The sequence below is a fragment of the Pinus tabuliformis genome, chromosome 4_2 (assembly GCF_031772625.1).
Source record: "Pinus tabuliformis cultivar Carrire ecotype Pingquan chromosome 4_2, CPIR1, whole genome shotgun sequence".
Classification (NCBI taxonomy): domain Eukaryota; kingdom Viridiplantae; phylum Streptophyta; class Pinopsida; order Pinales; family Pinaceae; genus Pinus; species Pinus tabuliformis.
Genome location: NC_142304.1, coordinates 993,838,879 through 993,983,057, shown reverse-complemented (window position 1 = coordinate 993,983,057; position 144,179 = coordinate 993,838,879). Strand labels below are relative to the sequence as shown.

At 40.8% G+C, this 144,179-nt stretch overlaps 1 protein-coding gene across 1 annotated transcript; it reads right to left on the bottom strand.

The window, feature by feature from the left end:
• Positions 1-27,312: 27,312 nt before the first annotated feature.
• LOC149172997 (long chain acyl-CoA synthetase 4-like) lies at positions 27,313-127,553 on the bottom strand. Its single transcript, XM_089426536.1, has 4 exons — positions 127,421-127,553; positions 27,751-28,166; positions 27,644-27,663; positions 27,313-27,505 (listed from the first exon to the last, which is right to left on the bottom strand). The coding sequence occupies exons 1-4, from the start codon at positions 127,551-127,553 to the stop codon at positions 27,313-27,315; spliced, it is 762 nt and encodes a 253-aa protein (XP_089282662.1).
• Positions 127,554-144,179: the final 16,626 nt, after the last annotated feature.

Sequence of the window (144,179 nt, the reverse complement as noted above, 5' to 3'; positions counted from 1 at the left end):
AGTCACAGTATTTGGAGGTCTTCCCATCTCGTGGGAAGCTTGCGATATTATAGTGGCAGGAAGAGGTACAACTGGTACTGCGTGTAATTCTTTCAAAAGTATATTTTGTTGATTTTTTAACTTGCTTAATTGATAAAAAGTGATGTTATCCCTAGTCTTCTTCATGTCTTCTATGATATTATACTCTATCTCATCAGAAAAAATCAATGTTTTAGATGGATTTGGTGAATCTTTTTGGACTGGGCTTGTTTGTGTCACTTTGGGTGATGTTTTCTTAGCTGCGACTTTATCCTTAGTCATTGAGCTTGCACTCTTTAGCTTAGGAGTAGGTTAAGCAGGATCGAGTTGATTTCTACTTCTAGTACTAACTAGTGATGCCTTTTGATCCTCTTCATTTGTGAGGATAAAATCCCACATTCCCTATACTTCTACAATTTCTTCTTCATCACTAGTCTCTTCATTGGAAATCTCTTCTTCTTCTTCTGATTCAGCATTAGTAATAGCATTGGGAGGCTTTGAATCAGTTGAAGGATTTCTTCTATAAGGCTTGTAAGGCTTTTTAGAAGAAGTCTCTGCTACTTATTTCTTTATGTCAACCATTTCATTAGACATGGTTTTCAAAACTTTCTGCAATCCCTCTAAATCAAATGGGTCTTTGGACTGTTTTTTCTTTGGATCTTCTTTGAAAGTAACCTTCTTAGATTTATGTTCATCAACGACGTTTTTCTTTTCTAAAGCTATGATACATTTCTCTACCACTATTGCTTCTTTCATATTGTCAGCTAAAGTTGTTTTGTTAGCTCTATCAACAAATATTGCTATGTTTGATGGTAGAGCAGATATGTACCATTCACTTCGAACATCTTCGCTAGGCTTAGAGGTGGTAGGAATTTTGTTCAAAATTTTATTAAAATGCAAGTTAAAATCTTTGACAGGTTCCCTTGATTTAGCCCTAAGGTTAGATAGGTCATTGATCAGTGTCACAGTGGACCTGTCATCGCCGAACTTAGTCAAAAATTGTTCTTGGAAAATATCCCAACTAGTGATAGATCCGAATGCTAATGAGAAATACCATGATCCGGCTACTCCTTGAAAAGTGTAAGGAAAGAGCCGAATGACAGTGTCTTCATTAGTAACCCCATTGAGATTTATGGATAACATAAAGTTGTTTATGTGTTCTTCTGCTAGCATGCCTACTTCAGGATTAAACTTAGGCAACCATTTTTCAGGATGGGCTAGTAATTGACTCAAGGGCGCAGACATTAAGACTGCCCCTGGATTACTCCATGGAGTTTGGGCCATCGTTGAACTGCTAACAGAGGAAAGCACAGAAGATAATCCTTACAGTTGGGAAGATGAGGATATTATAGTTCCAGATGATTGAGAAGGAGATGTTGAAGTTCCAGTGGTCTGGTGGATGATAATTTCAAGTGGAGGAGTGGATGGTTTACTTCGAGGTGGAGAGGTTGAGATGGATGATGATGACGAAAGAGTCTCACTATCAGACCCTTTAGGAAATTTCCTTGCTCTTTTCCTTGTAGGTAGAGGTAATTTAGTTGGTTCGATACCAAACTTTTCACTCTGCAATCTGGTAAGAGGATGGCAGGGTTATATTGTGAAGTCACACTACCTTGAGATTTTTCAGATTTTTGAGGAGATATTGAAAACTACTGAAGTTTATGGATCAAAGATTCAACTTTAGGAGGTTTTCTCTGAAATATTCGGGTTTGTGGGAGTGGTTGTTGTTCTATCGACTTCTCGCTCAAGATTTAAAGATTCTAAAATCGATGGAGAAGTTGGGGGAGATGGTGAGGGTGATTTACTCTCAGAATGGTATTTATATTTAGATTTACTTGCCATTCATAGTTCAGGGGCCCTCCTTCTAGTGAAAAATATGTTGAAGCCACGAAAATTGAGTCTACAACAAGGGGGATACTCACCCAGTCTGGACCTTGGTTAACAACTCCTTTTCCGTTTGGTGTAGTGGGTCCAACTGGGGATATGGGACTAGTTTCCCAATTTATGTGTGTGTGTGTTGAGAATTGATATTTCCTTTTTAATAACTTCTAAGTAAAATGCTTTTATTCTAAATATAATTTAACAACATGCAATTGTATCCTAATAAATAGAAATATCTAATTCTAAAACTACCCCGGGATTTGATCTTTCAATTATGCGATCTAAAATAGTTTCTATAGCAATTGGCAATAAAGATCATTCAATCGCTATAAGAAAAGAATTCAATAAAGATGAATTGTTTCATATAAAAAGTTAGCCGAACAGTTGTGAGAAACATATCGCATAATAAGTCACTCATATATTAAGCATAAATCAATGGCTATCACCATACAGAAGTGCCAAATGATAACTCAAGAATTTAAACGTTCATACATAAATAACTGAACATGAATATCACCATAACACATAAGTAGAATTTGTTAAGATCTAAAAGTACCATTTATAACGAGTTCTACTCATGAGCTCTAGCAATAATGATGTATATCTTCTTAATCCAACATCTACTAGGAGTACAAAAGTGCAACATCAATAGTAGATATTAAACGTAGATATCAATAAATCTTGTTCCATTAATTCATCAAAACCTCCTCGGAGGGTGCAGAAGTGCACGTTCTGAGGACAAGTTTTTGATAAATTTCAAGACCCTTCTCTAAATGCATGAGAAGGGTTTAAATACTACTAGCCAAACCTAAAAATAATTTATTACAAAAATGTAGGATACAGTTTAAATGACCATCCTCATTTTAGACAAAAATAAAGCAAAACTAAAACTAAAACTGAATCTAAAACTAAAATTAACAACTAACTATCTATGTATCTGTTCCTTGTAGTCACAAGTGTTCATCATTTGCTTGAGGAGAGTTGGCTGGCCGACTTCTGACTTTAGCTGTCCTACGAAAACGGAATCGGTAAGAGCTGGCGCCATTTTCTTGACAGAATTAAGGATACATTTGACAATCATGCACTGGCTATGTGGTTTTACCAAGTACGTCCAGTAAGAATCCCAATTCAACTTGGTTAACCTTTCGATGGACTCTGCTTTTTCTTGAGCCTTCAGTCTCCAACTTGCCTGTAGATGTTGTATATTTGGTAGATATTTACATACCACTCAAGGATATCGCTGATAAATACCACTAGTTTTTGAGTTCAAGTTTTTCCTTTCGCCTTTAGCACTTTTTCCTACAAATTTTCGGGCTTACAGGCGACTGAGAAATTAGAGGCTTTCCATTTTAAGAGGTTTTTCCTCGCAAATAGCCCATCAAAAATTGCCTCGGTTTCTTGATCTGGGCTTCCCTGATGCTATTTTTCACCTCTTGCACACCTATTTATATAAACCTTAAATTTTGTGGAAAGAACGACTTCGTAAGTTCTTGGCTCTGAGTCTTAAATTGTCTATTCGTGATATCAGAACTATCCAGTACCCACTTAACCATGTCTGTGTATGGAAGAATTTTGGGCCTCGCCGCTATCCAGTGCAAGAACGAACATGCTAGTTCTGTAATAGACACCTCAGATGACCCGTGTGAGCCAGCAGTAACTGTAACCTCCATTATTCTGGGGTTTTCTTCCTCGAGTAGACTATACATGCCTTCCCAAGTAGTAATACCGGCATCTTTGTTACAGGTGGTGTCTGTGTATAAGGGCGTCATCTCTTCATATTCAAAACTCGGAGCTTTGCCCTTCTTTCCCATAATATTCTGAACACTGCTATGTACACTTCTCTGCTCTGTTAACACCCAGGTTGTTCCCTATGACTCCCAAGGGAATATGGTCGGGGTAACCACTAACCAATCTTTGGATTACAGTTTCTAGCCAAACTGTGATCAGAGAGGGCTCTCTCTTTATGATTTGTCTCTATTATGATAGTGTTTTAGGCTAGCTATTATGCTCAGGTTTTTGTTTATGTTTTGGTTGAAGGATGTCTTTCAATGCCTAAGATGTAATGTTTAGACAGTTGTATTTCATTGGGCAATGGAGTCTAGAGCTGTGAAATATTTGAAATGCTTCAGTGGGAATGTTTAGACTGCAGGGTCTATTGGGTATCTCAACAAACAAAATTTAAAGTTTAAGTGATGATGTATGATGATGCATGTTTAGCTAATGAAAAGCAATTAAGAATTCTCCATTAAACTAATGCTGTGAAAGTGAAATATATTGTTCAGGAGCAAACTTGAATTCCTGAAACAAGGGTCACTGTGAAAGATATATTCTGAAAGTGTAGCATTTAAGAATTACACTTGTCAAGATTATAACTGAGGAAAACATTCATTAACAACATAGATTGAGCCCAGGGTATTCCATGAATAAATCCTGAAGGCTATTCTTTTTCTTTGCTGCTAAATACTAAGAACTTAGAAACATTTATGGGTTGTAAAAGATTGAAACACAGAACGAAGAGAGTTACAGAAAACTTATTGTATATGAGATGCACAGGGATCCTGCAAACTTCAACAAAACACCATGAACGCATTCAACAACTCAGAACTTCAGAAATTCCATTACTTCTGTTATTAAACTCTGCAAAGATTACAGCATAGGAACTTCTCCAAAAGAAATCAACAACCACCCCCGCAAGCTTATGCGAGGAGCCAATATATACAAACGGTAATACAACATATCTATGGCGTTGAGTCATCTGAGAAATAAATATTTCACCAACTTTGTACATAACAGCAGAGAAAAAGTTATTGTTGTCTTTAATACATCATAAATGTTCATTTATATCAGTCAGAAGATATTTTGGCCTTTGGAGGCCACTGAGTCGGTTGGAATGATCTGCTTTAAATGCTGGAAAATGCGCTGATGTGGCTGCTCTGCTGTAACGTTTCGGCCCTGTCACCTGTAGCTGTCCATCTTGACTTGCTGGCCGAAAGTCCTGCTGAGTTGGCTCAGCTTTTATCTTTTCATGCATGCTGATTTTACTAAGTTTTCCTGTGCATGCTAATTTGTATTTTTTGGATGAAAAAACTTGAAGAATGGCTTCCTGGTCTATAGGATCATCTGTATTGCCTTTGTCCACCATTCCTGTGTGGGCAGTTGATGCCTAAGAATTGCATCCATAGTCTCATCTGCCTCTGTGTATTTATAGAAGTTAGGAGGCACTTCAAACAGGTGATTAATTTCATTCATTATAAAGAATAAATTCTCTACTCTGTTGTAGAGACTTTGCCCTGTAGCTGGCCCTGTTTCCTCTGAGGTGCTGGGCCTTTCAGTGATCTGACTTGTGGCAAATGTGTTGACCCTCTTGGCATACTGCTCATGGGTAACCAGTCGCCCTGCACTGTTCAGTAAGCCAGGGAGACCTCTGTTCTGTAATACCACAAATTTGTCCATAAATCTGTTCACCTCGGTCTGCATGTCTTGGGTCCTTCTCTCTAATGTCTGCACTAAGCTTCTCAGTGTAAGGACCCTCTTTATCAACAAAATAGTCTCAGTCCTATTAGAAATTCCCATAGTAGCTAATTGAGCACTTGTTCTATTGTTGAGCACATTGACCATCCTGGTGGCAATTTCAGGCATATTTCCTAGAGCTGCCCTTGATCTCTGAATTTCTTTTTGTGCTTTTGTAATGAGCTCCAATTGCTCATGGATTGTGTCAATATACTGCCATTGGTCAGTAATAGACTGGCCAATATTGGCCCATAGCACTGTCTTGATCTCGGCCACCACTTTATCCAGTTGGAGCTCCTTTTCTAGCTCCTTTATCCTGTCTTTGAGGGCTTTTATTTCCCTGCCCTTTTCTGCCACGGTCTGCTTGGATTTGTCATATCTTTCATTTGCCTTGGCTAATTTCTCTCTGGCCTCATTTAGTTCTGTCACTTGTGCTTCCAAGGCCTGAATCTCATTTCTCAGCTTTTGCATGTCCAGGCTTGGGGCCTGCTCTGTTGTTGCTGGTGGTGCTGAGGTGGATGGTGTTGTCTGTCCTGTTTGTTGAGGAGGAGGAACAGTAGTTGGAGCAGTTTCCTCAAGGATTATTATTTCAGGAGGAGGCTGGGAGGTCTGACCTTCTTCTTTTTGCTTCAAAGCTGCCTGTAATTCTGCCTGTGCAGCCTCTGATTCTCCCAGCTTTTCTTGAGTCTGGATTAGCTACTTATATAGAGACACCAGCAAAGCTGTGGCATCTTGATCATGCCTCTGCTGGACAATTTCATCTGTTTGAGGGTGAATTGTGGCTGGAATTTTGATCTTTCTCCTCAAAGCTGCCATGTCTGCATCCCTCAACTTCAATATCTCTTGTATGCCCTTGATATCTTTGGGATCATGCCCAATTTCTATGATTATATCTTCTAAGGACCTAATTTTGTTGTCCTTAGCTTGAGAGGATGCCCTTTCCAACTCAATTTGGGTAGATGTATTATGAAGGCTATTCTCTAGCCTATAATTATCCAATGTTTTGTCTGCCAAGGAGGCATACACCATCTCACCCGTTTGTTTGTGTAATTCAATTTTGTCCATAGGGTGGATGTCCTTGGCAAGGACCTCAAGATTGGTCCTTATATAATCTGCAGGAGACTGGGGTTGTGCTACAGCTGGCAAAAAATGACTCATGATCATTTTTCCTTCACTAACATCATACGCAGACATCAGTCTTTGCTGGTTAGTGGGAGCCATTTTCAACAAATGATTGTATAGTTGTATCTTTATTGGCTCATTCCTCCTCTTTATGTCTATGAACTGCTGTTTGATTCCTCCTTCAGCTTCTCTTTGGTGGCTTGAGGAGCTGACTTCTCCTCCTATTGTTCTGTCTTGTCCCTACTGGAAGGAGCTAGCAGATGCTTCTCTACTGGGTGGGCCCATGCCCAGAGACTGCCCTATTGGCATTTCCTCCTCAGAGAAAGGATTCAGTCTCTGTCTTTTCTCACCATGACTTATTGATGTGGTTAAGGGAGTCTCTCTATCCCTTTTCCTGCTTATATCCTCCTTTTGTGGAGTTTGGAGGATTGATGCTTCAGCTGATGTTTCTTGCCTAGGAGGCACCGTGTTTTGGGCCTGCTGTTCAGTGAAAATTGGGGCCTCAACTGCCCCTTCTTGCTGTGGGGGCTGCTCTTTGTCATGCTGCCCTTCTTCTTGTTGTAATTCCTGTTGTTGTTGTTGTTCTACCTGCTGCTGTTGATGTACTTCCTGCTGCTGCACTTTTTCTTGCTGTTCCACCTCTTTTTCTGTTTGGTCTTCAGTCATGGGAGGTGGTTGCTCTTGTTCCACCTGCTTTTCTTTGCCTTTGCTGGATGTCTGTTGAGTGTCCATGGCAGCTTGCTGATGTGTTGTTGAAGAAGAGGCAGCTACTCCAAGTTGCCTTTGATATGATAAGGAAACCTGTCCACAAGTTTCCAAGTCAGCCTCTTTTTGCATATTCCTAGCCTCTCTTTCTAGCATCTGCTCTCTAGTAATTGGCTCTTCTAGAGTGCCCTCTTTCCAGCTCAAAGAATTTGCATACTTTTCAACATGAGGCAACCTTACATGTGAATAGTTACCCAATTTGTATTTTATCCTTCTGAGGGAGATAAAATGATTAGGGTCATAAGGTGTCCATTTGAAACTGGTTTGCAATTTGAAGCCCTCTAGGATCATATCTGCCTCCTTCCATCCCTCCTCTCTTTTGTTGTATAAAAAGGGGCCTAGCTGGTTCCTTACCTTCAGCTGCACCTTCTTATTCCTACTTTGGAAATGGAAGCAGTCTGCATTTCCAAACTGCCTGAAGTATTCTAGGGCAAAAAGTCTCATAGGGACATACCTTGGCAGCCTATAAGGGTCCAACTCACAGCCATATACTCTGATTACTGTGTGATGTTGGTAAAAATACCAATCACCAATGCTGTAGGATTTGGAGAGATGGAGAACTCTCTGCATGTCATCGGTTAACCTTGGAGGAGGGACACCATACAGCAATGTCATAGCTGGGTGAATGAACAGGTCTATAAATTCACAGTATGTGTATGGTGATTGAGAAATATTATGGAAAACTGAAGTCCAAAACACAACTGACCTTGGATTTCCCTGGGCATTAAGTTTCTTGAGGGGAATGGAGAAACTGTCTGGTTGATAAAACAAGAACAGGTGGTAGATGTATGAGGTGTATCTGAACACCCTCTCCCTCTGTAAATTCATTAGTTGTTCATGGATCTTTTCTGCAATATATGTGGCATAGTCATAGTGCACAGCTGGAGGCTTTCCAGGAGAAAATATGGACAGCATTGCCATTATAGTGTCATCAACATCCTCAATTCCCCTGTACCCCAGGACGTAGCTGATCAAATCCACCAGCATTCTGCCCAAGTCATTCAGGTAGTGATATCCAATAGGAGGAGTTCTCATGGTTTCAGAGCTTGGCTGTATGAATAACTGATTAATTTTTATGATCTGGGCACTTGACAAATTACTCCCCTTCTTCACTAAGTCCAGCATGGAGAGAGGAGTCAATGGCCTTGCAGTATGGAAATGCAGCATCTCATTTATAGTTTCTGGGGTGATATGGAACAAGATTGAGCCTGTAGGACTGAGAACAGCTCTTTGGCATGGATCATAGCATTCCTGGCACTTGTGGATCAAGTCTGGAAGGGCATTGACTTGAGGGAGGTTGTAAATGGGCAAATTTGAGTCCCAAATCCCTAAAATATCAGCTCCACCAAGGTGTTGGGCTTTCAATTCATTTAGCATGTGAATATTGAACTTGGAACCCATTGGGAACCAGTCTATCATCTGATAATCTACATCTCCCAGGGCTTTCCATTCTAACTCCCTTTGAGGGGCATTCAGAGGCTGGATATTCAGGGCTATTGGTGTTTCCATGGCTAGTAAGGCTTCTGAATTGTATGTAAACTGTTTTGAGTGAGCAGAACAATGCAGAGGAGTTTCTTTACAATGTAAATATGAATTGTATGGAACAGAGGGTGAATTGAGCAAACAGCAATTGAAATACCGTTTATAGGATTGATTAAAACAGTAGCAGGACTGACTAGAGTATTTCTATGGTGAATTTATGTAATGGAGGTTTCTAGTTCACGACTGCGCGAACTACTTGTGAATTCAGGTCAATTTTGTCAAATGCAGGCTTGGCAGAAGGTTTATTGCCTCGCTAGTCGGAAATGAGTGCAGGTCACTGGATGCTTGATGGTGATTTTGGTGTTTTATACTCTCTTAAACAGTTTGCTTACAGAAACATGGATAAAACCAGGTGCAGGGAACAATTTTGAGAAATACCTTGCGAATTGTCGATAACAGTTGCGAATGCAGGTACGACGGAGGCGCCCACAGTTTCAGAGTCGAATTGTGCAGGTTGGCGCTAAATTGGTCGTAAAATGCATGCAGGAAAATCAATAGTTGTTTTGGAAAAAGTGAGAAAAAACACGCATTTTTGGCTAAAATATGGATTTTTGGCATATTGGCGCGTTTTTGAGATGACGTCAGCATGACGTCATTAGGTGGGGTCAAGGTCGGATGACGTCAGCATGACGTCACCGGGTGAGGTGGCAAGCTGTGATTGGTCCACGGGATAATGAGGTGGCAGACATATCAGCGCAGGGGTGGACCAGAGTGCTGACGCGACGGCGGGGTGGCACTGACGTGGGTCCGACGTGGTGATGACGCAGGCATAACAGAACCGGCGGTAAATGATAAGCGGTAATGGTTTTTCTCAGACTGCCTTAGATACGGTCAGGGTTTTGTCAGAGGGCGACCCGAGAAATTGTGAGGGCGACGCGTGGCAAAGGCCTGACGTCACCCTCTGACAGTTTCTCGGGCGCTAATCTTCGGACGTCGGGCCCAACCCGATATGCATAATGGCCGTCCGATCAAAGGCGCCCGATCGGACGGTTGACGGGTCGCCGAACAGTGCGGACGATACGGCAGCGGGGAGGTAATAAAATAGTATTTTCTTTTGAACAGCGTGCCCAACGGGACTTTGGGTTTCAGCGGGTTTATATGGTTTTTCAATGTAAAATAGCAATAGAAATATTACCGCGCCAATACTTTGGATAAAATGGCAAAGTGGGTTTTTGGGCGCTTTTGGCAAGTGAAGCGGGTTATGGGTAAAAAGGGTTTTTCATATGTTTTTCTTAGCAAATGGAGGTGTAATGGGTCAAAATGGATTCAGAAGGGGGAAGGGGGTTAGGTTTAGGTTTCTCAAACTGACCAGATGTCCATTTGATCCCTGACAGAGGACTTATTGGCTATAATGCCAAGGGGAGGGATATTTATACAATGCTTGGGGGTTTGTACACCATGGTGTTATAATAGTAGGGGAAGGGGTAACATAGGGCAATTATATAATAGAAGTTAGAAATTAATGTGGGTGAAAGAGTGGATGAGGGGTGATATTACTAAGCTTATTTGAAAATAACTTAGCTTAGGGAGTAGATCAGAATGAAAAGAGTTTTAGACAAGAAATGTGGCTTTTAAAGGACTAAGAACCACCATAAAACCACCAATTCTTCCATAAATCTCGACTGATGAGGGGTTGTTAGTAATGAATGGAAAAGGGGAAAATTGGGAAGTTAGACATGCTTCTTTGTTTTGTTGCAACCTGATAGAGAAGAAGGACTTCTCAATCCATTGATTTTGCTTCGTGAAATAGGTTAGCACACCTTCAATTGTAAGGAATGACACTTCTGCAACCCCATCTGCCTACCCATCTATTTGCCTAGCGTTTTTTGTTTCTTCTTGGAGGGTGCACTTAGACTTGCAGACCCTTATTTGCGTTTTCTTTTCTCTGGATTTTTCCTTTTGATTTTCTATCTACTGCTACCCTTATTGCTTCCAAGGTCCCAGATTAAGTAGTTGGGAGCCTTACTTCTCTACCTAAGCTACTTGTCTACCAAGATTAAACAGTTTGGACAGACTTCTTTCTCTATTCTACAACTGAAAATTTAAAACATGGCATGATCCAGATTAGGCAGTTGGACCATCCATCAAAATTGAGTCTATATCAAGCTATATGCACAGCTTGTCTTCTCTTGGAAATATGGAATCTTTGCATCATCAAAGCAGAGCATATTTGGACCTTTCCTTGCCAATCATGAAATATGAAACCTATTGGTATAGGTAGCTAACATGCTCTTCATTCCTTCAGTTTACAAATGAGGCAAGAATAATGATAAGAAAAAGGTGATGGGAAAGCTTTAAATGCTGAAAACATATAAAATATATCAGCCTACGTGAAATGGCTCTTTGATTAGATCAAAACCATATTTCATTAATGATTTCCAACTAACTCATTAAATTAACATTAGCACGCATAACTGGGCATTAATTTGTGGAAAAGCTTTTTCAAATGACGAGCCCCGCATATCTACAATAAGGCGATTTTGCAATTCGCTTCGCAATATCGCAAATTCGTTGCGTGTGGCAATCATTCATTACAATGTGTTTTCTGTGAAATGCGATTTGTGAGATGCGCCATTACATATCAGTGGTTTGAGGCATTTCAGCTTAAGTGATATTTGAGGCATGCGATGTGATGAGGGTCTTTTCATGTGTGATTTTGCATCACGATTTCTCAATCTTAGGATTCCACTTGTAGGAAGGCATCCATTACCTTATTGCGATGCGACGTTTTTTATTAAGGGAACGTCTTGTTCAAACTTATCATAAAACTCAAGTCTTTTGGGGACTTTCGGGTATTCTCCTAGGTTTTATGATAGTAAGATTTATTCAAAAATGAAATACAAGTCCTAATTTATTTTTTGAATTTTATGGATAAGGGTCCCCACTTATTTAGTATTAGTAATAATACTAAATAAAAAGGGGGGTTGTTGCTGGCCACAACAGGGTCATATTGTAGGGGGCGGTGAATTAAAGATAGATCCCTTTAAGGTCGAAGTCATTGTGAACTGGCCTAAACCCAAATCTGCTACAGAGTTAGAAGCTTCCTAATGGCAGCATAATATTGGAGAAAGTTTATTCATAACTTTTTCTTGATTGCAGCTCCTTTACATGATTTGACAGGATTGAACGAGGTGTTTCAGTGGGGAGGAAAACAATAGAAAGCCTTCGACACCTTGAAAGAAAATATTAGTACAACACCAGTACTAGCATTGCCAAATCTTCAAAGACCATTTGAGATTGAAAAAGATGCTAGTGACTATGCCATGGGAGCAGTGTTGATGCAACATGGTAAACCGATATGTTATCACTCTGAGACATTTAATTCTGCAGTAGTTAATTATCCCACATATGATAAAGAATTGTATGCATTAGTGCAGAGTGTGAAAAAGTGGAAAGATTACCTATTAGGCAAAGAAACAGTTATACATACGGATCATCATCCACTTCAATATTTTCACTCACAAACTAAATTGCAGCAATCAAGGCACTATAGGTGGATGGGTTTTCTACAAAAATTTCATCTAGTCATCAGATATAAGAAAGGCATACACAGTAAAGTTGCAGATATGTTGTCTAGACCAATCATAAATGCATCTACTATACTTAAGCATAATTCAGTATTGCATGAAAGCTACATTGAACAATATGCTAAAGATGTAGATTTTAAAGATGTATATGCAACTTTAAGTCATGGAAAACAAGTAGAAGAATTGGATTAACATGTTAAGGACCAGCTCTTGTATCATTTGGGAAAGCTATGCATTCCACAAACTAAAAGAGTTAATATAATCCGAGAAGCACACACTTCTCTAATATTAGGTCATTTTGGTGTAAGTAAAACAGTTTCACAGCTACAAAGATTCTTCTATTGGCCAAGAATGCATGAAACAGTTTCTAGATATATTAAAGGGTGTACCATGTGTGCTAAAAGCAAGCCCAACAATAGAAAACTAGGCTTGTACACTCCACTTCTAGTCCCTTCTCATCCTTGGGAAAGTGTTTCCATGGACTTTGTTGGTGGATTGCCAAGATCTAGAAAAGGTCATGACTATTTATATGTTATTGTGGACAGGTTCAGAAAAATGTGTATTTTAATACCTTGTAACAAATAGATTACAGCTAAACAAACAACGAAGTTGTTCTTTTAGCATGTCTGGGTGCATTCTGGGTTACCCACTTCCATTATATTTGATTGAGATTCCCAATTTGTTGGGAAATTTTGGTCAAGTTTGTGGGAGTTGATGGACACCAAACTAAAGAAGAGCACAACGTTTCATCCACAAATAGATGGCCAAACAGCGGTGGTCAATAGGATAGTGATCCAGTTGCTTAAGGGTTATTGCAGCAAACATCCCGAGCTTTGGGATGAAGATTTGTGTTATGTGCAACATGCTTAAAATCGTGCTAAACATTATTCTACACAAATATCTCCTTTTGATACTTGTTTTGGTTTCATACCAAGGTCTCCCTTGGATTTTATCTTTAGTAAAGACATAACAGTTGATGGACACAATGATGTGGACAAAGCAACTAAGTTCATTGAACAGATCCAAGAAATTCACCAAGCAGTGCAGGAACAACTGGAAAAGAGCCAAGCCAAGTACAAGGTTGTCGAGAAGTAAAAAGGGTCTTTTTCACCTCTATTTACCCTACATTAACTTGTCAATCTAGGAACGTTTTGTTATCTCAAAGAGTGTACTCAGTTTGAGGCAGTCATTTGTTAGAGTAATGCTAGTAGTATAGTGCTCTGAATACAAGAGTAAACAGATGCTTGAAATAAGATCTACTTACAAAAAAGAAACTTAAAACTCAAATCATGCACTCAGAAAGCTACAACAATTTATCAATGAAGGGTATAGTAATGGTAACTCTTCCCCCTGTAAACTGATGTAATTAAAGACAATCAAGGAAAATATCATCAATCTGGGAACTAGACAAAATATGTCAATGCTCACTACAATCTTAGATCGTTCTGCACACCAAAGAAACGATAATTCAAATGACAGGAAATGGAACAACAACTATTCTTATGAATAGTAAAACCTCAATCTACAGAAATGAATGCAACAGTATTTATATCCTACAAGAATTAAGTAATGATCCTTACTCTAAAGATAAGTTGGACAAAAAATGGAAATGAAATATAGAACAACAACTTGTACAACAAACCAAGTCAAATATCACACATGACACGCTTAATATTGAAAGGAACAGTAATCTGGCTTCGATACAACAAGTATAAATCACAATTATAGAGAGTAACAAATGTGATTCGCAATGGAACAGCAATCCCAATTAAACAACAATCGCATTTAAGTGTAAACCATAGATAAATACAGTAATATCAATTTATGAATGTACAACATAGTTACTCTGTAATCAAACAACAATGGAAATCTGTAAGGAACAACAATGTTATATCAATGGTTAAAGGAATAGCAATGTGTTATAAAGTCAGAATGGACAACACAACATTCCCGTTACAGAGAACAACATTACTTATTCGAGCATAGACAAAATATAACAGAACTGTTATGTAAAATAGCAAGACACATCAAATTACAGAAAAGAGCTAATGAAGGAAATCAAACCACACACGAATTGGAAATAATGGTACAGGAACAAGTGTTCCACTAGGGCTAGGCCCTTAGCTTCCAAGGACACACTTCTTGAGATTACTCCAGAATCAAAGATGGAATAGTAACCGGATTTATATTAAAGCATTAAAACAGAGTTACAGTGAATCGCTCTTCAATGAGAGTCGATGATAAAAGTTTCAAATACAAAGGAGAATTTCATAAAAACAACAACAGTTCATCCCCCGGGCTAGCAGTGTTGCCCCTTCTTATAACAATCGAGCCGAGATATCAACAATGCAAAAAATCGTTAAGATAGCGATCCCTGAGGATCAAAAGATCCTGAGGGATTCGCCAAACTGTTAATTCTCAGTTATCCTCTTGTTCTCTTACACCGATTTGGTATCTCCTTTCCCCTTTCCTGGCTAATACGCTCCAATTTGGATTGCCTTGTTTGCATGCGGTTCCTTGTCAAAGGGACAACAATTAACTTTGTCCTGTCTTTTCCTTTGGGACAACAATCTTCCGTTTTCTCCTTTTCCTACATAAGAAAAGGGTAATTATTAGTTATTTCACCTTACATACAAATCCTATAGATTTTATCATAATTTCTTATTATCTACCTAGTTCATGATGTAAAGAGGTTATGAGTTTTAAAGAAAAGATGAAAAAATAAATGATAATAACATACCTTCTCTAGTGCTCAACACACCCCCCTGCTTACCCTTTTTCATGCCCTCATGAAAACATTGTAGTTGACATGCAAGGCAGTGAGGGAGTAGGCTGGAGATGGGATCTCATGAGGTGGTCTATAGCCATGATGCCTAGCTAGGTGTTCAAAAAGATGTCCTGTCTGACCCTCAGGCATTTCATACAAGGCTTGGTATCCTGGTGCAGGGTGCCAAATAACTGGACTGCAGAACCTACAGCCTAACCAAGATGGGCCTTCTCTCAAAATAAGGTCACCATAGAGACCCAAGCGATCAACAGCTAGCTTAAAGTTCTCATAGTTAAACGGTTCCCTGAGTTGGATGTTCGGATTAGAAGTCTGATATCGGAATTTGGCAGCTGCAATGGCAAGGTCCTTGATGGTAAAGAAGTATTCTATCCCTTGTCGATTGATTGTTGTATGAATAGGTCCTAATGCCTCAATCATGCTCGGAGTCCTCATTAGGTTCCTATGTTTATTCCACAACTGTAATGGGTCTCTAGGCTCAGCTCACACCCATAAGTCTAATCCATTTTCTTGTCTTTGAAAGGCATTGTAGGCTTTAAGCCATTTTATTTGATTAACACCAAAAGAAATGAATGCCTGCAGTTGGATATCCCCAACGAAAGGGCTAGGATTCTGCTCTGTTTCTTGATCTAACACAAGGTTGTGCAGATAGAATTCACATAATAATCTTTGAACCTTCACCCCATAGTGCTTACAACAATTTATGAAATCGTCAATAATGTTTATGTCTATATGGGCTCCTGCTTTGATAGCTTTAATTTTCAATTGCAAATATCCTTCCATTAAAAACAAGGCATAGTTCCTAGCAGGTGCTTGACATGCTAGGATGTCAGTATAAAAAGAGCATAAGGTATCCATTTGTTTGATGACTACATCTAGTCTATGAGTTACCTTTTTGACCCTTTCTTCTTCCTTTCACCATCCTTCAAATTCCTGGCTTTCGGATAAGTTGACGTTCCTCATTTGCTGTTGTAATTTTTCATACTTTTCTCGACATATAGTATATTCTGTAAGTTTCTCTACTGTTTGTTGGGCTTGCACCAAATCCTTTCGCAAAGTTACCATCCTTGGATCACTATCCCACATAGTAGTTGTAAGCGGGAGGTTTACTTGAATCTTCTTATTGCATCATCCTATTTTCATGGTTCGAATTTCCTCAAAGGACTGTGCCTCTATCTGAACTTCTTTGTCACAGGCCGATATATTATCTATTTGTACTTAAACATGGACGATAGATGAATGCTGTTCCTTTTGGTTTTGAATGGCAGGATGGACTTGATTCCTTCTAGTCTTTTTCTTGAGGGGTTTCGTCGGAATGGTTGCATGCTTTACCACCAAGGTCCTTTTTGCTCTCTTTCCCATTTTCAAAACCCTGATTTGTTGTCAAAGTCGTGCTATCACATTAAGCAGTCTTTGCTATTCTTTTCGCAATCTTTTAATTTCTTCTGTTTTCTTGGAAGGAACAACTGTTTGTTTACTCGGGCCTAGACTTTCGCCTTGACCAATTCCCTCGTTCTCTTCTTGGGGTGCTTCCTCATTGTTCTAACCGGGTTGTTCATGAGTAGAAACCCTAGCTTGTTCTGTTATTTCCTGGGTAACTTCTTCTTCCACCCCTTCTCCTTCATGAAATTTTTCCAGTGTAGTCTGACTAGGAACAAATTATTCCTCTTCTTTATCTTCATCACTTTTCTCTCTAGATATACTTTCATCATGAACGGATTGATTCTCCTCTTCTTCCTCCTCATCACAAAATTCTTCGGATGCACCCTTATCATGAATAGAGTGCTCCTGCGGTCCTTCTTCCTCATCGCACAGTTCCTCGGATGCATTTTTGTCATAAGCAGAATGCTCCTTTGGTTCTTTTTCGGTGTGGAGGTTTAGTGGGCTGAGATGTTGAGCATATTCACCCATATTGGCCAGAATTTGGGCTAATTCATCCTCTTGCAATGGATTTTGCAATGGGCTTCCTTCGCATTGCTCTGTTTCTTCCTCTTCCTGCCCAGACTGCTCAGCCTCTTCCTCTGTTTCTCCTTCCTCGTTTTCCTCCAAATCTTTTTCATTCTCCTCTCCTTCCAATTGTAGGGGTTGCTCATCCCCTGAATCATCTATCTCCACCGATTGACTGGTATTCCCTTGGGAATTTTCTAGCCTTCATCTGATCCATGCCAATCTAATGGATTTCCTTTGTTTCAATGGTCTATTCGATGTACTAGTAGCATGTTTTTGTTTGGGGCTAGAAAAGCCAGTCCCTTGTCTATTGTGAAGATCAGTTCTTCCCAACTTCTCTGTTGTTGAGCAAGATTGTAGCTAACTATCAGTCGTATCAACCCATGGTGACTTACTACCGATTCTACGTGGTGAGATTTCTTCATGCTTCGGGAAACATTGTGTAATAAAGAATTTAAAAATGCAGGCAAATTCATAGTGCATTTTTGTTTTAATAGGGCTAAAAGGTTAAGGTGGCATGGTCTTACCACGTCTTTCTTGCCTTTACGGGTGATGTAAATCTAGATGATTCTTACCAATTCTGCCCAGGGCTCTCCCAACGTTCCTGGTAGAACTCCCTTTCCTCTTACAGTCAGGTTCTAGCCTTCATCTTGGAAGATTTTTATGACGTTTCGCAATCTCTCCTTCTTCAGAGTCCACACAGGTCCAGTGGCTGGCAGTCCCGAGACCTCTGCAATTATGTCATCAGTGACTGCTATATGTCTCGCTTTTACCGTGGAGTAATGTTCTTGCAAGTTATACAAGAATTCAATTGCTATGGTCTCGTTGGATTGTTGGAAACGATTGAGATAAACTATCCATCCTGCCCTTGTTAGGATTTCTCGTGCAGCATAAGAGACTGTCAATACCTGTGGTTCTCTTCGAATTGATCTTCCTCCTATGCTTAACACACTATAAAAATGCAGAGACAACAATGGAACAACAAGCTGTTCAAGCTATTAGGAGACACAAAGAAAATGAAGAAACAACAATCTTGTTCAAATTCTAAATTACCACTAATTATTGTAGAGCATAATATGGAAATAGCTTTGGAACAGCAAGCCATGCAAATTGGAAAACAATATACTATTAAGCCTTGCTATTCCCGAGTGAGAATTCTCTGAATAATAGTCTGACACATATACCAGCAATTTATGAGGTCACCTTCTCCCCCCCTGCAATGTGATAGGCTGTCCTTGGCTGTCAAATGAGGGAGCGACGTGTTGAACTGCCATGGTACAGAGTCATAAAGGAACAACGTATACCGAGATGCCATGTTTACAAAACGAGCAGATTGCCGAAATCGAGGTGTATAATAGAATCGCTTAATAAATAAGAGAATGCCATGATATGATGTGATATTGGGAGGATAGGACCGCTGACATGCAAAAAAAGTCTGATGGGGTCATTATCAACTTTTTCTGTCATAATTGATTGTAATAGATTTTCATGTATTAAAGGTTCGAGGAAATTATATACATAATCTCATTTGACAGATTACAAAGGTATAAGATGGAGAAGGGTTTTGATAATTGCTATTGGTGTATAAGGAATGTGACTTCAATACCATCAACAGAGCTCTGTTTCCCACAGGTGTCCATAACCTTGACAAAGTTGTTTATTTCACCCATGGAACCATGATCCTTTGTGTATGCTTTAGGAAAGTGCTATAGAATGTCAAAATGGAGGCCATTATGCAGGTTTGGTAACCAGATGAATCTTAATGCCATTCACCAAGAAGGAGTGAAAGGTGGGCCGGCCAGCTCATGATGAGACCTCCTGTTCCAAGGACTCTTTATTTTTCTTGATATGCCTCTTGGATCATAACCCTGGTGTGGTGGTGTTGTGGGGAAAAATGCCTATGCAGGATGATCCTATCCACCTAAGGTGTGACAGTGCCTTAGCAACAAACAGATACAACTATTCTGGTTTCTTCCTTTATGAAATGTGAAAGAGGGGAGATCGATAGACTTACCGTTGTCTTCTGTTTGTCCCTCGATCTAGATCCTCTTCTCTTTGGGTGTTCATAGCTACTTGCCTCCTCGCTTGCTCAAGAGAACAGCTACTTGATTCCCACGAGATCACAAGAGAACAGCTAGCTGTGACAAGAGAACAACTACTTGTGACAAGAGAAGAACACAACACAAAGGCATATATTCATATTCATAAATGATTCAGGATTAGAAGTAAATCAAATACACTAATGCAATCATATAAATACACCAATATATAGGAGAAAACCAAGATAGCTTTATTGTTTGATAACAAGGTTCAGGAAGAGATACAACCCAGAGGGCTCCAATCCAGCATCTCCTTCCCAACAGAATGGAATTCCTTCTTCAGCTCCCTTCAAAGCATTAATCACCCAATGTTTCCAGTCTCAAACCAACAACAATTCTTTGCAATAACAAAATTCCAGCCTCTAGATCTCATGGAGGAGAGATCTATATATAGTTATTTTGGAGAGAGGATGAGTCAGCTTGAGATCTTACTAGTGTCCTCTCCCTCTCTCAGTTCTTGAGTCCACTTGGAGGTTCTTGCTTCCACTTGGAGATTTGGAGCCTCTTATTCATCACCAGTCAAATTCCTTGAGGCAAGTGTCATTTTGGAAGCTTCCTGAGCATTGACACATTGAGGAATGAGCCTGCCACATGTCCAAACTCGCTCAGCGCAGGTAGCTAGTGTTGGAGTTGACATTCAACGCAGGTAGCCAGTGTAGCAGCTGACATTCAGCGCAGATGCTCAGTGGAGCAGTTGACATGATCCTGAATTGACTTGTTTTTGAGTGGTTTCAGGTGGAGAACTTCTGTGAATTGTTGTGGTTAGTTAGCCTTGTTCCTCTAGGGGTAGGAACAACATTTTTAGGGACTTTGGATCCCTTAGATTATGGACATTTCATGCTCAATGCTGTAAGGCACAAAAATTTCTATAACAGTTGCCCCCTAAAGTATGAGGCCGTTTATCGGGTGAAATGCTTTATCCAGGAGGGTCCGAAGTTCATCCATCTGCTGGGAGGAGACCTGTAATAAGATACAATACAATACATTATGATTCATACTGCTTTCATGATCTAGCTGAGGTGGGCATTCCCATGCTCAGCTTTATAAATTCATTTTTGTACATAGAACAGACGATCGTCTGATGGTAGACTGATAATTTTGGCGAAATTATCATCCTTTGAGTAGGATGATCATCTGCTGCAATGATGTACATGTCAAATGTCTTTATTTTTCCTGAATATATATCGCAGCCCGGATGGATGAAACTAGATCCGGGGTCTTCAAACTCGTTCGATCTTCACTTTAAGTACAAGTCGATCCATGTGAGAATTGCGCTGAAGTCGAACATGGAAAGACATCGCTTGATTACCAGTCAATGATTTAAACCGTTAACAAGCGCGAGAGGAATCACCGATAATGATAATGACCCTCAAGGTAATGCAGTACAATTCACGTGGTGTGAATAAGGGACTTGGCGTCGAACACCACGCAAAATCTTCTGGTCGAAGGTCATTGATGTATACCTGTCGCCGGAAGTGAGAAACTTGCCATTGAGGCATGCAAGCTTCAAAGTACTGAAGGGGTTGTTCCTAGATCAACTTCTTGGATAATGAGCTGATGTCGACAAGAAGTGATCCGTCAAAGGAGGGCCTTGATGAATCCCACATCAATGACACGGAACGGAGCTAATGATTTTAATGGAGGTGAAAACGGTCTGTGACATATGATTCAGGGTGGCGGTCATGAATGGATGAAGGATAATGTATGGCAGTGGATGGGACCCGGTTGACTCTTTCTGAATGACTTCTCTTGAACATATGGCGACACTGATGCGATGGATCGGTAGCATTACCCCAAATATGGATGGTATGGCGAGACCATGGTGATGTGACCGGTGAATGAGACAACCCAACCCGATTGTGGTACGGAGGAAAAGTGTCATGTTCAAGAGCGACCTGCTACCATCAAAGTTTTCTTTAGTTTTCTCCCAATTTTTCCCTAGTCACTGCTGACCAGTACCTCTTTATTTTTGTCAAGCTTGAGGAGGATAACATATGCTTGTTCTATAACCTGCCCTTTGGGCAAGCCTATCGCTATGTTTTAACGAGCCTAGCGATAGGGAAACTCGTTCTCGTCTAAAGACAAGTTTGTCGCTATTTAATAATTTTAACGAGTCTAACGACAAGGATAACTCGGTCCTTTTCATTTTTAGAGAGTCTGAAAAGGTACATAAAGTCAACTCCAAAATTCCTTTTTTGTCATCTAATCCCTTAAGTCCGAAAAAGTATAAAACAATACAGAAGGGATGAGTTTTCGATAATTTTAACAAGCCGAACAAAACAAGCGCTCGATCTTTTTGTGCAATAATCCCTCAGGTCCAAAAAGATTAAAATCTAGAGGAGGGATAGCTCTTCCTGTCCTTTAACGAGCTGGAAGGCCAAAACTCGGCAACCTTTTCATATTTTACGAGTCAGTTGAAAAGAGCTTAAAGAAGACTCATCTTTTGAGAAACTAGTGATAAACAGGGTTAGCAGCAGATTCCAGGTACAGGTTGGAATTTTCCAATCACGGCAGTGTCACAAGAATGGCTAGGTGAAATCACTCTTCGCAGCTATTCCTCAAAATGGGTAAACAATCATATGGAGGTGAACGATCGGCCAAATGAAAAGTGGAGGTGGCAGGTGCAAACACGACCAAGGCTTTAATGGCTGATGATATTACATTCACAGTGGTTATTTACCGGGATAGGTTCATTTTTTAATGAGCTTGAACTCTAGGGGAAAGCTTGCTCACAATCGCTTTTCTATTTTTTAACGAGCATAAATTCCGCGTTAAAACTGCTCGATATCACTTTTCTATTTTTTAACGAGCATAAATTCCGTGTTAAAACTGCTCGATATCGCTTTTCTATTTTTTAACGAGCATAAATTCCGCGTTAAAACTGCTCGATTATACCAGTCATATGATAAGAGTGTCTCATCAAGATTCTATTTTTTATGGAGCTTCATCTCACTAAGCTTTGCTCCGGATCCTTTCTTTATGCAAGTTTGGAAACGACTAATCCTACGAGTTTAAAGGGTTAGAGGTCCTAAAAATTTAAAAAATAAATAGTTGCCCCTTGCTTGCACTCCGAAAGGTTTGCATGCCCCCAGGTATAAAGTACGATTTCAAGGTTACCCCTCAATTTGCAGATAAAACATTTGTTTTACCGGGAGAGGCCTACCTCTTTCAGGTTACCCAAAGATTGTCTCGTTACTCTTTCAAACAAAACACTTCCTCGGCAATGTCTACCGAAATAGACAAGGGTGAATGACTCTGGCGCCAAACACGTAACTTTGACAAAAGAATCCTATTCTAGAACAACCCCTCTTCCACCCACGGACGGGGTACGGACTAGTCATATTCTCCCGCGGAAACCTACCCTATACCCAAAGTTTTCCTGCCGAAACAGGCTAGGACGCATGCCCCCTGGGTTCCAGTCATATCCTCCCGGATTACTCGCGCTCATCAGGAGGACGGACCGTGGGTTGAGAAACTTCTTGCATGAATAGACCATTTAGGGATGGTACATGACTATTTGCGATGCGTGATCTGGGGAATGAAAGTTGGTCTACGAGCTTGACCATTCTTCCTTCATGCGAAAAACACATTACTCTAAAGAGTGAGGAGACTATAGCTCCCATGCAATATATATAGTCTCGTCCAAGGAGTAGGTTATAATCCAAGGGTCCTTGAATGACCATCACGTTCATTTGAACGGTCTTCCCTTTCAATGTTATAGGCACATTGGGGAGGATCCCTAAAGGTCGAATGGTTCCTTTACCAAAGCCCGATAGACTTCTCATCTCAGGCAAAAGCGCTGGCGAACCAAGCGCTTTCCAAGCAATAGAGGAAAGGATACTCACAGATGCCCCCTCATCAATGATAGTGCCAGCCATTACCATTCTGTATATTTGAAAAATAATTCTGAATGGTATACTGGCTGGCAACTGGGGTCTGCCTAGTTGGTTCCAGTCAAAGGACACAACTAGGTTGCTTGGTGGTGGGACCGAGTATACGGCCGGATAGCGCTCTAATGAACTTCCTTCCTGCGATAAAGGAATGGTGGCATTTCCCCCTTGATCATCAGAGTCAGTGCTGATGAAGAGAATCTGGACGATGTCGTCCTTATTCTCCTCTGTGATGCTATCATTCGAAGATAGAGCCTCTGAAGGCAAAACCGGGTCAACTGCCGTATCAACCTTTTGACTTTCGTCAGGCATGGATCCAGACGGTTCATTTTCAATGATAGGTGCTTCGGCTAACCACCTGGGTGGGTGAGCCGAGTTCTCAACTAGTGAGGGACTTGGCAGGAGTCTTTGATATCCAGGAGGAAGATGCGCTTGTAAAATCGGGCGATCTTCCTGAACTCTTTTTGCCTCGTCTAAGAAGGGACAACGGTGGATGGCGTGGTCACCTTCACACAGTCTGGAGGGAAATTTAGCTTTCCCGCTCTGTCCTGGGGCTTCACTCCCACTAGTTGATGGTGAGCAGTCGACATGGCTATCAGAGGTCGATGCTACCGAATTGTGCAAACGGGGGGACGAGTCCCTTAGTATCCGGGGGATACAGGGACAATCTCTATGGAAGTGGTCTCCCTTGCATATGACACATGGCGATTTAGGCCTTACGAGTGCTGTGTGTGGATTTCTGTTAGATGACACTTGTTTGCCCCCAGTCGCCTTAGGCTCCTTCTTCTTCTTTTCTTTCTTCTTCTTCTCCTTCTTCTCCTTAGGAACCCGGTTTTTTGTTCGACCAGTTCCGTCAAGCGAAGAGGAAGGAGGGGGGAAGATGAAGTGGAAGGCTAGGAGGCAACTCTTGTCTGATCTAACTGTTGACTCGAATGTTCAGGAATGGTGGTATTCTGAACGACATTGTTTGAAAAGAGCCAGACTGGTAGGCCAATTGTCAGTCCTGGAAGCGACAATGTGGCCATGTGGGGCGCATCAACATCTCCCCAAGAGGAGAAGGGACTAGGATTTCCACCAAGGGGAACTCCTTGGTTGGTGTGCTCCATCTTTTCAACCTAAAGATCAACGCAGGATTAAAGGGTGATTTTTCCGTTTAAAATAAATTGTTAACGACGCTTTAGACAAAACTTGCTTTTTCACTTTTAAAGAGTCGAGAAAAAGCTAAAGATGACTCTAGTCTCCTTCGATGTTTTAATGAGCCCGAAGTGACAAATGCTTGGATGGACTTTTTCTGTTATAGAGTCTGAAAAAGGCCAAAAGAAACTGCTCTGGAGTTCTAGGCAGAGGGTGTTCCAAACTTTTCGCTAAACCGTAGAATACTTTTTAGGGTACGGGCGGTCGATCTTCGTGAATGCTGTGTTCACTGCATTGCGATCAGTAGGGCGGCCGACACGGTTTCCTAAGGATAAAGGATATATGCCTATAGGGGTCTCCCAATATATACGCGACGGTACGTGGGAGCACAATCCGTACTAGCACTATCGTCCCTCAGGAGGAATCACCCACCTTCCACGAGATCGACAGTCACTAGGCTTAACGACGCCCAAACACGTCTCTAGCCTAGACCTCTATGTTGTGCGTTATGTTACAAAGCGTTGTTAGGTTCATTCAGTTTATTTTAGGTTGATCTTTTTAAAGTTTTCCTTTCAAGGTTCACCACGAGATGTATGATACAAATTCCTAAATGCAGTCTAAAGATGATAAGCAAGCTTCATTCTTTCTTCAACTTTGAAAATCCTAGCTACTAAGGGAAAAGAAAGACACTATCTTTTCTCAAAGAGCAATCAGCACACTCTAATGCACTTTTCCTAAATCCAACATGCAAACCATCAAATGCAAAATGCACAATGCAGGTGTTTGTTTTCCGCTTTCTTAGTATTAATGCCTACAAAGAAAGCTTTTTGCACAACTTTGAATTTGCTTTTAAATGATCAATACAAACAAGTTCACTTTTTCAAAATCAGAGAAGATAGAAGAGATTACACTACTTAACGATTTTCGAAATAAAAAACTTGTTTTGACACTTCAAAAGAGACAAATTCAAACCAATAAGCAAAAGTAAATCTATAATCAATCTGCAAACAGCCAATGAACTCTCTTCTAAGATCACAATCAATCAGATCTGAATCAAAGGCTACAGGATGACCACTTTACTCATGCAAAGGAAAACTGTAAATGACGCCACAAACACATAAAAACACTCACAGTATTTTTGTACAAAAGGAGGCAGAATCTAAGCAAAGAAAAGGGGTTATCAGACTGGTACCTATGCTGGTTAAAGGCTGCAAAAAATAGAGATCAAAATAGGGCAACAGACAGCAGAGAACCCCAGCTGCACAAGGCTAAACTGGTTCAGCGCAAGTTCAACACTGTGGGTTTGACATTCAGCGCAGGTAGCCTTCACGGGACCTGCATTGAAATAAAAACTGCCTTCACAGTGTCTGTGCTGAAGGAGAAACTCTCGTTTCCCCTGGGTTCTGGGTCATAAAATGCTCAAAAATCAACTGTTTCAGGCCAAATCAGAAACACAAGCAAGGTATAAACAGAGGGATGCTTTGAGAGGGTACTAAAGACTATCACAAGTGTTATCACAAAATCAAGCACTGAAGGCTGCTAATCAGTTAGACTCTGTGTAACTATTTCAAACCAGACTTTTGACTAAGGCTTAGCCTCCTTAGCCTGAGAGGGCTCTCTCAAAGGGGTTACTGATTTTAAATATTGATGAGATGGCTAACTCTTGCAAAGTAAATTTAACATATGAATTGGCTGGACAGACTTTACAAAGATTTCCATTGGGCTCATGGAGTTAATCATTATTTCAGCAAACTATAAAACCACTCATTCATGGAAGTCAGGGCATGTAATGTTTAAATACTCAAGACACCTCTCAAATAAACCTCAACTTACAAATACACACAGGAAATCAGAGCAGCAGAGTGAATTCTGAGTGATTGTGTATCTATAAAGCTGTAAAACATAAAGGATAAAACAAAACACATATATCTTGAGCATCTGAAACAATGTATGAATCCTGAGAAGAAGAAGCAGTCATTTGTATTACTGAAAACAAGTTCTTACATAAGCCAAAATAAACTTTGTTTCTCAAAAACATCCAACCTTAATTACATAGATCATTCAGCTATATATAGACACATCCTTCTAACTACTTAGAGCTTCCTCCTCCAGCATGAGGGGAGCTCGATGACTGTCACTAATGACACCTATTTGCTTTTAACAAACTCATAAATTCAATAAGGAACTAACTGTAGTGTTTAAGAGTCCTAAACCAACCATAACTCTAACTCTATCTTCTTCATAAATTGATTCCTCCTTGCAGCTTTGACACCTGGCTTTCTCTTCGTTCAGCTGAGATGGCATGAGATGGCATAAGATGGGCAATTAATGTCCCATGCTGGCTTTGAATACCGAAGGCTTTGATCTGTTCTGTATTGGCTGAAAATATCCCTAAATTTTCGGTTCTGGTCCCCCATCACCGAGTATGCAGCAGTGGATACTTTAATTCTTTAATAACCCAAGAGAATAGGGTAACACCATGCTCCTGATATGCTAGAGGCTTCCTTGGTAGACAGGTGTGCCAACCAAAACTTTTCGTATGCAGCTCTTCTCCAAACCCTAATCACCGAGAATAAAGTGACTTTATAACCAAAAATCTTAAACTTAGGTTAAAAGATTTCACCTTTTGTTAAAGGTACACCTGGAAAATGTTGAATGGCTGTAGCAGCTTCCTTTGATCCCTTTCATGTCACTGAGGTGTTCCCTTTGCAAATTTCTGATTCTCCCATCAAACTGTTTGCCTGCGTTTTAAAAACAACACCTACAACAGTTTCGCAGTTTCGTAGCGCGCTGCGAAACTGCGAAACTGTTTTAAACAATTTCAATTTCCCCTGAGATTTTAACTGCTCTGCCACCTTGCTCACAAATAACTTATCAATGCTCATAACATTCATGCTTGAAATTCTTGCAAATCCTGGAGCGGATGACATTACAGTTAAATGAAATTCATCAGCAGAAAAATCTCTAAACTAATGCATTTCATTCATTGTGCGGACGAGAGAGCTTTCCTAGGAGAAAACTTTTGTCAAATACTACCAGCTATTCAACATTCGATTCTGTACATTGCCTGCAGATTGGAGGGCAGTAGTCGGTCAACTAAAGTTACACTCGAAACCCTTTAACTTGCTACTTTTAGCAACTGCATTAAGTTCATTCAAAATGTATTCTTTTGCCTTGGGATTTTGGCACAATGCAGTAAAATCTCCAGTTTGTCCATTATCTGTGACCCAAATTTCAAGTGCTCTTTGATTAGGTATAACAACAGCAACCAGACAAGATTCAAAGCTATTTCCATAAACCCAAATCGAATCAATAGCAGAACACTGGCCATACACATTCTAGAGATTTTCCACTGCGACATATTCTCCTTGTGAAAGCTTAAATACATTTTTTTCTATCAATGATTTTTAGTGCTCCATTCGCCTGCCACTCCCCAATGTCACCTGTGTGAAACCAACCATCAACCAAAACCTCATTTGTAAGGTCTTCACGCTTGTAATAACCAGCAAGGTTTTTCCCCTTATACAAACCTCTCCACGCGGTACTTCTGAAAGTGCATCATATCCCATTTCAGGGACAGACTCAAGGCAGACATCAATATTCGGAACAGGTGGACCAACAGTCCCAATCATTGACATTACATTTTGTAGGGAAACAAAACTTCCTGCACAAGTTTCTATCAAACCATAGCCCTGTACAACATGGCAACAAGTGACTACTCGTAGAAACTCTGCCACATGTTTTGCAAGTGGAGCTGCTCCTGATATCATTACACGGACACGTCCTCCCAGACCTTGTTTAATCTTGCTGAAGACAACTTTATCAAAAAGTGGAGATGCTTTTTCATGTTTCAACCCTTTGCGCATATTATTAAGCTTGTATTTGTATGCAAATTCAAACACTTTTCTATTCAAAAATCCTCCAGCAGCGATCTTCTGGTTTAAACCTGAATATATGCGATCAAAGACACGTGGGACACCACAGAAGACCGTTGGCTTTAGTTCTGCAATATCCTCCACCAAAAGCTACTCGCTTCTTCTGCATCATTCATGGAAACCTTTATCACACAAATTTCGATTGATCTAATTCGGGAGAATTATCATCCAAAAACATCAAATGAGGAATGGCAGGATGCCAGGTGGATAATGTTTTGAAGTCGAGGGTGAAAATGTAGATCAGTACAAAATGTCGAGGATATAGAAGAAATGTGCTCGGGATCAATAACATTAGTTGAGGCAGGGATAATGTTTGAGTACATAGGACTAGAGTTCAGTTTCTTACTTAAAGATGGTAATGAAAATCGAGAAAAGGGATTTTCTTGGTTAGAATCCACTGGTTCAGGGGAATTGGATGATATTGACTATGGCACGAGACGTTGAAAAGATGAGTTATCCTTAGCAAAGGTTGGACCCTCGGATTTACTGGTATTAGAAGTTTGAAAGGCAATAGTGGTAGAAATAGCTTGGACGCCATGATGAACCAACTTTAGTGCTTCCTTCAGCAGTGAACCGAGCAATCTCGTTCCTCCATTGAATAACAGCTACCATGAGACAAACAACAAGGGTGCCTTTAACCTGAGGTAGTACCTTGCAATCACTAAAACTGTCACCTTCAGATTCAGAACTGATGACAAGCATACACGCAGGAACTTGAGAGCATGCCTCCTGTAAAGTGCATCCACCCCAGAGCTATTTTGCATGACAGCTGCTATGGATTCGAACAAATCCCCAATTTTGTAGCGCAGCCTAAAACATGTTGCGCTGCGAAAACACTTAAAAATTATTACATGAGCTACGAAATAACCTAAAGAGCTTTGTGAGCGGTTTTGAAATTTTGGCATTAGAATTTTCAGTGATAACAACAAGGATCATCAAATCATTTGTGGATCCATTGTTTAGATCATAGACAAGTCCAGCAACTGGATCAAAGCAGCAACTTTCTACTTTGCATCTGGGAAAGATGCAGTTCGATTGTTGCTGTCAAGTCTATAAAGTAAACAAATGACAGAAACACAAATGAAATGAATAAAAAAATTGTCCCCAGTGGAGTCGCCAATTTGTTGTGGGGAAAAATGCCTATGCAGGACGATCCTATCCACCTAAGGTGTGACAGTGCCTTAGCAACAAACAGATACAACTATTCTGGTTTCTTCCTTTATGAAATGTGAAAGAGGGGAGATCAATAGACTTACCGTTGTCTTCCGTTTGTCCCTCGATCTAGATCCTCTTTTCTTTGGGTGTTCACAGCTACTTGCCTCCTCGCTTGCTCAAGAGAACAGCTACTTGATTCCCACGAGATCACAAGAGAACAGCTACCTGTGACAAGAGAACAGCTACTTGCGACAAGAGAAGAACACAACACAAAGGCATATATTCATATTCATAAATGATTAAGGATTAGAAGTAAATAAAATACACTAATGCAATCATATAAATACACCAGTATATAGGAGAAAACCAAGATAGCTTTATTGATTGATAACAAGGTTCAGGAAGAGATACAACCCAGAGGGCTCCAATCCAGCATCTCCTTCCCAGTAGAATGGTATTCCTTCTTCAGCTCCCTTCAAAGCATTAATCACCCAATGTTTCCAGTCTCAAACCAACAACAATTCTTTGCAATAACAAAATTCCAGCCTCTAGATCTCATGGAGGAGAGATCTATATATAGTTATTTTGGAGAGAGGATGAGTCAGCTTGAGATCTTACTAGTGTCCTCTCCCTCTCTCAGTTCTTGACTCCACTTGGAGGTTCTTGCTTCCACTTGGAGATTTGGAACCTCTTACTCATCACCAGTCGAATTCCCTGAGGCAAGTGTCATTTTGGAAGCTTCCTGAGCATTGACACATTGGGGAATGAGCTTGCCACATGTCCAAACTCGCTCAGCGCAGGTAGCTAGTGTTGGAGTTGACATTCAACGCAGGTAGCCAGTGTAGCAGTTGACATTCAGCGCAGATGCTCAGTGGAGCAGTTGACATGATCCTGAATTGACTTGTTTTTGAGTGGTTTCAGGTGGAGAACTTCTGTGAATTGCTGTGGTTAGTTAGCCTTGTTCCTCTAGGGGTAGGAACAACATGTTTAGGGACTTTGGATCCCTTAGATTATGGACATTTCATGCTCAATGCTGTAAGGCACAAAAATGTCTATAACAGGTGGCCATAGCGGGAATGCCACTTCACTTTCTTCCTTATGATCATGGTAGGTTGGCTCTTGATGAGACCCCCTATCCTTCATTTGACAAACCATATTAGCAAATCATATAAACATTTTTCTCTATTTTTCTCTTTTATAAAGTACTTTCCTATTTATACACAAAGGGTGGTTCAACACTCCTTAAGAGTAGGAATGGTGGAAGAAGTCTTAACATCTCAATAGAAAAATATACCCTTTGTCTTTATTCCTTAATAATGATCAAAGAGGATTATGGGAATTTAGAAAGAACCATCATGATAAAGATAACCAATCATATCAGTATTAGTAGAATAATGACAACAAAGTGATCAATAGTTGTGTCCTTTCCTCTTTTCTCCTATCAATTCAAAGCAATTTCTTGTAAAAAAATAGCCATTTTATGTAATTTGCTGACTTCATTATCCTCTAGCTTTGTATTCATTGCATAAGTGTATAGCTGTGCTCTAAATCACAAGCAAAAGGAAGAAAAATACTCGAAACTATTGTACATTGAGAAGAACAGTAGCTGTCCTTTAATTGGAACAGCAAAGAAAACAAGTGCAACTAAAAGAAATGTGAAAATGTTGTCCTTTCAAAAAGGAACAACAGCAAAATGAAGGTGTTCCTCCTTCGAAAAGGAATAGCAGAAACACAAGTGTCATTCCTTTGGAAAAGGAACAATAGTAAATGCAAGTGTTGTTCCTTCGGAAAAAGGAACAACAAAAACAAAAGTGTTATTCCTTCAAAAAGGGAACAACAAAAACGAAATTTTTTTTCCTTCGGAAAAAGGAACAATAGAAAACAAAAGTGCTATTCCTTCAAAAAAAAGGAACAACAAAAAACAAAAGTGTTGTTCTTTCAGAAAAGGAACAACAAAAATGAAAGTGTTGTTCCTTCGGAAAAAGGAACAGCAGAAAAGAAAAGTGTTGTTCCTTCAGAAAAGGAACAACAAAAATGAAAGTGTTGTTCCTTCTAAAAAAGGAACAGTAGAAAAATGCAAGTGTTGTTCCTTCGAAAAAGGAACAACAGAAAGCGAAAGTGTTGTTCCTTCAGAAAAAGGAACAACAAACAATGCAAGTGTTGTTCCTTCCAAAAAGGAACAACAAAACGGCGAAAATGTTGTTCCTTCTGAAAGGAACAATAGAATGAAAAAGTGTTGTTCCTTCGAAAAGGAACAACAAAAATGATGGAACTACTGTTCCTTCGAAAAGGAACAGCAAAATGCAGAGGTGTTGTTCCTTGAAAAAGGAACAACAAAATGGTGAGAATGTTGTTTCTTCCTAAAAGGAACAGCAAAATGCAAATACAAAAATATGTATAGAAAATAATTTACTCTAACAAAACAAAAGAATTATGTACAGAATGTAAGAATAGTCGAATCACTTAATGAACTAGAGGTGAGGAAGATTTCTCTTCCTCCACAAAAATCTGCATGTCGGAGTCTTCCCGGAGTTGCTGGTAGAAGGATTCCCGAGTAAGTGGTTTGTGGTATAATCGAACTCAGTGGCCGTTTGCCTTAAAGGTATGTCCAGATCCATCAATGTTGGTTAGAGTAATGGTGCCATTATCATGTACCTTTTGGATTTTGTATGGCCCTAGCCAGTGAGCCTGAAGTTTCCCCGGAAAATCCTGAAACCTAGAATCGTATAGGAGCACCCAATCTCCTTCGTGGAAGAATTTATTTTTAATGAGGGTGTCATTCCATTTAGCTCATTGTTGTTGGATCAATGCAGTGTGTTGAAGGGCAGAGAGCCTGATTTCATCGAGCTCATTGATCTGTTGTAATCTATTAATTTGTGCCTTGTTTAAATCTAGACCGACTTCTTGTGTTGTTCACAGTGTCTATATTTCGAATTCTATTGGAAAGATGGGTTCCTTTCCAAATACTAGCTGGTATGGTGAATAACCAGTAGTGCTTCTCCATGTTGTTCTGTAAACCCACAAGGCTTCCAACAATCTTGTAGCCCAATCGCGTCTGTGTGACGCAATGGTTTTTGTCAAGATTGCTTCTATTATTTTATTGGTGCCTTATGCTTGACCATTTGCTTGTGGGTGGTATGGAGTAGTAATTTTATGCTGGATATGACAGTTTTTTAGTGTTGCAACAATATTGTTACCAGCAAACTGTGATCCTCCATCCATAATTATATCTATTGGGAGGCCATATTGCACAAATATATGGAACAAGAACTGTATGACGGAATCCTCTGTAGCTCTTGGCAATGCCTCTACTTCAACCCATTTGGTGACATATTCTGTTGCTACCAAAATATATGTTTTCTGGTTCGATGATGGGTTAATTGGACCAACAAAATCGAGGGCCCATCGTTCAAATGGTTCAATGACTAGCTGTGGGTTTAGGGGCATTTTGTCGGACTGTCCAGGGCGTCCTACTCTTTGGCAGCTGTCACAAGCTTGAACGAACTTCTTTGCATCTTTGAAGATCGTGGGCCAATAATACCCTATTTGCAGCACCTTGTGACCAGTTCTCTGATCCGCGAAATGTCTGCCACACGGTCCGTCGTGACAAGCTTTCAAAATGTCAAAAATTTCATCTTCACAGACGCATCTCCTGATGTGCATATCTGCCCCTGTATGGAACAGGTAGCCCCCAATCCAAGAAAATCGAGTACTACGCTGGACAATCTATTTTCGTTCATTGGGGGTTAGATGTTTTGGTAATTTTCCTACTGCTAAATAATTTGCAACGTCAGCATACTAGGGTGTTTTAACAGTGACAGTGAACAAATGTTCATCTGGAAATTGATCTTCAACTGCTACTGCATCCAGTGGTTTTGGCATTTGTGAGAGAAAGTTAGCTACAAGATTTTCTTTTCCAGGTCGGTCCTTTATTGTGATATCGAATTCCTGCAATAAAATCATCCATCTGGTTACTCTACCATTTGTGATTGATTTATTTGCTAAATATTTTATGGCAGAGTGATCTGTATATAAGATAACTGGATATCCAGTGATATAATGCCTAAATTTATTGACAGCATGTATTACAGCTAAAAATTCCTTTTCAGTAACAGTATAGTTCAATTCAATAGGAGATAAATTCTTGCTAATATAATAAATTCATATGTTTTTTTATCTTCTTCCTACCCAAGGACTGCTCCAATAGTTGTATCTAAAGCATCTGATGAAATTTGAAATGGCAGGTCCCAATTTGGACCTATGAGTACTGGGATTGTTGACACAAGATTTTTCAGATCCTCAAAAGCATGGTCACATTTATCTGTCCAAACAAAGTCAACATTGCCTGTTAGTGCATATAAAGGTGTAGCAATATGAGATAAATGTTCTATAAATCTTCTATAATAACTAGAAAATCCAAGAAAGCTACGTACCTCTGTCTGAGTGGTAGGAGTGGGAATTAGCAAAATTATTTGAATTTTGGCTGGATCTACCTGTATTCCAGCTACTGACGTATAATGGCCTAAAATAAGTCCTTCAGTCATCATCATATAGAATTTTTCATGGCTCAAATAGAGCCTGGTGGCAATGCACCGTTGTAGCACTTTTTCTAGTGTGTCTAATGCTAGGTCAAAATCATCTTCGTATGGTGCAAAGTCATCCATGTATACTTTGAGCCCTTCATTTATTAAATTTGAAAAGATGATGAGGATAGCCCTTTGAAATGTGGCAGTGGCATTGCATAGGCCAAAAGGTAAAACTCTGTAGGCAAATGTTCCCTAAGGACAAGTAAAACTAGTTTTATCTTCGTCTTTAGGGGCAATCTGAATCTGATTGTATCCACTAAAGCCATCTAAGAAAGAAAAGAATTTCTTTCCTGCTAAGGTGTCTAATACCTGGTCAATGAATGGAAGGGGAAAGTGGTCTTTTTGTGTTGCTTTATTTAGCTCTCTATAATCTACACAAATCCTCCATTTTCCATTCTTCTTTGGCACCACAACAAGTGGAGAGACCCATTTGCTATCAGAGATAGGGTAGATGAAGTTCACATCTAAAAGTTTTTGAAGTTCAACTTTTACAATGTCTTTTAGATGAGGGTTAAGTCTCCTTTGTGGTTGGAAAACAGGTCTTGCATCCTTCTCTATGTAAATGTGGTGTGTACATAACTGGGGATTGATTCCTTTCATCTCAGGGTAATCCCATGCAAATGCTTCTTTGTATTTTCTCAGTAGTTGGATCAGAATTTCTTCTTGTTCGGGAGTCAAGTTGCCATTAATGTTTAAAGCTTTTCCTGGCTCAATTTCTACAGTTTTTCTATTTGAGACGGAGGTAGTAGGTATTGTTTGATCATGAGTTTCTTTAAGAGGATCTTCTTCTAAATCATTATCAAATGCTACTTCTATCATGTGACATTGTATGTGGGATCTAGATTCAGCTTGGCTAATAAAATTGTTAATGACATCATCCTTCGTTTGATTTTTGAAATCAAGAACATCTTCTATGGTTAATGGGGATCTAATATTTTCGGTGAGGTATGATACAAGATGTTTGTTAGTTCTTATTATTGTGACACTTGGCTAGGCTAGAGGATATAAAGCTAGATTCTTGATATTAGCCCCCGTGGTTATGGTCATACTACATTGTCGGCAGCCAATATAAGCGTCATCAGTTGCAAGCCAAGGTTGGCCTAAAATCAATAGATGTCCATCAAGTTAGTTTTTGGGGTTTATTATCAGAAAATTGGTAGGATACTCCCAGGAATCAACGGATACCATGAAATCATGCAGTGTGCCTTCTGGCCTAACCATAGATCGGTCAGCTAGTTCTAATAAAGTGGAAGTTGGTTCTACTGATGTAATGCCCAGTTTTTGACAAGTGTTGGTTGTTAAGATATTGATTGTGGCTCCTAGATCAACTAAGGCATTTGAAAAGGTTTGTCCATTGATTTGTACGGTTACTATTAGATTTCCTAGGTCTTCATATTTAATGGGTGTTTCTTTCCTTGATAATAGATCGGATAAGGTACCAACTACTTGGATTGTTGGGTTATTTGTTATTCTCCTCCCTGGTTTTTTATTACATAGCTCTTTGATGGTCTTTGCATATATTGGGATGTCTTGGATGGCTTGGAGGAGTGGGATTTATAATTTTTTCAGTTCTCTTAGAATGTCAAAATCAGGATGTTTTATAGGTCGAGGTATAATTAATCGTTCTGGGAATGGAGGAGAAGATGTGGTTGCTTGATCATGAGTTTGTTGTCTGATCACATCCTCTTCTTGTGGTGGTTGTTCTAGCAGTAACTTATTCTCAACTTGAGCAGTTTTATCTCCCTCTGTTTCTATAATGCACCTAGATCTTAATTGAAGATCATTACACTCCTTTAGATCGGTTTCTGGTTTTGGTGTTTCAATTATTTGGATAGATTGAACTAGTCTATTATTTGGATTAGGGTTGGGCTAGGCTGGGAGTTGCAGTCTTAAGTTAGATTGGGGGTTTTGTTGTAATGCTGGCAGTGTAGGTTGAGGGAGCGAAATGGTTCCTACTAGCTGATTCATTGGTCTTTTCCAGTTTTTCTGCCAGGCTTGACTCTGTGAAGTAGGAGGGGACCATTGTGTTGGATATACATTGTTTTTCCAATATGGTGGGGTATAGGGAAAATTTGGCCAATTGGGTTGACTTGCTTGGTTTGGCCATGGTGATGATGAAGGAAATGGTTGTTGTGACCAATTTGAGAAGGGAGGTTGATTTTGCCACATTGTATTATATTGTTGAGCATGATATTGTGGAGGCTGAAAAGAAGAAGCTGGATCTGGGAACATACCTAATTTTTGCGGCTGCCATTGATGGTGTTGATTGAGTAGGTACACTGGTTCTGGCTCTTCTTCCACTTCCTTGTATACTGCTTTCAATCCAGGAAGTGAGGGACAGCTTTCTGTAGAGTGGTCTTTTGTACAAATGGCGCAAACTTGAACTGTGTCTAATGGATACTCCTTGTGGCTGTGTTTCTTTCTGCATCTGGGACAGAAGATTGCCAAATTTTGTTCTGCCTCTGTTTGCTTCTGTTTGGCCTGCATAATATCAAGTTGTGTTGTCAAAGTCCCCAATATTTCAGTTTTAAAATTTTCTAATAAATTTCCAATTTCTACACAAGTTACTCCTTTTGCAGAGATCTTGCTGTCTCTTGTAAACCTGTCATGTTTCGCTGGTTTTAATCTTGTGTTGCCTCTTGAGCTCCTGATACATAAATCAATAATTTCAGCAAAATTTTCCTGATAAAAATCTCGTTTTCCCATAATATTTAGTGTTTCAGTCCATTGTTCCTTCATTCCTCTAATTGATGTTGTTTTTAATACATTATCAGGTAGGGGTAATGATGCATAAGGAGATCTTTGAAGATTATACAGGAAACGTTCAACATACTCTTCTAATGTTTCATTCGATCTAGCTACCATCTAAAATATTGCATCTTTTAATTCTCTAGACCTACAATAGTCCTGATATTTCTTTAGAAAAGCATCTTTCATTTGATCCTAGTTTTTTAACACCACCACCCAATCCCATAAACCATCTTAAAGCAGCCCCTTTTAATGTAGAGGGAAACAATTTTAGTTTCTGTGGATCAGTGGTATAGTCATATCCTCTACACAACGCATCAAATTCAAATACGAATGCATCCAGATCTTCTGATGTAAGGCCATGTAATGTAGGGATATGCTGTAGAGGGATTTCTTTCATTGGTGCATTAGCTGCAGTATCCACAATGGGATATTGCAGTGTAGAGGTTTGGGTGTTTGGCTGGTTCAGGGCCATTTTGTCAAATATATGCCAATAACCTTCTGGGATATCTAGGAGGGTGTTCCTAGGCTATCGAGGGGAAATGGCTTCAATAGGAATGACCTTAACAACACTTCCTTTATCTGGGATGATGAGAGTGCCTAATGTCTAGGTGGATTTTGGTTCTTGAGGCTCTTCAACTTCGTTATAAATGATTTTTGCAGCACTTCCCTTATCTGGGCTACTTAATGGCTGAATTATCCCAAGAGGAGATCTTGGTTCTTCAGTTTCCCTTGTTTCTCCCCTCCCTTCGCAGAAGTTGCTAAGGTTCCCTTCTTGCTGATTTTGGGCTAGAATTCTCAATTTCTTGAAAATCTTGCTCTTCGGTTTGACTATGCACCTTAGCGAAGGCTACAGATGGTGATCCTGTGGCCTGAAGGGAACTGGTAGGTTGTCTAGAAGCAACTTTTCTAGGTCCTACTGAAGGCTGAGATTCTTCTTTCTTAAGGATTTCGCCTATAAAGGTCGATCGGCCAAGGGTCGCTGACCCCTTAGCTTTATCAGACTTGGGTAGTGGTTTAGGATTCTTTTCAGGCTTTTTCTACTTAGTCATGCACACAAATCAAATGCTAATTTTTACGCAAAAAACAGAAACAAATCTGCAGGAAAGTGGGTAGGGGACCAGGGCTATTACGTGCTCCGTACGCAGGTTCTTACCTTCCATTTTTAAAACCCAGTTCTCTCCTAGCGGGTTCTTACATCACTTTGGAAAAGAAACAAATGGCTACACTCTTCCCCAACAATGGAACCAAAATGTCGAGCAGTAAAAAGGGTCATTTTGACCTCTATTTACCCTACATTAACTTGTGAATCCAGGAACGTTTTGTTATCTCAAAGAGTGTACTCAGTTTGAGGCAGTCATTTGTCAGAGTAATGCTAGTAGTATAGTGCTCTGAATACAAGAGTAAATGGATGCTTGAAATAAGATCTACTTATAGAAAAGGAACTTAAAACTCAAATCATGCACTTAGAAAGCTACAACAATTTATCAGTAATGGGTACAATAATGGTAACTCTTCCCTCTGTAAACTGATGTAGTTAAAAGACAATCAAGGAAAAGATCATCAATCTAGGAACTAGACAACATATGTTAATGCTCACTATAGTCTCCGATCGTTCTGCACACCAAAGCAATGATAATTCAAATTACAGGAAACGGAACAACAACTACTCTTATGAACAATCAAAACCTCAATCTACGGAAATGAATGCAACAGTAATTATATCCTACAGGAATTAAGTAACAATCCTTACTCTAAAGATAAGTCGGACAGCAAACAGAAATGAAATATAGAATAGCAACTTGTACAACAAACCAAGTTGAATATCACACACGACACGCTTAATATTGAAAGGAACAGTAATCTGGCTTCGATACAACAAGTATAAATCACAGTTATAGAGAGTAGCAATTGTGATTCGCAAAGGAACAACAATCCCAATTGAACAACAATCGTGTTTAAGTGTAAACCATAAATAAATATAATAATACCTATTTATGAATGTACAGCACGGTTACTCTGTAATTGAACAGCAATTGAAATCTGTAAGGAACAACAATGTTATATCAATGGTTAAAAGAACAACATTGCATTACAAAGTTAGAATGAACAACACAACATTCCTGTTACAGAGAACATCATTACTTAGTCGAGCATAAACAAAATATAATAGAACTGTTATGTAAAACAACAAGACACATCAGATTATTGAATAGGGCTAATGAAGGAAATCAAACCACACACGAATTGGAGATAATGGTACAGGAGCAAGTGTTCCACCAGGGTTGGGCCCTTAGCCTCCAGGGACACACCACTTGAGATTAGTCCAGAATCAAAGATGGAATGATAACCAGATTTATATTAAAGCATTAAAACAGAGTTACAGTGAATCACTCTTCAATGAGATTTGATGATAAAAGTTTCAAATGCAAAGGAGAATTTCATAAAAACAACAACAGTTCGTCCCCCGGGCTAGTAGTGCTGCCCCTTCTTATAACAGCTGAGTGGAGATATCAACAATACAAAAAATCATTAAGATAGTGATCCCTCAGGATCAAAAGATCCCGAGGGATTCGCAAAACTATTAATTCTCAGTTATCCTCTTGTTCTCTTGCGCTGATTTGGTATATCCTTTCCCCTTTCCTGGCTGATACGCTCCAATTTGGATCGCCTTGTTTGCATGTGGTTCCCTATCAAAGGGGTAGTAGTTAACTTTGTCCTATCTTTTACTTTAGGACGGAAATCTTCCATTTTCTCCTTTTCCTGGATAAGAAAATGGTAATTATTAGTTATTTCGCGTTACATACAAATCCTATAGATTTTATGATAATTTCTTATTATCTACCTAGTTCATGATGCAAAGAGGTTATGAGTTTTAAAGAAAAGATGACAAAATAAATGATAATAGCATACCTTCTCCAGTGCTCAACAAACGCAAGGCATGATAAGCATCAAATTGAGCATAGCTTCCAAGTTGGTGATCAAGTCTCGCTATACATAAGCAAATACAGAATGCAAGGTGAAGGAAAGAAGCTAAAGCCAATAAGGTATGGGCCTTTCAAGATACTTGAGAAAATTGGTGACAACGATTTTCGCCTTGATTTGCCAGCTTACATGCACATCTATTCAATACTTAACGCAAAGAAGTTGAGACTATTTGAACCTTCGTTGATTGAAGATCTCAAAGAGCAAATTCAATTGCCTTCTATTGATGACCTATTTCCTGAATATCTCAATGAGTTGCAGGAAGATACAGTTCCAGACAGGAAGGTGAGAACTATGCACAGAGGGGATGTTTAGTACCTCAGAATCGGACTCAAAGGTTCAAAACCAAGCAGTGAAAAATGGATAGAGGTTGGGCAAGTGAGGAAGTTGTATCCTCACTTGATTGATGCTTGGTGGTCCAAAATCCTTTTTCAGTGGGAATGCGTGATCCAAAATGGATCCAAGAACTCTCTAAGTCTTCGAAAATCATCTAAAAGATCAAAACAAACACATGGGAAGAACCCTTAGAAACATCGGAAAACACTATCAGGAGGCAAAAAACACAAGAAAACAGTGAAAACGGAGCTATCGATAGCTTGAACAGTGAATTCACAGGAGCCGTCAGATCTGGCCGACCATCGATCCAGATTCAATCAACAAATCGAAAATTGGCAGTGACAGACGGAGGAAATCGGAGCACACCACATAAAACTTGCAATGGTGATTGGCGGAGTCAAAGAGGACCGTTAATTAGGCACACAGATCGATGGCCCACGTTGCATCATAGAATCGCAGTTGGAAAATACGAATAGAGAACTCACCAAACGGCCCGGGGTTATCGTGATATGTGATTGCGATCAATCACATCACGATATCACAATCGGCAAACACAATGGAGCGGGGCTATATATATATATATATATATATATATATATATATATATATATATATATATATATATATATATATATGCGATGTGATTAGCCGAACCCGATGGAAATATAAATGCAATTTCATAAGATTTCAAATCCATCAAATGACATTTTTACGAGATTTTTAGTGTTTTTACATATTTTCAAAATGCAAAGGAAATCCACGAAACAAGTGGGATTTTGGGAGGAACAAAGTGGTAAGTGGTTTGGGCCAAGCTCCGCCTGAGCCCATACATTGGATGCCATGTGTCCAGGCTGAGGAGAGAGAAAACCACCCTCATCGGGCGGTTAACCCCCGTACGAAAGGGCCACCCGAAATGAACCACAACCGTTGGATCTGGATCTCCCAGATCAACGGTGGAGATGCAAAGTCAACCTAAAGGCGGATTCGATAGAAGTTATAAGGCAGATTCATAATGTGTCAAGTCCATTAAATGAAACTTTGGCAGAGTTTCACAATTTTGAATGCATTTCTCTGTGTAAATAGAGAATGGTCGTTTCAAGGATTTCAAAGGCTCGATGCACTCATCCATTGCAGAACAGGTGGCCACCTCCCCAAAAGGCATTATGCCATGATTGCTAATGCTTAAAAGAGGGATTCGAGCAGACAAAGGCCAGGAGATAGAAAGCTGAGAAGGTGAAATGAATAGACAGCAATGATTGGCTTTAAAGCCACAGATTGATAGAAAACAGGGTAGGCAGTGCTGAGACAGAGCAAAGACAGAGACAGGGAGTGATAGAGAGAGTCTGTGTACTCAGAGAGGTTTGAGGGGTTCAAGAAAAACTCTTACTATTGTATCTGTTGTGTATTGAGACTCAAATTGAGGTCATACTATTGTGAAACTCTACTTCTGAAGACATAATAGAGAGGCCACCACTGAAGGCTGGACCAGGAGATGAAGCCTAGGAGTTTTGGGTCAACTCCATATTAAACTAGATGTGTTTATGTGTGTTGTCTATTATGTTTCTTTTACTACTTCATTGCCTGTGTATTTCACAATCTTATCGATCCATTGCACAAAATAACATAAGCATATCCATGCACATGAGTCTGTAATACCTTAATAATTGTCTAAGATCTCATTTACAAATTAGTCAAAAACATGCATATTAGTTACGTTATCAGGGATAGAAGTCTTATAGAAAATTTCAACTGTAAATATATCCCTAAGTTTTGACATCCTAGAAGTTGCATTTGCTAAAGCATTAGCACCAACATTACGCATTCTTGGCACAACAATGACATTTAATTCTTGGAAGTTTTAGATTAGCCACCATACCTCTTTCTAGTAACTTCTGAGATGAGGTGATAAACAGTGCATGGTGTTATGTACCTATTGTACCACTATTTATGAATCACCTACCACTTTGAGTAGAACAACATTGAGTCTAATGAATTTTTGCAAGCCCAACATGAGTGCTTCGTATTCAGAACTGTTGTTTGTGCACTTGAACTCCAAGAAGATCAAGATCAAATGTTTCCTACTTTTTGGGTCAATCAAGACACACCCAACTCCAGAGCCATCCTATGTCTTTGATCCATCAAAGTACATGGTCCACAACTCATCTGTACATGGACCGTTCAACGCGCTTGTACTACTGCTACTACTACTGCTGCTACTGCTACTATTACTACTGTTGTTACTACTATTACATTGTGTAGCACAAGTCTCATATCCATCAATTGGGTAAGGAAGGAGACCCAACTGCATTTCTGGTGGGGTTGGATATGGTTGTGTGAGATAACACTCCAGCATTATTTCCAAGAGGCAGTTGTTGAACATGAGTTCTATGAAGGCCAACGATTCATTCTCACCATTGATGGGAGTGATTTTATGCCTCATGTATCTCTCGGATAACACCCGGATTTGATTTCTTTTTCCCTGGTACGGGAGCCACAAGTGTGACCAATTTATAGCAAAGTATTCATTCAACCTGCTGGACCAGTATCTCATGAGCAGTAAGTCATATGCTTCCGGTATGTCCACAACAATAATGTGTATGCACTGGTGAACTTGGTCGTCATGAGATAGTTGGAGGATCACATCTCGAAGTTCACCAATGGTTGGTATCCATGTCTGATCAAGTTAGATGATCTGTGCAGATGTATTGTGAATTTATCTTCTCAACAATGCAGAGTTCCATGATGTTAGATGGTGCACCAGAATCAACCAAATAGTGGTGAACATTGCAGTTAAAAGTTTCGAATGAAAGCAATAATGGAGGGAAAACAGAGTTTTATTCTTCCATCCAAAGTTTTTTTAGCATAGTTGTGATTGAACTGGGAGATGTACTTTCTCCCTTGCTAGTAGAGGTTGCATTATCCGTAGATTTTTTCCCTAGTGTGTGCAACAGAATATCCCGCTGACTCTAAATCTTAGCCAACTCGAACAAATTGATGTATGCACGATTTTTCTTCATGTCTTCCACACTGTTGTAGTCAAGAGCGGGTAGACTCACCGAGGTCTCTGGGATCAGGCTTATGTTCGTGTTGTTTGGCGAAGTGATCTATAGTTTTCTTCTCATGGACGTACTCTTGTCTGCCACTTTCTTCTCGGGCTTGCTTTATGTTTTCTGTTTTTTGAAGGTTGGTGGATCAACCTTCCTTAGTAGTTCAATATTTTCTCGCATTTCCCCAAATGTAGGGGGATCCCCTTGACTTCTCAGGTTCTATCGTCCATTTTTCTTTTGGGGCTACTTATCGGTGTTTATCTTTTGTACTTATTGCGAACATTGATACATGTTGATTACCTGTCTAGTGTTGGGTGCCTCATCAGATGTAGAATCTTCTTCATAGTTGTGTCTCTCAGCTGGCACTGTGGAATAATCTCTACGTTAAGTGTGCAATTTCATATTGAGCCTGCAACTCATTTCGATTTCAAGAAAGACCCTTATGGGTGAACATCTTCATGTAATGAGTCAAATTCATTGTTCGTGCATTGTTCTAACTAGAACGCTAAACTGGAGCTCTACATAGTTTTAGCTAGGAAGCGATTGCTTCCTGATGACATGCTTCCTTTCTATTGTCTCGTTGTCCTGCTACTTATAAATTTGTGAACTATTCATTTTTTGAGCTCAGACACTTCTGTTGTCAAGTTCTTGACAAGATGAGTAAGGGTTTCAATATCACTTGCTTCCTTGTCTTTACCCTTTCTCCTCGCACCCTGGGGCTTCTTGCTCGTGTCTCTAGAGTCCTTCAATGGTTCATCATCCTTGATGACTCCAATCATGTGTAGGTCCTTCTTTACAAAGATTTCCTCTTCACATTTTTCTAGTAATGTTGGTTTCGCAGCTCGCTTGACGAGCTACGCAATACTAGTTGGCAGTGCGGATGTTTAGTAATCGATAGTGATGGAGTCATGAGGTTTCACATCCACTGCAAACTTGTTCAATATGCACAAAAACCTCTAATTAAAATAGTTTACCTTTTCTTTTGCCTCCATCTTCAGGCTGCCCAACTCTTTGAGAACCATGGTTTGGGTATTTTCATCAGCAATTTTTTCCAGAAACATGTGTTTGAACAGACCCCAGTTATGGATGGAGTTGACAGGAAGGCTTTATACCATAATCTTGCACTGCCATCCAAGGTACATGGGAACTGTGTGCATTCAACGTCGTCATATCATACCTCAAGTGTCTACAACTGTAGGTAGAAGTTGTCAAAGTAGTCTTCTGCCTTCACTACTCTGTCAAGGTCATACTTGGTGAGAATTCTCTCTTAATGCTTTCTCATCCCGTGAAAAGCACCTGGGAGAACCAATCGTCCCTAAGTCATCAATTCCAATTTTTGGTCAATCATGTCTTCTTCTTCTTTGTCCTCCTCCTCTTCTTCAGAATCTGACAATTCTAGCTCTCAGTATGTTGTATCGTCTTCACCTCCACCTCCTCTACTGCCTTCCCCTCCACCTCTTGTATCGGAATCTGAGCCCAAGACCAAGAGGGTGTCTTGTTCTCCCTGTTGGAATACTGGAGGTTCCTTCCATTCTCAATAGCTTCTGCCAGACCTTTGAGTGTGGAAAGAAATTCTTCTTCCACTAATGATACAATAACTCCTGTGGGAGTCGTCTTTATCGTTCTTCATACATATGGAAGATCTTGTATTCCTGGGATCATTCTGACCTCTTTCATGAAGTGACACATGTTTGGACAGACAAAGTGGATGTGTTGATACGAAATTTCATGTTCGTGTCTGGAAGGTGAGGAGTAACCAACTTCAGAGTTGTGCGTAGATGAGAGGGAGTGCAAGTTACTGCCTTGACCAAATGATTGATGAGTAGGGGTGAGAGGACATTTAGCTATAAACAACTGGCGTCCCTCCTTCTAGCACCAAAAATGTTGACAATGCTAGACCCACCAACATTTAAGGGATCTCCCCAGTATGGAGTCCCAAATAGACCTCACACCATTTGGTGTAGGAGTCCCATCTAGTATGATGGCCTGGTTGCCATTGCCTTAAAGGTTTGTCTTACCTCTTGCTTGTCAGTGCATGAGATGGCCAACTTTTTCTTCGAACAATGAGGTTCGCATTCCTAGGGGGTGCTTAGTGTTACTTGTGTCAAGGTTATTTCACTGCAGAGGGAGAGGGAGGAAGTGAGTCTCACGTCAAAAGGGAATAGTCTCAACTCTGTCAGAGACACTAAACACAATAGGACATGCGGAGTTTCGAGCAGAATAGTCCACATGGATGCGGAAGTCACAAACACATAGTGAACGGATAGCACGTAAAACACCCAACAGAATAGTCCACACAAGTGTAATGGTCGTTATAATAATTTTATGGGAATGGTTTGGTCGAGTGTCTGACGGAATAGTCCACACGGGTGAGACAGTGTTAACAATATCTACAACACATTTTCGTAAGCATATGTATTAGAGAAACCAAAATAGTTCAACTATCTTAATAACTGGTAAAGAAACATGCATTACAAGTATCCAAAGAATAGTCTTACAAATAGATACAATACATGTGTGAAAATGAGTTGGCCTGTTAACAAGCTTATGAATTAAGCAAAAGTTCCAAAACACATCGGTACACCATACATCACTAACCCCGATAGCGTGGCATTGGAGCCACTAATCTCTCCTCAAAGAAAAGACTACAAACTCTGAAGGCTATGTGGGAGGAGCCAAGGTGAAAATTCCTTTGCATGTACAAATGAGGGATATTTATAGCCAAGGGTAAAACTAGCCCTTGTGACTGTTCGACTTACCTCATGACTCCTTGACTTACATGACTCTTCAACTTTACATGACTCTTCATATTTACATGTGGGTCTCTTGGACTTCCACGTTACATTACATTGGTTACAACAGTGTGGCCCACAGTAGTGATGTGGCTGAGATGACTCATGACATGACTTGACATGACAAAGCTGGTATGTTCATGTTGTTGATGGTGTGCATGTCAAGCTGCAGTGCTTTTGAGTGATGGATGTGCCTTTGGTGTATCATAGCTTCACCTCCACATGGAAAGCTTTGCAGAGTGTTTGATGGTCTTGGTTTTCGCTTGATGTTGCGCATTCACGTCTCTCCTTCGCTTGTACTTGGCATGCTCCATGTGTTCGTCTGTTCACAAACAAGTCTCCTTGCATGTGCTCCTTGTTTATCTCATTCGTTCTCACACCATGTTTCATCCATGTACCTGTATATGAAATAACTCATGACGAGATGACATCAAATCCATAAATATCCTAGTCTACCATGACGCATTGTTTTCGCTTTCAGAAGCAGGTGACCAAGAGAGAGGACAAGGCTCTGAAACTATGCAGAGCACATTTCAAGCTAGGATGCAAACTCCAAGCACTGTCCATGAAAATTGTGCAGAGGTAACTGAAAGGCTGAGATGGGCAGGGTTGGGCACAGGACCCCCCAAGGCAAGTTTTGGGGTTTAAAGCCCACATTTTGACCAAATCTTATGTAAAGACTCTGTGTTTTGTCGGTGCGAAGCATGAAAATTGTAAATGAGTCATAGGGTTTTCCACCCTCATTTTTATAATTTAATGTTAGCTTTAGAAATCTACTGATGGTCCACGTACCATGGGATTGTATAAATAGAGTGAGGCTCTAAGTTGTAAAGGAGAAGAATGAATGAAGTATAGTCATGAATGAAGGATGAATAATTGAGTCTTATCTAAGTGTAGAGTCGAGTCTTCGGGTCGTAGAGTAGGAGAAGGCTCTACAACTGAGTGCGCAGAGGCCTAGTAGTCCGCATCTGAGTGCGCGGACCCCTGCAGCTAAGTGCGTAGGGCAGGTCGAGTCTGTAACCTTTGGAGAAGTAATAAAGAGAAGTTTTACATCAAATCTATGTATCTTTTTCCTATCTTGTGCATTGAATGTATCAGATATAAATTGCATTTCTATTGTCTATATGATGCGCAAACTTATATGAATGTGTTGATAAAGTGAATATAAGATAAAGTATCTGTTTACATGGAGATAACTAACTTCTATAAGAAGATAATCAATATCTACGCTATAACTTGGGGAAGTAGCACAGATCGCTGCTAGGGCAGTGCGAAATCACCTCAACCCCTGGATAGGGTTGCGCGAAAGCAACTATAACAGATCACAAAGGCCTCACAAGTCGGGATAGTGCACGAAGTGACCTGTGTGAAGGTATTCATAGTTGGACTAAATCAACCCCTCAAACATGTCAAGGGTGCGAAACTTGGTTCTAGCATCCCCCCATACTACTTCGAGTGAGACCTGTCAGGCCAGGGTAACTCCACATTGAACAGAAGAAAACTGAGATGATATTTCATTAAGAGAACTATTGTTTATATACAAGAAGGAGACAGAATAGTTCATCTTCTTGATGACTGGTCACGTTCCAGTTCACCCATCCATTGAGGATTAGGTGTCAACATTCCCCCCCTTAATCTGAAGGGATGTTGGTGAGTCCAAGCATCGTTCTGAATCTTTCAAGCTTTTCGCTTCCAAGCGCTTTGGTGAAGATGTCTGCAATTTGCTCGTTTGTGGAACAATGACGGAGATGGATTGTTTTGGCCTCAACATGATGTCGGATCAGATGATATTTAGTATTGATGTGCTTAGTACGATCATGGAACTTTGGGTTCTTGGCCAACTTTATTGCAGAGGTGTTATCAATCATGAGTGGAGTTGATTGTGTTTGTTTTACCTGCAAGTCTTCAAGAATTTTCCTGAGCCACACAATTTCTTTCGTTGCTTCAGCTGCTACCACGTATTCTGCCTCTGTTGTGGAATCTGTTGGTACTGATTGTTTGCGTGATCTCCAGGAGACAGCTCCTGATCCAAGACTCATAGCATATCCTGAAGTATATACCCCAGTTTCTTTGTCTCCATCGAAGTCTGAATCAGAGTATCCAATCAAGTTGAAGTCATCCACCTGTGTATACTTGATTCCAAGGTCTTGAGTTCCCTTCAAGTACCTTAGAACTCTTTTTGCAGCAGACCAATGTCCCTCACAAGGCTTTTGCATAAACCTGGATAGGATTCCAACAGCAAATGAAATGTCTGGTCTGGTAGTAGTGAGGTAGATGAGACTTCCTATAAGCTGTCTATACTTTGTTGCATCCTCAAATTCCTTTCCTTCAATAGATGTGAGCTTAAAGTTTTGTTCCATTGGAGTAGAAAGAGGATTGCACTCTGTCATGCCAAATCTATTTAACAAATATCCAATGTATTTCTTTTGAGAAAGAAATATGGATTTTGGATGTTGGGTTACTTCAATGCCAAGATAGTAATGAACATAGCCCAAATTAGTCATTTCAAAACTTTTTCCTAATTCTTTATTTATGGATGCAATATAGCTTTCATTGTTCCCTATCATTAAAACATCATCTACATATACCACAAGATATACAACTGTTTTGCCAACTTTCTTGACAAATAAAGTTGCATCATCAAGATCAAAATGTTGGAAGTTGAGTTTCAGAAGATGCTCAGTTAGTTTTTCATACCAGGCTCGTGGTGCTTGTTTGAGGCCATACAAGGACTTCACAAGTTTGCATACTTTGTGTTCATGTCCTTTCACATAAAATCCTTCAGGCTGGAACATTAAAACATTCTCTTTTAGATCTCCATTCAAGAATGCAGTTTTTACATCCATTTGATGGACTTTCCAACCGTTCTGAGCAGCTAGTGCAAAGAGTGTCCGGATGGTTGCCCATTTTGCTGTGGGGGCAAAAGTTTCCTCATAATCGACCCCTTCATTCTGTGCAAAACCTTTTTCCACAAGCCTAGCTTTGTGCTTGTCAAGTGAGCCATCAGCTTTGTACTTGTTCTTGTAGACCCACTTGCAGCCAATTGGTTTGGTTCCAAATGGAGGATCAACCAGCTTCCAAGTGCCATTCTTTATGAGGGCATCATACTCCTTCTGCATCGCTTATTTCCATTCATCATGAGAAGCAGCTTATTTGAAGGAAGTTGGTTCAAAATCTGTAGACAAGTTCAATTCACAATCATAAGTAACATCCATATCAACAGGTGAATTAGAGTTATCTACATCACCTCCATCTTGTCGGTTTGTATTTCTGGTTCCTGTTTTTCCAATTTCATCAGGATGAACACTTTCAAGTGTCTTTGTCAGCCACTTTAGGGGACCTTTCTGAGATGGTCCAGGCTGCTCTGCTGATTGAGTTGGGTCTGAATCAAGATTGAGTCTCCCAATTCTATCAATTACATCACTTAAAGCATCATCCGTTGTTGGAGTGTCATGCAGGGGAGATTGTTCTTCAGAAGAAGATTCCACATGTTGATCTAGTATAGGAATCCCCCCTTCAAGATGTGGAATCTGATTATCAAACTCTTGAAATGATTTTGGTTTTGTGAATCTATCCAAGCGATCAAGTTGCCGCTCAACAACACTGTCAGATTTGGATGATTCAAGAAAAATGACATCTCTAGATAAAACAAACTTTTTATTTACTTCATCATAGAGGCGGTATGCTTTATATGTGTTTGAATACCCCAGGAAGATACACTTACGACTTCTAGCACCAAGTTTGTTTCTATGTACCTTTGGTATTAAAGCATAACAGGTAGAACCAAAGATCCTGAGATGTTTTATCAAAGGAACATGTCCATACCACAATTCATAAGGAGTCTTGTTTCTTATAGCACTAGATGGACATCTATTCTTTATATATGCAGCACATAGAACAACATCAGCCCAAAACATTGTCTTTACATTTTTGAAGAAAAGCATGGATCGTACCATATTCAAGATTGTTCTATTCATTCTTTCTGCTACACCATTCTGTTGGGGATTATAAGGTACAGTTGTTTGATGTTTAATCCCATGTTGGAGAAGATAGTGTTCAAATTCATTTGATGTATATTCTTTTCCATTATCAGTGCGAATAGACCCAATATGAGATTGTGCATCATTTTCAATCCACTTATGAAAATTCTTGAATGTTTGAAAAGCATCAGATTTGTTCTTCAATAAATAAACCCAACACATTCTGGTGTAATCATCAATAAATGTCATGATATACTTATTTCCATTTGCAGAAGAAACAGGCATTGGACCACATAAATCTGAATGAATGAGTTCAAGTTTCCTATGTGCTCTTGAATGTGAATCATGAAAAGACTGTTTTCTATGCTTTCCTAGAATGCAAGCATCACATTGCTTATGTTTTCTAGGAATTGTAGGCAAACCAGCAACACCATTTTTCTTTAATAAGCGAAGATTGTCATAGTTTAAATGTCCAAATCTAGCATGCCATAATAAACTTGATGGAAGTGTACCTTCTTCATGATGAGAAATATATGAGAAATGTTGTGCATGAGCAGAAGTTCCTTGCAGTTTAAGAAGTCTTTCTTATTCTATACCCCTCATGACAAGTGAGTGGTCAGATGCCTTTCTTACCTCAAGCTTGCCATCAAACATGTGAATGGAGTGTCCTTGCTGGCGGATGTGGACCAGGGACAGCAAGTTTCTCTTGAGCTGTGGGAGATATAGAACATGATCCAGAAGATAGTCTGGAAGACCAGGCAGTTTAAGCCTGATTGTGCCAAGCCTTGATGGCTTGATTTTTGACTGATCTACAAAGTATACTGCTCTATCAACATTATCAGTGAAATCTTCAAAAAAATATTTCCTATGAGTCATATGACAGGTTGCTCCTGAATCAAGCAACCAGTCATTTTTCGAAGAAGCAAGTGAAGCATTAAACAAATCTTCATTTACTCCAATGTTACATTGTGCCTCAATATAGTGAGCGGATTCAGGTGCTTTACCTTTGTCTGTGTCATCAGTTTTACCTTTCTGCTGATTTCTTCTCTGCTCAATCTTTTCCCATGGTAGCTTGCATGTAGAAGCATCATGTGATCCATTTCGTTTGCAGCGAATGCAATGTAAGTCTGCCTTTTCTTCTTGAGGGTGTTTTCCCCCCCTGCCTCTGAAATATCTTCTTCTTTCTCTTGAATGCATACTGTAACAAAATTATTTCTACTGATAGAAAATCCTTACGTTACAGCCTTCAAATTCCTCTAATATTTTGCTAAAATCATCAGCATTTCATTGTACATATCTCTGCAATATTACTATGTTTTGAAAAATGCGCAATGGATCACTTCAATATATCAATACTACAAATGCTTTGGTATATAAGACTTCTGGAAACACCAAAATATTTTGAATGAAAACGCTTTGAATTATTTTAAACTGTGTAATATCAAAACTGCTCAACGCTATACCAAAATTGCTATCATAAATATACACTGAAGAACTGCTCAGCACTATATCAGAACCACCATACTGAAGTAAAGATCATCTCTTTTGTCATATATCGGCATTCTGGAAACACCATAGTTCAGCAACGCACCACAGTTCAGCAACGCACCACAGTTTTAGCAACGCACCACAGTTTCAGCAACGCACATGTAGTATTCCAACACATGGACTGACTGCTCACAGACTTCAAAGCTCAATGCACATAGAATTCAACATATTTTAACCAACATATTGAAACTTCGCAGAGATATTTCTAGGAGATAAACTAGTGTATCGATTACAATACAAAGAGATACAACGCATTCAAACTTATTGAAACAGCGCATTGAAACTTATTGAAACAGCGCATTGAAGCAGCTGGTCAATATGTATGCTGGTCAATCATTAACAATGCATATACATACGATTTCATACCAAACTTAGTTTCTGCCCCTTTACATAGTGGCCCAGAGCCCCGCTGATGAAGTGAAAAGCACCGGAACGTCGAAACTTGATGACAGCATTCCCGTCGTTATAATATGCGATGGGATTTGAAGTAATGCAGGTATTGTAAGTCTTCCTCAGTCACCAGAAGCACAAAATCTTCATTTTTCTTGTATTTAAAGTAGAGGCTATCGTTCACCTGAAAGCTGTTGCGTTCAACGTAGGTCTCGGTCTCCGCTCCAGTAAGCACAAACCAGCCCACAGGAAACTAAAATCCCGCCTTGCTGCTCCATGTGGTGGACTTCTTTTTCGAACCACCCGATCCTCCAACTGCCTTTCCCGATCAAGCCAGGGTTCGATGCGCAGCAGCAGCCTCAAAAACATATAAAATGATCATTCTTCCAGGTGATGGCATTGGACCAGAGATTATGTCTGTCGCGAAAATGTGTTGCGTCTTGTGGGCTCCCAACAAGATGTAAACTTTAAGTTCAATGAAATTCTTGTGGGTGGAGCTGCAATAGATGCAACAGGAGTTCCTTTACCAGATGAAACTTTGGCTGCAAATTTGCGGCTTGGTAGAAAGCAAAAAAACGAAGAGCTATTTAGGAGTTACAAAGAAAAAAGGCATGCAGCCATGAACAAAGCGTTTACGCAGGACAATCAATGATACTATGGTAGCGGGATGCTTGGAAACGTTTACCCAGCAGATGCGCAGGGAATCAATGTCAGAGCCAGGCAGAGGCAGAGCAGGTGTGGCAGATGCAGGTCAGAGCGCTGGCAGTCAATGCGTAGAGAGACAGAGGACAACAGCAGAAATGAAGGAGTTACGGCTATTTTAAGAACCTGGGACCTGTGCTCTAATACCATGTCAGGCCAGGGTAACTCCACATTGAACAGAAGAAAACTGAGATGATATTTCATTAAGAGAACTATTGTTTATATACAAGAAGGAGACGGAACAGTTCATCTTCTTGATGACTGTTCACGTTCCAGTTCACCCATCTATTGAGGATTAGGTGTCAACAGACCTCAGTCCACACTCCACAGGCTGTTGTCGAAAGGGCCAGTAGTATAGGGATTTGTTTGGCTAATTAACTTCGAACCTGGGTCAGGCCCCCTCAAGCCAACAAGCAGTGTGGATCAGTAATGACTGTATGCGGGAGTCTGGCTGGAAAAATTCTACGCTGAGCTAGGAGGTTGACCTGCAGAACATCCCTACATAGTTTTTGAGCTGAGAAGGATGTTGGGAATTTGGGAGACATCTCATGAAAACTACACAATTTTCACGAGGAGCAGCAGGTCAAATGAAAAGGTGGTTGGATGGAAGAACTACGCAATTTTTTAGGGTAGTGCAGTGACACATAGCGGATGTCTATCTGGCATGTTTGTGTAATTTCTTTGGCCAACGAAAGCGGGAATGCTTAGCAACTTCTACGCAATTTTTTGGAGGAGTGAGGTTCGGGGTCACTGCCCAGTCAAACTTTCCAGTTGACGAGCTAGAGGCTTGGTGGTTTTGCTTGCGGGCAATGCCGATTGAGATGGCTTGCTGAGAAACATATGCGCTTTTCTAGGTGTCAGTCAGTCGAGTCGATTCCAGGATTGCATAGTGGATATTTCCTGGGATTCAACCTCAAGCTCTACGCAATTCTGGGCAGCAGTATAGGTTCACTGAGGGTTGAAGCTACAAAGTGCAACTCAACGAAGGTCTAGCTATTGGAGGGTGGTCCTATCGATAGATTTCTGACAAAAATCACTAAGTCTGTGAACGAGTGATTCGTATGTGCATGACCATGTGAACACACACACTCGACATGACTTGATGATAAGACACCTTGAACCATCAATACAACATACACTTAGCGTGATTTACCAACGGGTGCGAGAAACAAGCGCAACACTTGTGATGGATTGTTGAAATACTGCGATGAAACTTGTGCGACATTACAAACAACTATGAGTATGAGTGTGACAGATACTTAAGTAGTGAATATAACTTGTACACACGAAGACAAACTTTGTGCATATCCATAACATGGCTGCAAGCATGACATTGTGACCAACATGCTAAAAGATGTATGGTGAATAGTCAAGCGAGGAGGGTGCAAAGACTCAACACGAACTCATAGAATGAGCCCAAGTGCTTGCAAACATCAATGAAAAACCCAAGGAAGGGTCCGAAATTAGATGCTGGCCAAAATTTTGGAGGGTGTTGCAGCAGCTACAACACCTTCTTTCCAATATCTTTCTCAACCAGTGCCTTAAATTCACAAAACTTGGCAAAAATATGATCTTTCTTCTACATGAATAAGATCCAACTCTTATGAGAAACATCATCAACAAATATAACATAATACTTGTGCTTGGTTGTGGATGTTGTCGAGAATGGTCAACACACATCTGAGTGGAATCGATCAAGGATCTCGTCTACTCGACTGTCTTTGTCATGAAAGGAAGCCTTGGTGTACTTTCCCAATGTACACCCTTTGCATATGTCAACCTGCTCAAGTGTACCCTTGGGAAGACTGGTAGAAATTTGTTGCATGATCTTCAAAGTGACATGGTGCAAGTGACCCAACCTCCTATGCCACAACTCATCGATGTCTCGGCTTTGCACCTTCTCTCCTTTTGTGCTCAAGGAAACACAATATTCTACCTCCAACTTGTATAGATTCTTCACTCGATTCCCTATCCTTCACCTATCCCATGGCTATGTGATGAAGGAATGCCTTTCCATTACTAAAGATCACATCATAACTTCTATCCTCCAAAATGGAAATAGATACCAAGTTCTTCTTCAACCATGAACATACATAACATCTCGCAAAGTGAGGGGAGACCCCAACTCCCTCTGAAAGGTAACTATACCAGTCCCAATAGCACTATACCTCCCGTCATCACCCATCTCGATATGCATCTAGAGATCCTTCTCCTCCAAGTTACTAAAGAGCTCTTTTCTACCAGTCATGTGGAAATAAGTTCCACTATCTAGGTACCATACACTACCCATCACCAATGACACCATACAAGTGATGAGGGTAAATTCCTGTTCAAATTGTGAGGCAAGAGCCTCACCTACCGCTCCTCCTTAGGGCTTCTTACAGACCTTCTTGAGTGGACACTTTGTGGAAAATTGTCCTAGCTCATGACAGTGAAAGCACTTGACTTTAGACATGTCCTTCTTTTTGGGCATCGAGTCCCCCCCAAGGCAAGTTTTGGGGCTTAAAGCCCAAGTTTTGACTAAGTCCATTGTAAAGACTCCACGACTTGTGGGAGTGGAGTGTGAAGATGGTAAATGAGTCAGAGGGTTTTCTACTCTCATATTTGTAATGTAATGTCGGTTTGAGATATCTACCCATGATCCACAGACCATGGGATTTTATAAATAAAGTGAGGCTCTAAGTGTAAAGAGAGAACAATGATGGAAGGAAATCAACCCATGAAGCATTGAGTCAAAGTGTAGAGTCATGTCTTTGGGTCGTAGAGTAGGAGAAGGCTCTGCAGCTAAGTGTGTAGAGGCCTAGTAGTCTGCAGCTAAGTGTGCGAACCCTTGCAACTGAGTGCGCAGGGCAGGTTGAGTCTGTAACCATTGGAAGCATTAATAAAGAGAAGTTTTACCATATTTCTATGTATATTTTCTTGTCTTAAGGATTGAAGTATATTGCGTATGAATTTCAAGTTTACTGTTTATTTACACGCGAACTTATATGAATGTGTTGAGTAAGTGAATATAATATAAGTTATCTATTTATACGAAGATAACTAACTGTTATATGAAGATAAGTAAGATCCACAGGGTGACTTGGGGAAATAGTGCAGATCGTTGCTTTAATAGAGCGAAAGACCCATAGCCCCTAGTTAGGGTTGCGCAAAGACAAATATAACTAGGACACAAAGGCCTCGCAGGCCAGGGAAGGGCGCGAAGTAACCTACGCGAAAGTATTCACAGTTGGACTAAATCAACCCCTCAGACATCTCAAGGGTGCAAAAAACTGGTTCTAGCATCCCCCCATACTGCTTCGGGTGAGACCTCAGTCCGCGCTCCGCGGATTGTTGTCCAAAGGTCCAGTAGTATAGGGATTTGTTTGGCTAATTAACTCTGAACCTAGGTCAGGCACCAACAAGCCAACAAGTGGGTCTATTGCTGGGACTGGAATTTGCATAGAGATGTTGATGTCGTATCATTGGAATCCAACTAAGAAAGAAATTAAAGGTTGATTGGACAGGAGAATTCATGAGTTCACAATGCACGAGAACATGAATCCGTGATTATCAAAAGAAGAGTGGTTAGACTGCTACCTGTACACAAAGATCCACCAAATTTTCTTTCCATCTTTCCCTACTAAGCTGTACGAGTGGATCGCAAAGTTAAAAGATAGCCAAGTAAGGAGCAAGCTCAATAGTCCTATTATGTGGACCCCAGAGTTGGTGCGTAGATTGGAAGCATCGAAGGATAAGATCATGTGCGCTATTGATCACTGGCTTGATCGAATTATAGGAGGATTCATTACTGAGTTCGCGGTAGATACTTCAGTCAGCTATAGCAATGCAGAGCAACGCTTCCTCAAAGGACCGCGAGGTAAGTACGTTAAGTCTCTGAAAACTTGGATTAAAATTCTATTGTGTGAAAAGTGGATTATGTAAATACATTGATGTTCAGGGCTACGTGATGTGGGAGAATTTACAGAAACGAAGGTAGTGCAGAACTAGAAACTAGCCCCTTGATTTCACCTTCGTGAAGGGATGAGGAGGAGCTCGCGAAGGTCTCACCAAGAAGTGAAATCAATTTGATAAGGTAGAGGATTCTGCACATACCACCCCCACCCACACCACCACCATCTTCACCACCTTCACCACCATCTTTGCCCGTACCACCTCTGCCACCACCATGAGTCAATATGGCAATCACGATAAAGTTGTCGATGTTCAAGGGAGTAGGAAATGAAGATCTGAACCAGTTTTGGTTCGTGATAAAAGTCGTATGTGAACTGCAGGGAGTTACAAATGACAATATAAAGAAGGTGACACTGGTCAGCACTTTGCAGGATTGCGTGCTGACTCATTAAGCATTCTAATGACAATCCGAATGTCGGGATCGTGGATATCCAAATTGTGCTGAATAGAGAATTTAGCAGGCCAAAGTCAGAGGCAAAGTCGATCATTGAGTTCAGGGAGATCACAATGCTACCTAGTGAGACTCTTTGGGAGTTGGATCAAAGACTCAAGTGCACAATTCGCGAAGCTAATATGACTTTGACGGATGGACAACACCGCAAATGGTTTGTAGCATCGCTAACGCCACATTTAAGGAACATGTTGTCACAACAGAGGCTAACAACTCAGGTAGAGGCCTTTGAGATCACGATGAGGCTGCATGATACCTCGATACAAGATCTTAACCTAGGATTTTAGCATATCCGCGCGCAATTGAAAAACTTATGCCTTGAGATGTAGAGTTTATAATAGGACAGGACAGCTCGCCTGGAAGTGCGCAAAGAGGTATGGTGTGTTAAATGTAAGGATGAGGGTCATGGCAAGGACCACTGCCCAATATTCACGAATTACCTCGTGGGAGGAAGATCGATGCTGTTAAGACTAGAGGCACAAGCAGGACCTAGCACTGCACCTGCTTTGTGGTGAGCAATTTGTTAAATAGGAGGAAAGCATGCTATGGACAAGTGCCATTTGTTGCAGAAATAGACGCAGAATTTGCAACAGTTGTTCTGTAATTTCTGTAGATCAGTGGGACATGATGAGAACACCTGTAGAAGATATGAGATGATGATGTATAGGACTCCCACCTACAGAGTTCAGGTAGAAATGTGGCCCCTTGACCAGAACGCGGGAGTAGCGCGAACCGGATTTTAGGGGTGTAGACAAGGCCGAGGTGGAGGATGACCTGGAGGAGGTCACGGATAGATGATATGTTACAGTTGTGGGGGGGTAGGACATTATGCCCATGATTGTATGAATCCAACACATCCATCATGTCTTTATTGTACCTTGTTTGATCATGAGACAGAGGATTGTTCCACACTGATAGTGAAGTTGCGTGACAAGGGAGCACTACAACCTCCCCTGACTTAGAACCTGCAAATGATGAGGTCTGAGTCGTGCGAGGAAGTTCCTAACATGAAAATTGTGCTCTGAAGTGGAATTATGACAGGGGATGATAAAGTCAAGCAGCCTGAAGATAGTACTTGGGGTCACAAGGCTCCGATGAAAGAACCAAAGTTTGATTTGGAGCGCGCTAAGGAAACCTTCATGGAAGCTAGGAAGAGCTTCGTTGATGCCTCCACTTTAGGAAGCAAATATAGACCGGAGCCGGAAATAGACCCATTGATTCTCATGACATTCCTGGAAACATGCATGAAGCTACTGCGGGATAGTAAGGCTGTAAATGGATTGTAGGAACTCATTAACAGATGTGCTAGGACCACGCCAGGAGAGTTTTGCGTAGTCCAGAAGATTGAAAAGAATGCAATGATGATGGGAAGAGAAATGAGGTTGACCGCACAGATTGGAGAATATGTGTTGGGTCCCTATAATACTAGTGATTACCCCATTACTATTGTATTTGTACCCCTTATTAATATTGTTGTGCCCCTATTGTCTCCATATTGTTATTATTGTGCCCCATAGAATCTGTTAGTGTCAGTCTTTGCAGCCTTCCTCCAGTGATCAAACTTGCTCTTACAAAGTGATTTTAAGGTTTCAAGGTCAAATTTTGTAATTTCAATGAGTTTGCAAGTAAAATTTGATCACTAGGCATTAGGTCTAGGGTTTTCTTTTACTCCTTTCAAAGTTGTCCAAATGTCAGTTTATGTCACTATTCAGCTGAGTCTACCACCATTCAGAGGGTTGTCATCATCATGTCAAGTTCCAATGGGTCAGTTTACACCTTGCTCATGCTCCAGTTGCGCCTAAGTAAGGTTCATTTCCCTCTCCTAGGGTTTTGAAAGCAATTTCTCTTGGATGGTCAAATCGTTAGCAAAATTTGTATCTGGATGTTCATACACCTTCCCCTATCCTTAATGTACCTTATTAAACACTTCCCATCACTGAGATCCCTCAAATTCTTCATTTTTGCACAAACCCTAGTTTCTTGCTACAAACCCTATTTTCGAGGCTAGGCCTGTGTTTTTCCCTTTTAGGCCCCTTCCCCTCACTCAATTTCAGAGATTACACTTTCCCCTACTTCCTAACATCCCCCCCTACTTCCAAAAATTTTCTCAAGAATTTAGAAGCCCCCTATCCCCTTCATTTCGCTTCATTTCGACAAATCCCCTGTTCCACACATCGGGGTAGGTTTTACTCAAATGATGTTTTTGAGCAAGGAAAGATGAATTTGGAAAAAATGAGAGAGGGTTTTTTCCAAAACAGGCGCGGTGCACTAGGGAGGCGCAGCGCACTGGGAGAAATTTTCCAGTGTAAATTTACACTGGCGCGGCGCATTGGGGAGGCGCGGCGCACTGGGCTAAAAGGCCTGAAATTCATTGAAATCTTCCTCCAAATTTCAAATTCTTCATTCCACAAGTAGGTAGAGCCTCCATTTTTGTGTTTCATCCATTTTTGTGCTAGGGTTTGGTGGTTTGTGGATGCTAATGATTGAAACAAAAATTGAAACCCTTTCATTTTGAATTCCTCACATGTAAGCTGGTGCCTAGTGTTATAGACATTTTTGTGCCTTACAGCATGAAGCATGAAATGTCAATAATCTAAGGGATCCAAAGTCCCTAAACATGTTGTTCCTACCCCTAGAGGAACAAGGTCAGCAAACCACAGCACTAAATATCAGTTCTCCACCTGAAAACACTCAAAAACAAGCTAATTCTGGATCATGTCAACTGCTCCACTAAGCATCTGCGCTGAATGTCAACTGCTCCACTCTGTACCTGTGCTGAATGTCAACTCTAATGAAGGCTACCTGCGCTGGGCGAGATTGGCCAAGTGGCACAGTCATTCTGCAAGGTGTCAAATGCCCAGGAAGCTTCTAAAATGACACTTGGATCAAGGAATTTGCCTTGTGATGAGTAAGAGGATCTAGATCTCCAAGTGGAAGCAAGAAACTCCAAGTGGACTCAAGAACTGAAGAATAACTGAAGTGGGAGAGGACACTAGTCAGCTCCATGCCAAGCTCAAGCTGACTCATCCTTTCTCCAAAACTCCTATATATAGAGCTCTCTCATGAGGTCTAGGGAGGCTGGAATCTTGTGAATGTAAGGAAGTGCTGTTGGTTTGAGTATAGAACTATTGGGTGATTTGCTTGAAGGAGGTGAAGAGGAGATTTCTTTCTGCTGGGAGGTGTTGCTGGATTGGGCCTCTTATGGTTGTAACACTCTCAGAACTTTACTTCTTCCATTAATAAAGTATTTGAGGTTCTTCTATATGCATGTGTCTCAATGGCTTTTTGATACTTGTATATTTGATTTATTCTAATCCTTGAATCAGTTATGAATGTATGCTTCTTGTAGTTTCCCTCTCTTGCCATTTTGCAGGATCTTTGTGTAGCTGGGCCAGTGAAAGAGCAAGGAGCTGGGAGCAAGCAGCAAAGAGAGAAGATTGGATCAATCATTAGTGGAAGACAACAGTTAGTGGATCTCTTTCTTCCCTCTCTTACATCTCATAAAGAAGTAATCTCGAATAGTTTTGCATTCCGTTGTTGCTGAGGTACTATCACCCTTAGAGTGGGATAGGGTCATTCCGTATTGGATACTTTTCCCAACAACAAATTGGCGACTCCGCTGGGGATCGTATATTGTTGGTTGTTTGTGTTTTTGCTATTCATTTCATAAACAAGGGAGTACCGAATCGAACTGCATTTGGATCTCTCAAATGCAAAGTAGAGGGCAGCTACTCTAGCTCAGTTTCTGAGCAAGTTTATGATTTGAAGAGCTGATCCACAAGGACTCTTAACAGCTCTTAGTGATAGCTTTTCATCCTCCTTGTCATCCCTTAGTGTGTCCTTGACTGATAGCTTCTGATTTGGCCAAAAACTGTGAATTTTTTAGCAATCTGTGACCCGGAAACCAAGAGAAACGAAAGTTTCGTTCTTCAGTGCAGGCTATGTGAAGGCTGTCTGCATTTCAGCGCAGTTCCCGAAGGGGCTACCTGCGCTGAAGGTCAAACTGCCTGTGTACCACCTGTGCTGGACCAGTCTTGCCTTGTGCTACTGGGGTTTCCTGCTGTTTCTTGCCCTGTTTTCACTCTTGTTTTTGCTGTCTGTTACCAGTCAATGTACCTATCTGAAACCAACTTTCCTTGCCACTATTCCGCCTCGGTTGTATAAAGAAACTATGTTTGTTCTTTTTGTATTTCTTGTATCATTTACAGTTTCCCATAACGAAAGTGAACTAGTCTTGCTGTGGCCTCTTAGATCTAGACCTGTGATAAAGGGTCGTTTTGATCTTAAGAGTTAGTTTGTTTGCTGTTCATAGCTGATTGAGCTTTTGCTTTCATCATAGGGTTTGAATTTATATATTTCTAGTGTCGAAACAAGTAAATCTTAAGGTGTCTTTTGATTTTGGACAAGCTTGTTTGCTTTCGCTTGAAATTGAATTCAAAGTTATACAACAGCTTTCTTTTTGTATCGCACAAACATTAAGAAAGAGAAAAGAAATACTTGCATTGTGCATGTGCATTATGACAGCTTGTATGATGATTTAGGGAAAAGTGCATTAGTGTGTGCTCTATGATCTGTGTGAAAAGATGTTGTCTTTCTTTTCCCTCAGTAGTTAAGATTTTCAAAGTTGAAAGATTGAAAAGCTTGCTTATCATCTTAGACTGCATTTAGGAGTGTTATCATACATCTCGTGGTGATCCATAAAGGCAAACTGCTAAACAAGATCAACCTTAAAATAAATTGAATTTACATAACAACGCATTGAAACATAACGCAAACACATAGAGGTCTAAGCTAGAGACGTGTTCCGGCGTCGTTAAACGTGATATCTTAGCGTTGAGTGGTTGGGTGATTCCTCCACGGTGAAGCGATAAGTATCAATACGGACTTGTGCTCCCACGTACCGTCGCGTATATATTGGGATACCCCTATAAGAACAAAGCCTTTATCCATAGGAAACCATGTCGGCCGCCCTACTGATCGCAATGCAGTGAACACAGCATTCACGAAGATCGACCACTCGTACCGTAAAACGTATTCTGTGGTTTTGCGAAAAGTTTTGCACACCCTCTGCCTAGAACTCCAGAGTAGTTTCTTTTGGCCTTTTTCAAACTCTATAACTGAAAAAGTCCATCCGAGCATTTGTCACTTCGGGCTCGTTAAAACATCGAAGGAGACTAGAGTCATCTTTAGCTTTTTCTCGACTCTTAAAAAGTGAAAAAGCAAGTTGTGTCTAAGCGTCGTTATAAAATTTATTTTAAACGGAACATAATCACCTCCTATTCCCGCGTTGATCTTAGGTTGAGAACATGGAACGCTCCAACCAAGGAATTCCACATGATGGAAATCCTAGTCCTTTCTCCTCTTGGGGAGAAGTTGGTGCGCCCCACATGGCCACATTGTCGCTTCCAGGACTGACAATTGGCCTGCCTATTTGGCTATTCTCAACCAATGTAGTTCAGACCACCATGGTTCCTGAACAGTCGAGTCAACAGTTAGATGAGTCTAGAGCTGCCCACCAGCCTTCCACTTCCTATAACTCTTCCTCTAATCCTTCATCTTCACAAGGTAGAGCCGGCAAAAGCCAAGCTCCCATGGAGAAGAAGGAGAAGAAGAAGAAGGAGCCTAAGGCACCTGGGGGCAAGCAAAGGACATCTGACAAAAATCCACACACAGCACAGACCGGGCCTAAATCGCCATGTGTCATATGTAGGGGAGACCACTTCCATAGAGATTGTCCCTGTATTCCCCGGATACTAAGGGACTGGTCCCCTCGGTTGCACAATTCGGGAGCATCAACCTCTGATAGCCATGTTGAATGCTTACCGTCAACCAGCGAAAGTGAAGGTTCAAGACAAAGAGGGGGAGCAAGATCCCCCTGCAAACTGTGTAAAGGCGATCACGCCATCCACCGTTGTCCCTTCTTAGATGAAGCGAAGAGAGTTTTGGAAGATCGTCCAGTTTCACCGGTAATACTTCCTCCTGGATATAAAAAACTCGTGCCAAGTCCTTCATTGGTTGAAAATACAGCTGGCCCGCTCAAGTGGTCAGCTGAAGAGTCAATCGTTGAAAATGAACCCACTGAATCTAGACCAGACGAAAGTCTAAAGGTCGATACGGCAGTTGACCCGGTTCTTCCTTCAGAGGTTTCATCCTCAAATGACACCGTCACTGAAGATTCATCTTCAAATGACACCCTCACTGAAGAGGATAAGGATGACACCATCCAGATTCTTTTCATCAACACAGACTCTGATGAGCATCAGGGCAATGCGCCCATTCCTTTATCGCAGGAAGGAACATCGTCAGGGTCATATCCGGCCGTATATTCGGTCCCACCACCAAGCAACCTGGTTGTGTCCTTTGATTGGAACCAACTAGGCAGACCCCGGTTACCAGCCAGTATACCATTCAGAATCATCGTCCAAATTTATAGAATGGTAATGGCTCGAACTATCATTGATGAAGGGGCATCTGTGAGTATCCTTTCCTCTATTTCTTGGAAAGCACTGGGTTCCCCGGAGCTTTTGCCTGAGATAAGAAATCTCTCGGGTTTTGATAAAGGAACCAGTCGACCATTAGGGATCCTCCCCAATGTGCCTGTTACATTGAAAGGGAAGACCGTTCAACTGAACGTGATGGTCGTTCAAGGACCCTTGGATTATAACCTACTCCTTGGACGAGACTATATATATTGCATGGGAGCTATAGTCTCCTCACTCTTTAGAGTAATGTATTTTCCACACGAAGGAAGAATGGTCAAGCTCATAGACCAACTTTCATTTCCGGGATCACGCATCGCAAATAGTCACATACCAACCCTCAATGGTCTATTCATCCAAGAAATGTCTCCACCCCCAGTCCTCCTTCCCGATGAGTGCGAGTGATTCGGAAAGATGGGACTGGAACCCAGGGGGCATGCATCCTGGTCTGCTTCGGGCAAAGGAAACCTTGGGTATAAGGTAGAATTTCCGCGAAGGAATATGACTAGTCCGTACCCCGTCCGTGGAAGGAAGAGGGGTTGTTCTAGAACAGGATTCTTTTGTCAAGGTTACTTGTTTGACAAAGAGTCATTCACCCTTGTCTATTTCGGTAGACATTGCCGAAGGAAGAGATTGATTTGCGGCAGCAAATAGAACCGTCTTTGGGTAACCAGGAAGAGGCAAGCCTCACCCATTAAAACAAATGTTTTAGTGGATAAGTAGGGGCAGCCTTGAAATTGTACTTTATACCTGGGGGCATGCAACCTTTTGGAGTGCAAGCAAGGGACGACTATTTATTTTTTAAATTTTTAGGTCCTCCCTTTAAACCTGTAGGTCTAACCCTTTAAACTCGTAGGATTAGCCGTTTCCAAACTTGCATAAATAAAGGATGAGAGGGAGCAAAGCTTCGTGAGATAAAGCTCCATAAAAAATAGCTATCTCACAGGAGACATTTCTTATCTTATGACTGGTATTATCGAGCAGTTTTACCGCGGAATTTATGCTCGTTAAAAAATAGAAAAGCGAGATCCAAGCAGTTTTAGCACTGTTACACTAAAAAATGTCACCTTGACTACTTACAGTTAGTATGGCTCAAATCAACAGTCATGCTACCCTCTTAGGCAAGTCTCATGCCTCTGTTATCCATCTCAAACTCAAAGAAGAGAGAAAGTCTTGTAAAAACTATGTTTATCTCTGGGGTCGCAGGTTCTCTCTAGCCTTACCTGCGGGGACGCTGACCATGTTCACAAAATCTGCATCCATGGACGCTCTGTATGTTAAGGGACAGGTGCGTCCCTCTGTAAAAGGCAAAATGCGCGAGTTTTATCTTGAAAAAGTTACTTGTGGTTACTTCTAGAACATTCTAGAGGTCGGTTTGATGAAATGGATGCGCCTCCAGTTGGTTCATGTATCTCTATTAAGGGGGAACTTATCCCATCAATAAGGGAGCTATCCCACCCAAAGAGGGGGATGATCCCATTGATAGTGGACCTGAATAACCTCTTTACAGCACTATAAATAAAGGCATTGAGCCAGAAGGAGAAGAGGTTGGAGCTATACATTTTCTTTGGGTAAATGCTGCAGGATTTAGGTCTTCCATTAGAGCCTTTGTGAGGAGAGATTGTCTTTACTTGATTCTACTTGGAAGAGGGTGAGCTTTGTCAAAGTAGAGGAAAACCCTTGATGGACCCTGGGAGGAACTTGCACAACACCAAGGCCAGGTTGTAAGAGTTTCTTTGTTTCGTTATTAATACAAACTGGTTTATTTTTCTCAATAGCTTGTGTTAATGAGTTATTTCATGTGTTCCTTGGTCTGCATGTTGAATATATGTTTTATTATATGAAATGCAAGTGCTTGGTAATTGTTTGATTGTTTGTGGTTGTAGGAATTGACTTGAAGGAGGAGCTCATCCGGATCGTCAAGAACGGACTTCAACAACAGCGTTTTGGAATAAGGTAAGCCTAAACACTTGTAGTTTTCATGTTGTAAAAGGTGTATTTAGAGAAAGATCACTCCATTTTGTCTTGTTTGTCATTAGAATGTCTTAGACTTCTAGGAAGGTCAGCTGTGTCCGCACCCTTGACAAATTCCGTGTGACAAATTGGCGACTCCGCTGGGGAATCCATTAATGTGAAAGTCTTTTCCTTTGTGTGAACTTTGCTCTGAGAAAATCATTTTTATTTTCTGGTTTTTGACTGTGAGAATTAGTATTTGGGTGGCTTAGCTTTAGATTTAGTTAGATTTGGTTTTTCTTAACTTTTCCAGAAGGACGCACCCTCTGAGTACTGCACAGTGCGTCTTTGGACGCGCTGTTGCCGTTTGCACAGAGCGGGCCCGCGCCTGTTCTAACGGGTTGCCTGCATCTTCCTGTAAAAAATTAGGAAAACTCCATTTTTGCTTTAATTGCTTTTAGATTTTGGTTTTTCTTAGTGTTTTCTGCCCAGATCCTTTAGTACCCTGTCAAAAATTTTCACCTGAACTTGTTTCATTAGCATTCCTGCTTTTAGCTTTCATCAATTGGGTGTTTTGAGTCTCTTTTTTCAGAAATTCTTAATTTGATTTCCTTTGGTCATTACTTGGAGGTTTCTCTCAGTCTTTTCACAATTTTGCATCTTTTTGCTTTTGTTTTTGCAAAACAATTTCCCCCTCATTCGCCGGGGGGGGGGGGGGCTAAATTGTGTATGAGTGTTAATCGCCTTTGAGTGTTTTTATGTTTTGATCTTTGGAACTCTCACCCAATTTTCTCGACTTGCACTTGATTGGTTCTTAGATTACATTAGAATCATCTTGTGTTTGAGAATTCTCTTGCATAGATCACATTTGCATAATTAGAGTTCTCAGTTTCAGAATATGAATGAAAAATGTGCATAGATTACATTTGCATACTTTTCATGTGAATTGTGCATAGATTACAATTGCATAGTTTACATTCTGAAAAATCAATCGTAGATTTAGATCAGCTTTCTTTGATTTGAATTTACACAAAAATAAAAATAAAAATTGGTTTGGAATTGATTTGCATTAGTTTTTCTTGATGAAATTAGTGCATTAGAGAATTTGTTAAATTTTCTCTTAATGATCAATTTTTTGCATTGTTGGAAGTGAATGGAAACTCTCTCCTTACTCTAGTTAGGATTCATCGAATTGAAAGGATTGCATTATCATATTCGATTGCATTCAGTTGAGTCGGGTCATAACACCATTGGTTTCATCTCCATTTACCCATTTGAGTAATAACAGCCTTAATAACACAGCGCTTAATTAAAATTCATCTAGTAATTTTTACATTTCTAGGGCTCTGAAACACCAACATAGCTTAGGCTAGGGTCTTGGAGTAGGTGAGTACTTAACTCTCCAAGACTACAAAACCAAACAGATAGTTTATCTTGAGTAGAATAAATCCAATTGTTTCAATTGCACTCTGGGAAAGCTCCTCTTAAAGGAGAAGCACGAGCTCGTGTCCGAACCAGTGAGGGGATCATTCCCCCCTCGTTGGGAACGACGCCAGTCAGTACGTATTACAAACGGTAAACCTCGGATTAACCATTGTCGAGGAGCCAGGGGTCACTTATCGGTAAACCTTGGATTGTTGTCAAGGAGCCGGTAAGGGGATTGAGCTTGCTACTCTGCCCTTGCGTGCTGTCGGAGTTTAGACTGTTCCCCCAGGTGTATTTGTTACTGTTGGTGACCTTAGTGACCATAATCTTTAGGGTTCTACCGAGGTGACGGTGGAGGGAAGGTCCCACTGTACCTGGAGCAGACGTCGGTTATACTCACTTGGATTTTCCGGGGGGTTCACTTCACTTCGAGACGGTTAAAGTGGAGGAACTTGTGCCGGTCTATTCATTAAGCAGGTTGCCGGGGTAACTGTTCCACCCGCCATTTCTGTACTGAATTCTGCGAGGTTGGGCTTCATCACCAACTAGTGTTTTCGGTCCGGAGAGCTTACTGTTTGTGTGTGGTTTGTCTCCTAGATTTGATAGCGCGTGTTAATTTTTTTTTTTTTTTTACTTTTAGAGACCATAGGTGTGAATTGTGAATTTTAGTTGTTAAGTGTGAATTGTGAATTGTTAATTTTAGTTTTAAATTGTTAATAAAATTCACTGAAGTTGAATATAATGGCAAATGTTCCGGAATTTATCAACCTAGGAACCCCTCCTAATGAGAATCCTAGTACTTTTCCTTACTTTGGAAATGTTGGTCCTCCTTATATGGCTACTTTGTCATTACCTGGATTTACAATAGGTTTACCGATATGGTTATTTTCAACTTCGTTGGCCCAAAATACTCCAATTGTTCCATCTCAACTGGATGCTTCACCTCAACAGAGTTCACCATCTCAACATCACCAACCTTCTATTGACCCTTTACCTTCTTCGCCTAATTTTTCTTCCTCCATTTCTTCCTCTTCGCCTGGTAAAAGCCTTGATGTTAGTAACCAGGAGGCTAAGAAGAAGAAGAAAGGGAAGAAGAAGAAGAAGAAGAAGAAGCAAGATAAGAAAGAAGTCAACCAACCAACCATGGCTGTAAGTGTTAGTTGTGTTGAGGAAAATTCCGACATGCATCGTAAACCCAAATACCCTTGCAAGCTTTGTAAGGGTGACCACTTCCTTGTCAATTGTCCTGGTATTCCAAAGGTCTTGGAAGTATGGTCAGAAAAATCTCATCAACTTTCCATTGATCCATCAACCAGTGATAGTCAGGTTCCTGGGAAAAAGGGTAAAGTTAGGTTTCCTTGTAAGTTATGCAAAGGGAGTCATCAAACTCACATTTGCCCTCACATGGATGAAGCCTCAACATTGTTGGAAAAACTTACTGTTCCACAGCAAGAATTTCCAACTGGTTACCGTGAACTTTCTCCCAACCTACCGTCAACTGACAGAGTGATTGATTTAAATTCAAGTACAGTCGATCACACTCTCCCATTGGAGAGTGAAACTCATGTCACTCAGGTTGATGATCCATTAGTTGATCAAGTGGTCGATTCAATTTCACATTCGGTCGATCCCACTTTCCATTTAGAGAGTGAACTTCATACCGCTCAGGTTCTTCTTGTTACATCAGATTCTTCTATGCCAGGGGGCATTTCACCTGTTTCTACAGAACCCCCTCCAAGTACTGAGGTCTTTTCCTTTGACTGGAATAGACTGACAGAACCTCGTCTTCCTTCCTCCATCCCTTTCCAAATCATTGTCAAGGCTGGTGGTAGGGACATACATCGTACTCAGGTAGATGAAGGTGCTTCTGTTAGTATTTTATCCTCAGCTGTTTGGAAAGCTTTGGGTTCCCCTCAGCTTGCGCCTATTACGCAGAATCTGAAAGCTTTTAACAGAACAATTAGTGAACCTTTAGGGATCCTTCCTAAGTTTTCTATTACCTTGGAAGGTAAAACTGTTTGTGTTGATCTTATGGTAGTTCGAGGTCCCTTGGATTTCAATTTACTCCTTGGGCGAGACTATGTTTATGCAATGAAAGCTGTCGTATCGACACTCTTTCGCGTGATGTCTTTCCCTCACAATGGCAGTATTGTGACTGTAGACCAGCTTTCGTTCCCTAGTCTTGTTTCAACTACCAATAATATGACACCCCTAAATGTTTCTGATTCTAAAGTGGTATCCACCCTGCCACAGGTTAATTATGTGGCAACTGGTCCCATGTTTTCAGTTACCGATGTAAGTGAGCCTCTCACTGTTGATTTAGATCCGGTAATTGACATGGAAAGCTCTATGGGATTACTTGAACACGATGTTCTTATCCCTTTTGAGTCCCTTGACGTGTGTTCCTTCCAAAAAACTATTCTTCCTTCGGATGAAGACCTTTTGGAAGCCATGATCAAGGTGTGTCCATTGACATGTCTTTCTTCCTGTTGGAAGCCATGATCAATGGTATGAGGACGGTTCTTTTCTGTGTCAACCTCGTTAAAAAATGAATCAGTTAGACGAGGATAGTTTGTTCCTCTCTCAACCTCGTTAAAAAATGAAATTGGATGTCGTGAGGAAAGTTCCTTTTACTGTGTCAACCTCATTAAAAAATGAATCAGTGTGTGTGAGGAAAGTTCCTTTTACTGTGTCAACCTCATTAAAAAATGAATCAGTGTGTGTGAGGAAAGTTCCTTTTACTGTGTCAACCTCGTTAAAAAATGAATCAGTGGGTTCCGAGGAAAGTTCCTTTTACTGTGTCAACCTCGTTAAAAAATGAATCAGTGAGTACGAGGATAGTTTTTTCCTGTATCAACCTCGTTAAAAAATGAAATAGGCTAGCATGAGGACAGTTCTTTTACTGAGTCAACCTCATTAAAAAATGAATCAGATAGATTTTAGGATATGTAGGTAGATTGTAGAAAGTAGGGTTTTGAGGATAGTTCTTGTTACTGAGTCAACCTCGCTAAAAAATGAATCAGGGGCGAGGACAGTTCCTGTTACTGAGTCAACCTCGTTAAAAAATGAATCAGGTATGAGGATAGTTCTTTTCTTGTGTCAACCTCCTTAAAAATGAAACAAGTCCCTTTTCAAGTTAAATATTGAAAGTAAACCTTCATTTCATCCAGCCGGTTGAATGCAATGAAGCCTGGGGGGCATGTACCTCATTTCGCATCATTATGCTAGGGGCATGTGAACTTCTTGAGCATAGTTCCTTGTCTTGTGTCAAGCTCTTTAAAAAATGAAACAAGGGTAGGTTAAATAGGTAGATTGTAGAGCGTAGTTATGAGCATAGTTCCTTGTCTTGTGTCAAGCTCATTAAAAAATGAATCAAGGATTTTAGAGCACAGTTCCTTGTCTTGTGTCAAGCTCGTTAAAAAATGAATCAAGGTTTTTTAGAGTATAGTTTTTTGTTAGGTAGATTGTAGAAAGTAGTTATGAGCATAGTTCCTCGTCTTGTGTCAAGCTCACTAAAAAATGAAACAACTCCCACAAGTCTTTCCAAGATCTTGAAAGTGAAGCTTCATTCCATCCACCTCATTGAATGCAATGAAGCTTGGGGGGCATGCACCTTGATTTGCGTCATTATGCTGGGGGCATGTGAACTGTTAACAAGCATAGTTTTTCGTTTCAAGCTTGCGTAAACATGAAACCGAATCCGAGCATAGTTCTTTTCCTGTGTCAAGCTCGTTAAAAAATGAAACAAATCCTCCTCTACTTGAGTCGAGAGATTGACCAGATCTCATAAATGTTAAGTATTTAGGTTAGTTATTTCAGTTTTTTTTGCATAATTTTCTTATAGTTTAGGTCAGGTCTTTCAAACGATCTCGTTCATGAACCTTCATTTCATCCAACTGGTTGAATGAAATGAAGCAGGGGGGCATGCACTCTAGCAGTTACGCTTAGGGGGCATCAAGCACAGTTTTATCTCTATTTCAAGCTTGTGTAAAAATGAAACTAATTTGAAGCATAGTTTTTATCTGTTTCAAGCTTTTGTAAAAATGAAACCTATCTCGAGTCAATTTCAGTTATTTTCAAGACTCGTTAAACTCATGAAAATATCGAGATTATTTTGCTATCTTTCATTCTCATAAAACAAATGAAAATGCCGAGTTCTTTCCGTCTTTTCCTGCTCGTAAATTAAATTGAAAGTCGGTCATATGAGTACATTTTTATCCCTTTTTCGAACTGATTAAAATTTACGAAAAAGTGAAAACCATGAGTACATTTTTATCCCTTTTTCGAACTCGTTAAAACTTACGAAAAAGTGAAACCTTGGAGTTCTCTTTTAAGCCCTTTTCAGACTCTTAAAACATGAAAAGATTGCCGAGCGTTTCTTTTACACTCGTTAAAACGGAATTAAAAGACGGTCCCCTTTTAGCTCTTTTCTGACCGCAAAATCAGGAAAAGATTGCCGGGTTTTTGTCGTTTCAAACTCGATAAGGAAATAAAACGACGTGTCCTTGATCGCTTTTTACTTTTCAGGTCAACGACACTAATTATGAAAGTACTCCTTGGTCGCAAGATCAAGCGGTTCCCCCAGGTATTATTTTATACTTTTTCGGGCTTGAGGGACACAAATATACGAAAAAGTTCAACGTGGAGTCTCCTTTAGTTTTTTCAGACTCTCTAAAATTGAAAAACGCCGAGTTTCTCCTATACTGGGCTCGTTAAACTTTTACAGTAGAGGACCTGTTCAATTACAAACAGGAACGAACCACTCCTTCCTAGGGTTCGAATTTAAACTAGGTTGGACTCGTCCGAAGGATGAGCTTATAATCAAGCATATGTTATCCTCCTCAAGCTTGTTAAAAATAAAGAGGTACTTGCCAGAAATGGTGGGGGAAAAGAGAGAAGAATGAACCTGTTTGTCACCTTTTGTCTCAAAAGAAACTTTATTACCGCTCTTGAACACGACACTTTTTATTCACCTGGGTTGGGAAATCTTTTACCTCACAGTTGACCAAATCACTTTGAAAGTCTTTAACCGGGTTTCGGGGATTAACTTTGAGTTATTCGTCACCAAGCCATCTGTTGTGTCGTTATGTGTTCAAGAGGTCTGCAAGCAAAACTTTCATCTGCAAAATACTTGTCATCCATTTGACCATCCCTGAGTCAGTCCTTACAGCAACATTTCTTCAACTTGAACAATGATTTCGTGTTGCGGGCTTGCCTGCAACGGGTCGCTTTCTATTGACATCGACACATTATCTAGAAAGATGACTTAGGAATCGACAGTACCTTGAAGTCTGCATGCATCAATGGCAGGTTTCTCGCCTTTGACGTCAGTTTACATCATTGACTTTCGATCAGAGGATTCCGTGAAGTGTTCGACATCAAAACATCTATTCACATTTCACGGGTTGTGCTTGGTACTTTGAGAACCATTGACATTACTGGTGGTTTCTCTCACGCTTGTTAACAGTTTACATCATTGACTGGTAATCAAGTGGTTTCTACCATGTTCGACATCGAATCATTTAATCACATGGCTAGAATCGTACCAATTCGGGAAGTAGAAGTGAAGACCCTGGATCTAGTTTCTACCATCCAGGCTGCGAGGAGTTTTGTATTCATTATCTATGTAGACTAATCATAAACAGATGGCTGCGTCCATACTGTGTCTACAAAAGTCTATAAAAATGATGTACTGCAAGATCATTCCTGTATCAGAATAGTTAGTCCATTAGTTAAAGTTTTGAATCTGAGTATGGGAATGCCTACCTCAGTGATGATATAATCTTATCCATGTATTTTGTGTTGAAAATTGCAGGTTCCAACCAGGTCATCCACAAGACAATCCTTGAAATGATAAAGCGCTTCACCCTTCCTAGAATTACAAAACCCTATTCTATTCCAGGCTTCGCACTTTAGGGGGCAATCTGTTACACTAAAAAATGTCACCTTGACTACTTACAGTTAGTATGGCTCAAATCAACAGTCATGCTACCCTCTTAGGCAAGTCTCATGCCTCTGTTATCCATCTCAAACTCAAAGAAGAGAGAAAGTCTTGTAAAAACTATGTTTATCTCTGGGGTCGCAGGTTCTCTCTAGCCTTACCTGCGGGGACGCTGACCATGTTCACAAAATCTGCGTCCATGGACGCTCTGTATGTTAAGGGACAGGTGCGTCCCTCTGTAAAAGGCAAAATGCGCGAGTTTTATCTTGAAAAAGTTACTTGTGGTTACTTCTAGAACATTCTAGAGGTCGGTTTGATGAAATGGATGCGCCTCCAGTTGGTTCATGTATCTCTATTAAGGGGGAACTTATCCCATCAATAAGGGAGCTATCCCACCCAAAGAGGGGGATGATCCCATTGATAGGGGACCTGAATAACCTCTTTACAGCACTATAAATAAAGGCATTGAGCCAGAAGGAGAAGAGGTTGGAGCTATACATTTTCTTTGGGTAAATGCTGCAGGATTTAGGTCTTCCATTAGAGCCTTTGTGAGGAGAGATTGTCTTTACTTGATTCTACTTGGAAGAGGGTGAGCTTTGTCAAAGTAGAGGAAAACCCTTGATGGACCCTGGGAGGAACTTGCACAACACCAAGGCCAGGTTGTAAGAGTTTCTTTGTTTCGTTATTAATACAAACTGGTTTATTTTTCTCAATAGCTTGTGTTAATGAGTTATTTCATGTGTTCCTTGGTCTGCATGTTGAATATATGTTTTATTATATGAAATGCAAGTGCTTGGTAATTGTTTGATTGTTTGTGGTTGCAGGAATTGACTTGAAGGAGGAGCTCATCCGGATCGTCAAGAACGGACTTCAACAACAGCGTTTTGGAATAAGGTAAGCCTAAACACTTGTAGTTTTCATGTTGTAAAAGGTGTATTTAGAGAAAGATCACTCCATTTTGTCTTGTTTGTCATTAGAATGTCTTAGACTTCTAGGAAGGTCAGCTGTGTCCGCACCCTTGACAAATTCCGTGTGACAAGCACATAGTTCATGCTCCTTAAAAAATAAACATAAGATCGAGCAGTTTTACCGCGGAATTTATGCTCATTAAAAAATAGAAAAGCGTGAGCAAGAGTTTCCTCCAGAGTTTAAGCTCATTAAAAAATGAACCTATTCCGGTAAATAACCATTGTGATCGTAAATTTATTAGCCATAAAAGCCTTGGTCGTGTTTGCACCCGCCACCTCCATTCCATTTGGCTCATCGTTCACCTCCATATGATTGTTTACCCATTTTGAGGAACAGCTGCGAAGAGTGATTTCATTCAGCCATCCTTGTGACACTGTCGTGATTGGAAAATTCCAACCTGTACCTGGAATCTGCTGCTATCCCTGTTTATCACTCGTTCCTCGAAAGACGAGTCTTCTTTGAGCTCTTTTCTCCTGACTCGTAAAATATGAAAAGTTTGCCAAGTTTTGGCCTTCCAGCTCGTTAAATTGACCGGAAGAGCTATCCCTCCTCTAGATTTTAATCTTTTTGGACCTGAGGGATTATTGCACAAAAAGGTCGAGCGCTTGTTTTATTCCGCTCGTTAAAGTTATCGAAAACTCATCTCTTCTGTATTGTTTTATACTTTTTCGGACTTAAGGGATTAGATGACAAAAAAGGAACTTTGAAGTTAACTTTCTGTACCTTTTCAGACTCTCTAAAAATGAAAAGGACCGAGTTTTCCTTGTCGTTAGACTCGTTAAAATGATTAAATAGCGACAAACTTGTCTTTAGACGAGAACGAGTTTCCTTATCGCTAGGCTCATTAAAACATAGCGATGGGCTGGCCCGAAGGGTAGGTTATAGAACAAGCATATGTTATCCTCCTCAAGCTTGACAAAAATAAAGAGGTACTAGTCAGAAATGACTGGGGCAAAATTGGGAGAACCTCAAAGCTTTAATGGTAGCAAGTCGCTCTTGAACATGACACTTTGTTCTCCGTATCACATCGGGTTGGGTTGTTTCATTCACCGGTCTCATCACCATGGTCCTCGCCAAACCATCCACATTTGGGGTAATGCTACCGATCCATCACATCAGTGTCGTTATATGTTCAAGAGATGTTGTTCAGAAAGAGTCAACCGTGTCCCATCCACTGCCATACATTATCCTTCATCCACCCATGATCGCCACCCTGAATCATATTTCACAGATTGTTTTCACCTCCACTAAAATCATTAGCTCCGTTCTGTGTCACTGATGTGGGATTCATTAAGGCCCTCCTTTGACGGATCGCTTCTTGTCGACTTCAGCTCATTATCCAAGAAGTTGATCTAGGGACAAACCCCCCAGTACTTTGAAGCTTGCATGCCTCAATGGCAAGTTTCTCACTTCCGGCGACAGGTATACATTAATGACCTTCGACCAGAAGATTTTGCGTGGTGTTCGACGCCAAGTCCTTTATTCACACCACGTGAATTGTACTGCAGTGCCTTGAGGGTCATTGTCATTATTGGTGATTCCTCTCGCGCTTGTTAACGGTTTACATTATTGACCGGTAATCAAGCGATGTCTTTCCATGTTCGACTTCAGCGCAATTCTCACATGGATCGACTTGTACTTAGAGTGAAGATCGAACGAGTTTTGAAGACCCCAGATCTAGTTTCATCCATCCGGGCTGCGATATATATTCAGGAAATATAAAGACATTTGATATGTACATCATTGCAGCAGATGATCATCCTACTCAAAGGATGATAATTTCAGCAGAAAATTATCAGTCTACCATCAGACGATCGTCTGTTATATGTACCAAAATGAATTTATAAAGCTGAGCATGGGAATGCCCGCCTCAGCTAGATCATGAAAGCAGAATGAAAAAATAATGTATTGTATTGTATTTATTACAGGGCGCTTCTCAGCGATTGAATGAACTTCGGATCCTCCTGATAAAGCATTTCACCCGATAAACGACCTCATACTTTAGGGGGCAACTATTATAGACATTTTTGTGCCTTACAGCATGAAGCATGAAATGTCAATAATCTAAGGGATCCAAAGTCCCTAAACATGTTGTTCCTACCCCTAGAGGAACAAGGTCAGCAAACCACAGCACTAAATATCAGTTCTCCACCTGAAAACACTCAAAAACAAGCTAATTCTGGATCATGTCAACTGCTCCACTGAGCATCTGCGCTGAATGTCAACTGCTCCACTCTGTACCTGCACTGAATGTCAACTCTAATGAAGGCTACCTGCGCTGGGTGAGATTGGCCAAGTGGCACAGTCATTCTGCAAGGTGTCAAATGCCCAGGAAGCTTCTAAAATGACACTTGGATCAAGGAATTCGCCTTGTGATGAGTAAGAGGATCTAGATCTCCAAGTGGAAGCAAGAAACTCCAAGTGGACTCAAGAACTGAAGAATAACTGAAGTGGGAGAGGACACTAGTCAGCTCCATGCCAAGCTCAAGCTGACTCATCCTTTCTCCAAAACTCCTATATATAGAGCTCTCTCATGAGGTCTAGGGAGGCTGGAATCTTGTGAATGTAAGGAAGTGCTGTTGGTTTGAGTATAGAACTATTGGGTGATTTGCTTGAAGGAGGTGAAGAGGAGATTTCTTTCTGCTGGGAGGTGTTGCTGGATTGGGCCTCTTATGGTTGTAACACTCTCAGAACTTTACTTCTTCCATTAATAAAGTATTTGAGGTTCTTCTATATGCATGTGTCTCAATGGACTTTTGATACTTGTATATTTGATTTATTCTAATCCTTGAATCAGTTATGAATGTATGCTTCTTGTAGTTTCCCTCTCTTGCCATTTTGCAGGATCTTTGTGTAGCTGGGCCAGTGAAAGAGCAAGGAGCTGGGAGCAAGCAGCAAAGAGAGAAGATTGGATCAATCATTAGCGGAAGACAACGGTTAGTGGATCTCTTTCTTCCCTCTCTTACATCTCATAAAGAAGTAATCTTGAATAGTTTTGCATTCAGTTGTTGCTGAGGTACTATCACCCTTAGAGTGGGATAGGGTCATTCCGTATTGGATACTTTTCCCAACAACACCTAGGGTTTCAAAACTTGATTGCCACCAAAGTTACTCTTTTCCATTATTTCCTTTTTCCTTAATTCCCTTTGTTCCTTGACTCCATTGTTCCTCATCCCCTAAAGTTACTAAACCCCTATCCTAAATTCCCTTTCCCAAAACTTTCAAATGTGAAAACCCTAAACCCTATTCCCATACCTAAATTACTAAACCCACTCCCATATTTCCCAAATAAATCTCTCCCAATAATCCCTAATCCCTCACTATGTTTCCCTCCCCTTACTGTCCCTCATGTCTTTGTTTTCTCTTGGTGGCAAAGGTCAAGGCACACCATAAAATCACCTATTTTGCATCAAGACAGTCCAAGGCAGCTCCAAGACATTTCATCCACTAGTAGAGATGGCATCTGATCCGTCATGTGATCATGAGGAGGAGACCCACAGTGATTTTCCAATAGAAGTACATGCACCCAGGAGGCCTCATATAGGTGGCAAAACATCCGTGAAGACCAGCAGGTTGCCCAATGAAGCCTAAATGAGAGGACACCCATTCAGCAAGAGATAGAGGTTGATCGAGAGATTTGGCTTGAGAGGATCAACATCCACTTAGAGAATTTGTTGGAAAAAGAAAAAAAGGACAAGTACATGCTCAGGCACATGAAAAACCATTATTGGGCACGAAATCATGTTTGCAAGGCATGAATAAGGAATTTAAAGGCAAACCTAAGGAAGGCATCAAAAAGGCAAAAGAGGCAAAAAGAGCATGATCGACTCTGGATATTGGCCGAGGAAATCCTTGGCCCACCATTGCCCTTGATGAAGAACCTTCAGTCCAAATTTCAAGAAATTTGGAGCAATTTTTGACATTTTGGAATTTTTGCACTAAAAAACAGGGTTTTTCTCCCTGTGCGCCGCGCCATGTGGCGCGCGCTTACGATAGGAGGCTCCAAATGCAAAAAAGTTTATATTTTTGGATTTTTCATGAAAAATCATGACTTTTGGTGCATGGCCAAGAATTTTGGGTACGTTTTGAGTCCTCAAGAGGTCAAAAACATCCTAAAAATGACCTCTCTGCCCCTATTTTGACACACAGGAAGCAGTCTTTGGAGACTAAAGTTTTGGAGGGGTAAATGGGCACCAAATTCAGAAATTCCACTTGGGTTGGAAAGTAGACAGGTATGGATTTCTAACCAACACACCTGGGCTCAATTTTGACTTCTGAAAGTGCCTCAAACACAGCCTCAAAGTGGCGCGACGCACGGAGAAATTGGCGCGGCGCACAGAGAATTTTGGCTTGTTTTTCACTGTTCAGCTCAGCAATTCACCCAATTTTGACCAGTTTTGCTTCTTGAAGTTATTATTGACTTTTGATGATGTAATTTGACAACCATGATATAATATTGGCACATTTTTACTTGTTCTAGAAGATTCATTCACCAAAAGGTGAAATGTGAGTGAATGAATCAGTTTCCTAGCATATAGGGGTAAGTTGTTTGACTACCTAGTTTTCAGTTCCTTGTTTAGAATTAGTTCAAACAGCTCCTAGAATGATGAGCTCGACCCCTAGAGGCAAGGGAATGGGTTGGGCTAGTCTATATCATGTAATTCCTAACTCATTTTCAGGGTTGGACTCTTGGGAAAAGTTGGACACTCTATTGTACATTCACTTCTGCATTTTTGGCTAAGGAAAGACCAGGGTTTTGCAGCACTATTTGGGATCCATGTGGCTTTATGTTTTGATGGTGTGCTTCTCTGAGTAATTGTAAGTTTATTAGTGTTATGTGTATCATTTTCCTGCTTCTACTTCTGAATTTGAACAAATGAGTAATTAAGGTAGAATTCATAACTGTTATGCTCTGCCTTTGAATTTGTTTAAATTTTCATGTTTTCATCTGTTTAAGGAGAATTCTTGAGACTCTCTTGCTCTCTTTAGCTCCTCACCAGCCTGATCTATCCATCTCACTCACTTTAAAGCATCAAAACGATTGCCTTCCTTGCCCCAATTGGACCTCTACAGAAACTGTGCCTCATCCCCGAGCCCAAATTTTCCTTTCCCATATTTTCAACAAAACCCAAAAAAACTCAAATCAAATCCTTTGCACTTAATACCTAGCCTAAAATCAGTTGCTAAATCAGTCATCTTCATCCCCATTGAGTATATTTCGCTGAGATTGACCCGGAGAGAGCCCTCTCCTGTCCTCGTAGGGCTAGATACGAGGTTGAGCGTGGTTTGATGTGGACCTAGAACCTTGTCTTTTCAACCTGAGACAAATCTAGGCTCTAACAGAATCCTTCTATTTTTATTTTTGTGGCTTTATATTATTATTGTTAGGTCAGCTGGGTTATATTGTGACTCCTTAGACTCCTATATATAGAAAGGAGGTCTTGTCATTTGAATCATCCAAAAAATGTTCATTTATGTAATGTAAAGGAGGTTGCCCCCTCGAAGAGGCTGAATTTTAAGGCGTTGATCTATCTTTTCTATCTTTTTCTTGAGTTGGTTTCATAACATTTGGTATCAGAGCTTTGGATTCTAGGGTTTCGCTGCTCCAAACAGGTCATCGTGGCATTTTCTCTATAACCTTTTTTCTGTGACGTTTCAGAAGCTAAAAAAAAACCCATTTGAGAAGACATCGTGCTAAATCTTAGGTTCAAATTTCAGAGATTTTCGCACTATATTTGTGGAGATATGATCTGAGGAAGTTGGTCTTTTTGCAGACTCCTGAATTACATTCCAAAAAGGTGACCTGGGGAAAATCATTATAACTTTCTCTCTGTGCATCAGATTGAAATTTCGTAAGAAGGTATAGAAAGAGAACAGACTATAGTTTCTTGTATATATTTTTCAAAGCCAAAGGTCGAAACAGTGACTCGTGGCACGTCGTACAAGTTCGCTATATTGAACTATCCTATAATCAGGTCACTGTGGGAGATTTCACATAACTCTTCCTTGGAGAATCCAATTTGGATCACACTGGTGGCATTGGAAAGAGGACATAGAGGGCTACTGTAGATCACAATTTTAGAACTGGATGATTCGAAAGTACAGAGATACATCAGAGGCAATATCGAGCTCCTATCAAGTGAAAAAAGGTGTGTATATTTTTTTAAATTTTTGCTTAAGCTTGGTTTGAAAATTTATTTTGAAGGAATTCGAAGGGCATAGTAGAGCATTATTATCAGTAACTGATGCCCCGAGGAAAGAAAATGCAAACACCTAGTAAGCAACCTGAAAGCTCTAGCATGACTCATGAAGAAGAGGAAGAAATGCTACATGATATATCAAAATTACAAGACCAGGTGCAACAAATGTCACTCTCACAAAAGCTAATAGAAGCTAAGATAAAGGGCGTGGAAGCTAAGATGGAGGATTTGAAGACAGATTTGAGAGAGACATGGCAAATTTGAAGACAAATTTGACAAATTTTCTACAAGAAATACTTACTAATGGTAAAAAGGTAGTAAAGGAAACTCATGATGCGAACAAAAGAAATGTTAATCATGATTTCATAGAGTCTAATGTGGGATAGAAGACCCACCATATTCCAAAAATTGATATGAGGAAGTTTGATGGCAAGGATCCCACAACATGGATATTACAGATGGAGCAATTTTTCAATCTCAATAATGTGCAAAACACACAAAAGGTACGTATTGCATCTTTATATTTGGAACCAAATCAATTTGTATGGTATCAATGGCTTTGCTCTCGTAAAAAAATTATCACTTGGGAAATTTTTAAAGAAGAATTGATAGCACATTATGAGAATACAAAAAGCAACACTTTTTTTAGCCAATTGATAAGTCTCAAACAAAAGGGTTCCATAATGGAGCACATTGAGGAGTTCCAAAAATTCAACATAATGGTAAAAAATATTCTAGAGGAGCATAGGATTGATGTGTTCATAACTACTTTAAAGGGTAATATCCAACATGATGTTCGCCTTTGGGAACCTGATTCATTAGAGAAGGCATTCAGGTTAGCAAGAAAAATGGAAAGCAAAATTATGGCAACCAGGAACCACACCACTCACAACTATAAAGATGGAAGTGTTGTTGCCCCTAGTCTTCCACAACATATAAGGTTGACACCACAACAATTGGAAGAAAAAAGAGCAAAAGGGCTTTGTTACAGTTGTGATAGCAAATACACTAAAGGTCATAAGTGTGCTGAGAGGAAATTATTCTACATAGATTGTGAAGAGGAAGAAGAAAAGGAGCAAGAAACGTCAAAAGAAGAGGATATAATCCAAGAACAAAGCCTAGATAAAGAAGAAATGAATCCAACCATATCTTGTAATGCAATGGCGGGAATTACCACTCCTCAAACCATCAAGATAGAAGACAAATCAAGAAGAAAAAGGTAATAGTGTTGATTGATTCAGGAAGTACCCACAGTTTTATTCATTGTAAGGTAGCAAAAGAATTGAATTGCTTCTTATATCCAGCACCAGAGTGTCAAGTGATGGTTGCAAATGGAGGAACAATAAATTGCTCTGGAAAGTGCCATAATATCAAGCTATCCATGGGAGAATATGTATTGACTAGCCCAATGCTTTCCATTCCAATGGGAGGTGCTGATGTTGTACTAGGAGTCTAATGGCTACAATCCTTGGGTACAATAGCTTTTAATTTTCAAGAACTTATCCGCTGAAGATTCCACATGGGAGGATGAGAATTTTATACAGAAGCATCCAAAACTACTCAAGCGTTGAGGACAACACTTTTTTGAAGGAGAGGGGCATGTTTGGTCCCTATAATACTAGTTATTACCCCATTACAATTGTATTTGTACCCCTTATTAATATTGTTGCGCCCCTATTGTCCCCATATTGTTATTACTGTGCCCCATAGAATCCCTCTATTGTTATTTTTGTGGCTTTATATTATTATTGTTAGGTCGGCTGGGTTATATTATGACTCCTTAGACTCTTATATATAGAAAGGAAGTCATGTAATTTGAATCATCCAAGAATTGTTCATTTATGTAATGTAAAGGAGGTTTCCCCCTCGAAGAGGCTGAATTTTAAGGTGTTGATCTATCTTTTCTATCTTTTTCTTGAGCTGGTTTCATAACAATATGAGATGGGCCAAGTAATTCTAGACCTAGGGTCAGATACGAATGTTCTGCCGAAGTAGACATGGGAGCACAAGGGAAGGCCTATGCTGCAATGGTCTCCTATCCTGATATGAATGGAAAACCAAAAAAAGATCATACCTATGGTGAGATTGCAGGGAATCACCGTGGATATTGAAGGAGCAAGTGCGTTAGCAAACTTTGAAGTGATAGAGATTGTTAATGACAACAATCAATACCCCATGCTATTAGGAATAGATTGGGACACTGACATGAACGGGGTGATAAATTTGAAGAAGCGCAAGATGATTTTTGAGAAAAATTCTTTGCATGTAGTCATACATTTGGACCCTGCAGAAGGATCGTGCTACACGGAGCTAGTGCGTGACTATGAAAGTGATGATGACTTAGAATGCTTCTACAAGATAACCATGCCAGAGACATATTGGGTAAATCTCACCACAGATGGACGAATCTCATGGGAGTGCAAAATCTCCTATTCATCTGATTCGGATGAAGAGATAGAGCGATGGCAGAACCGATTACACGAGGTAACCATGCTGAGCTACAGCAAGATGAAAAAATCGTTACACTGCATATCAATGAAGGTAAGGGATCTGCACACTTATGATGGGTTAAGTGAGGTAGATGCTTTCTTAAACAGATTTGAAAGAGAGGTGCTGGAATAGAAATGTTACGAGGCTTTGAAATGGGTACTACGCGCTACACCTACGAGGTGGTGGGGTACACACCAAGGAAGCTTTGAGGATTGGTGTGAATGTAGGAGAATGATGCGCATGCATTTTGGGAAGCCTCACATGCGACTAGAAGACAAGAAAGATGGATAGGATGATATGTGCATGCATCTATCCAGGTGGGTACAGGCATATGGTAAACAACCTGTGCAGATGCACATGGACTTCGTGTTCGGGAACACGGTCAATAAGCCGGTGTTGGCAGGGAAATTGGGTGAATGATCCCTCCAAGTTGGGATGACGAAGTCTAGAAAGAATGAGTGTGCAGAAGGTTACCCATGCAGAAGCCTTTAACGAAGTGTACAAAGCACTAACAGGGTATATAATGCACAGCGGAGTGATTGGGACCTGTGCGTACCAGCAGTTCGATGGGCTTATAGGACAACATGCATGAAACTGATGAGGTAGACGCCTTCTAGGGTGGCCCATGAAGCAAACACTATAGTCCCAATAGAGTACAGTATGCATAGTCTACGCATAGTAGCACTGATAGATATGACGGTTCACGGAGCCTTGAAAGAAGGGATCGCGCAGCTGAACAAAGCAGAACGCTTGGGACCTGAGGAAGAAATCCAACATGGTGATCTTAGGCTCCAAGAACAAATGAAAAAAAGAGTGTGGTTAAGGGAGAAAAGCACTCTGATAGAAGCGGAAGTCAAGAAGCTTGAGGAAGAAATAAAGATGGATTTTCTCGATAAGAAAACCAGGGTGCGTACGCTTACATTGACGAATGTGGGGACTACCACCGAGAGTTGATCAGTTTGATGCCTTGGATTGGACTATATATTACTAGAAGGATCACCCATGGTGGCGTGATGTAGAGGGTGAAGTGCACGATGCAGACAGTAAAAATAAAAGGAAGATTCTCTCGAGGAAAAGTGACAGATGACCAGTTGGAACCCTATATAGGTGGCACGACCACCTAACTAGCTATGGGAAGTACAATATTAGCGCTCCAGGTAGTTGAAAGGAGGTGCAGGACTATAAAATACTCTACTCAAGAGCTGCACAATGTCAGGGTTGCGCAGGAGTAAAGTGTCACAAGGTCCGCGACTGTGCAAGGGGGGATGTGTTGCCATGGGGGTTGGCTAGAAAGTGATTGTTGTAGTCACTATTCACGATGTGATGCTTGACTTGAGACCAAATGGAGTGGGCAAAAATCATTTAGGATGAGCTTTATGGCCAAGATTTTGGAAAATATTTCACCAAGGGAGCATTAATTGACCAGATTTTGGGGGAACAATCAAATTCAAATTCAAAAGGCACTATAAAATACAAAGGGCTACCCAACAAATAAAACTTGGTCATTTGCGAATTAAGTTATCGTGCGCCCCGAGTATTCCAAACCGAAACCTGTTTGTCCTATGGACAACATTTCTTGAGCACCTGATTGAATGGTTGAGAGATTTCTAGACGAACAAGATGGCAGCATCTGAAGAAGCCAGAGAAATTGCAAAGATGAACACCGAAGAAGCTGTGTAAGCTATGACCATAGAAGATGCCCCTGAGGGCACCGGGATTGTTGTCGAAATACCTAAATCACTGCAGACGCTGAAACTGAAGAAAGATAAACAACCAATGATTCTGGTACATGTGTCCCCTTGAAACTTGTTGCGAACCAGATTAACAATGGACGAAAAAGGGAAAGTGGTTAACTTGAAAACCGATGAGGAGGAAGAAGACCTGGATGATATCATAATTAAAGAGGGCGAGGATGAGGGCATGGTGGAAGAAACTAAGGGCGTGGTCCCTCTAACTAAGCTTCCCACATATGTCCCTCTATGAAAGGGGAAGGAAAAGGTGCCCAAGGACCTCAATGAGAGCAAGAGATCTCTACAGACTCCGCTCCTCCTGGACGATATCATCTTTGAAGGAACGCACTTAGTAAGGGTGCTGAGCTTAAAATTCGAAGACTGGGATCTCACTGACCATGATTAATTCCCTCACTTGGCGACTGCGCACCTCATGAAGCCAAAGAAACACATTGCGGCATGATTTATAGAGTAGGAGCCGCGCAAGTGGTTACGTGGAGTCAAAAAGGCAGGGTTGTTGAACCTGCTCTGGGTGTCGCATTACCATCACGCCCCAGTGACTATCTTTGTCATTAGGCAGCTACTCTGCCTGGTGCATGGTGGTTGTTTATGGCTGGAGGATCCCATCCTCATCATGGACCACCCAATCCATGGAATTACCCAACTCCCGTGTAAAGGAGAAGACCCCGCAGACATTTCAGAGGGGAAGAGTAGTGATTTGGCCATCGTGGAGGCCATGAAAAAGAAATACAAGCTGGAGAAGAAAACAGGGGCTACATGATCTCCAATATCAACAACAAAGTAGTCAGAGTGGCGACTCATATAATGGTGGGTAAGTTCATGCGGAAGTGCTGCGTGGATGAGGTGCCCACGCCAGTGGTGGCACTTGCCGAACAGTGCATTGAGGGGGTCTAGTTTAACTGGTCCAAATTCTTATGCATGGAGTTCTTGGAGAATTTTTGCGAGGCATAGGAACAAGGAAAAACATTCCACTATGCATCGCTTCTACTATCCATAGTGTTGGTGGCTGGGGAATTGCTTGAGGACAACCAGTTCCCCACAATTGCAAGGGATCTCCCAGAGGCTACAAAGTATGCTTTGCCATGGGTCACTAAAGATGTGAACTAGATCCGTGACGGTAAAATATTCTGGGTGTTGATGGAGATGAACATCATAATGGGGATTAACTGCAAGCCATGGTTATTGTCCACTCTCTACAATAGCCTGCAAAGTTTCGCAGAGTTTAAAGCAGAATTTCATCACATCTACCTCAGGGCATGCAAGGACCCTATAAAGAAGTGGAACAAACTACCCTATATAGCCATAGATGATGTGATCTTTGACGTACTTGAGACGTGGCCGCTAGAGTGGAGTGCTTCAGACATCTCTGCGCTAGAAAAGTCTGCTGCGCAGAAAAAGAAGGAGGAGGCGAAACTGCGTGTGGCATAGTTGGTGGAAACAAGAAGGAAAGAAGCAGCAGCAACAAAGGCACAGGAGGCATGGTATGTTGTGAAAATAGTAACAGAATAGCAAAAAGCCATAGCAACAGCACAAAAGGCAATAGAGAAGGCACGCGAGGGCCAAAAGTCACTTCACCAGAGCAGGAGCAAGAGATGGAAATAGAGATAAAGGAGGGCAGTGTGGACCCACAAACAATGTCAACACAATTGAATCACCAATGCCCGAGAGAGAAGATGGGGTCATGCAAGAAGTTAAAAGCATCTAAGATGTCTATCGACACAATCACCCTTGCTAAGGGGGATCTGCATGATATAGGAGAGACGGTGTGTGACATCACCACAGAGGCCCTCGAGAACTTTGCAGAGGAGAAGAAGATTGTGTTGGGGGCCCTCCAAGCACAGATTCAGGAGTTTCAGGTACACACTCTTCAGGCTGGTACTCTCTTGACCATCCTCGTAGTAGGAACAGTTGCAGCCGAGGAAATGTTATGCACCTGTATGACCAACACAATAGTGTTGCCGGAAGGGGCACTATTTACAGCAGATGAGGCTGACAGGCCTATGATTAGTACATTGAAAGGAATAAGGATCAACATGGTTGCGCTCCCTCGAGAGACGCTCTATGTTCTGCAGGATGGAATTACTACAGAAATACGAGATAGGGAGAGTCATGCACTGCAGGTGTTGAGTGAATAGAAGATCAACATGGAATAGTTGAGCTTTCAACGTGATGAGGTCGTGTCTCAGAATAGGTAGATGGTACAGTTAATTGAAGAAGCCTGCCAGATGGTCCTTGAGTTGGCCATCCCAGCAGAAGCACTAGTAGAGGCACACATCCAAATATTAGTAGCAGGGGTTCACGAGGTGCGAGAAGAAATGGCCAAGGTTTAGCTGGAGCTGAACCTTTAGGTAGCAGAGTTGCGGTTGAAGGCGTAGCCTTCATCTCCTCCAGAGGTAAGGGAGCAGTACGTCAGCACCATCACATTGGTGATGGAGGAGATCAGTAGGGCAGTGACGGACTGCACCAAAATGTTGGAAGAATCGTTCGAGGTCCTCACCAATCTGCAGGAGGACCTGAACATATAATGCTTAGAAACAAAGTTGCATGAGCTACAATAGTAGTATGACAATGTCAAAGGGACCATGCATATAGTGGCCCTCACACAGTGGCTCGCGTGAATGCAACAGGCCAAAGCACTTAAAGAGCAAGTAGACACAGCGCGACACAAAGAAGCAGTTTTGAAGGTGCGTGTTTAACCTTGGATCGACAAGGCCTTCCTAATCACAGTAACAATTGAAGGCAAGTTCACGTAGATGCATGGGACGCAGGAACAGATATAGGGGAGAAGTTCTAACACTGTGGTCTCGGAACAACGCATATAGGAGATACAGCAGGCAGCCGCTCAGTGTGCTATCAACCTTGTAGCTGTCCGAGTAGAGCTGGGGGGTCTCTGTGCAAAGATCTCCGCATCGACAGAGTGACTCGAGGGTGAATCACAATGTTTGTGTTGGGGCCTTGTTGGGTGTTGAATCCCCCCCAAGGCAAGTTTTGGGGCTTAAAGCCCAAGTTTTGACTAAGTCCATTGTAAAGACTCCGCGATTTGTGGGCACAAAGTGCGAAGATGGTAAATGAGTCAGAGGGTTGTTTGCCCTCATTTTGATAATGTAATGTAGGTTTGAGAGATCTACCCATGGTCTGCGGACCATGGGATTGTGTAAATAAAGCAAGGCTCTAAGTGTAAAAGAGAGAACAATGATGGAAGGAAATTAATCCATGAAGCATTGAGTTGAAGTGTAGAGTTGTGTCTCTGGGTCGTATAGTAGGGGAAGGCTCTGCAATTGAGTGCGCAGAGGCCTAGTAGTCTGCAGCTGAGTGCGCAAGGCAGGTTGAGTCTGTAACCATTGGAAGCATTAATAAAAAGAATTTTTACCATATTTCTGTGTATCATTTCCTGTTTTAAGCATTGAAGTATATTGGGTATGAATTGCAAGTTTACTGTTTATTTACTGCATGAACTTATATTAATGTGTTGAGTAAGTGAATATAATATAAGGTATCTGTTTATGCGAAGATAACTAACTGTTATAAGAAGATAAGTAAGATCTGCGGGGTGACTGGGGGAAATAGCGTAGATCATTTCTCTAGCAGCGTGAAGCCCCACAACCCTTCGTTAGTTCTACACGAAGACAAATATAACCAGGCCGTGAAGGCCTCGCAGGCCAGGGAAGGGCGTGAAGTAACCTACGCGAAAGTATTCACAGTTGGACTAAATAAACCCCTCAGACATCTCAATGGTGCGGAAACCTGGTTCCAGCATCCCCAAATATTGCTTCAGGTGAGACCTCAGTCCGCACTCCGCGAACTGTTGCCGAAAGGGCCGATAGTATAGGGATATGTTTGGCCAATTAACTCTGAACCTGCATCAGGCCCCAACAATCCAACACTTCTTCTTGCCACCATGACAAGAATATAATTTGGAATAGGATGACTTCCCCTTCCCTTTCTTTGCCTTACCTACTAAGGCACAATTCTCCTCATCATTAGTCTTTGATGACGATTCGTCTCTAGCGTTCCTCTGAATCTCTTCCTGTACCAAATCCGAACGCAGTCACTCTCAATCTGGTAGCTTCTCCCTCCCATTAACAGAGTCCTAGTAACTATACCATCTCTTGGGAAGTCCTAGAAGATCTAGTCTCACCATATTGTCTTCGAAAATAATAATTATAAGACTTTCAAGCTCATCCCAAGAATGGGTGAACTTGGTCAAGTACTTCAGAATTGAGTCACCCTTCTCTGTCTTGATCTTTTTGAGTTTTTCCTTCAGTGCCAACTTCCTATGGTCACTTCTATTTTGAAGTAGGTTCTTCAATGCCTTCAACATTGAGTATGGATTATGTTTACCATGGAGACTCGAGACAATGTGGTCTCAAACTCCTTCCAAGATAATCCTTCTTGCTTTTTCCACACACTTTCTCCATTTAGCCAGATCTTTAGCATATGATGTTGGAGGCCTAGGAATTTCATTATCTATGAATTCCTTAAGGCCATTTTCTTCCAACAATTCCTCCATCCTGTCCTTCCAAGTTATGTAATTCAAGTTGCCCTCCAAGGCATACTCAAGTCTCAAGCTATAGAATGGCATATCGCTGACTCTGAAGTATGAACTTGCAAATGCAATTTTCACCTCCACAACAAACTTGAATTATCCTCTTCTATAATGACTTCAGCTCTAATACCATGCACATTTTTACTTGTATATTCAAAATCTTATGTGATATGATAAACATAAGACAAGAATCTACTTTACTCTTCAACAGAAACCAAAATTGATCAATGAAAATAATAAGCAGAAAAGGAAGAATATCAATCGCACATAACATAATATTTCTCTGGGGAAAGTAATTGTTAAAACCCTGACTATCTATGTCGCATTAACTAGAAGATGTGAGTGTTGGGAACGAGTCCCCTAAGGTTAGATTTTGGGGTTAAAAACCCAAGTTTTGGGGCAGAAGACACGAAGTTTGTATAAAGAAATGTAAAGTCTCTGTTAGGTGTGGAGCCTGATTATCTTCTGTATTCAAAGGTATCGCTGCATTGGAACCCAGGTCGAAATGGGGTGGCAACGCCACCCGTAAAATATTTGCTGCAAGGGGGGTCCGTGGGGGGGGGGGGCTGTGAACTTTGGGGAGCCATCCCCTGGTGGGGGGTTTCGGGGGCAGCACCCCCCGAAGCTAAGAATAGATGTAAAATTGCCTTGTAAAAGTATAGTAATTTCTAGTCAATCTAGGCCATTCATTAAGTGGAGATCTGACGGTAGAAGATATGTTTGATTTAGGGTTTTCTGCCCTAGAGAGCAACCCCTCACTATATATGAGGGAATTGTATTGCATCTATGTAGTTTTGCATTCTGAGTGAGAAAGAGAGAGGAGATTAAAAGCAAAGAGAGTGTTACAATGGATCTGTTGTAGGTTGTATCTCTTCATTTTGCTCGATAATAGAAAGGAAGGACTGGATGTTCGAGGTGGACGTAGCCCAAACTGGGTGAACCACGTATATCTGTGTCTCTCTGGTTTTATGTGTTTTCTATATTTATATTTATGAAACATTCTATGTGTTCCATTGCTCTGTAATATTTAATTTTCTAACAATTGGTATTAGAGCCGAAGGTCTATTTGGCTGAAAAACTCGCAGGAGAGAAGGGTTCCTGGTTCGAGTGGGAGCAATGGTAGAAGATGGCAAGTTTAGGGTTGAGAAATTTAATGGCCAAAAATTCTCACTGTGGAAGATGCAGATGAAAGATTATCTGTATCAAAAAGATCTCTACCTACCATTGGGCAGAAAAACAAATATGCCAATGGGCATGAAAGATAAAGAATGGAACCTTCTCGATAGAAAGGCACTCAGAATAGTACGGTTGTGCCTCGCAGTGTCGGTCGCATTCAAAATTTCGAAGGAAACGATGACAGAGGGTTTGATTAAGGCCTTGGCAAAACTATATGAAAAACCCTCAGCCTCAAACAAGGTATTTCTTATGAAACAGTTATTTAATATGAAGATGTCGGAAGATGGATTTGTTGCAGACCACTTAAATGATTTTAATACTGTTACAAGTCAGTTAAGTTTTGTAGGGGTAAACTTTGATGATGAAGTTAGATCTCTATTATTCTTATGCTCATTGCCATAAAGTTGGAATGGTTTAGTAATGGCCATTAGTAACTCTGTTTCTAGATCTAGTACTTTAAAGTTTGATGATGTTGTCGGTGCTATCCCTAGCGAGGAAATGCAACGGAAAAGCTATCATGAGACATCGGGTAATGCTTTGAGTGCAGAGTCTAGGGGAAGAAAAATGGAAAGAGGAAAGAGCTCAGGATATCACACTAAGTCAAGGAAAGGCAGATCCAAGTCCAGATCGGGGATAGTCTGCTGGAAATGCAGAAGGAAAGGACACCTAAAGAAAGAATGTAGATCTCAAAAGGGAAAAGAAGGAGATGCACAACAAGAAAACAATCATGAAGCAAATGTGACAGGTGAGGTGTTACAAGATGCTTTGATTCTTTCTTTTGAAAATATTACTGATTCCTTGGTCGTATATTCAGGGGCCTCATTCCATGCCGCACCTGATAATAAATACTTTCATGACTATGTTTAAGGAGATTTTGGACAAGTCTGTTTGGGTGATGATAAACCCTGTAAAATTGTTGGAATGGGTAAGGTTCTTGTAAAGCAGCAGAATCGAAACCAATGGCTACTAAAGGAGGTAAGGCATTTTATAGATCTGAAGAAAAATCTAATTTCAACAGGGCAGTTAGCCGGTGAAGGTTGTGTGAAAACTTTCACAGATAAAGCTTGGAAGGTCACCAAAGGACCTCTGGTAATAGCAAAAGGTGAAAAGGTTAGTACATTGTATTTATTCAATGGTATTTCTAACTCTGTTAATGCTTTAACTTCCAAAGGAGCAGATGCAACATTATGGCATCATAGTCTTGGACACATGAGTGAGAAGGGGATGAAGATCCTTCACTCAAGGAATTTGTTGCCGGGTTTGAAGAATGTTGATTTGGACTTCTGTGAGAATTGCATTTATGGAAAACAGAAGAGAGTCAGATTTCTCAGAGTTGGGAAAGAAAAGAAGAGCGAAAAATTAAAGCTTGTGCATACAGATGTATGGGGACCTGCTCAAGTATCATCTCTTGGTGGCTCTCATTATTATTTTACTTTTATTGATGATGCAACTAGAAAAACTTGGATTTATTATCTTAAGAATAAATATGATGTATTTGATACTTTCAAGAAATGGAAAGCTTTGGTTGAGATAGAGACAGGAAAGAAATTGAAGTGTCTCATTTCAGACAATGGAGGTGAATATTGCAGCAACGAGTTCGATAGGTACTGTTCAGAGCATGGAATTCGCAGAGAGAAGACAGTTCCAAGAACACCACAAGAAAATGGTGTGTCAGAAAGGATGAACAGAACAATCATGGAGCATGCAAGGTTCATGAGATTGCATGCAAGATTGCCTTTACAATTTTGGGTAGATGTTGTAGATACTACTGTTTATCTAATAAACAGAGGGCCTTCAAGTTCCTTGGATGTTGGTGTTCCAGAGGAAGCATGGACAAATAAAAAGGTAAGCTACTCTTTTTTAAAGCCTTCTGGTTGTGAGGCCTTTGTCCATATTAATAACGAAAATAGAACAAATCTTGAGGAAAAATCAAATAAATGTACCTTTATTGGATATGGTGTTAATTATTTTGGTTATCACTTATATGAATATGAAAATCACAAAATCATTAGGAGCAGAGATGTAATATTCAATGAAAAGGTCTTGTATAAGAATCGGTTGTAGGAAAAGAAATAGGAAAAAGAAAACAAGGAATACACAGTCCTTGATGAGATCACTGAAAAAGTAAAGGTGCCTGAAAATAATAATAATCAACAACCACAACAACAACATCCACCACAACAGCAACAGGCACCCCTAACACCTAAAAGTGGTGTTAGAAGATCTACCAGGATAAGTAGACCCCCTGAACGATACTCTCCTTCATTATATTATTTATTGTTGACTGATTTTGGTGAACCCGAATGTTATGAAGAAGCAATGCAGGTTGAAAGCAGGAAGAAGTGGGAGCTAGCCATGGAAGAAGATATGGACTCCTTAATGCATAACCAGACTTGGGACTTAGTCAGGTTTCCTACAGGAAAAACTACATTGAAGAATAATTGGGTTTACAAGCTGAAGGAAGAAGATGGAGGAAAACAAAGGTGCAAATTTAGACTTGTGGTGAAGGGGTTTGCACAGAAGAAAGGTATTGATTTTGATGAAATATTTTCTCCTTTTGTTAAAATGACTTCAATCAGAACTATTCTAAGTCTAGTAGCAGCTGAAGATTTGCATCTTGAGTAGTTGGAAGTAAAGACAACCTTTCTCCATGGGGATTTGGAGGAAGAGATATATATGCAGCAGCCATAAGGATATAAGGTAAAAGGGAAGGAAAAAGAAGTGTGCAGGTTGAAGAAGAGCTTGTATGGCTTCAAACATGCTCCAAGGTAGTGGTATCTAAAATTTGACAAGTTTATGTCTGAACAAGGTTATACTAGATGTCACTTTGATCATTGTGTTTATCTGAAAAAGCAAAATGATGGCAGCTATATTATATTGTTATTGTATGTAGATGACATGCTTGTTGCAGGGTCTAACATGCAGGAAATAAATGTGCTCAAAAGAAAATTGGCAAATTCATTTGCAATGAAGTATTTGGGAGCTGAAAAACAAATCCTTGGTATGAGAATAACTAGAGACAGAAAAAATCACAAACTAAGATTGTCTCAGAATGAGTACATACAAAAGGTGTTGGAAAGATTTAATATGCACAATGCAAAACCAGTTAGTACACCTTTTGCTAGCCATTTTAAACTTAGTAAGGAAATGTGCCCAAAGACCCAAGAAGACATGGATTATATGTCTAAATTCCCATATGCATCAGTAGTTCGAAGCTTAATGTATGCAATGGTATGCACACGGCCTGATATTGCACATGCAGTGGGAGTTGTAAGTAGGTACATGAACAATCCAGGAAAGGAACATTGGATGGTAGTGAAATGGATTCTCAGATATTTGAAAGGTACCACAAATCAAGCATTATGCTTTGGTGGTTCAAACATTTCTTTATAGGGATATGTTGAGGCAGATATGGTAGGTGACAGCATTAACAAGAGGAGCACTACAGGATATGTATTTACTATAGGTGGAACAACTGTCAGTTGGGTTTCAAAAATCCAAAGTGTTGTTGCACTTTCAACAACAGAAGCAGAGTATGTTGCTGCTATAGAGGCTAGTAAAGAAATGATTTGGTTACAAAGGTTTATGGGTGAATTGTGTTAGCACCTAAATCTTCCTTAGGCTGAAGGAAGGCAAAATTCAGGGTACCCACAAACCACGCTTAGTCTGGTAGCTAGCCCTACCAGAACAGGAGAGGGCTCTCTCCGAGTCACGCTCAGCGAATAAGTAAATGGAAGGTTCTGAGATGACTAATAGTGAAATATTGATCTTAGGCTAGTATGTAAATATGGATACAAGAAGCAATTTTTTATGAATGACTGAGTTTCTGGGATGGTATGGGACCAACGGATAGCAATGAGCAGAGAATTTAATACAAAGGCACAGATTACTTCGTGAGGCAAGACAGGCAGAAAGTCTAGCAATTTAGTTTGAAATAACACGGAATGGAGGAATTACGTAGAAGGGTGAAAAGTGCATAAGTACATGAATCCTTTTCAACAGAAGAAGAACACTAAACATGAAATTTTCCAACAGGCAGAGCAATAAAAATGAATTCTACCTTATCTAACTTAGAAAATTTCACTGGAAATGAATATGAAATGAACTGTGAAACATTACGAAATACATATGAAACATAAGAGACACATTTGCTACACTCACAACCACATGAATCTCATGAAACAGAGCCGCTGCCTTTCATTAATCCTCTGTCAAAATATACAATGAAGAACTGAGTTTCTCTCCCACGGTCTCCCAGAAATTACAAGCCAACCAACCCTTTGAAAATAGTTTGCATAAAATATATAGAATGTGCCATGAAGAGATAGAACGCCCAAGGGTTGGGGAGTTACTCGAATCATTACAAAATGGAGGTGGAAAACCAACCATTAGTTACAGGTGCAGCGTTTAAATGACAAATGGCTTAGGTGACTGCTCACCTTCCTTTGCCACTTGGATAGGAGCCCACCTTTAGTGAAAATGATTTTTAAACATTTCCTTAGTTGCCAAGAAAAATATAGCATAAATGAGCAGACCCACTTGGAGAAAGTCGCGAACCGAAATTTCGCGAAACGGGCACGATTTTGGCCTTTTTCTCTATATGCGCTGCGCAAAATTCTATATGCGTCACGCCACTTTGGAGGCTGTTTTGAGGCACCTGCAGGAGTCCAAAATGTGCCCAAGTGTGCTTGTTGGAAAGCCTGGCCTGTCTACTTTCCAACCCAAGTGGAATTTCTGAATTTAGTGCTCATTTGCCCCTCCAAATCTTCATTCTCCCAAGACTGCTTCCTGTGTGTCAAAATAGGGGCAGAGAGGTCATTTTTTGAGTGTTTTTGACCTCCTGGAGACTCAAATCATGCCCAAATTTCTTGTCCAAGCACCAATAGTCGTGATTTTTCATGATGAATCCAAAAATGCAAACCATTTGTGATTTGGATCTCCCAATCCTAAGTACAGGGAGAAAAAACTTGTGTTGTGACCAAAAGTTTGCCATGTGACCAAAATTGCCCCAAATTTCTTGAAATTTGGGCTAGAGCTTCCTTATCAAGTGTTATGCTGGGCCAAAGAGGCTTCGGACAATATATAAAGTCGATCAAGCTCCCTTTGCCTCTTTTTCTTCTTGATTTCCTTCCTCAATTTCGCCTTCAAATTCCTGATTCGGGCCTTGCACACTTTGTTTCGCGCCATGTAGTGGAAAGCCATGTGTCTCAGCAATGCACGGTCCTTGTCGGCCTTGTCCAGTAGCCTCTCCAAGTGCATGTTAACTCTCTCGAGGTTGGCCTCTCGATCCTCATTAATCTCTTGCTCCAATGACGTGAGCTCAACTCTTCTCCTTTGTGCAGCTTGGCGATGCTCACGAATTTTTTGTAGCTCCATGATCGCTTGCTGATCCTCCAGCTATTTGTTCCTCTGCTCCAAATATTTCATGTTCCACTTAGCCCTTTCCAAGTCAAGGGATAAGGCTTCGATCTCTGATTGCTGCTCCTGGATGATCTCTCTAAGCTGTGCACATGTCAGTTATGTATCTGTATCATCATCATGAAGGAGAACGAATTCAGTCTCTCGTTCACCTGATGGCTCACCTGAAGGCCCCTCATCCTACATTGGCTCTTTTCCTTTGTCCTATTCCTATGATGCTGATGTCGGAAGCGAGGCCCCTTCCACCCCGGGTGGAGATAACACTCGCTTTGCTGCTACAAACAAATGTCTAGCACCCCTCTGATATGTGATGAAAACCGGCACACTAGCAATCTCATGGCGCTCATATCGACGAGAAGGTTCACCCTCATGCTTACCCTCTAATAATACCTGTGAAGTGCTGAAGAGGTCACGAGAGATGAAATCATCCCAAGTAATGCCCTGCAATCCCAGCTGATCAACCACCAAAATATTAATAAGGGCAAAGTGATAAACACTGTTAAGTTGCTGCTGAGGGGTCTTGTGCTGCATGAAGGTGTTCATCCTCTCTATGTTCCTGCAAATGAAAAATGGGATGTTCATCATCCGTACCCTGGTAAAGTGCATGAGCAACCTGATGTGATAGGCATATAGACGAGAGAACCTCCCCTCACAGCTGAAATACTTCATGATCAACCTCATGAGTGGAGCATATTCATCTCTCAAATATCTGAATGGAAAGACTCTTGTGAGTTGCCTCAAGCAACTGGCCTTAATGTAAGGCTCATAATGTTGTTGATCAACTTTCTGTTTCTTGTGCCATGGTTCTCCAACATTCGGTATACCGGTTGCTAATGAGACAGTTTCGGGTGTCAGTGTGAAGGTGACCCCAGCCAAGATAGACTGACCTCCATGTAGGTGAAGCACAAAAAGACGGGCCAACTCATGATGAACTCTAACATTAGCCACCCTTTGACAAAATTCAAAACATGCTAGGTGCCGGAAACATGACATGGCAAGAGGGCATGCTTGTAATTCAATGAGGGTAGTGGGCTCATCCCTAACATGTTTGCCACTCTTGTGATGTCTCCTCGGAGCCTACTCTTCTGAGGATGAGTTACTTTGTGTCTCCATCTCGTACTCTGATGAATGTTGTGATGCCATGACTGTTGTGTGTACTGTATTTAGGCTGCCTTTTGATGATGGTGTGAAGCTGGGCGCTTTTGTGATATATGCCACCAAGGGGAACAATGAAACAAAAGGGAGTATTAGGAGGGGAGTAATGTGATGGGAATAGGGGTTATGGGGAGAAGTTTGTTTAGGGATATGTAGGGGGTTTAGGTATTTGCTAGGGTAGGGTTTTGGGGTTTTATGTTGACAAATAAGAGGAGGGGAAAGAGAATAGGGTTTGGTAGTGTTTTACGGTAGGGATAATAGGAAAAATGAGAAAGGGAGGATAGGGAAAAATGGTAGGTGAGGGAAAAATGGTGGGTGAAAATGGAACCTTGGCCTCAATACCACAATTATGCAACCCTAGCAACAATGGCCTTTGGTGTTTTCTTGTGGTTGATTTTATGAGTTTTGTTGCATTCAAACATAGCCATAAACCACCATATCATTTATAAACTTTGATGAACAAGTCATGTCATAGAGCCTACCTTTCAATTTGATGGGCTTCACAAGAAATTTGAGGTGATTTGGCACGGTTTTGGCCCTTTGTGGGTGTGCGCCGCGCGCAAAACCCAGTGCGCTGCGCCCTGGGTGTGCGCTGCGCCCATTGAAAAAATACACTGAGGGATGGCTCTGTGTGCGCCGCACCCTCTGTGTGCACCGCGCCCCTGTGTATATGTGCCACGCTCCTGGAAACTGCCTCCAACGCTCTCCAACACGCACTTTGCCTCTCAAACACTTTGCAATATCTCCCTATGCACGTGATATGCACAATGGCTTTGATTTTGGTGGAAACTTGTATATAAAGAATTGGAAGTCATGGGCTAAATTTTTGCTTCTTCAAAAACCCATTTTTCTAATGTTATGTTTTGACACTTTTTCACTGACTTAAAGCAACACTGGTTTTCACTTTCCCTTTGAAATTTTAGCTCAAATGATGAAATTTTCAACACTCTTTGCAGGGATTGCACGATAGGACATTTGGCCATGGAAACCATGCCTGCATCTGAAGAAATCAACTGACAACTTTTTTGAAAATTTTATCACCAATGTCACTGTTTGACTTTTCTTCAAAACAGAATTTTGAAGAACAGTCGAAGTTTATCAATATGACGATGAAACTCTCTGAATCATTACTTTGTAAGGGCCTCACTCTGGCCTGCATGGCTTTACTGGACATATTTAAAGACCAAATTGATTAATCCCTAGACCTAATTATCGAAAATGACTTTTGCCATTAAAGGACTAGACCTTGACTGTCATGGACTTTAGTGATCATTGACAAAATACCTAAGCCAACAGGAGCCAGACATGAGGGGAAATGACTAGCATGACCTTGTCCATCAAATTATGGCATGCTCCTAGTGGAAGGCAGCTGGGTAAATGGAGCGGGACTCCTAAAAATGAAACGCATAAAGAGTTTTGATCTCTAACGGAGGACGGACCAGACCGACTCTAACATTGGCTCCAATGGGGGATGGTAGCTCCTTGGAGGTACCAAGAACAGTAGATCTCTGGAAGAGCTAGACAGTACCTTCATCCATTGGGCTATGGAGTCATTTTTTCGACAAACAACATAGGACTCTGACTCATTTATGAAACTAAAATGACCAAAAAATTGACTCAAACTTGAAATTGAAATGACTGGAAGACTAACTTGACAAACTCAAACCAAACTGAAATAAAAATGGTATTTACAGTGATAGTGGAAGCAGCGTTAATAACTTAGAAATGGTACCGCTTGAGCAGCCGACCATTGATCGGCCCTCCTGGACAATCTTCCCAGTTCATTTCCTTCAGAAGAAAGGCATTCTAACCCCGATATGCTGCAATCTTGAAAGGACCTTTCCAAAGATTCTCGAACTTACCGTGCTTACCTTTTCCCTCATTCCTTGCATCCCACTTCAGCACCACATCATCCAACTGAAATTTATCCGCCTTTGCTTTTCTGTCATAAATTTTCTTGATCTTCTCCTGCAATTTGGATGTGTTCTTGAAAACTTCTTCTCTGGTCTGTTGCAAGTGGACCATTTTATTCAACCTTCTCTGCATGGGATCTTCTTCACTGCCGGCCTCCTGAAGAAGTTTGACTACTGGGGCAGTGAGAGAGGTAGGAAATACTGTATCAACTCCATAAACAAGCTCAAACGGTGACGTACCAATGGATTTCTTCTGGCTGACCCGATCTACCCAAAGTGAATTAACCAACCTCTTATGCCAGCTCTTCTTATTTATTTCCAGCAGCTTCTTGATGATGTTGACCAATGATTTGTTCGAAGACTCCACCAATCCATTGCCTTGCGGATGATATGCAGTTGATTGACCCAAAATGATGTGATATTTATGACAAAACTCTACCATCATTTTTTATTTGAAAGCTGTTGCGTTATCAGTGATTAACTTATTCGGGCAACCAAAGCGAGACAAGATGTTATTTTCAAGGAATGAAATGATTACCGCATCAGTAGCTTGTCTGGTGGGAATTGCCTCGATCCATTTCGTAAAATAATCTGTCGTTGTAAGGATCCATCTATGCTGACTGGAAGAAGCGAGATGAATTTCACCAATGAAATCCAATCCCCATTGCTAGAAAGGAGCACTCACCTCAATAGGCTTAAGTGGAAAAGGCTATAACTTCTGCTTTCCTTCTAAAATCTGACACTTATGACAGCACTTGACCATCTTATATACATCAGCGAACAATGTTGGCCAATAGTACCCTGCTCTCAGAATTTTATTTGCTGTTGATTTCCAAAAAAGGTGACCACCACAATCTCCTTGGTGGCAGTCCTCCATGACCTTCTTTGCTTCTTCTTCCACCAAACAATTCAAAAGAATGCCACCGAGATCTTTCCAATACAGTGCGGAATTAAGAATGAAAAACTTGGTAGCTTTCAACTTGAGTGTTCTCACTTTGTTTCTAGTCATGCCGGGCGGTGGTGACAAATTTTTAAGCACATATATGATATCTGAATACCACGGAGAGAGAGAAAAAATTTCAGATACCTAAATTGATGATGCTTCCTCATTCTCATCGGACATAGCAGCGATCAGATTTATGTCCAAGGCGTGCAAGTTTGATTTGGCCATTAACTTTGCCAATCCCTGTCCTTTAACCAGCTTTGTGGGCTTTATTTCCACATCATATTCCAGCAAGGCTGCAATCCATTTGCCTCGTCTTCCTTCCAGATCGGTCTGCACTAAAACATCTTTGACAACATCATTAGGAACATAGGCCAAAATATGAGAAGGTAGAATATATACTCGGAAATCTTTCAATGCCTTCACAAGTGCAAGGGCTTGCTTCTCAATGATGTTGTATTTTAAGGCTGCATCTCATATAGCTCTGCTGAAGAATGCAATGGGTCTTTCATGATCATCTCTTTTCTGTAGTAACACAGCTGCCATAGTGTGCTCCGAAGCAAATGAAAACAATATGAAATCCTGAGTGTAGTCCGAGCTGACTAGAACGGGAGTTGAAGAAAGAGCCAATTTGACTAAATTGAAAGATTTTATAGCCTCCTTCGTCCACTTCACTTGGCTGTCCTTCTTAAGCATGTTTGTCATCTCTCTTAGGTGCTCATCAAGATTAGGTAGAAAGCGGTGTAGAAAATTCATTTTACCATTGAAAGATTGTATCTCTTTCTTATTCCGGGGCAGATCGATTTGCTGAATTGATTGCACACGTGTTGGGTCAATACGAATGCCATCTTTTGAGATGATTTGCCCAAGTAGTTTTCCTTCCTCCATGGAAAACAAGCTCTTTTTCAGATTCAGCGACAAGCCATATTTTCTGCACTTTTGAAAGACAGTTTTTTGATGGTACATGTGCTCTTCATCAGATTTGGAAAACACCGTCAAATCGTCCAGGTACACAACCAAAAAGACATCCTTCTCATTTGCAAAAGCCAAGTCCATTGCACGCTGAAATGTGGCACCCACATTCTTTAAACCGAAAGGTATTTTAGCGTAATGAAAGGTTCCCCATGGAGTGGTGAATGCTATCTTGTCTTGGTCATCTTCATGGACAAAAACTTGGTTATATCCGAAATAACCATCAAGTAGTGACATACGAGATGCTCCCACTACTCGTTGAAGTATATGGTCCATTTTGGGTAGTGGATAATTATCTTTCAATGAAACTTTATTGAGATTTCTAAAATCAATGCATAAGTGAATCTCACCTGTCTTCTTTCATATGGGCACCAAATTAGAGATCCAATCTGAAAATTTGATGGGAACAATGATCCCTGATTTGTACAACCTGTTTATCTCCTTTTCAATAGATAGTAGCAACTTTGGATTTAGCCTTCTCAACTTCTGTCTGAATGGTTTTTGATTGGGCTTGATGGGTATAGTGTGCTGAATTATATTGGTATCATATGTCTTTAAGTCAGAATAGTCCCAAGCAAACACATCTGCAAATAAAGACAAAAAACTGATATATTTGTCCTTGATCTTTGGTGGCAATGCTTTAGACAGTTTTACCAATTTAGGATTAGCAGCTGTTCTGACATTGACCTCTTCCACACCCTTCTCTATTGGCTGCAATGTTGGTTTGCGGGCTACATCATCTTGATCAAAGAGTTCTTCTAAAGGTATCAGGCCTTTAGGAATAACGTTATTCTTTAGCTGCAACACGTCCATTTGATTGATCTGCACATCATCTGTACCATTACCTTTACCATCGTCATTTTCTAGATCAATTGAGGTTTCTTTGAACTTACCTTTGTTTTGCAGAAAATCATCAATCTCCTCATCATCTTGGAACACTTGCCAATATCTCTGATTGTCTGGAATGGTTGGACGATGCTTGACATGGATTTCGAATTTATTACTAGAGTTCATTGGGATCTTCAAACTACTTGCTGCCTTAGCAAGAGCGTCAGCAATACTATTTTGTATACGAGGCACACATGTCAAGGTGTATTCTGAAAATAATTTTAGGATGTCTAGAACTGCATTACGGTAAGCCCGCATCCTAGGATGCTTTGCTTGATACTCGCCTCTGACCTGCTTAATTACCAATTCGGAGTCACCATATACTGAAATCCTCTTAGCATTCAGCTTTCTTAGAATCTTTAGGCCAGCAATCAGAGCTTCATACTCAGCTTCATTGTTTGAACACTCAAAAGCCAACTTGTAAGAGCATACCCACACGTTACTAGGCACTTTGTTCGGGGTGGAGAAAGGACTGCGTACCCAAATTCCAATTCCAGCACCATCATTTCCCACTGCTCCATCGAAATCCATGGTCCACAAACCTTCTTCCTCCTCTTGCAAGTGCTGGAAATCTGTTTGTTGTGCCTTGTCTGCTTGCTGTCCATTACTTTCAGCTGATTTCCCAATAGTGTTCTGCTGTTCTTGTCCTTCTTTCTTTAAAATTTCTCTGAAATTTTCTGTTATTTCCAGAATATCATCTGCTTCAACTAACTGACTATCTATATCATTGAAACTATCTAAATACAAAACAAAAGACTCTAAATCTGTATGTACATAGTTAATTGGATGATTTATTGGTTTCTCCTTGCTTGTGATCATGTATTTCATTTTTTGTTCCCAATACAATTTCCTCATTTGTCCAAACACCAGAATCGTTGCATAGGAGAAATCTAGCTGTAGTGTCCCTTTCAATTTCGCTACCCAAGACCTGGAAAGAAGCATGCCAAACCTGGGAGGAATATCTGCTACAACAACATCCATCAAAACATTCTTCATTGGGAGCTGATCCAGACTCACAACCAAGTCTTTGATGAGTCCTATACATCTTACTCTGCTGGATTCAAACGAATAGATATCATGGTATTGTGGGTGATGTCCAGACCAATCTTATCCATGATAGCCTTGGGCATGAGATTGTAAGAAGCTCCAGAATCGAACATGGCGTTATGTAACACAAAATCATGCAATCTTAAACTGATATAAAAAGGTGGTACATCACTATCAGGAGACTCACCCTTCGATGCTAGCCCAGAAATCATTTCAGGTTGATCATCTTCGACATTCACCATGTCGGACATTGGGTCCAAATTCAACATTTTAGATACTTTCCCTCTATAACTACTGTTCTTCATTATTTCAGTCAAGGGGATGGATACCTTTAATTTAGAAATCTCATTCTCTAAATTAAAAGTGGGAATCTTTTCTACCTCTTTGACTGGGATTTCTTTCTTTTCCTTTTCTTTCGATGCAACTTGCTGATGTGATTGTTCTGCGGATGGTGATTTGCTGCTCTCCGGACCAACCGCTTCCTTTCCTTTCCTAACTGATGAATCATTCTTTGACGCCTCAACATCCTTCCTTTTCTGAATTGGTTTGACCGGTACATCTCTATTTCTAAGTGAATATCGCTGCTGCTGGGCGGACAGAGCATTCATATAGCCTCTTTGGTACTCATCTGATTCTTCTTCCAAGATGGTATCGTTTGCTAGAATGAAATCTACATCTTTGTGTACAGCCGAACTTTCTGCATACTCCTCATCGTCAGTGAGATAAATAGGCAAATCATCAGGAGTAAAGAGGTGGTTTTCTTCACCTATTACATTCCCGTCCTCATCTGATTCCGGTCCATGCACAAAATTTTGCTGCAAAGGTGGATGCACTGGCTGTTGTGCTATCTGCTCTTGGGCTCGTTGATCTCTCTGTCTTATTCTATATTGTGGTTGTTGCTGACCACGAAAGTTAGGATTTCTAACTTGTGGCTCCGTTTTGTCAAGTTTCACCCTTTCAAGCATCTGCTCTACCTTCTTGAGTAATTGATCCATCGAGGAAGACTCTTCCTTGACTGTGACCTTCTTTTCTGCTTTCGCTCTAGCTCTTTTGGACAGCAGATTTGCTTCAATGCTGACTGCGATTTTTTGCATGTCTTCCATTGTAGCCAGATCTCTCTCTCTCAGTTGATAAGCCATGTCAGTTTCAAAACCATCCAGAAATTTCATCATGGCTAGTCCCACAAGTGGCCTTAGATGATGTTAAACACACATGGGCAGCAAGAACAATATGAAAGATAAAACATGACAATACAATTTTATTAACAACTGATATACATTTATAGTACATTGTTTGACCGTTGGGTTCCACATCCCAAGGTCTCTTGGACTACTTTGTCTATTCTGCTTCCACACTAACCCATTGAGGATTAGGTGTCCAACATTCCCCCCTTAATCCGAAGGGTTATGTATGAGTCCAAGAAGAGAGCTGTAATACAAAATGTGAAAAAATGCATGGCAGCACTAGGCTGAATGTGCTCTCTAAAATGTTGGTAAAGGGCGGTGGTTTAAGGATGACCACCAACACTGGAACGCTTAGTGCAGTTCCCGGAACTCTTCCAAAACTAGCAAGAAGTTGAAGTCCTCTGCTAGAGGAAGTGCTCCTATTGTTTTTAAGAGGGAAACCTTCAACCAATAAAGGGAGGTCTCACCCCACATAAAAGGGAGAACTTCAACCTAAAAACGGAAGTCTCAACCTGTGATGGTTTAAGGATGACCAACAACTCTAGAATGCTTAATGCAATTCCTGGAACTCTTTCGAAACTAGCAAGAAGCTGAAGTATTCTGCTAGAGGAAGTGTTCTCAATTTTGTTCCTGGAATTCTTCCGAAACTGGCAAGAAGCTAAAGTCTTATGCTAGAGGAAGTGTCCTAGATTACCCACTGAGGGCATGCTCACAGGCATCTTTGTTTCTGGCTACAACTCTGAAACTGGTGTGGCAGGTTGTGGCTCAGGCTCGCTTGATGTGACTTTGAAGCTTGTAGATGACCATCATTTCCCCCCCTGTCAGATACAAGGTGAGATGATAGAGAAAACTCAACTGCAAGACTGTTCAATACTCTGGAAAAAGTTCTGACATGTGTTTGGAATATCTTCTTGGCTATTGATACCCATTTCCAAGAAGCGATCCATCCAAGATGAATCTTTGTTCTTGTAGGATGTTTGTTTCTAAAGCATCTGTGTGAAGAACGGGTGGTTTTATGACAGTGCTTACATGGATGAAGATTAAAACAGTGATCTTTCAAATGGCCAACTCGGTCACAGTGTTGGCATTTCACAATCTATTGTTGCTGCTGCTGCTGTGGAAGAGGGGCAGAATCTGGAACAGCTAGAGGTGAGCTGTCATGAATGAATCCAACACTCTGAAACTGAATGGGCTTGGTGTAGTTTGGAATATGAAAGGACAAGTCCTTGTCATATCCAAGACCAGTTTTGTGCTTTTTTTGGACAAGTTGTTCCCAAGGTCTGATGATGGGCTTGGGAAGTGCAGACTAAGTTTCTGCATCTGCATGTACAACTGCTGCTTTATTGGGTATTAAATCTGAATCAACTGTAACATTATTGTCTCGTTGTTTATGGGAGTCTATTTCAATCTTCTGAACAGAAACAGGTTCAAAATGATGACTCCACTACTGTAATTCTTCCTGCTGCAGTTGTGACTCAAGATGCAAAAACTCTATCTTTTCATGTGCATTTTGCATATAGGTTTGAATGTCCGAAAGAGAGGCTTTGCTAATTTTGACCGTGTTGTCAGCGGTAGACCCGATTAGAGTTTTCAGTAACTCTAATAAGCCATGAATTTTCGCCATTATTCAACCAAACAAATGGGCAAAGTGTTAAGAAACCAAATGCACAGTGTTGTTGCAAATCCGCACCAAAACAATATGCCAATTTAAACATACATTCCCATGCATTAAGGGCTAGCGCTCTCCCTCTCTCTCTTAAAGCATAAACTTCAATATTTAAATAATGGAATAACTAGCCTTTGTCCTGATGCAGCTCACAGGGTCAAAACGCAGTGAGTATATGGTAAAAATATTTTTTATGGAAAGTAAAAATAGAACTGAGGTTCACTTGGGGGTGGACTGCAAAACCAGAAAACACAAAATGCCCTTACTCTCAACTGAAAAAGGGCATTACAAGAACTGATTTTTGATGACGTTGAGTATTCTCGCCTATCACTCGGGTTTACCAGGCCCTCCAGTGCCTAAGCGATGAGGAAATGAAGTGAAAATATGACTTTACAGGTCCCGATGAGGATTTCATGAGGAAACGCCCTCTGGATGCAGATCGGATCAAAGGCCGATCAAAATCGAACGCCCGACCTCTAGATTGTCTCAACACATCCATGGAAATTGGCTTCTAGGAATCTGGTCTTCTGAGTATCCATGGATAGCAACAAGGATGATGCCTTGAAATGCCTGAACATCGGAAAAGCGGCCGTCACAGCTGGAGACACAAACCATGCCTGCAAATTTCTGTCAAAAACCCGTTTCCTAGATCCTAGCCTTTTCATAGACGAGCTCCTAGTAGCATGCGCTAAAGATTCTAATATCAGTAAGGAATCCTCCACCAAAACCCCGATTTCTAACCAAACTTGAGATGCAGATACTGCCAAAATATCTGACGTTTCATCAAACCCTGCGAAATCCAAACGGTCAAGCAATACGTTATAACGAAGGTGTTATATGGTATGGCAGAGTATAAGCATTATAAGTAGCAGGTGTATGATTTCGTTCTGACATGGAGCCATGGCATCTAGAACAAATCGCTCTTCATGAAACGTCCATCTCATTAATGGTTCAAGACATATATAAATGGAACTAGCTTCAATGACCTTTAACCTATGTTGGGATGGAGAGCAAATGAAGATGTGTCGCCCTCTGGCACGTTCCTCGGTGTCTGTCAGAATTAAGATTCTTGGCGTTACACAAGAACTGCGTGTTAATCGAATTGAATTGTAATGTCGGGACCTAACACCAACACTGTTACACTAAAAAATGTCACCATGACTACTTACAGTTAGTATGGCTCAAATCAACAGTCACGCTACCCTCTTAGGCAAGTCTTATGCCTCTACTATCCATCTCAAACTCAAAGAAGAGAGAAAGTCTTGTAAAAAATGTGTTTATCTCTGGGGTCGCAGGTTCTCTCTAGCCTTACCTGCGGGGACGCTCACAATGTTCACAAAAGTTGCGTCCTTGGACGCTCTGTATGTTAAGGGACAGGTGCGTCCTTCTGTAAAAGGCAAAATGCGCGAGTTTCATCTTAAAAAAGTTACTTGTGGTTACTTCTAGAACTTTCTAGAGGTCGGTTTGATGAAATGGATGCGCCTCCAGTTGGTTCATGTATCCCTATTAAGGAGGAACTTATCCCATCAATAAGGGAGCTATCCCACCCAAAGAGGGGGATTATCCCATTGATGGTGGACCTGAATAACCTCTTTACAGCACTATAAATAAAGACATTGAGCCAGAGGGAGGGGAGGTTGAAGCTATACATTTTCTTTGGGTAAATGCTGCAGGAATTAGGACTCCCATTTAGAACCTTGTGAGGAGAGATTGTCTTTGCTTGATTCTACTTGGAAGTGGGTGAGCTTTGTCAAAGTAGAGGAAAACCCTTGATGGACCCTGGGAGGAACTTGCACAACACCAAGGCCAGGTTGTAAGAGTTTCTTTGTTTCGTTATTAATACAAACTGGTTCATTTTTCTCAATAGCTTGTGTTAATGAGTTATTTCATGTGTTCCTTGGTCTGCATGTTGAATATATGTTTTATTATATGAGATGCAAGTGCTTGGTAATTGTTTGATTGTTTGTGGTTGCAGGAATTCATGTGAAGGAGGAGCTCATCCGGATCGGCAAGGACGGACTACAACAACAGCGTTTTGGAATAAGGTAAGCCTAAACATTTGTAGTTTTCATGTTTTAAAAGGTGTATTTAGAGAAAGATCGCTCCATTTTGTCTTGTTTGTCACTAGAGAGTTTAGACTCCTAGGGAGGTCAGTTGTGTCCGCACAAACGACTTTTTCCGCCACGACAAATTGGCGACTCCGCTGGGGAAGCCATTAATGTGAAAGTCTTTTCCTTTGTGTGAACTTTGCTCTGAGAAAATCATTTTTATTTTCTGGTTTTTGACTGTGAGAATTAGTATTTGGGTGGCTTAGCTTTAGATTTATTTAGATTTGGTTTTTCTTAACTTTTCCAGAAGGACGCACCCTCTGAGTACTGCACAGTGCGTCTTTGGACGCGCTGTTGCCGTTTGCACAGAGCGGGCCCGCGCCTGTTCTAACGGGTTGCCTGCGTCTTCCTGTAAAAATTTAGGAAAACTCCATTTTTGCTTTAATTGCTTTTAGATTTTGTTTTTTCTTAGTGTTTTCTGCCCAAATCCTTTAGTACCCTGTCAAAAATTTTCACCTGAACTTGTTTCATTAGCATTCCTGCTTTTAGCTTTCATCAATTGGGTGTTTTGAGTCTCTTTTTTGAGAAATTCTTAATTTGATTTCCTTTGGTCATTACTTGGAGGTTTCTCTCAGTCTTTTCACAATTTTGCATCTTTTTGCTTTTGTTTTTGCAAAACAATTTCCCCTCATTCGCCGGGGGGGGGGGGGGGGGGGGGGGGGGCTAAATTGTGTATGAGTGTTAATCGCCTTTGAGTGTTTTTATGTTTTGATCTTTGGAACTCTCACCCAATTTTCTCGACTTGCACTTGATTGGTTCTTAGATTACATTAGAATCATCTTGTGTTTGAGAATTCTCTTGCATAGATCACATTTGCATAATTAGAGTTCTCAGTTTCAGAATATGAATGAAAAATGTGCATAGATTACATTTGCATACTTTTCATGTGAATTGTGCATAGATTACAATTGCATAGTTTACATTCTGAAAAATCAATCGTAGATTTAGATCAGCTTTCTTTGATTTGAATTTACACAAAAATAAAAATAAAAATTGGTTTGGAATTGATTTGCATTAGTTTTTCTTGATGAAATTAGTGCATTAGAGAATTTGTTAAATTTTCTCTTAATGATCAATTTTTTGCATTGTTGGAAGTGAATGGAAACTCTCTCCTTACTCTAGTTAGGATTCATCGAATTGAAAGGATTGCATTATCATATTCGATTGCATTCAGTTGAGTCGGGTCATAACACCATTGGTTTCATCTCCATTTACCCCTTTGAGTAATAACAGCCTTAATAACACAACGCTTAATTAAAATTCATCTAGTAATTTTTACATTTCTAGGGCTCTGATACACCACAATAGCTTAGGCTAGTGTCTTGGAGTAGGTGAGTACTTAACTCTCCAAGACAGTAAAACCAAACAAGTAGCTGATCTTGAGTTAGAATCAAATCCAATTGTTACATTTACACTCTGGGAAAGCTCCTCTTAAAGGAGAAGCACGAGCTCGTGTCCGAACCAGTGAGGGGATCAATCCTCCCTCGTTGGGAACGACGCCAGACAGTACGTATTACAAACGGTAAACCTCGGATTAACCATTGTCGAGGAGCCAGGGGTCACTTATCGGTAAACCTTGGATTATTGTCAAGGAGCCGGTAAGGGGATTGAGCTTGTTACTCTGCCCTTGCGTGCTGTCGGAGTTTAGACTGTTCCCCCAGGTGTACTTGTGGCCGTTGGTAACCTTAGTGACCATAATCTTTAGGATTCTACCCAAGGTGACGGTGGAGGGAAGATCCCACTGTACCTGGAGCAGACGTCGGTTATACTCACTTGGATTTTCTGGGGGGTTCACTTCACTTCGAGACGGTTAAAGTGGAGGAACTTGTGCCGGTCTATTCATTAAGCAGGTTGTCGGGGTAACTGTTCCACCCACCACTTCTGTACTGAATTCGGCGATGTTGGGCTTCATCACCAACTAGTGTTTTCGGTCCGGAAGGCTACTGTTTGTGTATGGTTTGACTCCTAGATTTGATAGCGCGTGTTAATTTGTTTGTTTTTACTTTTAGAGACCATAGGTGTGAATTGTGAATTTTAGTTGTTAAGTGTGAATTGTGAATTGTTAATTTTAGTTTTAAATTGTTAATAAAATTCACTGAAGTTGAATATAATGGCAAATGTTCCGGAATTTATCAACCTAGGAACCCCTCCTAATGAGAATCCTAGTACTTTTCCTTACTTTGGAAATGTTGGTCCTCCTTATATGGCTACTTTGTCATTACCTGGATTTACAATAGGTTTACCGATATGGTTATTTTCAACTTCGTTGGCCCAAAATACTCCAATTGTTCCATCTCAACCGGATGCTTCACCTCAACAGAGTTCACCATCTCAACATCACCAACCTTCTGTTGACCCTTTACCTTCTTCGCCTAATTTTTCTTCCTCCATTTCTTCCTCTTCGCCTGGTAAAAGCCTTGATGCTAGTAACCAGGAGGCTAAGAAGAAGAAGAAAGGGAAGAAGAAGAAGAAGAAGAAGAAGCAAGATAAGAAAGAAGTCAACCAACCAACCATGGCTGTAAGTGTTAGTTGTGTTGAGGAAAATTCCGACATGCATCGTAAACCCAAATACCCTTGCAGGCTTTGTAAGGGTGACCACTTCCTTGTCAATTGTCCTGGTATTCCAAAGGTCTTGGAAGTATGGTCAGAAAAATCTCATCAACTTTCCGTTGATCCATCAACCAGTGATAGTCAGGTTCCTGGGAAAAAGGGTAAAGTTAGGTTTCCTTGTAAGTTATGCAAAGGGAGTCATCAAACTCACATTTGCCCTCACATGGATGAAGCCTCAACATTGTTGGAAAACCTTACTGTTCCACAGCAAGAATTTCCAACTGGTTACCGTAAACTTTCTCCCAACCTACCGTCAACTGACGGAGTGATTGATCTAAATTCAAGTACAGTCAATCACACTCTTCCATTGGAGAGTGAAACTCATGTCACTCAGGTTGATGATCCATTAGTTGATCAAGTGGTCGATTCAATTTCACATTCGGTCGATCACACTCTCCCTTTCGAGAGTAAATTTCATACCGCTGATGTTCTTCTTGTTACATCAGATTCTTCTATGCCGGGGGGCATTTCACCTGTTTCTACAGAACCCCCTCCAAGTACTGAGGTCTTTTCCTTTGATTGGAATAGACTGACAGAACCTCGTCTTCCTTCCTCCATCCCTTTCCAAATCATTGTCAAGGCTGGTGGTAGGGACATACATCGTACTCAGGTAGATGAAGGTGCTTCTGTTAGTATTTTATCCTCAAATGTTTGGAGAGCTTTGGGTTCCCCTCAGCTGGCGCCTATTACGCAGAATCTGAAAGCTTTTAACAGAACCATTAGTGAACCTTTAGGGATCCTTCCTAATTTTTCTATTACCTTGGAAGGTAAAACTGTCTGTATTGATCTTATGGTAGTTCGAGGTCCCTTGGATTTCAATTTACTCCTTGGGCGAGACTATGTTTATGCAATGAAAGCTGTCGTATCGACACTCTTTCGCGTGATGTCTTTCCCTCACAATGGCAGTATTGTGACTGTAGACCAGCTTTCGTTCCCTAGTCTTATCTCAACTACCAATAATATGACACCCCTAAATGTTCCTGATTCTAAAGTGGTATCTACCCTGCCACGGGTTAATTATGTGGCAACTGGTCCCATGTTTTCAGTTACCGATGTAAGTGAGCCTCTCACTGCTGATTTAGATCTGGTAATTGACATGGAAAACTCTATGGGATTACTTGAACACGATGTTCTTATCCCTTTTGAGTCCCTTGACATGTGTTCCTTCCAGAGTACTATTCTTCCTTCTGATGAAGATCTCTTGGAAGCCATGATCAAGGTGTGTCCATTGACATGATCAGTTAGTACGAGGATAGTTTTTTCCTGTATCAACCTTGTTAAAAAATGAAACAGGCTAGAGTGAGGATAGTTTCTTCTAGTCTCAACCTCATTAAAAAATGAAACTGGAAGTCATGAGCATAGTTTCTTGTCTTGTGTCAAGCTCATTAAAAAATGAAACAAGGAGTTCCGAGGAAAGTTCCTTTTACTGTGTCAACCTCGTTAAAAAATGAATCAGTTAGTTCGAGGATAGTTCCTTGTCTTGTGTCAACCTCGTTAAAACAATGAAACAAGGATAGGTTATATAGGAAAGTAGGATTAGAGAGGAAAGTTCCTTTTACTGTGTCAACCTCGTTAAAAAATGAATCAGTGAATCGAGGAAAGTTCCTTTTACTGTGTCGACCTTGTTAAAAAATGAATCAGTGTGTTCGAGGAAAGTTCCTTTTACTGTGTCGACCTCGTTAAAAAATGAATCAGTGTGTCCGAGGAAAGTTCCTTTTACTGTGTCAACCTCGTTAAAAAATGAATCAGTGTGTCCGAGGAAAGTTCCTTTTACTGTGTCAACCTCGTTAAAAAAAAAATGAATCAGTGTGTCCAAGGAAAGTTCCTTTTACTGTGTCAACCTCGTTTAAAAATGAATCAGTTGACGAGGATAGTTTTTTCCTGTATCAACCTCGTTAAAAAATGAAATAGGCTAGCATGAGGACAATTCTTTTACTGAGTCAACCTCATTAAAAAATGAATCAGCTAGATTTTAGGATATGTAGGTAGACTGTAAAAAGAAGGGTTTTGAGGATAGTTCTTGTTACTGAGTCGACCTCGTTAAAAAATGAATCAGGTTTGAGGATAGTTCCTATTACTGAGTCAACCTCGTTAAAAAAATGAATCAGGTATGAGGATCATTCCTGTTACTGAGTCAACCTCGTTAAAAAATGAATCAGGTATGAGGATAGTTCTTTTCTTGTGTCAACCTCCTTAAAAATGAAACAACTCCCTTTTCAAGTTAAATATTGAAAGTAAACCTTCATTCCATCCATCTGGTTGAATGCAATGAAGCCTGGGGGGCATGTACCTCGCTTTGCATCATTATGCTGGGGGGCATGCGAACTTTTTGAGCATAGTTCCTTGTCTTGTGTCAAGCTCGTTAAAAAATGAATCAAGGTTTTTAGAGTAGAGTTTTTCTTAGGTAGATTATAGAGAGTAGTTACGAGCATAGTTCCTTATCTTGTGTCAAGCTCGTTTAAAAAATGAAACAAGGGTTATGAGCATAGTTCCTTATCTTGTGTCAAGCTCGTTTAAAAAATGAAACAAGGGTTTTGAGGATAGTTCTTTTCCTGTGTCAACCTCACTAAAAAATGAAACAACTCCCACAAGTCTTTCCAAGATCTTGAAAGTAAAGCTTCATCTCATCCAACCCATTGAATGCAATGAAGCTTGGGGGGCATGTACCTCGTTTTGCGTCATTATGCTGGGGGCATGTAAATTATAACAAGCATAGTTTTTCGTTTCAAGCTTGCGTAAACATGAAACCGAATCCGAGCATAGTTCTTTTCCTGTGTCAAGCTCGTTAAAAAATGAAACAAATCCTCCTCTACTTGAGTCGAGAGATTGACTAGATCTTATAAATGTTAAGTTTTTAGGTTAGTTATTTCAGTTTTTTGCATAATTTTCTTATAGTTTTAGGTCGAGTCTTTCAAATGATCTCGTTCTTGAACCTTCATTTCATCCACCGTACTTGAATGAAATGAAGCTGGGGGGCATGCGCTCTAGCAGTTACGCTTAGGGGGCATCAAGCACAGTTTTCTCTCTGTTTCAAGCTTGTGTAAAAATGAAACTACTTTGAAGCATAGTTTTTCTCTGTTTCAAGCTTTTGTAAAAATGAAACCTATCTCGAGTCAATTTCAGTTATTTTCAAGACTCGTTAAACTCATGAAAATCTCGAGATTATTTTGCTATCTTTCATTCTCGTAAAACAAATGAAAATGCCGAGTTCTTTCCGTTTTTTCCTGCTCGTAAATTAAATTGAAAGTCGGCCATATGAGTACATTTTTATCATTTTTTCGAACTCATTAAAACTTATGAAAAAATGAAAACCATGAGTACATTTTTATCATTTTTTCGAACTCGTTAAAACTTACGAAAAAGTGAAACCTTGGAGTTCTCTTTTAAGCCCTTTTCAGACTCCTAAAATATGAAAAGATTGCCGAGCGTTTCTTTTACACTCGTTAAAACGAAATTAAAAGACGGTCCCCTTATAGCTCTTTTCTGACCGTAAAATCAGGAAAAGATTGCCGGGTTTTTGTCGTTTCAAACTCGATAAGGAAATAAAACGACGTGTCCTTGATCGCTTTTTACTTTTCAGGTCAGTGGCACTAATTATGAAAGTACTCCTTGGTCGCAAGATCAAGCGGTTCCCCCAGGTATTATTTTATACTTTTTCGGGCTTGAGGGACACAAATCTACGAAAAAGTTCAACTTGGAGTCTTCTTAAGTTTTTCAGACTCTCTAAAATTGAAAAACACCGAGTTTCTCCTATACTGGGCTCGTTAAACATTTCACAGTAAAGGACCTGTTCAATTACAAACAGGAACGAACCACTCCTTCCTAGGGTTCGAATCAAAACTAGGTTGGACTCATCCGAAGGATGAGCTTATAATCAAGCATATGTTATCCTCCTCAAGCTTGTTAAAAATAAAGAGGTACTTGCCAGAAATGGTGGGGGAAAAGAGAGAAGAATGAACCTGTTTGTTACCTTTTGTCTCAAAAGAAACTTTATTACCACTCTTGAACACGACACTTTTCATTCACCTGGGTTGGGAAATCTTTTACCTCACAGTTGATCAAACCACTTTGAAAGTCTTTATCCGGGTTCCGGGGATTAACTTTGAGTTATTCGTCACCAAGCCATCTGTCGTGTCGTTATGTGTTCAAGAGGTCTGCAAGCAAAACTTTCATCTGCAAAATACTTGTCATCCATTTGACCATCCCTGAGTCAGTCCTTACAGCAACATTTCTTCAACTTGAACAATGATTTCGTGTTGCGGGCTTGCCTGCAACGGGTCGCTTTCTATCGACATCAACACATTATCTAGAGAGATGACTTAGGAATCGACAGTACCTTGAAGTCTGCATGCATCAATGGCAGGTTTCTCGCCTTTGACGTCAGTTTACATCATTGACTTTCGATCAAAGGATTCCGTGAAGTGTTCGACATCAAAACATCTATTCACATTTCACGGGTTGTGCTTGGTACTTTGAGAACCATTGACATTACTGGTGGTCTCTCTCACACTTGTTAACAGTTTACATCATCGACTGGTAATCAAGTGGTTTCTAACATGTTCGACATCAAATCATTTAAATCACATGGCTAGAATCGTACCAATTCGGGAAGTAGAAGTGAAGACCCTGGATCTAGTTTCTACCATCCAGGCTGCGAGGAGTTTTGTATTCATTATCTATGTAGACTAATCATAAACAGATGGCTGCGTCCATACTGTGTCTACAAAAGTCTATAAAAAATGATGTACTGCAAGATCATTCCTGTATCAGAATAGTTAGTCCATTAGTTAAAGTTTTGAATCTGAGTATGGGAATGCCTACCTCAGTAATGATATAATCTTATACATGTATTTTGTGTTGAAAATTGCAGGTTCCAACCAGGTCATCCACAAGACAATCCTTGAAATGATAAAGCACTTCACCCTTCCTAGAATTACAAAACCCTAATCTATTCCAGGCTTCGCACTTTAGGGGGCAATCTGTTACACTAAAAAATGTCACCATGACTACTTACAGTTAGTATGGCTCAAATCAACAGTCATGCTACCCTCTTAGGCAAGTCTTATGCCTCTGCTATCCATCTCAAACTCAAAGAAGAGAGAAAGTCTTGTAAAAAATGTGTTTATCTCTGGGGTCGCAGGTTCTCTCTAGCCTTACCTGCGGGGACGCTCACAATGTTCACAAAAGTTGCGTCCTTGGACGCTCTGTATGTTAAGGGACAGGTGCGTCCTTCTGTAAAAGGCAAAATGCGCGAGTTTCATCTTAAAAAAGTTACTTGTGGTTACTTCTAGAACTTTCTAGAGGTCGGTTTGATGAAATGGATGCGCCTCCAGTTGGTTCATGTATCCCTATTAAGGAGGAACTTATCCCATCAATAAGGGAGCTATCCCACCCAAAGAGGGGGATTATCCCATTGATGGTGGACCTGAATAACCTCTTTACAGCACTATAAATAAAGACATTGAGCCAGAGGGAGGGGAGGTTGAAGCTATACATTTTCTTTGGGTAAATGCTGCAGGAATTAGGACTCCCATTTAGAACCTTGTGAGGAGAGATTGTCTTTGCTTGATTCTACTTGGAAGTGGGTGAGCTTTGTCAAAGTAGAGGAAAACCCTTGATGGACCCTGGGAGGAACTTGCACAACACCAAGGCCAGGTTGTAAGAGTTTCTTTGTTTCGTTATTAATACAAACTGGTTCATTTTTCTCAATAGCTTGTGTTAATGAGTTATTTCATGTGTTCCTTGGTCTGCATGTTGAATATATGTTTTATTATATGAGATGCAAGTGCTTGGTAATTGTTTGATTGTTTGTGGTTGCAGGAATTGATGTGAAGGAGGAGCTCATCCGGATCGGCAAGGATGGACTACAACAACAGCGTTTTGGAATAAGGTAAGCCTAAACATTTGTAGTTTTCATGTTTTAAAAGGTGTATTTAGAGAAAGATCGCTCCATTTTGTCTTGTTTGTCGCTAGAGAGTTTAGACTCCTAGGGAGGTCAGTTGTGTCCGCACAAACGACTTTTTCCGCCACATGCGCTCTAGCAGTTACGCTTAGGGGGCATCAAGCACAGTTTTCTCTCTGTTTCAAGCTTGTGTAAAAATGAAACTACTTTGAAGCATAGTTTTTCTCTGTTTCAAGCTTTTGTAAAAATGAAACCTATCTCGAGTCAATTTCAGTTGTTTTCAAGACTCGTTAAACCCATGAAAATCTCGAGATTATTTTGCTATCTTTCATTCTCGTAAAACAAATGAAAATGCCGAGTTCTTTCCGTCTTTTCCTGCTCGTAAATTAAATTGAAAGTCGGCCATATGAGTACATTTTTATCATTTTTTCAAACTCATTAAAACTTATGAAAAAATGAAAACCATGAGTACATTTTTATCATTTTTTCGAACTCGTTAAAACTTACGAAAAAGTGAAACCTTGGAGTTCTCTTTTAAGCCCTTTTCAGACTCCTAAAATATGAAAAGATTGCCGAGCGTTTCTTTTACACTCGTTAAAACGGAATTAAAAGACGGTCCCCTTATAGCTCTTTTCTGACTGTAAAATCAGGAAAAGATTGCCGGGTTTTTGTCGTTTCAAACTCGATAAGGAAATAAAACGACGTGTCCTTGATCGCTTTTTACTTTTCAGGTCAGTGGCACTAATTATGAAAGTACTCCTTGGTCGCAAGATCAAGCGGTTCCCCCAGGTATTATTTTATACTTTTTCGGGCTTGAGGGACACAAATCTACGAAAAAGTTCAACTTGGAGTCTTCTTAAGTTTTTCAGACTCTCTAAAATTGAAAAACACCGAGTTTCTCCTATACTGGGCTCGTTAAACATTTCACAGTAAAGGACCTGTTCAATTACAAACAGGAACGAACCACTCCTTCCTAGGGTTCGAATCAAAACTAGGTTGGACTCATCCGAAGGATGAGCTTATAATCAAGCATATGTTATCCTCCTCAAGCTTGTTAAAAATAAAGAGGTACTTGCCAGAAATGGTGGGGGAAAAGAGAGAAGAATGAACCTGTTTGTTACCTTTTGTCCCAAAAGAAACTTTATTACCACTCTTGAACACGACACTTTTCATTCACCTGGGTTGGGAAATCTTTTACCTCACAGTTGATCAAACCACTTTGAAAGTCTTTAACCGGGTTCCGGGGATTAACTTTGAGTTATTCGTCACCAAGCCATCTGTCGTGTCGTTATGTGTTCAAGAGGTCTGCAAGCAAAACTTTCATCTGCAAAATACTTGTCATCCATTTGACCATCCCTGAGTCAGTCCTTACAGCAACATTTCTTCAACTTGAACAATGATTTCGTGTTGCGGGCCTGCCTGCAACAGGTCGCTTTCTATCGACATCAGCACATTATCTAGAGAGATGACTTAGGAATCGACAGTACCTTGAAGTCTGCATGCATCAATGGCAGGTTTCTCGCCTTTGACGTCAGTTTACATCATTGACTTTCGATCAAAGGATTCCGTGAAGTGTTCGACATCAAAACATCTATTCACATTTCACGGGTTGTGCTTGGTACTTTGAGAACCATTGACATTACTGGTGGTCTCTCTCACGCTTGTTAACAGTTTACATCATCGACTGGTAATCAAGTGGTTTCTAACATGTTCGACATCAAATCATTTAAATCACATGGCTAGAATCGTACCAATTCGGGAAGTAGAAGTGAAGACCCTGGATCTAGTTTCTACCATCCAGGCTGCGAGGAGTTTTGTATTCATTATCTATGTAGACTAATCATAAACAGATGGCTGCGTCCATACTATGTCTACAAAAGTCTATAAAAAATGATGTACTACAAGATCATTCCTGTATCAGAATAGTTAGTCCATTAGTTAAAGTTTTGAATCTGAGTATGGGAATGCCTACCTCAGTAATGATATAATCTTATACATGTATTTTGTGTTGAAAATTGCAGGTTCCAACCAGGTCATCCACAAGACAATCCTTGAAATGATAAAGCGCTTCACCCTTCCTAGAATTACAAAACCCTAATCTATTCCAGGCTTCGCACTTTAGGGGGCAATCTGTTACACTAAAAAATGTCACCATGACTACTTACAGTTAGTATGGCTCAAATCAACAGTCATGCTACCCTCTTAGGCAAGTCTTATGCCTCTGTTATCCATCTCAAACTCAAAGAAGAGAGAAAGTCTTGTAAAAAATGTGTTTATCTCTGGGGTCGCAGGTTCTCTCTAGCCTTACCTGCGGGGACGCTCACAATGTTCACAAAAGTTGCGTCCTTGGACGCTCTGTATGTTAAGGGACAGGTGCGTCCTTCTGTAAAAGGCAAAATGCGCGAGTTTCATCTTAAAAAAGTTACTTGTGGTTACTTCTAGAACTTTCTAGAGGTCGGTTTGATGAAATGGATGCGCCTCCAGTTGGTTCATATATCCCTATTAAGGAGGAACTTATCCCATCAATAAGGGAGCTATCCCACCCAAAGAGGGGGATTATCCCATTGATGGTGGACCTGAATAACCTCTTTACAGCACTATAAATAAAGACATTGAGCCAGAGGGAGGGGAGGTTGAAGCTATACATTTTCTTTGGGTAAATGCTGCAGGAATTAGGACTCCCATTTAGAACCTTGTGAGGAGAGATTGTCTTTGCTTGATTCCACTTGGAAGTGGGTGAGCTTTGTCAAAGTAGAGGAAAACCCTTGATGGACCCTGGCAGGAACTTGCACAACACCAAGGCCAGGTTGTAAGAGTTTCTTTGTTTCGTTATTAATACAAACTGGTTCATTTTTCTCAATAGCTTGTGTTAATGAGTTATTTCATGTGTTCCTTGGTCTGCATGTTGAATATATGTTTTATTATATGAGATGCAAGTGCTTGGTAATTGTTTGATTGTTTGTGGTTGCAGGAATTGATGTGAAGGAGGAGCTCATCCGGATCGGCAAGGACGGACTACAACAACAGCGTTTTGGAATAAGGTAAGCCTAAACATTTGTAGTTTTCATGTTTTAAAAGCTGTATTTAGAGAAAGATCACTCCATTTTGTCTTGTTTGTCGCTAGAGAGTTTAGACTCCTAGTGAGGTCAGTTGTGTCCGCACAAACGACTTTTTCCGCCACGACAAACACCAACACAAAATCCTTGGTCGCTGGCTAGGAGAAGCTATCATTCCTGATTCATTATATCCGCTCTGCATTAATGACATTGTTTGGGTGATCTCTTGTCAAAATTCACTATTGTGTCTTTCATAACCGCGGTAATCGAGAATAATTCGAGCACCATACGTGGCGCAAGAAGGATTTCAAAGCATTTGCAACGGCGTTATATGCTCCACCTCTTCAATAGGTGGTGGTGGTTTTCACGGAGACAGTCGAACACACATTGAAAAATTGTGCGTGGAGTTACAGTGAGCCTTGGGAGGCGAAGGAATCAACAGAGGCATTATAACACAGTAGCGCAACAGCGTTGAAACGCTTCTGACACAGAGCAGAAATGTCAGAACTAATTATTTATGACATAATGCATGCCGGCCCAAACAAAGGAATACAACCCTTCAAGTTTCAGTCTTTAATGCACAGGAAACATGCACTGTATACGGTTCCACTCTCAACACAATACGCCACTCAATGATTTTTATATACCATAAAAACTTCAAAACATATACGAGTTCAACGACTTCCAACTAATTTGCAGAGATGGACCATAAAAACTCACCAAGTCATTTAATCAAACACAGTCATGTTTTAAGCATTTACTTTGAGCATCGTTCACCACAGTTCTTAGCTTTCTATAACCTTGAACAATCGAAGAATTGAAACTTGCAACAAGATCCATGTATTCGTGCTTATTTTCTTCTATGACATAGATATTGCATTAAACAGCACCATGCATCCGCTGCGTACCTCCAGACAATAAAACCCAAAACTCTCCAACCATTATACTGCAACTACATTCAGGGTAATGTGCATTCCTCTAGTTCCAACCGACGAGCTATTGAATTTCACAGGGAATAACTTTGGAGAAAAGTCACTATGCCCCAAGCATTACTACACTGAATCCAATAAGGGAAATGCGCGAAATACAGAAAATCACAAGACAAGGGCACATTTCACTCTGTCTGACGTCTAGCTTATAATGAATCTCACATGGAATGCAACATTGATGGCAGAATTGACCTGCACAGAAATGCCATAAAACAAGTGGCTCATATAATATGAGCAGGGCAGGATATCGCCCGCTCTGATACCATGTTAAACACACATGGGCAGCAAGAACAATATGAAAGATAAAACATTACAATACAATTTTATTAACAACTAATATACATTTATAGTACATTGTTTGACCGTTGGGTTCCACATCCCAAGGTCTCTTGGACTACTTTGTCTATTCGGCTTCCACACTAACCCATTGAGGATTAGGTGTCCAACAAATGATCTGGAATTTCATTATAAACTAAATTGAATCTAATGCAATAGTCTTGGACCGACTCACCAGCGTTTCGTTTGATTTGCTCATATTCAGCCAGAATTTGAAGAGGATTCTTTTTCACTTCCCATCAGTTTAAAAATTGTCTTTGTAGGTCGGCCAAGGTAGCGATACTTGCCACTGGCAAACCTCTGAACCATTTCCCCACTTCACCTGCAAATTTCTGTACAAAGAGTCTCATTGCCACATTCTCCGCATCAATCTCATGAAGTTCATAGAAATCTACCATTCTCTCCACATGTTGCTGAGCAGTAATGCTGTTGGGAGTGCCATCAAAAAATGGGATTTTACTTTAATAATCTGCGGGAATATCATCTAGAACTTGAGGCAGAACCAAGGGTGCAAAACGGGCAGCCATCACTCTTGGTGGATTTGGCCTTGGAGGTGTTGGAGGAGTGTGCACAGTTTGTAAGGGGCTAGCAATTGGAGTTTGAAGCTGAGCTATAATGTAATTATCAATTGACTGGTTAGCCCTTTCCGTCTCCAAGTCTACAAGAAATTGTGGATTGGGGACAGTATAGTCAACAACCCTTTCGGATTTGGTCTCGAACAATGATATTTCAAACCGCTCATCAAACTCAAGCTCTTCAAGATACTCAAAAATGTCAGGACATGAATGGGATTTGAACACGGGAGTTATAGTGCTCTCTTGACGAAGGAGTCTTGGAATCAAGTTGGGGTTTTCGTAAATATGAGGAGGATCCGGATCTGGATTGGCTCTGGTATATCGTCTCGAAGCCAGTGTGCTATTTTCGAAAAAATTAGAAGGACATGAACAACTTACTCAGCCTATCAAATCCTAAACTTATCATCCGGAAGCTTAGAATTATCAAGAAGTAAGGGGATTAATTTCCTCACTAGTATGGTTTCCACTATGTTAGCACCTAAACCTACCTTAGGCTGAAGGAAGGCAAAATTCAGGGTAACCATAAACCACGCTCAGTCTGGTAGCTAGCCCTACCAGAACATGAGAGGGCTCTCTCCGAGTCATGCTCAGCGAATAAGTAAACGGAATGGTCTGAGATGACTAACAGTGAAATATTGATCTTAGGCTAGTAAGTAAATATGGATACAAGAAACATTTTTTCATGAATGACTGAGTTTCTGGGACGGTATGGGACCAACAGACAGCAATGAGCAGAGAATTTAATACAAAGGCACAAATTACTTCATGAGGCAAGATAGGCGGAAAGTCTAGCAATTTAGTTTGAAATAACGCGGAATGGAGGAATTGCGTAGGAGGGTGAAAAGGGCATAAGTACATGAATCCTTTTCAATAGAAGAAGAACACTAAACATGAAATTTTCCCACAGGTAGAGTAATAAAAATGAATTCTACCTTATCTAACTTAGAAAATTTCACTGGAAATGAATATGAAATGAACTGTGAAACATTACGAAATACATATGAAACATAAGAGACACATTTGCTACACTCACAACCACATGAATCTCATGAAACAGAGCCGCTGCCTTTCATTAATCCTCTGTCAAAATATACAATGAAGAACTGAGTTTCTCTCCCACAGTCTCCCAGAAATTACAAGCCAACCAACCCTTTGCAAATAGTTTGCATACAATATATAGAATGTGCCATGAAGAGATAGAATTCCCAAGGGTTGGGGAGTTACTCGAATCATTACAAAATGGAGGTGGAAAGCCAACCATTAGTTACAGGTGCAGCGTTACAAAAATGACAAATGGCTTGGGTGACTGCTCGCCTTCCTTTGCCACTTGGATAGGAGCCCACCTTTAGTGAAAATGATTTTTAAACATTGCCTTAGTTGCCATGAAAAATACAGTGTAAATGAGCAGACCCCCTTGGAGAAAGTCGCGAACCGAAATTTTGCGAAACGGGCGCGATTTTGGCCTTTTTCTCTATATGCGCCGCGCCACTTTGGAGGCTGTTTTGGGGCACCTGCAGAGTCAAAAATGTGCCCAAGTGTGCTTTTTGGAAATCCTAGCCTGTCTACTTTCCAACCCAAGTGGAATTTCTGAATTTGGTGCTGATTTGCCCCTCCAAATCTTCATTCTCTCAAGACTGCTTCCTATGTGTCAAAATAGGGGCAGAGAGGTCATTTTTTGAGTGTTTTTGACCTCCTGGAGACTCAAATCATGCCAAAATTTCTTTTCCAAGCACCAGTAGTCGTGATTTTTCATGCTGAATCCAAAAATGCAAACCATTTGTGATTTGGAGCTCCCAATCCTAAGCGTCACGCCAGTGGCGTGGTGCACAGGGAGAAAAAACCTGTGTTGTGACCAAAAATTTTCCATGTGACCAAAATTGCCCCAAATTTATTGAAATTTGGGCTAGAGCTTCCTTATCAAGTGTTATGCTAGGCTAAAGAGGCTTCGGCCAATATCTGAAGTTGATCGAGCTCCCTTTGCCTCTTTTTCTTCTTGATTGCCTTCCTCAATTTTTCCTTCAAATTCCTGATTCGGGCCTTGCACACTTTGTTTCGCGCCATGTAGTGGAAAGCCATGTGTCTCAGCAATGCATGGTCGTTGTTGGCCTTGTCCAACAGCCTCTCCAAGTGCATGTTAACTCTCTCAAGGTTGGCCTCCCGATCCTCATTAATCTCTTTCTCCAATGACGTGAGCTCAACTCTTCTCCTTTGTGCAGCTTGGCGATGCTCACGAATGTTTTGTAGCTCCATGATCGCTTGATGATCCTCCAACTATTTGTTCCTCTGCTCCATATATTTCATGTTCCACTTAGCCCTCTCCAATTCAAGGGATAAGGCTTCGATCTCTGATTTCTGCCCCTGGATGATCTCTCTAAGCTGTCCACTTGTCAGTTCCGTATTTGTATCATCATCATGAAGGAGAACGAATTCGGTCTCTCGTTCACCTGATGGCTCACCTGAAGGCCCGTCATCCTGCATTGGCTCTTTGCCTTTTTCCTATTCCTGTGATGTTGATGTCAGAAACGAGGCCCCTTCCACCCCGGGTGGAGATAACACTCGCTTTGCTGCTGCAAACAAATGTCTAACACCCCTCTGATATGTGATGAAAACCGGCACACTAGCAGTCTCATGGCGCTCATACCGACGAGAAGGTTCACCCTCATGCTTAACCTCTGATAATACCTGTGAAGTGCTAAAGAGGTCACGGGAGATGAAATCATCCCAAGTAATGCCCTGCAATCCCAGTTGATGAACCACCAAAATCTTAATAAGGGCAAAGTGAACACTATTAAGTTGTTGCTGAGGGGTCTTGTGCTACATGAAGGTGTTCATGCTCTCTATGTTCCTGCAAATGAAAAATGGGATGTTCATCATCCGTACCCTGGTAAAGTGCATGAGCAACCTGATGTGATAGGCATATAGATGAGAGAACCTCCCCTCACAGCTGAAATACTTCATGATCAACCTCATGAGTGGAGCAAATTCATCTCTCAAATATCTGAATGGAAAGACTCTTATGAGCTGCCTCAAGCAACTGGCCTTAATGTAAGGCTCATAATGCTGCCAATCAACTTTCTGTTTCTTGTGCCATGGTTCTCCAACATTCGGTATACCGGTTGCTAATGAGACAGTTTCGGGTGTCAATGTGAAGGTGACCCCGACCAAGATAGACTAACCTCCATGTAGGTGAAGCACAAAAAGACGGGCCAACTCATGATGAACTCTAACATTATCCACCCTTTGACAAAATTCAAAACATGCTAGGTGCTGGAAACATGACATGGCAAGAGGGCATGCTTGTAATTCAGTGAGGGTAGTGGGCTCATCCCTAACATGTTTGCCACTCTTTTGATGTCTCCTGGGAGCCTGCTCTTCCGAGGATGAGTCACTTTGTGTCTCCATCTCGTACTCTGATGAATGTTGTGATGCCATGACTACTGTGTGTACTGTATTTAGGCTTCCCTTTGATGATGGTGTGAAGCTGGGTGCTTTTGTGATATCTTCCACCAAGGGGAACAATGAAACAAAAGGGAGTATTAAGAGGGGAGTAATGTGATGGGAATAGGGGTTATGGGGAGAAGTTTTTTTAGGGATATGTAGGGGGTTTGGGTATTTTCTAGGGTAGGTTTTTGGGGTGTTATGTTGAAAAATAAGAGGACGGGAAAGAGAATAGGGTTTGGTAGTGTTTTAGGGTAGGGATAATAGGAAAAATGAGAACGGGAGGATAGGGAAAAATGGTAGGTGAGGGAAAAATGGTGGGTGAAAATGGAACCTTGGCCTCAATACCACAATTATGCAACCCTAGCAACAATGGCCTTTGGTGTTTTCTTGTGGTTGATTTTATGAGTTTTGTTGCATTCAAACATATAGCCATAAACCACCATATCATTTATAAACATTGATGAACAAGTCATGTCATAGAGCCTACCTTTCAATTTGATGGGCTTCACAAGAAATTTGAGGTGATTTAGCATGGTTTTGGCCCTTTGTGGGTGTGCGCCACGCGCAAAACCTAGTGCTCCGCACCCTGGGTGTGCACCGCGCCCGTTGAAAAAATACACTGAGGGATGGCTCTGTGTGCATTACGCCCTCTGTGTGCGCCGTGCCCCTGTGTATATGCGTCGCACTCCTGGAAACTGCCTCCAACGCTCTCCGACACACACTTTGCCTCTCAAACACTTTGCAATATCTCCCTATGCACGTGATATGCACAATGGCTTTGATTTTGGTGGAAACTTGTATATAAAGACTTGGAAGTCATGGGTTAAATTTTTGCTTCTTTAAAAACCCATTTTTCTAATGTTATGTTTTGACACTTTTTCACTGACTTAAAGCAACATTGAGTTTCACTTTCCCTTTGAAATTTTAGCTCAAATGATGAAATTTTCGGCACTCTTTGCAGGGATTTCATGATAGGACATTTGGCCACAGAAACCATGCCTGCATCTGAAGAAATCAACTGACGACTTTTTTGAAAATTTTATCACCAATGACACTGTTTGACTTTTCTTCAAAATAGAGTTTTGAAGAAGAGTCGAAGTTTATCAATATGACGATGAAACTCTTTGAATCATTACTTTGTAAGGGCCTCACTCTGGCCTGCATGGCTTTACTGGACATATTTAAAGACCAAATTGATTAATCCCTAGACCTAATTATCGAAAATGACTTTTTTCCATTAAAGGACCAGACCTTGACTGTCATGGACTTTAGTGATCATTGACAAAAGACCTAAGCCAGCAGGAGCCAGACATGAGGGGAAATGACTAGCATGACCTTTTTCGTCATATTATGGCATGCTCCTAGCCGAAGGCAACTGGGTAAATGGAGCGGGACTCCTAAAAATGAAATGCTTAAAGAGTTTTGATCCCTGACGGAGGACTGACCAGACCGACTCTAACAAATTAGGTAGGGAGCATGATATGGGCATGTTATATAGTGATAGGCAAAGTGCCATTCATCTTGCAAAGAACTCAGCATTTCATTCCATGACTAAACACATACAGCTCAAGTACCATTTCATACTATCAGTGTTGGAAGATGGAGAGTTAAAGTTGGAAAAGATACACACTAGCCAGAATCCTGAAATTGTTGGGTGTGGAGCCTGATTATCTTCTATATTCAAAGGTATCGCCGCATTGGACCCCAGTTCGAAATGGGGCAGCAACGCTGCCTGTAAAATATTCGCTGCAGGGGGGGTCCAGGGGGGGTCTAGGGGGGCTTGGCTACGACCTTTGGGGAGCCCCGTCTGGCGGGGGGTTTCGGGGGCAGCACCCCCTGAAGCTAAGAATAGATGTGAAATTGCCTTGTAAAAGTATAGTAATTTCTAATCAATCTAGGCTATTCATTAAGCGAAGATCTGACGGTAGAAGTTATGTTTAATTTAGTGTTTTTTTCCCTAGAAGGCAAACCCTCACTATATAAGAGGGAATTGTATTGCATCTATGTAGTTCTATATTCTGAGTGAGAAAGAGAGAGGAGATTGAGAACGAAGAGAGTGTTACAGTGGATCTGTTGTAGGTTGTATCTCTTCATTTTGCTGGATAAAAGAAAGGAAGGACTGGCTGTTTGGGGTGGACATAGCCAAAACTAGGTGAACCATGTATATCTGTGTCTCTCTGGTTTTATGCGTTTTCTGTGTTTATATTTATGAAATACTCTGTGTTCCATTGCTCTGTAATATTTAATTTTCTAACGGTCTCTGCATTTTGTGGTCGAGGAGCGTGAAGATGTCAAGAGTCATTAAGGGTTGTTTGAATGTGTTTTGTAAAGAATCATGTCGACTGTAAAGATCCACCCATGGTCCAAGGATGATCTAATAATCATGCTATGAGTGACCTCAGTAAAGATTTATTGAATAAAGGTATTATAGACTCATGTACTGGTGTGTGTTCTGTGTTATTTAAGCAACGGATCGATCAGATTGCAAATACATAGACACTTAAGTGGAAAGATAGTAGAGAAATATAGTAAGCAAACACAAAGACACAAGAAATTAATAAGGAGTTCACCCTATCCTCCAGGGCTACATCTTCAGTCCAACTTTCAATGGTGGCCTTATTTTATTGTGTCTTAAGTAGAGAATTACAATGCAAGAGCTCAATATGAGTCACCTGAAACAGATTTTGCTTGGCAGGGTAGTTCTTGGTTTCCCCAAGCCACTGGAATGCACAGACTCTTCTGTCTACCAGCTCTGTGACCTTCTAGCCTACAATGGAGAGAGCCTAGTGTGGTGCTTAGTCCGGATAGATACTCACTGGGATGGCTTGAATCTCTCAAGGTCTTTGGTGCTTGGCGCTGCCTTTGGTTAGCTCGGCCCTCTATCCTCTTTCTACTTTCACTTCACTGTCTTCTTCTCTGTTTTCCGTCCTCCTCTCGGGATTCTGATCTCTTTGTCTCTTGGGGTTCTCTATCCCTCTCCATCTCTCTGTGTTTCTCCTGTCTCTGTTCATGGATTTTATACCATCCTTTCCCGTGCCTATTTGGTTCCTCTTCTGCCTCCGTCAAATCGCCTTCTGTAGTTGCGCTTGGAGTTCCCTGGCTCGGTGTCATCATCAGCTCACAGGGAGTGGCCACATGTCCTCCTGTAATGTGCTAGCCTGCTTATTTGGTTTAGTTCTTTGGTGACGTCATGGAATGAGTCTTCCTCCACCATGGCGGTCAAACAGACCTCAAATCCTTTACAAACTGCAGCTTAATCCCTCGTCGATTCCACTTCCCCATCGGGTGCGATCTCAGTCGTCTAATCTGGATCCCCTAGATCCAATGTCTTTCTCTCATTTTGTGCGGTTGACTTACTCAACCATTAGCACGCGATGAACGACAGTTTTCTCTCTCCTCTGCTCGCCACGCGTCCATCGCTGAGTGGGATTGCTCCGCTTTCATCCAAAACTGCTTACCGTTTGAGGAGCCCCTGATCAATACCATCGGTTTCTTGGAGCACGCGTCCTGCCTTGTCCTTTTAGCACTTTCTACCTTTAGTCCTATAGTTCTCTGGCTTTCCTCACGACCGAGTGCTCGGGGCTTCCCCATTTCGGCGCTTTTCGCCCAGCGAATCACGCATCAAAATTCACCTCCGTTTCCCGATCTAGGCCTCCTAGAGGCTAATTCCACCTCTCGCACAGTCTCCATGGGCCTTGGTCAGCTCGCTTTGACCGAGGTCCTCGTCATTCCATGCTGGCTGCCATTGCCACTAGTTCAAGGGTGCTTTTGATTGTTGTTTTCTAATTCTTTAATGTTCATCCCGACTTAATACAGTCATGGTTCCTTTGACAATTCTTTATGCATCCAATTTGGATCACAGCCTTCCCACTAAAAAAGCTTTTGGACCACAAAAAGTTGTTTTTCAAGCATCGACTAAGTGAGGGTATTGCTTTCTCACTTGTCTAATCTCAATCCACTTTGCACTGCTCAACTTTGAACCTTTGAGCCCAATTCTATGGTATTCCACATCTCCCCTGCACGTTGTCCTAACCTTCCTATCCAGCACTGTGTCTTCCTAAAACTCATTAAGATATTCAGGTAGCAGGTCATCAATAGAAGGCAACTGAATTTGCTCTTCAGGGTCCTCAATCATTGCAGGTTCAAACAATCTCAAGCAATCTACATTTATGGCTGAGTAGATGTGCATGTAAGCTGGTAGATCAAGGCGAAAAGCATTTTCACCAATCTTCCCAAGTATCCTAAAGGGTCCACACCTAATAGGCTTTAGCTTTTTACCTTCACCTTGCATCCTATCATTGCTGATATCTAGCCAGAACTGGTCTCCAACTTGAAAACTATGCTCCATCCGATGCTTGTCATGCCTAGCCTTATACTTAGCTTGGCTCTTTTACAGATGTTCCTGTACTACCTGATGGATCTCCTGGATCTTTTCAATGAACCTAGTTGCCTTGTCCACATCACTGTGTCCATCAACCATGGTATCTTTACCAAAGACAAAATCCAAAGGAGACCTTGGTGTGAAACCAAAACAGGTCTCAAAAGGAGATCTCTGTGTAGAAGAGTGCTTTGCTCTGTCGTAAGCATGCTGCACAAAACACAAGTGTTCATCCCAAATCTTAGGATGTTTACTACAATATCCTCTCAGTAGCTGGATCACTGTCCTGTTAACTACTTCTGTATGGACATCTATTTGTGGATGAAAAGTTGTGCTTTTCTTCAGTTTGGTGTCCATCAGTTCCCATAGACTGGACCAAAACTTCCCCACAAATCGGGTGTCTCGATCAGATACAATGGAAGTGGGTAATCCAAAATGAACCCATACATGTTCAAAGAACAATTTTGCAGTCTATTCAGCTGTAGTCTGTTTATTACAAGGTATCAAAATACACATTTTGCTGAACCTATCCACAACAACATATAGATAATCATGAGCTTTCCTAGATTTAGGTAGTCCTCCAACAAAATCCATGGAAACACTTTCCCAAGGGTGAGAAGGAACTAGCAATGGAGTGTACAAGCCTAGTTTTTTGTTTCCGGGCTTGCTCTTAGCACACATAGCACACCCTATTACATATCTAGAAACTGTCTCATTAATTTTTGGCCAATAACAAAATCTTTGTAGATGTGCAACTGTTTTACTTACCCCAAAGTGACCTGATATCAGAGAAGTGTGTGCTTCCCTAATTATCTTTACTCTCTCAGTTTGTGGAATGCAGAGCTTCCCACAATGATATAAGATTCGGTCTTTCATGTGATAGTCCAATTCTTCTACTCTTTTGCCTTGACTGAAAGTTTCATATACATCTTTAAAGTCCATATTATTCAATGCAACTTTCATGTAGTACAGAATTATGCTTAAGTATGGTATATGCATTTATAATGGGTCTAGATAACATGTCTGCAACCTTGTTATGTATGCCATTTTTATATCTGATGACTAAATGAAATTCTTGTAGAAAACCCATCCATCTGTAATGTCTTGATTGTTGCAACTTAGTTTGGGTGTGTAGATATTGAAGTGGTTGATGATCAGTATGCATTATTGTCTCACTGCCCATTAAGTAATGTTTCCACTCTTTCACACTTTGAACTAATGCATACAATTCTTTATCATATGTAGGATAGTTAACTACTGCAGGATTAAAAATCTCAGAGTGATAACATATGGGTTTATCATGCTGTGTCAACACTACTCCCATGGCATAGTCACTGGCATCAGTTTGGATCTCAAATGATCTTTGTAGATCAGGCAATGCTAGTATAGGTGTTATACTAATCTTTTCCTTCAATGTGTCAAAGGCTTTCTGATGTTTGCCTCCCCACTGAAACACCTTATTCAATCCTATTAAAGTTATGTAAGGGAGCTGCAATTGAGGAAAAGTTAGAAATGAACTTCCTCCAATATTGTGCTACTCCTAAGTAGCTTCTTACTTCTATAGCAGACTTGGGTTTAGGCCAGTTTATAGTGACTGCCACTTTAGAGGGATCTATTTTCAATTCACCTCCCCCTAATATATGACCAAAGTAGTTTAGAGATGTTTTGCCAAATTCACATTTTGAGAGTTTAACATAATTTTTTTCTCTTTTCAAAACATCTAATGTCTACTTAACATGATTCAAATGTTCTTCCCACTTTTTACTAAAAATTAGAATGTCATCCAGATACACAATAACAAAATCATCAAGAAAAGTTCTGAGTACATCATTCATTAATCTCATGAAAGTAGCAGGAGCATTGATCAAGCCAAAAGGCATAACTAGTCATTCATACAATCCCTACTTTGTTTTGAAAGCAGTCTTCCATGCATCTTGCTCTGCAACCCTCACTTGATGGTATCCACTATGCAAATCCAGCTTGGTGAAATAAACAACTTCCTTCAAATGATCTAAAAGATCATCTATGCGAGGAAGGAGATAACGATTTTTTATTGTTATCTTATTCTATGCTCAGTAGTCAATGCACATTCTCCACGGGCCATCTTTCTTTCTCACCAAAACAATTGGTGACCCACATGGTGATGTGCTACGCCTGATGAACCCTTTCTCGAGCAACTCCTGCACCTGCTTCTTGATTTCAGCATTCTCTAAAGCAGACAACCTGTACATCACAATGTTAGGCAATGGAACAACTTGCTGCAAAATAATATCATGTACTATTTCTTTTTTGGGTGGCAGACCTTTAGGTTCTTGAAATAAGACATCATACTCTGAAACAACCTTTTCTATATCAGCTTGTTGTTCAGCATTACAGCCCTAAAATACATTGGTTTTATCAGGTTTCTTTTCCTTCACAACCATCAGTAATAATTGTTTGCATGAATTTATCATTCTTTTCATCTGCCCTGAGTTTATGAGAGTATAATTATTCTTGAGCTTATGAGCTCTTACAAAGTATTTGATTCCATCTTTAACAAGTAGATACGTGTTCTCAACTCTATAGAAAATAACCTTTCTATCATACAAGTAAGGGCTTCCTAAAACAATTCCACATATATCTAAAGGAATTATGTCTAACTCAACCTCATCTACAAATGTTGACCCAAAAAGAAACTTGAGTTTGCACTGTCTAGTCACTTGTAGCTGTGCTTTATCGTTCAACCATCCTAATGGGTATGGTTTCTCGTGAGGTGTAGTTGCTAATCCCAATTTCTTTACAGTTTTTTCATAAATTAGATTTACTTGTGAGCCACTATCAAACAAAGTATCAATATTTTGATTTTTGGAAATAACTCAAATATGGAAAAGCTCATGTCTTTTTCTCTCATTTTCTTCATCAATAACAGATTGAGTAGAATTACTGGTAGATGCTTCAAAATTCTTACCCTTTATACTTGTGGCTGCAATAGTTGTTTCATCTCCCGAGTCTGACTCCAAATTTTTCTGAATAGTTGTAGCAGTCTTCTTCTTCGTGCCCTCAGACTTCTTAGGTGTCAGCTCTGGATGCAAAATCCAACAATGCTCATCATCATGCCCATCCTTTTTACAGTGAGTGCATGAAGCTTTACTCTTCTATGCAGTGTTAGCCTTCCTTTCTTTCCAATCCTGCTTTCTTTTCTCCTTGCTCTTGATTACAGTGGGTTGGGATGGTCCCCCAACTTCTAGATTTCCATTCTTTCCTCTAGCTTCTAGATGAGTATTATGTACAGATACCTCATCTATACTAGTGGGATTGAACATGAGGATGGTATGCCTCATGTAGCTATGTAGACCACCAATGTACTTCAAAAGAGTCTCTAATGAGTCTAATGAGATACCCAACATCAATGCTCTCTTTCTTAATTCTTGAGTATACCCTTGCACACTTTTCCCTTTCAACTGTCGAATAGTTTTCCAACTCATCATGGCTTGTTTCATGTAGGCCAATGGATAGAACTGCTTTTTTATTATAGAAACAAATTCACTCCAGACATAGATAGTCTTACCATGTCTTTTCATATCAGCTTGGATTCTGCCTTCCCACCAAACCAAGGCAGTGCCTCCTAGGCGTAGGCTTTCCAGCTGAATCTTACTCTTGTCTGAGTCTATGTTTTGTACCCTGCAATACACATCAATTTGTCTAATCCAATTGTCCAACTTTTCTGCATTTAGCTTTCCATCATATATAGGCAAGTTAAATTTAACATCTAGCTTAATCAAAGATGCTTTCTTATTACGCACAGGGCTATTAGGAGGTGTGAGAAAGATTTCCTCTTTCCCTTTTCCTTTGAAGTGGTCATGGAAGTGAGACTCATCTTCTTCTTTATCTTGTTTAGAACCTGGTGAATCTTCAACCTTATGCTTTCTAAAGTCCCTATACATTTCTTCTACCATAGACTTTATAACTAGGAAACTTTCTATGAATTGAGGGTTTGGCCCCACAGGACCTTCCTCTGACATTGTCTTCTGAGGATATGTTGTGGGGAAAAGTATCCGACTCGGATGACCCTATCCCTACTCTAAAGGTGACAGTCTTTAGCAACAACTGAAAGTAAAGCTTTGATATTTTCCTTTATGAAAGTACAGAGAGAAGGAAGAAAAGATTAACCAACCTGGTGTCTTTCGCTTAGTCGATCCTTATCCTCTCTCTTTGTCTCTTGTTCCCAGCTCCTTGCTCTCTTTGCCGGTCCAGCTACACACAGATCCTGCATAAACAAGAGAGGAAACTACAAGATACATGTACTCATAACTGATGCATGGATTAGAGTGAATCAAATATACAAGTAAATACAATACATCAATGCAATACAAGTATATAGGAGAACATGCAAAACTTTATTGATAGAAGTAACAGGGTTCTGAGAAAGTTACAACCATTGATGGCTCCAATCCAGCAACACCTCCCCAGCAGCAAGAACTCTCCTCTTCACCTCTAGTAAAACAATCACCCAATAGCTCTAACTGTAAACCAACAACACCTCCTTGCTTTACACAAAATTCCAGCCTCCTTAGACCTCATAGAAGATCTCTATATATAGGAGAGAAGAAGAGAGGATGAGTCAGCTTGAGGCTGGCATAGAGCTGACTAGTGTCCTCTCCCTCTTCAGTTAATCTTCAGTTCTTGAGTCCACTTGGAGATCCTTGCTTACACATGGTGATCAAGTACCTCTTACTCATCACAGGGCGAATCTCATGAACCAAGTGTCAGTTTGGAAGCTTCCTGGGCAGTTGACACCTTGCAGAATGACTGTGCCACTTGGCCAATCTCGCCCAGCGCAGGTAGCCTTCATTAGATTTGACTTCCAGTGCAGGTACAAGGAGGAGCAGTTGCATTCCAGCGCAGATGCTCAATGGAGCAGCTGACATGATCCAAAATTAGCCTGTTTTGAAGTGTTTTCAGGTGGAGAACTGATTGGAAGTGCTGTTGTTTGATGACCTTGTTCTTTTAGGGGTAAGAACAACATGTTTAGGGACTGAGGATCCCTGTATTTATTGACATTTCATGCTCCATGCTGCGAGGCACAAAAATGTCTATAACAGTTGCCCCCTAAAGTATGAGGCCGTTTATCGGGTGAAATGCTTTATCTAGAGCATCCGAAGTTCATTCCAGTGCTGAGGAGGCGCCCTGTAATACAATACAATAAAATACATTATTTTTCATTCTATTTTCATGATCTAGCTGAGGCGGGCATTCCCATGCTCAGCTTTTATAAATACATTTTGGTACATATGACAGACGATCGTCTGAAGGTAGACTGATAATTTTCTGCTGAAATTATCATCCTTTGAATAGGATTATCATCTGCTGCAATGATGTACATGGCAAATGCTTTTATATTTCCTGAATATATATCGCAGCCCGGATGGATGAAACTAGATCCGGGGTCTTCAAACTCGTTCGATCTTCACTCTAAGTACAAGTCGATCCATGTGAGAATTTCGCTGAAGTCGAACATGGAAAGACATCGCTTGATTACCGGTCAATAATGAAAACCGTTAACAAGCGCGAGAGGAATCACCAATAATGACGATGACCCTCAAGGTACTGCAGTACAATTCACGTGGCGCAAATAAAGGACTTGGCGTCGAACGCCACGCAAAATCTTCTGGTCGAAGGTCATTGATGTATACCTGTCGCCGGAAGTGAGAAACTTGTCATTGAGGCATGCAAGCTTCAAAGTACTGATGGGGCTGTTCCTAGATCAACTTCTTGGATAATGAGCTGAAGTCGACAAGAAGCGATCCGTCAAAGGAGGGCCTTAATGAATCCCACATCAATGACACGGAACGGAGCTAATGATTTTAGTGGAGGTGAAAACAAACTGTGACATATGATTCAGGGTGGCGATCATGAATGGATGAAGGATAATGTATGGTAGTGGATGGGACACGGTTGACACTTTCAGAATGACCCCTCTTGAACATATAACGACACTGATGCGATGGATCGGTAGCATTACCCCAAATGTGGATGGTTTGGCGAGGACCATGGTGATGAGACCGGTGAATGAAACAACCCAACCCGATGTGGTACGGAGGAAAAGTGTCATGTTCAAGAGTGACTTGCTACCATTAAACTTTGATGTTCTCCCAATTTTTCCCCAGTCATTTCTGACCAGTACCTCTTTATTTTTGTCAAGCTTGAGGAGGATAACATATGCTTGTTCTATAACCTGCCCTTCGGGCAAGCCCATCGCTATGATTTAACGAGCTTAGCGATAGGGAAACTCGTTCTCGTCTAAAGACAAGTTTGTCGCTATTTAATCATTTTAACGAGTCTAACGACAAAGAAAACTCGGTCCTTTTCATTTTTAGAGAGTCTGAAAAGGTACAGAAAGTTAACTCCATAATTCCTTTTTCGTCAGCTAATCCCTTAAGTCCGAAAAAGTATAAAACGATACAGAAGGGATGGCTGTTCGGTACTTTTAACGAGCCGAACAAGACAAGCGCTCGATCCTTTTGTGCAATAATCCCTCAGGTCCAAAAAGATTAAAATTTAGAGGAGGGATAGCGTTCCGGTCATTTAACGAGCTGGAAGGCCAAAACTCGGCAAACTTTTCATATTTTACGAGTCAGTGAAAAGAGCTCAAAGAAGACTCGTCTTTTGAGGAACGAGTGATAAACAGGGATAGCAGCAGATTCCAGGTACAGGTTGGAATTTTCCAATCACGGCAGTGTCACAAGGATGGCTAGGTGAAATCACTCTTCGCAGCTGTTTCTCAAAAGAGGTAAACACACAAATGGAAGTGAATGATCGGCCAAATGAACAGTGGAGGTGATGGATGAAAACACGATCAAGGTTCTTATGGCTGATGAATTTACAATCTCAAAAGGTGATTTACCGGTTCATTTTTTCCATGAGCTTGAACTCTGGGGGAAACTTTTTCTCACACTTTTCTATTTTTTAACGAGCATAAATTCAGTCATAAAACTGCTCGAATTTTGCGTTTATTTTTTAACGAGCATGAACTATATGCTAAAACTGCTCGATATACCAGTCATAATAAGAACGCCTCCTATGAGATAACTATTTTTTAAGGAGCTTTATCTCACAAAGCTATGCTCCAATTTTGGCAAATTTTACTTCTGCCCCACAGGCTTTCTTCATGCAAGGTCGGAAACGGCTAATCCTACGAGTTTAAAGGGTTAGACCTACAGGTTTAAAGGGAGGACCTAAAAATTTAAAAAAATAAATAGTCGTCCCTTGCTTGCATTCCAAAAGTTTGCATGCCCCCAGGTATAGGATAGAATTTCGAGGCTGCCCCTCCTCTCCCCTACCTCTGCTTTTCTTTGGGTGTTCACAGTTATTTGTCATCTTGCTAATCTGATGTTAACGATACTTGTCTTCTCGTTATTCTAAGGGGTCTTGCCCACTTTTAATAAACAGCTATTTGTGACAATAGAAGAACACTACTCAAAGACAAAACATTGGTATTATTGAGGGAGGCTTGCCTCTTTCTTATTATCCGAAGAGGGTTCTATTCGCTGCCGCAAATCAATCTCTTTCTTCGGCGGTGTCTATCATTGGGTTGTCCAAAGATGGTTACCCTCTGTCACAACAATATAGTCCCCTACTTTGTAAGCTGCCCCTGCTTATCCTTCAAAACATATGTTCTAATGGGCGAGGCTTGAATTCAAAGATGGTTACTATTCGTCGCAATAAGGGAATTCCTACTTGGGCAGTGCCCACCTCTTTAGACAAAGGTGAATGACTCTTTTGCCAAACACATAACTTTAACAAAAGAACACTATTCCAGAACAACCCCACTTCCTTCCACGGACGGGGTACGGACAAGTCATATTCTTCTGCGGAAATTCTTCCTTATACCCGGGGTTTCTTCTGCCCGAAGCAGACCAGGGTGCATGCCCCCTGGGTCCTAGTCTTTCTTTCCGAATCACTCGCACTCATCGGGAAGGAGGACTAGGGGTGGAGGCGAATCTTGAGTGAACAGACCATTTAGGAATGGTATTTGACTATTTGCGATGCGAGATCCCAGAAACGAAAGTTGGTCTACGAGCTTGACCACCCTTCCTTCGTGTGGAAAACACATTACTCTAAAGAGTGAGGAGACTATCGCTCCCATGCAATAAATATAGTCGCGTCCAAGGAGTAGGTTATAATCCAAGGGTCCTTGGACGACCATCACGTTCAAATTAACGGTCTTCCCTTTCAATGTAACAGGTACATTGGGGAGGATTCCTAATGGTCGACTGGTTCCTTTATCAAAACCTGAGAGATTTCTCAACTCAGGTAAAAGCGCTGGGGAACCCAGTGCTTTCCAAGCAACAGAGGAAAGGATACTCACAGACACCCCTTCATCAATGATAGTACCAGCCATAATCATTCTATAGATCTGGACAATGATTCTGAATGGTATACTGGCTGGTAACCGGGGTCTGCCTAGTTGATTCCAATCAAAGGATACAACCAGGTTGCTTGGTGGTGGGACCGAATATATGGCCGGATATGACTCTGATGATGTTCCTTCCTGCGATAAAGGAATGGGCGCATTGCCCTGACGCTCATCGGAGTCGGTGCTGATGAAAAGAACCTGGATGGTGTCATCCTTATTCTCTTCAGTGAGGGTGTCGCATGAAGATGACTCTTCGGCGACGGTGTCATTTGAAGACGGGTCTTCAATGACAGAGTCATTGGACGATAGAACCTCTGAAGGAAGAACCGGGTCAACTACCGTTTCGACCTTTAGACTTTCGTCTGGTCTGGATTCAGTAGGTTCATTCTCAATGACCGACACTTCAGCTGACCACTTGAGCGGGCCAGCTGGATTTTCAACTATCGAGGGATTAGGCACGAGTTTTTGGTATCCAGGAGGAAGTCGTAACGGTGATACCGGACGATCTTCCAAAACTCTCTTTGCCTCATCTAAGAATGGACATTTGTGGATGGCATGATTGCCTTCACACAATAGACAGGGTGATCTTGGTCCCCTTCTTCGTCCTTCACTCTCATTAGTTGACGGATTGCAATCAACATGACAACCAGAGGTTGATGCTACCGGATTGTGCAACCTTGGGGACCAGTCCCTTAGTATCCGGGGAATACAAGGACAATCACGATGGAAGTGGGCCCCTTTGCAAATGACACATGGCGATTTAGGCCCGGTCGGTGCAGTGTGTGGGTTTTTGTCAGCTTTCTTCTGCTTGCCCCCAGTTGCCTTCGCCAGAGGCTCCTTCTGCTTCTTTTCTCTCTTCTTCTTTTCCTTCTTCTCCTTGGGAGGCTGACTTTTGCCAGCTCTACCTTGCGAAGATGAAGGATCAGAGGAAGTATCATAAGAAGTGGAGGGCTGGTGGGTAGTTCTAGATTGTTCTGACTGTTGATTCGACTGCTCAGGATTAGTGGCGATCTGGACTACATTGGTTGAAAAGAGCCATACAGGTAGGCCAATTGTCAATCCTGGAAGTGACAATGTTGCCATATGAGGCGCACCAACATCTCCCCAAGAGGAGAAGGGATTTGGACTTCCGCCAAGGTTACTTCCTTGGTTGGTGGGCTCCATACTTTTCAACTGAAAGATCAACGTGGGAATAACAGGTGATTACGTTCCGCTTAAAATAAATTTTATTAACGACGCTTTTAGACACAAACTTGCTTTTTCATGTTTTAAGAGTTGAGAAAAAGCTAAAGATGACTCTAGTCGCCTTCGATGTTTTAACGAGCCCGAAGTGACAAATGCTCGGTTGGACTTTTTCAGTTATAGAGTTTGAAAAAGGCCAAAAGAAACTGCTCTGGAGATCTAGGCAGAGGGTGTGCCAAACCTTTCGCGAAACCACAGAATACGTTTTACGGTACGGGTGGTCGATCTTCGTGAATGCTGTGTTCACTGCATCGCGATCAGTAGGGCGGCCGACACGGTTTCCTAAGGATAAAGGATAAAAGCCTATAGGGGTCTCCCAATATACGCGACGGTACGCGGGAGCACAAGTCCGTGTTAGTGCCACCGACTCTCAGGAGGAATCACCCACCTTTGTAGAGATCGACAGTCACTATGTTTAACGACGCCGGAACACGTCTCTACCTAGACCTCTAGATGTTTGCATTATGTTACAAAGCGTTGTTATGTAAATTGGGTTTATTTTAATGTTGATCTTGCTTAACAGTTTGCCTTTCAGGGTCGCCACGAGATGTATATATACAACTTCCTATATGCAATCTAAGATGAGAAGCAAATCTTTTCAATCTTTCAACTTTGAAAACCTTAATCTACTGAGGGAAAAGAAAGACACAACTTTTTCCACAGATCATAGAACACACACTAAAATGCACATTTTCCTAAATCGTCAAACACACAGTCAAATGCAAAATGCACAATGCATGTATTTCTTTTCGTTATCCTTAATGTTGATGTAAGACAGAAAGGAAACTGTTGTATAATTTTGAATCTAATTTCAAGTAGAAATAAACAAGCTTGTCCAAAATCAAAAAGACACCTTATGATCGACTTGTTTAAACACTGGAAATGTATAGATTCAAACCATAAAGTGAAAAACAAACAAACTCAAACAGCCATGAACAGTAATAAAACTAGCTCTTAAGATCACAAAGACACTTTTACAGTTCAGGAACTAAGAGGCCACAACTATACTGGTTTGATTTTCACAATGGGAGACTGTAACTGAAACAAGAAATACTGAAAGAACAATCACAGTTTCATCACACAACTGAGGCGGAATAATGTCAAGGAGAAGTGGTTTACAGCAAGTACAATGACCAGCAAGCAATCAGCAAAAATCAGTGAAAACAGGGCCAAGACACAATGGGAAAACTGAGCAAGACAATGGCTAACTGGACCAGCGCAGGCTCTGGTCTGTCAGTTTGACTCTCAGCACAGTTCCCGAAGGGAGTACCTGCGCTGTAATGCAGACTGCCTGTGGACAGCCTGCTCTGGGACACGAGAGTTACGTCTACAAAGTTTTCCGGGTCATAAAAAGCTCAAAAATGCACTGTTTTTGCTGAAATAAAAAGCTATAGGTCAAGTACAGGCTAAGGGATGATCAAGAGGATGAAGATCTATCACAAAGAGTAAAGAGTCTTTTGTAGATAAGCTCTTCAAATCTTGAATTTGCTCAGCAAATGAGCAAGAGTAGCAGACCCTCTACTTCGCTTTTGATATAGTCAAAAGCTTTTCGATTTGGTACTCTTTTCTTCAAGAAATGAATAGCAAAATACTACAAACACCAACAAGATACTAGGCTCCCCAGTGGAGTCGCCAGTTTGTTGTGGGGAAAAGTATCCGACTCGGATGACCCTATCCCTACTCTAAAGGTGACAGTCTTTAGCAACAACTGAAAGTAAAGCTTTGATATTTTCCTTTATGAAAGTACAGAGAGAAGGAAGAAAAGATTAACCAACCTGGTGTCTTTCGCTTAGTCGATCCTTATCCTCTCTCTTTGTCTCTTGTTCCCAGCTCCTTGCTCTCTTTGCCGGTCCAGCTACACACAGATCCTGCACAAACAAGAGAGGAAACTACAAGATACATGTACTCATAACTGATGCATGGATTAGAGTGAATCAAATATACAAGTAAATACAATACATCAATGCAATACAAGTATATAGGAGAACATGCAAAACTTTATTGATAGAAGTAACAGGGTTCTGAGAAAGTTACAACCATTGATGGCTCCAATCCAGCAGCACCTCCCCAGCAGCAAGAACTCTCCTCTTCACCTCTAGTAAAACAATCACCCAATAGCTCTAACTGTAAACCAACAGCACCTCCTTGCTTTACACAAAATTCCAGCCTCCTTAGACCTCATAGAAGAGCTCTATATATAGGAGAGAAGAAGAGAGGATGAGTCAGCTTGAGGCTGGCATAGAGCTGACTAGTGTCCTCTCCCTCTTCAGTTAATCTTCAGTTCTTGAGTCCACTTGGAGATCCTTGCTTACACATGGTGATCAAGTACCTCTTACTCATCACAGGGCGAATCTCATGAACCAAGTGTCAGTTTGGAAGCTTCCTGGGCAGTTGACACCTTGCAGAATGACTGTGCCACTTGGCCAATCTCGCCCAGCGCAGGTAGCCTTCATTAGATTTGACTTCCAGCGCAGGTACAAGGAGGAGCAGTTGCATTCCAGCGCAGATGCTCAGTGGAGCAGCTGACATGATCCAAAATTAGCCTGTTTTGAAGTGTTTTCAGGTGGAGAACTGATTGGAAGTGCTGTTGTTTGATGACCTTGTTCTTTTAGGGGTAAGAACAACATGTTTAGGGACTGAGGATCCCTGTATTTATTGACATTTCATGCTCCATGCTGCGAGGCACAAAAATGTCTATAACAGGATAGACTCTCCCAATTTCAGGATTAGTTTCCACCAACTCTCCTTCTCCTAATTTGAGCTTTGATCTAGTGAGCATTAACAACTAAACCAACACAAGTTTGTCTAACCTTACAGCCTAAAGCTCTGATACCACTTGATCTGATAATCACCCTATGAGTGACCTCAGTAAAGATTTATTGAATAAAGGTATTACAGATTCATGTGTTGGTGTGTGTTATGTTTTATTTAAGCAAGGGATTGATCAGATTGCAAATAAATAGACACTCAAGTGGAAAGACAACAAAGAAATACAGTAAGCAAACACAAAGACACAAGAAATTAATAAGGAGTTCACCCTATCCTCCAGGGCTACATCTCTGGTCTAGCTTTTAGTGGTGACCTTATTTTATTATGTCTTAAGAAGACAATTACAATGCAGGAGCTCAATATGAGTCACCTGAAATAGATTTTACTTGGCAGGGTGGTTCTTGATTTCCCCAAGCCACTGGAGTGCATAGACTCTTCTGCCTACCAGCTCTGTGACCTTCTAGTCTACAATGGAGAGAGCCCAGTGTGGTGCTTAGTCCAGATAGATACTCTCTGGGATGGCTTGAATCTCTTAAGCTCTCTGGTGCTTAGCGCTGCCTTTGGTCAACTCGTCCCTCTGTCCTCTTTCTACTTTCGCTTCACTGTCTTCTTCTCTGTCTTCCGTCCTCCTCTTGGGATTTTGATTTCTCTATCTCTTGGGGTTCTCTGTCCCTCTCCATCTCTCTGTGTTTCTCCTATCTCTGTTCATCACTTTTAGGCCATCCATTCCCATGCTTTTTTCATTCCTCTTCTACCTCTATCGAATCACCTTCCGCAGCTGTGCTTGGAGTTCCCTGGCTCGGTGTCATCATCAGCTCGTAGGGAGTGGCCACATGTCCTCTTGTAATGTGCCAACCTGCTTCGTTGGTTCAGTTCTTCGGTCACGTCATGGAATGAGTCTTCCTCCACCATGGTGGTCAAACGGACCTTAAATCCTTTACAAACCGTGGCTTAATCCCTCGTCAATTTTGCTTCCCCATTGGGCACGATCTCAGCCATCCAATCTGGATCTCCTAGATCCAACGTCATTCGCTCATTTCGCATGGTTGACTTGCTCGACCATTAGTCCATAGTGAACGACAGTTTTCTCTCTCCTTCGCTCGCCATGCATTGATCGCTGAATGGGATCACTCCTCTTTCATCCAAAACTGCTTACTGTTTGAGGAGCCCCCGATCAATACCACCGGTTTCTAGGAGTGTGGGTCCCACCTTGTCCTTTTATCACTTTCTGCCTTTTGTCCTACAGTTCTTCGACTCTCCACACGACCGAGTGCTCGGGGCTTCCCCATTTCGGCCCTTTTCGCCCAGCGATGCGCTAATTGCACATCGAAATTCACCTTTGTTTCCCAATCCGGGCCTCCTAAGGGCTAATTCCACCTCTCGTGTAGTCTCCATGGGCCTCGGTCAGTGTGCTTTGACTGAGGTCCTCGTCGTTCCACGCTGGCTGCTATTGCCACTAGTTTAGGGATGTTTTTGATTGTTGTTTTGGAATTCTTTGATGTTCGTCCTGACCTGATATAGTCATGGTTCCTTTGACAGTTTTTTATGGATCCAATTCAAATCAAAGGACCATGGGATGTATAAAAAGAAGCTAAGTTCATCCTAGGAGTAGTAGAGAAAGAAGTAGAGTTGTATGTGCTTTGGGTCATAGGAGAGCTAGGAGTGAGAGTCATAGCATAGGTAGAGGCTCTGCAGCTGAGTGCGCAGAGGCCTAGTGTAGAAGTCCGTAGCTGAGTGTGCAGACCCCTACAACTGTGTGTGTGGTGCTGATAGAGTTTGTACTCGGAACTTGAATCATCAATAAAGGGAAATATTCTAAAATTGCTGTGTATTTTGTCTCTAATTATTACATCTGATTATGTTACGTTAAGTTCCAGATTTACATTATAATGCTAATTTGATGCACAAATGTATCTGTTTCTATTTGTTATTTGAATGCAAGTAAGAATATGTGTTTATGTGAAATATAACCTTAATTGCATGGTAAAATTGGTGAACACTTAAGGTAATTCGGAAACTTGTAACCATATGTAGTTACAGAGGCACGTAAGTGCTTGGATTGTTGGTTAGGGCTGTGTGAAGGTCAGTCATATACCATTGTGAAGGTTTTGAAGGTCGGAGAGGAAGGAGCATCAATAATCCCTTAGGGCTTATCAATCTGTGTGAAGATAGGGGTTAGGGTATATAATCAACATCACGACCATCTGAGGGTGTGGAAACTTGGTTCCTGCATCCCTCCATACTGCTTCGGGTGAGACTTCAATCTGCGCTCCATAGATTGATGCTGAAAGGGCTAGTAGTGTAGGGATTTGCTTGGCTGCTTAATGTTGAACCTGGGTCAAGGCCCATCAAGCTAACAAATGGTTCCATTGCCGGGACCACGATATGCATAACAATATGTGTGATGTCGTATCATTGGAATCCAACTAAGAAAGAGATCAAAAATTGGTTGGATAGAAAGATCCATGAATTCCCGACGCAAGAGAACAGGAATATGCAATTGACAAAAGAATAGTGGTTGGATAGATATCTGTACACAGAAATACATGAAATATTTTTTTGTTCCTTCCTGGTTAAGTTATAACAGTTGATCGTGAAGTTGGCAGATGACCAAGGAAGTTGGAGGCTTGACGATCTGATTGTTTGGACACCAAAGTTAGTACGGAGATTGGAAGCCTTTGAAGATGTGCATTGTTGACCATTGGCCTGACCGCATCATAGGAGTATTTGTGACAGAGTCGCAGTCAATACTTCTGTCTGTTACAACGAAACAGAGCACTGCTTCTTTAAAGGACTGCGATGCAAGTATTTGAAGTCACTAAATACTTGGATTATGACTCTCTTGTGTGAAAAGAGGGTCATGTGGTTACCTTGATGTTTGGAGCTACGCAAAGTGGAAGGTCTTTCAGGGACGGAGGAAGAAAAGGTCCTGAGTATAGCCCGCTAATTGAACCTTCTTTGATTGACGACGAAGGAGTAGTGCAGTCTTCTCCACTAAGCATTATTTAGCTGATAAGATAAGGGTTCCCACGAATACTGACACCACCCCCATCCTCGTCCCATCCATCCACACCGCCTCCATCCTCACCTCCACCACTCACCCCATCACCCACACCACCGCCACCTCCACCACTGTTCAACATGGAAAACTCTGTAAGGCAACCTATATTCAAGGGTGTAGGGAATGAAGATCCTGAACAGTTTTGGTTTGTCGCGAAGGTTGTGTGGGAAGCTCAGGGTATCATGGATGACCAAATGAAGAAAGCAACATTGGTTAGTGCTTTTCAGGATAGTGCATTACTGTGGTACACTAAGCATAGTACTGATAACCCAACTTCCGCGTTGGCAGATATTGAGGCTACATTGAATAGAGAAATCAGTAGACCTAAGTCTCAAGTGAAATCAATTGTGGGATTCAAGGAGATCATGATGA

Bases quoted from the DNA above. Each gene is read 5' to 3' on its own strand.
- LOC149172997 (XM_089426536.1), bottom strand. From the start codon at position 127,553: ATGGGGAAGCCCCGAGCACTCGGTCGTGAGGAAAGCCAGAGAACTATA. The intron at 28,167-127,420 runs GTAAGCAGTTTT...GCATATATTCAG, and splicing joins GATCAGGGGCTCCTCAAACG to GTTTAAACCAGAAGATCGCT. The intron at 27,664-27,750 runs GTTTGTATAAGG...GGTTTCACACAG, and splicing joins CAGAAGTACCGCGTGGAGAG to GTGACATTGGGGAGTGGCAG.